Raw genomic sequence first — 110,000 nt, forward strand, 5'->3', positions numbered from 1 at the left:
CTTCATTCATTCTCGCAACAAAAAAAAACAATGACTAAACTTGAGGGACCACAACACCGTTAATATCCGTTGCGCCACACGATTCTTGCTTGAGCTCGCTATTTTTGGGGAGTGAGGGGGCTGGGGGTCAGTGTGACCAAAGAAGAAAAAGGTACTCTCAGTGTTCCCATCACCAGAGTGTGCTGCTGATACGACCAATGGATGAAATGTGTAAAAAAAACAATACATATCCTTGCTACCATCGCTCAATTTGAAACCCTACATTAATATGTTACCCCTACCACAAACGGTTCGGTGTTATCCTATAAAAGGGAGTTAGCTTTTTGTTGCTTCCTACTGCTACTACTTCTATACTCATACGCACGGTTACGTCTCTCTCACTGATGTTCTAATACGCACTCTTCCTTCGCTCGCTACCTATCCCGTTTGCGCTTGTCACTGGCTCTTATCACCACTTATCATGTCTGAATTGCCTTATTTTAGGATGTATTTGAACCGAAAGCAAAATATCAGCCAGAAAAAATATATCGAAGCAGAAATGGAGAAAGGAAAACAAATAGATTGATTCATATTCTAGTTATAGCTACTACGGTATTCGGCTGTTCTACAGCCCCATGCCATTCCTATTCCATATAGCAGGATAGCCATAGTTCCCTGGACCCTGTTCCGCATAACAGTATATATCCTAAGGGCTCGACCGCACGGCCAAACGCCAAACTATCCTATCGTTCGCTCGCTCGTTCACTCAATCATTCACGCATACACATGCACGCATGCCCATACAATCATATGACTCCGTTGCTACGAGTCTCTTGCGTTATCGGCTTGTTTGTAATGCTATTAACAGCTTCCTATGTTACACATTATTGAGACTGGAGCCTTAGTATTACCCTTCGACAGGGTCGGTTTATTAAGCCTCACCTTCGTTCTAGCTGGCCGACTACTATCCTTCGTTTTTCGTCTCCTTTTTCCTCTTATCGGTGTTCGTACCCCTAGCATATTGTAGCGCTGCTGCAGCATCAGCAGACACGAGACGAGACAATCATAAATTTTACGATTAATAAGTGCACTTATCTAAAACAGAACTTCTTGCAAACACTACCACCCCTAGCGGCACGAGATGGCAGCGCTAATGGAGTTGCACTGCAATACAACATCCGCTACCCCCCACCGGGTTGCCTGCACTCTTTCTCTTCGTGTTTGTTATCTCTCTCTCCCTCTCTGTGTCGCTCTATCTATTGTTGGTTAGCTAAGTTAGCATCATAAAACTACGAGTCAGGCCGCACAAGATCCTCAACAGCAACCTCTTCTTTCCGCCACTGCGGTAATGCTGCTGATCACCCATTCTGCTACTATTGAAGGCCTTTGTATCTGCATGCGTCACTGCTTTATATCGCTGCGCTCTCTCCACTGCATAAACAACGGGCAGAGCTCAGCTAGGTGTGTCTCTCTGTATGTGGTAGGCCCTGTCACGTGTCACCACCATTTGACCCATGGTGGTGAGAAAGGAAGGACATATTATGCACTCGCGCGCGTAACAAAAACTGTTCTATTTGCATTTGGCTAGTATACTGGATTTTAATACCCTGCATCAATATTATCATCCACGGATCGGTCGAATACGCGTCGAGAGCATCACTGGTGAGCGAATTACCAGTCATGATTATACATATTACTTGCTTTAGTGAGCGTACCCTCACTATGTCTTCCTATTTTTACGACGGCATCTTTCGAAATAAATCATATTACCTTTCACCCTCCTTCTCTTTATATAGTGCCACACGAGCATCACCGAATGTGTAACACATCACATCACACTGCTTACAATAACCTTCCCACTGTATATCAATATAATGTATCTACAGTTTCTTACAAGTTTGCTGGCGGTTTGTGGACCGCCAAAGCTTAACCAAGGAACAGCACAACTTTGGCGGATCTAAATATCAATCTCACCAAACCAACACAACAATCTTTCTGCATCTTTTTGGTGGTGTTTTAAACCGACGATGGTATGCTTTGCAGCGGGTTCCCTTTGTTGTTGAGGCGCCTTTATCATATAACGGGGTGAGGAGAATTCACACATTCAATCCAACAGTATCTAACTAACTACCCCCACCCAGATGTACCTTTTGCGCGATTAACGAACGGGTGGGTGATGCACATTCACTTTTAGCAGAAGGCTACGGAGAAAATTAACAAAAGCAAAATCTTACTTTATCTGCACAGCATGACATAGCGTATATGACTAGGCTAAAATGGTTAAACTTAGAGAGAAACTAAAGAACTTTACCAGTAAGAGAGTAAATGGCTGAACTGATCTGTAATTTGTAACAGAGTTTACGCGCAGCCATTTTTTGTAGGCAGCATTGTACGAGAAAATACATAATTTACAACTTCCCGAGAGGATCCCCGAGAGGTGCTGGGCTGATGGATGTTTACTGAACTATGTTTTTGTTGTTCACGGTCACCAACATGACTGAGAGAAACAGGCTAATCTCGTTGTCTTGTCCATACTCGCTTTCGGGTTAATGCATTGCTTACAATTTATGTACATTCAGGTATTTACAGGTAACCACATATGCAACCTCTTATTGGTTTGTCGCTTACAGCAGCATGGGTTTTTTTTAAATATCTACACATTCTGTATACGCTAGCCTATTATATGATACAAGCTATTTACATGTTTTTTTGTTTTTTCCATAAACTGGATTTTAGTGCTATTCTCGCAATGTATTCTCGCATTGATGCTACATAAACTGTTATATATTTACATACTCAAATCCATCACATTGACTGATCGAGCATAGTAAAGCACAAAACTACCATAACTTTAAGCAGAAAAACCATAGTTGAATCAGTGTTAGCTAAACAAATAAATTGATCCACACTTGCAAAACGTAAAAGATGGTAAGCGGTCTCTAAAGGCCGTACCCAAAAACTTGCTAGTGAATGTGCATTCATCACCCATCGTCGTCGGCCAGCTCCTGTTATTTATGTTTCCATGGACTTATTTTTAATTCTTCTTGCGGGAGGAAGTGACTTGAAACGAATTTTGCACAAATTGCGCTCAATGCCGATATCACTTCACTTCCTCCCTCAGCAACAGTAGCTGTAACTTCTACAGGTAGGTGCAAAGGGATTTTTTAGATGACTAAACCTTTGAAGATAGACTTGGCCATTGCTGTTAGTGTAACTAGTGTATGGATTTAATTTATCTTCAGCACTATCTACATATCCATCCTCATCTGTGTGTCCACTATTACAAGGAAGGATGTTTCCCCACGGGACTACTGTTGTGGCATCGCGGCCGAGATGCACCATCCTGTTGATGCTAAAATCATCGGGGCCCATCGTGGACACGGCCAGTTTGTTGGTTATGCAGATATACCCAAAAAGAGTTTACCCCGTTCCAGTTTGACAGGCAGCGGATCCTGCAGCTATCCCAGAGTCTTTTAGCGCCGCACCGCCGATGATGATTTGAAATGTTTATTACGTTCCGTTGCGCTGATGAGAGAATACAAACAACTAATCGATAGTGTATCCCTCCCTCTTTCTCTCTCACGTTTGCTAAAAATCTCCTGTGGTGTTAAAGTTTGTTGATTTTTTGCCTTAGTTTTTCCTGTTACAGTGCTTCTCCTTCTACCGCAATCAACAAATCCACGGTTTCCTCCATCATATTTATCCTACAAAACATTTCACGTTAATATAATCCACACACTCACCACCATCATCACTGTGAGAGATCCATTCAATTGCGCGCTCGTATTAGTACTTTGGATCGATGAATTGTTCTGTGTTTTTTTTTTTGTTTTTCACGTTTACTTCTTCTTTGTTCATATCTATCTTGCTCACCTTCTTCACAACACAACTTTCATCGACACTTTACTGAATTCACAACAGCGCATACTATAATGGTGCTTACTTGCCATATTGGTTACTGTTGCTGTGCCCGTACCCTCCGCCCCCTCCACTGCCATAGTGATTACCACCACTACCATAACTGCTACCACCATGACCACCACCGCTGCCTCCTGCTCCGCTGCCGCTACCACTGCCATACCCTCCGGATCCTCTACCGTGATCGCTGTTGTAGTGATGATGATGCGAGTTATGTCGATCACCACCAGTGGATGAGTGCGCTGAACCGCCACGACCACTGCTACCAGCACCGCTGTTACCACTTCCACTTCTACCATCGCCGCCTCCACTACCGCGGTGGTGATGATGAGAGCCGCCATCACCACCATCACTGTTGGTCCCGTGATAATGGGTATCCATGCGGCGATAGTATAGCAGATAGGGAACGCGAGGGGCACGTGGTCGCAGCACGTTATACTCTGTCATCGGCTTGACAGTGCTGTCGTCGTAACGGATCCAACTTCCGTACCCGCCGTGGAACACGTCGGTAATGTAGTGGCCCTTAGAAGCTTCCTTTCCATCGTGGTACACGACGGCAAACAGCTTGTACTGTTTCTGCTTAGCCGTGTAGCTTTTACCTTTCGAGGATAGCAACTCTGTGAAGGGAAAAACCACAAACAAATGGATTAATATCCCCCGTGCTTCCGATGGTGGTCGTGTCAAAACAGCAAACACATACTTGAGTCGATTTTCAGTTCAATCGGAAAGTCCAGAGTTTTCAGGATTTTGGTGCAACCATCCATTTTGTAATCGAAACATTTCAGATGCAGTATCAGCACAACCGGAAGCTCCTCTAGCGTCACCTGCTGCCAGGCAGCTACCTCCTGTTTCGTTTTAGTACAGGTAACACCTTCCAGCTCGTCCCTACCAACCAGCTGCTCCAGAGCTTCCTTCACGGACGCCGCTTTCTGTTGAGCAAAATATGCAGATTTTGATCAATATTTACTTAAACTCCGCTTGTTTCACTCTACTGATCAAACAAATATGGAAGAAAAATCATTTTCAATGCGCTTAATTAAAACATTAAACAAGAAAAGGAACAAGTATAGAATCTTGCTACAAAAAGTGTATAGCGCCGTATCTATTTTTAGTAACAAAACGCCACTAGCGCCATCTATCGGGCGGTACCGTACACACACATACCTCGATATCCAGCTGAAGCGTAAAGAACGGTTGGATGTTGTACGTCGGCGGGACGCCATCTCGCTGCACTCGGGAGCGCAGCTTTCCACCGAAGATGTCACTGATAGGCGAACGTCCAAAATCGGTCGTGCGGGTCACGGTGCCCTTGTTACGATTGCCACATATAACCTAAAGGAATAGTTTGAAGAAAGTAATTAATTATGTTTCAAGCAGGAATCACATAGCTCGAAAAATATTTTCATCAAAAATGTTTGTCCATCGCTTTCCTTGAGTGACAGGGCGGATATGACCCAGAAGCCACTCTACACAAATACGATGATGATAATTTTCCCGCCAATAGCAACAGATCTGTAGATATTGAAAAATCTCGTTTCTGCCGGCTTAAGGTTAGCGGGGTGGAACAAAATTCCAAAGGATGCACACCCCACCAGGTAAGGTAGGTGGTGATGAGTAGTCTCGAACCAACGCCGATCAGAGAGACACAACACGCAAGAGCAAACACATATGTTCTTACACGACGTCCCTGCCGTCACGGCTATCAAACCATCTACCGAACACTCCCTTCCACTTACCATCCAATCGTCATCCTCTTCCCCATGTGCTTCACCATTCGTCGGTTCCTCCCCGTTCACCACACTCTGCTCCGGTTTGTTGAGTTTCATAAACTGAAAGACGAGGTTTAAAAGGACATTGAAAATTGAGGAAATTCAACATTACTATACCACACAAGGGACTGAGGAATTTTATATGATTGTCACTACTAACCTCAATCATTTCGTCGTTGAGCCGATTAAGCACACAGCCGAGAAACTCTTCCGCATCCTCCTGTCGCCCCTCAATCTGGAAGATATCCGACCGTACCCCATTAAGGATCTTGTGAATTATCACCGGTTCGAACGGCGGATCGACCGATATTTCCGGTGTGTCGTCCTTCTTTCCCTTCTCCCGGGGCATTTTGGAGCGCATCGGAAGCTGCGAGAATTCTCCCACCAACGAGCACCTAAGAAAGTTAAATGGAAACAAAATGCATTAGACATTGTTTTATCCTTCAATTGTCCCCTCAACTGAACCTACATTGCATCGATGAATGGTTTCGGATGTTTGGCATTTTTCGCCGCGGGAAGCGTGCGGATCGTTCGCATCAGATGGTAAAACGGCGGGCATGCGACCAGGGCTTGCAGGATCGTGTTGATGTAACAGTAGTTTGATCGATTAATCAATCCACGAGGCACAATGCTGATGCTGCTATTTTCAATGTGGTAACCGCTAAGGAAATCTATATTGGAAACGTAAGAAAAGATGTTATTAATTGTCATAAGTCATTAATTGTGATAAGTTGGGGCAATTTCAAACGCATATTCAATTCTAGGGGGGCAATAACAAAATAAGACTGTTTGTTTCATCACTAGTGCTAGTGCCATTGATAAAGGCGATCTCGCAAACTCTCTGAGAAACGACGATCGACGTTAGCAGGTGGAACCACAAGCTAATCAGAACGATTAACCAGCGTGGCTCACCCAGCAAACATGACCATAATTTGCTTTTCCATTTGTGTAACGCATATTACTCTACTGAAAAGGTAAAGAGTAGTTTGCTGACTTCAAATGGAGTAGTATTTTGTTATACAATTAAAGATAAAATCACACACCAAGTAAACACACACACACCCGCCGCCGGTGGCTAAGGGGATTCGAACACACGCCAGTCAGGAAAAGGACTTTTAAAAGGCATACCAACAACATACCAACTGTGCTATCAGACCAATACACTATTCTTACCTCCAAATTTGAGCGAAAACTCATCCTTTTGATCTGTAGCCGATGAAGTAGCGTTTGATAATGTTCCCGCTCCCTTCTTGTCGCTACTTCCTGCTCCAGTGGATCCTTTAGCATTGCTTCCTGCACCACCACGTGGCAATGTACCGGTGTTCGATGCAACATTTGAAGTACTACCAGCGGCACCGGGTGTAGAGGCAGCGGCTGAAGAGTACGACATCACGCCAGGTGTTGTCATGTGATTCCGTTCATATGGTTGTACCTTAGCCACCGGTTTCTTCGCATTTCCAGTACCCTCATTGGATGGATTTTTGGGAGTAGTGGCGGGGGTGGTAACCACTGCACTAGCGCCCACAGTACTATTGCCACCGATAGGGCTAGAAACATTTGTGTGTGTTGCAGCGGCTGCCGTTTGTCCACCACTGACCGAGGTTCGATTAATAGGCGGCGCAAAATTGACTGCCGACGACGGTTGACTAGCCGTTCTTTCAGAAATCGGAACGACACCGGCAGTAGGATGGTGATGATGGTGGTGGTGTTGTTGCTGCTGCTGCTGCTGCTGAATAACTGGTGCAGCGACCGTCGCCTGGTGATGCGACGAAGATGCGCCACTGGATGATGGAGTTGTCGATCTGGCTGCTGCTCCCAGTCCAGGAGTAGGTACAGCAGGCAGCACAGATGTAGAATTTACATTCGGCGAAGCCACTGACGCTGCTACAGCAGTTGCCGATGACGAAGGCGTAGCAGATGACGAGGAAGAGGAATTGAACAAACTGGCCCACGTTTTGTTCGGCTGCGGTGGAGCGGCGGCACCGGTACTAGATATCTGTGGCTGGGGCACAATGATTGGTGGTGGAATGTTTAGTGGATGGTGAGGGGGAGGCGGTACGTTTAGCGGATGGTTAATAGTAATCGCTGCTGGTTTGGCCGCAGATTTTACCGTGTTTGTTGCTGTTGGTACGATTACCACATCTCGCTGTTGTTGTTGTTGTTGTTGATGCTGCGGCTGGTGATGACCAGTCTTGCCACCAGCGCTAGCTTCAATAGCAGTGGCACCGCTCATGCTACTGTTGCTAGCGATCGCGGTTGTCGATACTGTTCGCTGTGGAATGGCCTCGACTTTCTTCGATTCCATCTGCGGAGCCGGCGCAGCAGTCCCTCCCATTGTCGCATTATGAATACCCGTACCCGTTGCCTGTCCGGTGGTCGCACTCGAACCAGCATTTGAATGGCGCTGGTGATGGTGTGCACCAGCCGATTCGTTACTGGTTACGTTTGCCATTGTTTTCTGACCAGCAGAACCGCCAGACGATTGTCGAAAACCGGTCGATGAGGATTGAGAGACATTTGTTGCAGCACCTGCTGCTGTTGATAGCTCGGTGGACGCTGCGTGAGAGGTATTTTTGCTCCGGTTGCTGAATTCCTTATTCGGTATAGCCGAAACCGATACGGACGCCGTACTTTTCTTGGACGCTCCGCCAGTTCCACTGTTCGCCCATACACCAGGGGCTTGCGAAGCCTGCTGTGAAGGAGCGGCGGCCGCTGGTGGGCGAGGCTGCGTGCCTTCTGTTGCTGCCGCCGCATAGGAAGCGGGACGTCGATCATCCTTCAGCGAAAGATTCTCCATCCGCTCGTGAACACCCTTGGCTACCTCGGCATAACCACCACTGACGATGTGGTGCGGTTGAGATGGTTGAGGCGCTGTTTGCTGCTGATGATGTCCTGGCACGACGGCTGGAGTATGGACCTGCTGCTGCTGCTGTCTTTGCGTCGCTTTGGAGTTTGGCACATGCCCAGCCATATTGCCACCACCAGTCGTTGAAGTGGAAGTTTGTTGATGTTGCTGTTGCTGTGAAGTATGTTGTTGATGAACATTGGTCGCTTTGGAGTTGTGGTTGTGGGTGCCAGTATTTACAATGGACGGCTGCTGCGGGGTGATTGTTGATGGTTTGGTCATTACCACCGCATCACTTGGCTTCGATGAATTGTTGTTGGTATCGCTTGCGCCGGCTTCCATCATCACCGGCTGCGGATCGACATTAGCAACAACGATTGGTGCTGCCTGTACCAATTGGGGCACCTGTGTAGCCGGCTGCTGCTGTGAATGCATTTCGACGGTGTGATGAAATGGCGGCAGTTGCTGTTGCTGCTGCTGCTGCTGCTGCTGGTGATGGCCACTGTTAGTTGGAGGCGGAGGTTCCGTTACTAGACGAAAAAATAGAAACATTCGTTGTATAAATGGGGATGCGTATGTTGTGAAGGCATGCATCAAGGAGAAGGAGGGCTACTTACAATTCATAGGAATCTCTTGAGCGGGCTGATGTTGGTGCAAAACAACGGTCGGTTCCTGTTGCGGTTGTTGTGGCACATGCGGTGGTACATGATGAATCACTGCAGAATTTGGTGTGAGATGAGGCGGTGGATGCGATTGGATGTACTGTTGATCAACAATAAAGTTATTGTTCAACGATCCACCTGCACCCGTCTGCTGCTGCTGACGCTGCTGATCGACCAACACCATATCCGCTACTTCTATCGATACAGCGTTCATGACGTTTGTCTGTTGCTGATGGTGTTGCTGTTGATGTGATTGCTGCTGTTGTTGATGTTGCTGTTGTTGATGTTGCTGTTGTTGCTGTTGCTGTTGCTGTTGCTGGTGAGGTGCTAGAAGATATCCCGTACCACCTTCGCCAATCACCATCTCTCCGGCCTGCGTATGAACAACATTGTGCTGTGGCAGTGACGGGACATCTCCACTCATTGTAACCGCTGGTGGATGCTCCAGTATTGGACCTTCGCCGGTGTTTGAGGTATTGGTTCCTGCGACAGCAGAGATGATTGTGTTGTTGTTAAGTGCGTTATAATCTTCGCCCGCAACACCATTTGCTCCGTTCTGCTGTGGTGGTTGCGGTGGTGGCGGTCCCTGCAACGCCAAAAACTCATCCGGCGATTGCATCTGCATCGTGAAGCCGGGTACATTCGGGTCTAGTACGTGATGGTGGTGCGTCATCCCGGATGCAGGTTGTGGTTGCATGCCTTGTGGCGGCGGGGGTTGAGGACCACCTTGCATAATGGTACCACCGGCTCCAACGCCACTACCATCCTCCTCGTGTCCCTGAAGATATTCGCACGGTTCCATCGCGTGATACTCCACTGTCATCGGTGGTCCGGCCCACATGCCGGGGTGACCTTCGGCAACCGCATGCATGCCCGCCTCATCGTGCGATCCTGGTCCACCACCTGCACCATGTTGCTGTTGCTGCTGATCGTCACCCTTGTCTTCGTATACGGGGTACTCTGCTGGAGGGTAAACCAGCTGCATCGGATAGCCAGACGGGAAGCCATGCAACGAAGGCTGATAGTACATCGGCATTGGTGGGGTCATAAACAACGGTGTGCCGGTAGCATGTTGTGCAGCGGGATGCTGCGAGGGCATGACCGGGATGTAGTACCCGTATCCCCCATATTGTCCCGCGCCTCCCATCATCGGAGCATCCATGTGTATTAGCTCGGGTGTGTGCTGTGGTGGTGGATGATGAGGTCCCTGTTGCTGTTGTGACTGGCCAGCGCCCGATGCTGATGGAGGCGTTTGCTGTTGCCCACCGTTACCACCACCTCCCGGACCTTGCTGCTGCTGCTGTTGCTGCGATTGTAACACCTGGGCCGACTGTCCACCCTGATGGTGTACGAGCGTTTGCATGCCTCCTCCTCCACCTTGCGATTGATGAAAGTGGTGGTGCTGTTGTTGTTGCTGCTGATGCTGCTGCTGTTGCTGGATAAAGTGCGGAACGTAGCCACCGCGAGAGCGCGAGTTGTTGCCACCGCGATTGTTGCGACCACCACGACGCATCGTGCCCCGACTCGGTTGCATTATGGGGGCCGTTTGCAATAGCTGTATCTCCTGTCCGGAGCTTACTTCTGCGGGCAGGTACTGGGTACCAGTCGTCATGTACGGTGACATCGGATGGCTCATGTATCCGTGCACATTCACATTCGCCGTCAGATTGCTAACGTACACGTTGTTGTTAGGGACGGTTTGGGGTACCATTGGCACCGGGTACATCCCATGGGGGCCTGGTTGCATGTAGGCTGGGATTGGCTGGTAGACATGCGGAACCATCTGCTGTTGCTGCTGATGATTGGAGACCGAGATGCTTTGGAGCTGCTGATTGTTAGCATTCTCACGGTCAGCGTTTCGGCCTCCGTCTGATGCTCCACCTACGCCGCTAACCATTCTTCCATCACCAGCACCAGTTCCGGTACCTGCACTACCGGTACCACGGCCACTTGGCACAATTACATTGTGTCCTTGTTGCTGTGGCGGTGGTTGTTGTTGATTTCCAGAAGGAGGTTGTTGCTGCTGCTGTTGCTGCTGCTGCTGCTGCGATGGCGGCGGCGGTTGCTGGAGCGCGTTGTTTGTGAGCGGAGGCATGGTTGCAGCGGATGTCACGACGCAGGTTCGTGTTGCGACCTCTTCTGCTGCTACGGCTCCTCCACCGCTCGTCTTCCGTTGATCCGAGTGAGCGATCCACGGTTCGTCGCCTACTGGTCCGCCCGAATTAACGACGAATGAACTGCTGTGTGCCTCGTTCACTGTAGAGTGTCCAGCGGCATAGTGAACGCAGAGGCAGCAATACAATCAAAAGGAGGAAGAAAAAAGCAAAATATTACATTAGTATCCCGAATCCAGAATGCATTTAAATAAAACAATGATTGAAAAATAGTAATCGCGCAAGCAATCGAAGGTAGTACAAGAAAGTGCCATTAACGAGAACGATCGAAACTATATTCAAAATATATAGAAATCTAACAAAATAATTAGTCGAATGTTCATGATCGGGAAAACCTAAAACAAAGATCAAGAAAGAGAAAGAGAGAGAGAAAGAGAAAGATAGGTACATGGTTTTTAATTTTTGCACCCAAACTGTTTGAGGCATTCCAATAATGCTCCAATATCCTAGACTTGCGTCACACCTCGCCATTTATCTCGGTCTACAAATTTCGTCTTTGGACCACTACCAATCGTCACGAAGGATTCCCGGACTGACGCGTCCTTCGCTATTTCTTCACTGATCATCCAATACAGAAAAAAATCTAATTGACAATCATCTTTCTCGCACAAAACAAAATTCCAAATCCAATCCAAAATCATACATAGTGCCAGTGATGGTAAAGATGCTCGCTAAAGTCGTAACTACTGAGGGAGAGGAAGAATAGTGAAATAAAACTTAAAATCCTACCGCTACAAACCAACAACATTAAATTTCCATCGAAACAGAAATGTACACAACAAACATATAAGCAACCGGAATGATCATAACAGAGTAACCTAGTAAACCGGGGCGAAGGTGACAACAATCCAGCATAAAGCAAGTGCAAGCAAAGCATTAGGCGGCGGAGCGGTTCCCCATACCAGAACAGCAGAGTGCATGCACAGAAGAACAATAGAGTAACTGTTTTGATTATTAAAAAGCATTTAAAGGAGTGCATTTGAACCACCATCAATGCGTGTGGATGGCTATGAGATATGTGTGCGGAAATAGTGATGCGTTTTCGCGGTTCGATCATTATACAAGTAAATGAGTGTTTGCTTTGTGCCACCCTGGGGAGACGCAACACCCTGGTGATGGTTACATTAGCAGCAATCGTAAAACGACAACAATCTAGAGGGAATTCCAACAAAGTAAAAAAAGCGAAATGATGAACGAATTAGCAAACAAACAAACAGTTTACAGAAGAAAAACCGCGTGAGGAAAACAAGAGTGATCGCCAATTTCATTTGCTTTTCTCTGCATCAACAACAACACAACACGCTTACCGGGTGTCGCCGGCAGCGCTGCTGGTGGTGCTGTTGGTGGTACGGCCCTGATGGTCGACTGGAAAAAGGCAGAAGAAGACAAAGACGAAGAAGGAAGCTGTTGCTGTTGCTGCTGTTGCTTCGCTTGTACGATTGTTGTGCTGCAGTTGGGAGGTTTTACTACGTTCCGGAAACCAAGCGAAGGGGTTGGCAGTAGCGCTGGTGGTGGCGGCGGTGCAGCTGCTCCTGCTGGCACATGGTCCTGTGACGGCGGTGGATCCGGAAGCGTCACCGGAGGGCGCAGCAAGAGATCGGTACCGTGGGGCAGTACCATGGTCACCAGTGGTCCAGGAGCTGCTGCAGCAGGAAGCATCATTCCACCGTTTGCAATCGATTTGGCGAATGGAACCATCCGATGGCGTTCTGCATTGGTTAATACTGTGTGTGGCGACGTTACTGTGGGTTCTACCACTACCGGAAGTTGTACCACCGTTGCATCGCGGCGAGCTAATGATTCGGCGTTTGGCAGCACCACCATCATAAGCATCGGATCGAACGCTTGCGCATTAGGATTCAGTGCGATCGGATTGCCCGCTGGTGCCGGTAGTAGCAGCTTCATGTCGCTCATGACATCGGTATCGCGCAACTCCACCATCTTTGGCTGCTGTTCCACCGTTTCTGTTCCGTGGCCTTCTTCTGGGCACTCTACTACTGCGTGAGCAACATTGTCCTTTCCTGCACCAGTATCAGTGGCAGAAGCAGCAGCGACGAAAACGCTACCCTCATCTTGCGTGGAATCTGTGGCGGTTGAAGCTGCAGAAGGATAGAGGAGACCCCTCAGTGTGGCCGCATCGCACTCGCCGGCATCGCTAAGATCGAGAAATTGGTAGCAGCTTCCTGCGCTCGAGGTGTCCGTCGTGGCACGGTTCATCATCCGTCCCTCGGATGATGAAGATGGTGCCGGTGAGGATGGTAGTGGTGGCGGTGGTGACGATGGTATTGATGGAGCGGCGTCGCTTCACTTTCGTGCGCTTCTTCTTCACGATCCGGACGACGACGACGACAGTGGCGACGGTTGGTGATGAAGACGGCGACGACGACGATTGCCCACGAGTTCCGATCAATCATTTTCCCGCCAACACCCCGCCAGGACTCCCCGGTACGTGTCCCGAACCCGAACGGGGGTTCCGATGTGGAGCTCGTCAATCGTGCAGCTTTAGCCGTGGGCTAGCGGCGTTCTGACTCTCCTCCACGTGAATGGCGGATTCTTGGGATCGCAGCAGGTTCACTTCCTGCTGGCTTCTGCTGCAGTGTGCATTTTTTTTTTTTTTTTGGAAATCTATCCTACGATCACTATTCGGGTATTGTAGATGGTGATCATCATCACGACCATCTCCTTTGAGATAATGTACTTGGTGTTTCACACAAATGCTTTAGGATATAGTTGCGGATCGCTTGCAATCATGGCACAACACTTGAACCTGACGCACCTCGTCAACCGACTAATGTATGAAAAAGAGAGAGGGAAAGTGGCAGAGAGCGACAGGTGTGTAGGGGGGTTGTTGTTGGGAGGCGGAATTACGGAGAAAGAAAGAGAAAAATACAAAAATACATTACACACATACAGGAAACACAGTTAAAGCAGTCGGTACCTCATCATACCGGTCAAGAGTCGTGCGGCTTATTCAAGATGATGCGATAAATGAGGATTCAGAATTCGGAAGGTAAACAGACACGAGGACATTCCCAAGTCGCTCAGAACCGCAGTACAAAATGGAAGTAGAATGCTTTCCAAAATAAAAGGAGTCTTCTTTACTCGAGGCTTACTTAGAAACTGAGGTTTAAGCTGCTTTCACATCGAGCGCGTTTAAACGCCACTAATAGACGCAGCAGGTTTTTTGACGCAGAAAACACGGTTGTATCACATCAAAATATATGGAAGTGTTCACGCAACGCACCGAAAGCTATTTTTTCGAGCTTTTGAAGAGCTTAAAAGTTGGCGTTTTTTTTCGGATCTGTAAAAATCTACAGATTGTGGCAGGTTCTGAGCCGACTGTAGCAGGCTACGCAAGCAAGCCAGCGTTGCCCTTTGGTTTTGCAATTTGTTTTGGCAGGAATGTGTTGAAATCCGGGTAATAACTGTTTTGCGTTAAGATTAAACTATGTATCATGATTTGATAAGGTGGCGATAGTGATATGGTACTATTTATTCGTGTATTTTAAATCGACCTTCACGCAACCTAGGTGTGAACAATAAATTAAGCTTGTGCGTCAAAAAACGCCAACTTTGGCGTTTTTAAAAACGCGTTAGATGTGAAAGCAGCTTAACAATTCTGCCCCAACGCTGCTTTGATTGAAACTATGCAACATAATTCCCACACAGGCATGACAATGGGTGACTGATTCAAGTGATTGATTTGTGGTGTTTTTAATTATTGTCACCACCTAATTGGTGAGCCATTCAGGAAGGTTATGCTAATTTTAGAACAAACTAAAGTTTCTCAGTCGCACGTTATCAAAACGACTGGGCTGATTCCTTCGAAATTTTAAATCCATTATCTTTTAAATATAATTTGCAATATCGTCGAAACGAATTTTATTTTATGTCATTTCTAAACAGGCTCCTAAACAATTCGCTTTAAGGAAAAGTTTTCTTTTGTTGTAATAAAACAAAAGATATACAAAATTCAGACAACAAAAAGCTTCTCCCATCATTCGACACGCCGACAATCTCAAATTTGAATGGAAACTCCGTAAAGCAATAAAAAATTCACAACCATACAATGCAGTTCTCTATATTTGGCAACCGTAGTATCGAGGTCAGTTGCACTGGCCAATCAGAAAAAGAGAGGCTTATGGCTTGCAAGAGAAGAGAGCAAGCTAAAGGAAACGAACCTGCCCCGTCCACCTCCCTTGGTCTCCTTTGATCACATTGACGTAAAATGAAGAATACGAACATTGCGACTTAAGTGCTCTCAGCTTATAATGTGCCGATTCAGCAGATCGTGAATTTTGTAAACTGTTTACAATATCTCATACGTCCTATGCCATACAGAAAGGGCTTACGTTAAGGGTTTATAAATTGCTTGGGTGTGTGTGGGAAGAGACCACAAAATGATAAAATGCTTCCAAATGCTTCCCAGATGTAAACAGAGCAAGCAAACCCATTCACCATTTACATCTGCACAGCATTTAAGCGACGATCGCGGTGGCTAACCACAGAAATTCTATGGCGGTTGGTGCGGTTTCGAGATCGATAGTATACCCTCTCCCTTCCTACAGCCTCCTTTCGCCCTATCTTGGTGATAATTTTTTTCTCTTCTGACAAAACAGTGTACGACCACTTTGATGCAGACACCGGCACCGTTCCACCGCACATTGACGATACAATGTAGAGACTTTCCTCCATCCTTAGGCAACCGCGACCATCTAGCGGTGTCGTGACAGGACTGGACGACTTGACTTCTCAATGCTACACAACGACGCTAGCCAGCGGTAGCAGAGAAACGGCGCTGATAAGATGTTCCTCCATCATTGGCAACGCTCACACATAAAGGTGTATTGAAAGTGGTAGAGAAAGCCGGACCAAGCGGCAAAATACATCTACTTGAAGCGACCTTAACCATCCGTCATTCCTATTATTCATCCATCACATCAATCCACCACACCAGCGGTCCATGGATTCAGACCGGTCCACCTTTGCGAGCGACTGTTAGCGATGAGGGAAAAATGAAATGGAAAAAGTGTGATTCCCCATTGAAACTCGTTTTTGGCGAAGAAAATGTGAAGATGGAATTTCCGCTAGTGAAGTCAGGCATGTATGTTGGGATTGATGCGTTTGAAGCGGTTCCACCTCCGTATCAGTTAAATTGAACTGCCCGTAGTGATTGTAAAGTAGAGGGTCAAAGCTGTGGGTACCGCGTCCGCGTACCACCGTTTTCTTTGAGACAGATCGAAGAAGAAGCACAAAACATTCGCCGAAAACCCGTAGTAAATGAACCGACTACGTGGCAGTAGATGATGACTATATACGCCCCCAACCCCTCTCCCTCGCCTAATGTTTATGATGATCCCTGATCATGTGGCGAAACTTTTTCAAACAATAACTACCACCTTCGATCGTTTGGCATTCCTTATTACATTATTTCTGCACTTGAATGTGGATTTAAAAATCGTGTCCTATTACCGGCAAGCAGTTGGAACAGTGGAGATACCTACCGTCTTAAGCTGCTCCATCGCACGGAGACGAAGGAAACTGTGCATCCGTGAACCGGTCACTAATTGATGCCGGGCGCCGCGGCTTGCCCGCTGCTACGTTGCTAGTACTTCGACTGTCACTGTTAGGACGTTGACAATGACGACGATGACGATGATGACGAAGACGACATTCGCGGTATGGAAGTAGACCGGCGACTTAGAGCATCAGAGCTTCACACGCAACAGCACCAAATGTCGATCGTGCGCCGAGTGGAAAAGAAATGTTTCGGTGTTTCTCGTTCGTCGACGAAGAAAATGTCACACACGGTGGGGTCGTCTTTGAGACGGTGGCCAGTTTCCCCCTCTTCCTTCTCCCCCTCGGCTCGTGCTGTGGCGTTTGTGCTTTGGTGTCGATTGCTCAACAGCAGAGAGATAGTGTGCGACGACGCGATGAACTCGATGTATGTCGGCGGAAGTATGTGTGTGTGTGTATGTGTTGATGGCTGCTAGCTGCGTGTTTGCTCGCGAGACGGTTACACTCTCATCCACGTCGTTTTTCCCGGTGGTGTGTTGTGTGGTGCCTGCCTTTCTTTATACTGACCGACCGATCGAACGTACTACCGCCCCTTTCAACTGCACTGCACACACTACACAGGGGGGAGGTATGCACCGATACCGCACTCTGGAAGAGTGAACTTCGTGCCAAGACGATTGGCTGGTTGGCTGGTTGGCTGTGTGGGCAAGGCGGCGTGTTCCGCACACAGATCGCGACGGCAATGAAACCGAAACAGAATTAATTTTTGAACCTCACGAACCACGTACACTGCAAACACAGAGACACATACACGCACCGAGGCACACGCACGCACGCACGCACGCAGTGTCGTCTTCGATTCTCGATTTACCGGCCAGAGGAAGAAATGTCGACCGTCACCGTCACGTCACGACGGCTGTAAGTACAGGGCGCGCGCACATACACTCTCACACACACACAATCAAACAAAAGCGCACATCCACAGCAATGCACGACGAACGGAGGAGGTGTACTTTTTCCCTTCGCAGAGAAAAGTGTAAAAAAATTCTCGAACTTCGCACCACACTCGGGGGGCGACACTCTACCAGACTGACGAAATACTTCTTCTACTTCTTTTTGCTCTTCTTTTCCTTGCTTAGCTGGCGTTCTGCAGTAGTGGCTAAAAGTAAAAGAGAACAGAAAATAAAAGAGTAGTTAATAGTTTCCCGAAAACCCGGCTCTAGCCATCGCAGTAACCGATGGTGCGGAGTAATTCCCGATCGAAGAGGCGGTAGCAGCACGGACCAATCCCACTAATTACCATTGCTACCAGACCTTACTGGAGCGGACACAGGACGGTGCCCCTAAACCCCCGTAAATGGTTCCAGCCACTCGAACGGTGGTAATCACCGAAAATAATTCACCGAATACTGGCAGAGAGACACGGAGAGCCGGAAAAGCAATTGAAAAACGATGACGAATGTTGCTGAACGTTGTTCCCGGCACGACGACACAACTCGCACGCACACAGCCACGCAGTGGACCACGAAAGAGGGTGACCAGCGGCGCAAGAAAGCGGATTACAATACGGATGCGTTCCCTTGGCCGTCGTCTTCTTGCTGGCCGACGACTCACGTTCCGAGTGTCACGAGTGCACCGCAGTTAACAAAAGCCACGAACGAAAAAAAAGGTTGCTGATCTTCGCGATTCGATTCTTTGGGGGGTTATTACGAACGCACCGAGAGCAGCCTACTACACTACCACGTCTGTCGCAATTTGATGTGTTCGTGTGTTTGTTGGTCTGTCATTTGACATATCGTTCGGGCTCCCGCTGCTCGCTGTTTCTTCACGCAACGAATGATGCCACCCAGCGGCGCGATTACCGAAATTTGAGACCAACGCCTGCTTGGCTGTGGCCGAAAAAATGTGGGCTGCCTTTTGGCCGCAAGCAAAGTAAGCCAAATCTACGTCTTCCTTTTCTTCCTCCCTGGCCCGGCTCGCGCTACTTCCTTCGCTCACACCAAGTGTGTTACATACGCACACGCACGCAAACCCCCGTTCCCCGTTCCGGCGAACCCCTTTCGGAAGAACGGAGAAGAAGAGCACGACGGTGTCGCGGTTTCCTTCGGTTTCGGGGCACTTTTTCCCTTCTTTCCATCCCATTTCCTATCGCCTTTTGTCCGAGATTCCGCCTCCACTTCCGTTTCTTAACACACACTCACCCGAACACGATCCTAGCAGGCTTCGGCTTCGTTTTCAATTTTCACGGGCTAACACCACCACGGGCCGAGATGATCACCTCTTCCGTTCTCGAGAACGCACCTCGCGTAAAAACACCGGTTTCGGAACGTTGCTCCCCAAATTCTGCAGTCCGCGTTGTGGCTACTGGTTGGCCGCTGTCCCTCGTCGTTTAACGACCGCGGGTTGCAAACGGGTCGCGGAAAATTCTGCTTTTTTCCTCTTCAGCACCACTTCAGCTTCGGCAGCAGTCAAGCAACCGGATGTGAGAATGAGAGCGAAATGACACCGGAGTTCGAATTCGAAGTTCGACACCCGGGGCTGTCAAAAATGCGGTGACCAGCTTCGTCGACGCCGGTATTCGGATTTTCTCTTGAACTGTGATTTTCTGTTTTATGAAACTTTATTAATAAGCCCTCTGGAATTTGTATCGCACATTCCATCGCTTTTACTCGTTTTAGTTTTTCGAAAGTATAGATAGAGTTCCAGGGTACGCTCATTCGCATACGAGACGAGAGTTCACCGTTCCTACTAAGAACCTGACCCTTGATCGTGATATTTACCCTATTTAAAAGTCCACAGTGGCTTTCGTTATCATATCTGGGCTTATCAGCGTGATTTGCAGTTCGCTGTGGCTGCTAGGTATTCAGTGGCGAGCGCAAAATCTTCTCAAACCCCCGCAAGATGGCCAGTAGTGCGAAACAACCCGCCCATCTGAATCTCGAACGGTTCGGCACCGTGTTGCGCGTTACGATCAATAATCCGCGCAAAAAGAATGCCCTCAATCGACAGGCCTACAAGGATGTGTGCGATACCTTGAACGCCGCTAACCGCGATGATACTGTGAATGTCGTCGTGCTGACCGGAACCGGCGATTTCTACAGCTCCGGCAACGACATCAGCTCCATCATCGCGGAGGATGGTCCGGCGGAAGAGAAGTTGGCGAAGGGAAACGCTATCCTGCGGGACATGGTTCGTGCGTTCATTAACTTTGATAAGCTGCTGATTGGGATAGTGAATGGACCGGCCATTGGCATCGCCGCTACCACGGTGCTGCTGTGCGATGTGGTTTACATGGTGGACACGGCCTACTTCTACACTCCCTTCTCCAATCTCGGACTGTGTGCGGAAGGTGGATCATCTTATAGCTTCCCGTTGCTGATGGGTCGCAGTAAGGCATCGGAAATGTTGCTCCTCAATCACCGGATGACTGCAGAGGAAGCCCTTCGCTTCGGTGTCGTTGCCGACGTCTTAAAGCGAGATGAAATCGAATCGAAACTCTGGCCGCGCGTCTTGGAGTATGGTACACTGCCGGTCGGTTCGATCATCGCCACCAAGAAGCTGCTCAATCGGTTCCAACGCGACAAGCTACACGAAGCGAATGATAGCGAAACCAACATGCTTAGTGAGCGATGGCAAACGGAAGAAGCTCTTGAAGCGATTATGAAATTTATGACGAGAAAGAGCAAATTGTAAATTAAGGTCATCAAAGGTGTACGGGTGTACTGGGAAACATGGAAATATACTCATTCCGAGGTTCAAAACAGTTAAGCATTGTTCTACATGTTATGCGCTAATAGGTGGTACACGCTTGCCTCCTGCGTAAATTCACTTCGTGGCTTCCGTTCTTCGCGTTTGCTGCGAGCGTGTGGCAGGAGATGATATCAGACCCAGCAGCTGGCAGTCAGCTTCGAGCAGGGTCAGATCTTTGCTAGACCCTAAAAAGCGTGTCGAAAGCTCTAGATCCTTCACTCGCAACCTCACCCGTGCTCCTCGAACGTAGTCCCTGCAATGCGAGGTCATAATCAGTTAATTCTAGGCATCGCAACAGCGAGTTCTTCACTTACTCTGCATTCTTTGTAGGTCGCGTACAGACACAGTGAAACTTCCAGCCAAAATCAATATACAGATCATTCTCTACGATGTGAAATATTTTCCCCGTGACCACCTTTCCCTCCGGATCGCCTAGCTGAAAGAGAACGGATTGCAAATTGATTCGGTCATCGGATATCGCTGCGCCGTACATCCAGAGCATACTTACATCGATGAATTTAGAATTCCGCAAAAGAGCGGCGAACGTTTTCGGTGGTTCGTTGGCCGGTTCCTGGTTCAGTGAGTCGGTGTGTTTCTGGTAAGCCTTCGCAAATCCTCCGACTTTGTTGTCCGCTTCGACCGGTGCCGCATCGGAAATCGGTGAGCCTGCCGGAGGTGTGTTATCGCTGGTGCTGCTGAGGTGTGCGAGAGAAACGTGACGAGCGGAGTGCACCACGGATGCGAACAATTGCCGTTGGCTCGATAACCGGAACAGGAGGGCCATGGCGAGGTGTATTTTTCAAGGATTTGCAGCCGGTTTTCCGGCTTTTTCGAATACGAGAAGGCGGCCAAAAGTGAGGAAGTTGTTTTTGCTTACACAATTTGACATCGACCCAGTTTGATCGATTCTTTTGTCACCGAGCAAAAAATCCTCGATGAACGGCGGGACTTCTGTCAAAAAATATTGTTTTGATTTTCGAGCGCTGAATTTTTTTACGAATAACGCGTGTCTGAAAAACTGTGTGGTGCGCTGATTTTCCGCTTTTCCTCGCTGGCTCGGGGCCAGCCGCATACCGGACTACCTATAATCCATGAATGTAACCAACGGGTAGATGGACCCACCAAGGGAAGCGGAAAAGGCGGATCGATCGCGCCACGATCCGGGCACCGGGACTGGTGGTTCGAAGAAGCCGGACAACAAAGCGAGAAAGGATAAGAACAAGGACAAGGGCAAGGATGTAGGCACCGCTGCTAACGCCGGGGGAAAGGATCAATCCGGCGGCACGAAGCGGGGCAAGAAAAGTAAAAAGGATGTCGTTAAACCCATGACCCGCGTGGTAGTTCGCCATCTACCACCGACGATGACGGAGGAACAGTTCCGTGAGGAGATCTCGGTCGAGGGTGCGTTTCCAAAGCACGAGGAGTTCTACTTCGTTGGCCCGGACTGGTCGCTCGGTATGAGCGCCACCTCGCGGGCCTACATCAAGTTTACGAACCCGGACGATGTGCTGCTGTTTACGCACCGGTTCGATGGCTACACGTTCCTCGACAGTAAGGGAGCAGAATTTCTGGCCCTCGTAGAGTACGCTCCGTTTCAGAAGCTGCCGAAGAATCGCTCTCGGTCGAAGCCCGACCCGAAATGCAACACGATCGAGAGCGATCCTTTGTTCATTGCCTTCAAGGAAGCGCTGGAAGAGGAAGAGCGTGAAGCCCAGCAAGGCCGTGGTACGCAAGAGTTCAGCTTCAATCTTGAGCCGGGTAAGTAGTCAGGGTTTGCTATGATCGGGTGCGCGTCATATGCGACGTTGGATAACAAAAATATCTTTGTCTTTTAATTTCAGAGGAGAAGATCGTAATGACGCCACTACTAGAGTTCGTAGCCCAGCGGAAACTGGAGAAGAGAGATGAGCGACGTCGCAAGCAGGAGGAAAAACGGAAGGCCCGCGAAGAGGAGCGTAGCATGCGCAAGTCTCAGATTGCCCAGGCGATACCGGAATCGATCAAGGAAGAGAAAGAAATTACCGAGATCATGGTACGGACCGTTCCGTCCCGGTTGGATCCAGCGCAGAACGCTTCGAAAGGTGCCGGATCGGATAATAAGAAGGGCGGTGGCGAAGGTGGAGGAAAGCATAAGGATGAGAAGAAGGCTCGCAACCGAAACAACAACAATAAGGACTATAAGGACAACAAGGACAAGGATCGGAAGGATCGAGATCGTAAGCAGGAGGAGGACAACAGTAAACAACCAAGCGGCCCGCGAAAGGGAGACAATGAAAAGAACCTTTCGAAAAAACAGGATCGCGAAAAACCACCCAAGAAGCCACCGACAGCAGGCGACAAAGACAAAGCTAGGGACGATGCACGGTCTCAAAAGAAAAATGGACGACCGGAAAAGGAAAAACCGCGCAAAGGAGAGAAGATCGATTCGGTGCAGATTGATCGAGGCGGTGGTGATCCTCCGGCAACCGATAACACCCCGAGCGCGGTTGATCCATCGACAGAAGTGGCAGTGGGTAAGAAGGAAAGCAAACGATACAGCGAACGTCGCAAAGAGACGCGGGCACGGGCGGAAACGCGGTTCGCCGAGCAAGGCGATAGCCGGAATGACGCAAAGATCGACGTCAAGAAGAGCGTTCTCATGGCGGATGTACCGGCGTTCATACCGAAGCAGAAAACGACCATCATTCTCCATGGTCCATCGTCTACGGCCACCAGCAATCCACCATCCACAGCATCACTGCCATCGCCGATCAATACTACTACTGCTACAACTGCATCGTCCCATGTTGTCTCCGAAGACAACGCTACGACGGACAACGGGAAGTCACCGTCACCGGACACTCTGCTGGAGGCAGGTGATGCGACGGGAACAAACGGCAAGCGTACGGCGGCGGATGAGGAACAGATTCGCCGGAAGCTGAAGGAGGCCCGGGAGGCGCGCAAGATACGTAACAAGGATAGGCCCTCGATGGAGATCTATAAACCGCGCAAACGCATCGGAGCGGGCAAAAGCGAAGAGGAGCGCTGGGACTCCGATCGACCATCCGATTCCATTTCGACGGCCCCGGCTACGGTGGCAGAGGATGGAACCAACGAACGGCGTCACCGTCTAACCAAGAAAGCATCCGACCGACAAACGCACTCTGACCGTAAGGCGGCGCGGCGAAAGAACTCAAGCGATGCGGACATTACGCCGAATGAAGCGGCGGAAATGACTGGTACACCACCGGCTAGCTTACCGGAGATGTAAGCGGCCAGTCCCTTTTCCAAGATTTCATTGTGTTTTCCTCATCCCTCCCTTCGTTTCATTTTACGTTTCGTTCTTACCTTTTGCGGACGCAATAAATCGAGAGCTTGTGACCGAATGATGATTAAATACTGTATCCTTTATTGTGTTAGTTCTAGATCGAGCTAATTTTGCCGCTCGGCCAGCTGCTTCAACTGGCGCAGTACCGTCTCGAGCAGCTTCTTCTTATCGCGCTCCGATTTTGATTTCATCAGCGATAGCATCGACTTCTTATCCGCTTCCCGCAGTTTCTCCAGCACCACGATGATGGTTGAGGGATGTACGAGCGAGTAACGATTCTCGTCCTTTCCAAAGTCATGCAGATACGCACTCCAATCCTCGGAAATGAGCAAATCCAGCAGCTGGCGTATCTCGGCAAAGTACTTCGACAGATCACCTTCACGCAATCCCGGTACCGGATCGGAGGAGGCAAACAGCTCGAACTGCATCAGATCGAGATTGATCTGATCTAGCGCACCGCCTGAAATTTGTCGAATATCCTCGGATAGAATCAGCTTCGAGATGGTGGTGGCAATGTGTTCGCAAGCCTTCCGGCAGGCAGCTTGTGCCACGCCCGGCAGAATGTATGAGAAGCTCTGGAAGGTGCTCTGCAGGAACGCGACCATGTCGGTGACGAAGGGAGACGCGTGACCGTACGATTCCGGCAGCACCCAATCGTAGCCCTCGAGCTCCTCGAAGAATTCATCCAGCTTGCAGCACAGTTTGGTCGAGACCTGCTGTTCGGCCTCCGACCGAGCCACGTGGAACATGGCAGACGGTGTCTGTGTAACGCTCTGTACCGTTCCCGTCATTTTGCATACGAACGAATCCAAGAACGGTCCGGCCTTCTCCAGATACTGCGTATCGATAATGATCTGAATCACCTGCATCAGCGCCAGGCTGGGACTGCGGAACACGGCCGACAGGCAACCGCTGAAGCTGCGCGTGAGCAGCAGATTGGCCGCCTTGCGTACCATCGCGGCAATTTCGTTCGGTGAAAGAGTCAACTCTTCGGAGAACTTCATACACGCGTACATAAACTCCATCGCTTGATGGTACACCTCAGGCACCATCCGAGAGAAGGGAAACTTCTTCGGGAACGGTTGTGCTTCCAGCTGCTCCGAATGAAACGGAAACCGCTCGAGTACAGCATCGTACTCTTCCTGGTTGTGCGCCTCGAGCGGCAGAAAGTCACTTCGATCGAGAATGTCCCGGAACTCGTTCACCCATCGCTGCAGCAGCACCTCGTTGTAGTGATCGCGCATCTCAAGCAGTAAATCCCAAAGCTGCGTCACGGTGTAGCCATAGTTCTTCAGCGTCGTTATGCTCAGCATTATGAGATTCTTGATGCGAAGAAGCACGTTCGGATCGGTACAGGAAGAAGATGACATACTCAGCACGTTGACCGCGCGCGACAGTGACGACGACCAGAGATCGTCCAGGTAGGTGCGCGTCACAATATCACCGCCCGTGTTCATCACATGATCCTCGACCACGAAAAAGCCCACGATTGAGTAAATGTACGTTTTGTACGCTTCCAGATTATCGTGCATCGTTTGCGGTGCCTGCAGAACGAGCTTCGCCTGATCCCGGCGCTGTTTCCGGTAGTCCTTCTCGAAGTACTCCTTGTCGTTCAGCACGGTGTAGATGTGCAGGCAGCGGTATATGGGCGAAAAGTCGATCAGATCCTGCGCGTTCACATCCTCCTCGTCATCGTCGAAGTCACTTCCGGCGGCACCGGCCCCGCCCCGCTGCTCCGCCAGTTGTTTGTACTCGGCAATGATCGTTTCGAGATCGCGCTTCTGCAGCTCCTTCGTGTGTTTCATCGCGATTTCACCGATTTTCGGCGAAAACTTGCGAATGTTTTCCAGAAACTCGCGAAAATCCTCCTCCGAGGACTTTTTAATGTTCTCCTTCAGCCGCGGAATGGTGTCACGCATCTGCTGCGAAAACCGATAGCCGGCCACCTTCGGCAGGTACTCGTTCTCGAGCACCTCCAGAGTTTTCAGTGCCGGATAGTAGCGCTTCTCGCGCACCTGGCGGAGCAGCTTGCTGTAACACTCGAGCACCGGCAGGCAGCTGGATAAGCCCTCGATCGCGCCCGCAATATTGCCCTCCACCTTGCGAGCCTTCACTAGCTCGTTGCCCTTTGCGATCACTCCGGCTGACGCCTTGCCGAGGGAGTCGTTCAGCGTTAGCACCTCCTGGTTCAGACCTTGGGCTTGCGATTTCACCAGCAGCAGCTCACGGATCGAGTCAATGAATCCCTGGTAGTAGAGATTGCAGATCCGCTCAATGTCCTTATCGTGCGAGCGGATGCGAGCGTCCAGCTGCTCGGACACCTGATCGTGCGAGTTTCCCTCGAGGATGGTGCGAAACGTTGGACCCCAGTAGTCGTCCACCGCTTCGATGTCCTGCATCGATATACTACCCATGGTTATGGTCCTTCGCCTCTTGAAACGGCCTCTTTTTTGTTTTAATCGCACAAAATTTCTCCAGCTACTTTTCCCGTGTTTTAAAAGAGGGGGCGGGGAAATTCGTCATCCGCTGAAATGTAAACAAACCAAATTCTCAGTACTGTCAGTGCTGTCAAGTAAGTTGTTGCTGCTGCGGACAATGTGGACGACCCTGAAATTCGCGCGAAAAACATTCGTTCCTCCGTGTCGTGATGTCCTTTAAATATTTTGTGTTTTTGTGAAATAATATTGGCACGTGGCCAAATGCAAGGACAAGCTGGGACAAACTGCGACCGCGGTTGATCTCGTACCGATAACTACCCCCCATCTATGCCCGATCTCCGATAAAATCAAGGTGAGCTTTCTAGATGCTGAAGGATCTTGGAGGAAGATCCTTGCGCCAGAAGGATCACTTTAGTAACTGTGAGATGTATTGCGGAAGCGTGGAAACCTATCAGCATTACCATTTACATCATATCCACAAGCAATATACTTCTTAAAGCCAGAGGCATTGTTTATTTCTATTCCATGCGCTGTATCTTAACATACTACAGTTTTCTCATGGCAACGTTGGTCATTCGTCAGGTGCTAGTGACTATTTTTAACGAACAATAACATATTTACAATTGCTACTAACAACTAGCAAACTTCCTTAGCAGTCTAACGGTTAGTCTTCTGAAATGCCTATGTGCGCTCAATTAAAAACCCCTTTTCCGGGGCTCGCAAACGCAACTCTTATCAGCTAATCACTATCGCCTACCCTAATCACAATCGCTCAACAATCTATCACTCTTCGCCTGTTCCACAGGTAGGCCTTCTGGTGGGTTCTGCTGTGCTGCTTGAGGAACCATCACCCGATTGATGCCGTTTGTCTTGGATTTCTTTTGCGCCCGGCCCTCGCTTTTCAATCGTTTCACGTTTCTCCTGTGGAAACAGTACAGTATGAGCGCGAACAGAACGATACACCCGAGAACGGCTGCCGAAATCTTCATCCACGCCGTCTTGGCTTCAGTATCCAGCTGGCGCGAGTTCCGCACATCCATACACTGATGAAAATGGACCTCTTTATCGTCGTCCAGTTCGGAGGTCACTAGCGCTTTGCATTGGTCTTGCTCTGGAAAAGAAATGTTTACTTTTAATGCAACTTCCTCAGCTATTTGCCACTGGTTCGCTTACCTTGAATCGTTAGTGGTATGCAGTGCAATGGGGGGTGCATCACTTTCGTCCCCCGTTGGACCAGCTCCGCCGTTACTATCTGACACAGACAGGTCGGAATTTGGGTGTTGTTGAGATCGACCGACTTTAGATTACACATTGGCGAGAACTGCTCCAGCGCCAGGTCTTGCATTGCATTGGATGAAATGTTGAGCTGCCACAGATCGGGCAGAATTCCAAAGTCTGGCAAGCGTTGTAGACGGCAATCAGGCAGGCCGAGGATCTGCAGTGGGGCCTTGATTGGTTTATGTAGCTTCGTCAAATCACTTTCCAGCTCGAGCAATGCATTGTGACCGACGTATAGGTTTCGCAGAACCGGTAGCTGAAATATCTCCAACGGTATGGTTTTCATGGCGTTGTATGAAAGATCCAATGCCTGTAAAAACGGTTCAAATGGTTAGTCAGTTATCTCGCTCCGTTTCGCTGGTTACTTAACGCTTGACCTACCTCCAGATTCGTCAGATCGCTGAAGGCGCCTTCGTCAATGTTCTGTATCATGTTCTCGAACAGATACAAATACTTTATGGCGGTGTAGCGGGAAAACGAAGAGCGGCTCAAATCCCGGATACGATTGAAGCTAAGATCCAATATCTGAAACGAGGGGTGAATGATGTTGTATATAGAGTAGGGCGCAACATTGAACCAGGGGAGGTTGTTCGTCTGCAGCCTTTTCTTTCGTATCTAGTGCTTCTGTAGTTGAGTCAATTCTACGTTTTTCGGAGCGAACGAAACTGCCTTTCTTGGCGCGATCTGCGAGCAGTGAGGGACCACGAATCCCGCGCCGGAGCGATTGAGTTAATTGATTTAAATTGGTCTGTTAGTTTATTCTTAGCATCCCGGCCTGATCCAGACTTCGTCGTTGGTGGTGTTAGCAACGGATCGTTAGTGGAACCGAAACCGGACTGGGCAAACGCACATTTGATCATGAGAAAGAACATAATTTTTGGCGAATCAAATGGCAACTACCGCATTGATGCAATTGAGAATTATTTTTGCTCATTCCCTACCGGATCCCGGTTAACTGACGAGTGAAATGTTTACAATGCGTTTGAGACACACAAGAGGACACACGGTTTTTGGAAGGTCAAGCTCTACTAACTATTTTCAATCGGGGCCTTTGAAAATCGTAGCAGGTGTTAGGTAGTTACCCTTTTTTTTAAATAATCTTTTCTCTTCCAACATGAAGTTGGAAGTCATCAGACTAGAGTTGTTCATGTTCGCCAAGAAAAAGTGCACTGGTGTGGCAATTGACCCCCATCAATTGATTGGAATTAGTCGCACTGTCACAGTCCAGACTATTGAGCAAAAGGGGCAGTGCGTGGTCGTATCGTTTAAGAAAGGCCTTCGTAATGGCATTCGTGTGTCAGTACCACTTACCTCGAGATTAGACTTTAGCTGCTGCGGGATCTCCTTCAGGTTCAGGTTGGCACAATTGTAGCCGATCATTTTGTACGTCCGCTCGAGATGGCATCGCTGTGGACGATCCAGCTCTGTCGGTAACGTTGCAAATCCATTCGCATAACTTAGAGTAAGCATAAAGATGGCACTCAATGCAGGTAGCATTTCGAATCTACAGCGTCACTAACCTATACAAACAGAGTCATTCACAATGATTAAAACAATGGTCAAATCCAGCGTATATGGTTGCAGGTGCACCCAATGGATGAGTTAGCAGTTACTTCCACGTAATGATTACCAGATCATGATTCGTCAAATGTTTTCAAGGAAAATTTGTTTTGTATTTTAAAGTCATACAATTTGAGTTAATGACATCGCTGATAGTAAACCCAATGCTTCACATGTCCAGCAAAACAGTTACTGTTTGCGATAACGGTTTCTAGGATTACGATTACGCGTTGGTCGTCAGACGGTTACAGAGGTCGTCATCTTTTGACGTAGCGCGCTCAAGGCTGATAAGAGCCTTTTCATAGGAAGAATACAAGTAATAAATGTTCTAGACTTCAGGAATCAAGCAGCTCCAGCACGCTCAGCTTGCACAAAGTTCCAATCACAATACCAATGCTATCTAATCGATGATTCTTTCAAGACCTCGGCACGTTCACACAGATAAGATTGAAGAGTACGCGTTCCTAGTCCGCTCTATTTGTCAACATATTTCCCAGTAAGCACTTCTATTGATCGGCACAGATACACAGAAGCACTTTGAATCACCTTGATTGGATGCTGGCCTAGTTTGTTCATGCGCTTGCCATTATGGCCGCAGTGGGTGTTCCGCACGATTTACACAGGAATGGGGTGCGGTTGTTCGGTTCTGGATTGTTGATTCCACTGTCAAATTGTTGATCAATCACCGTGCACAATCGATCTACACTTGCGCCTATCCCTGCATGGTTCCCACATATATGGTACGGGAACGACACGGTTGACCAAGCACCTTCTTCACTATACCCACTAGCGTTGATTTAATTCAATTTCATCGTCTTCTCACTTTCAATTACAATAACGTGGCGCATTTTTACAACAACAAAAAACGGTTTATTTGATGGAGTGTTTATGGACCGATGATCAAACGAGTTGCTTTTGGGTTGGGTTTTCACTGTGAACAACCAGGGGACCCCATCGCAAACGTGTAATGACAGCATTTTGGTGGTCTAACTGTTGTGCAAATCGTTTGCCGGCTCTAACGCATCCTACTAGAACTAAGTGCACATTGAACGTGCCAAAAAAAAGTAAACAATTTATTCTAAGTTGTCCCATTATTTAAAAATCAATAGTTGCGATGACACCGCGAGATGGTGTCTGGTAGCTTGGGCACGTTGCGCTTCGTGACACTTTGAGGAATATCGACAATTAGTGAACGTGCTCAACATAACTGCTCCTCCAAACATTCATCAACTCGATCGTGGTAAATGGAGATCTTGGAACCAATATTGGAAACACAATGACTGTAACAAATTAGTCAATCACTTGTCAAACGCACTGCAACTGGTACCGAGATCATTTCCACATGCCTTGTAGTTTTCATTTCCAAATTCACGTTTCCGGTGCGTCGACCATGTGTTAAACGAACGGCTGATTATTGCGGCGGATACGCCAATTGGCTGTCACACCGTTGGCTGTCCAACAAAAATACTAGCTAACCAAACATGGCTGTCGATCACGGTGGTAGGGGATTGATCTGGCAATCATTACGTATCCTTTGCTACCACCTATCATTCAGGTTGTCTTGTTTCACGCAAACCGAATGCCTTAGTGCCTGACGCACGCGGATCCACGGGCAGTCATAGTAGAACGATCGACACCCACTACAGAAAACTCGGCCAGAGAACTCGGTTAATTGGTTTAATTTCCTTTAATTAAGTCAACTATGTTTTCGAGAGTCGATTGTTCGCAGAACACGGCGCTCCGCGCATCCGAGATACCGAGCGACTGTGTCTCAGCTCGGTAGTGTATAAGGTTTGCTATGGCAGCCACTAGGCGTGTGATGTGTCTATTGTTTGTTAGTTCCTACACCTTCTAACAGCGCTAGTGCACTGGTATGCGCTTATGCAACAGCAGCAACCCCGGGTTGCCCGGTGCGGTCGGTCTATATTTATGAGAGCTACACGCGGCATCATAAACGAGAGCGAAAATTATGACCGACAGATCAGTCGTACGTTGTCTGTATCCGATCTCATCGGAAATGATAGTCACATCATTGCACCAAGAGAAGCGCACTACAGTGACATTATGCGACGTGATGGATTTAAACAACGGCCAAGGCACGGCGCGTTGACAACCGCGGACAGCATTTGTGACGTCTATACCTTCCGGCGTATCACTACACCAGGAAGAGATTTGTTATCTTATCAACTGATGCAGCTGATGTTAAACAGTGGTGGCCGCACGATAGGAAGATCATTTAAAGGACTTCTCTTACAATGTCTTTTCCAATGGCAATCATTTCAAGAGCCCACCTAGTGAGACACTGGTGAACCAGAAAGGGCAAATAATTTGTTTGATCAGATGGCTATGAGAAACATTAGATAGATTTTGCTGCGTCGCCATCACACGATCACACCAGATACAGATACACGATCGTAAATGATCCATTTGTAAACCCCAACCGCAGGCAACGCACTTACTTCGGCTCGCGAGTAGACAACTTGCACTTGTCCCTAGACTTCAAATCGGAAACTAACGTCGAATTCATCGGCGACATTTTCGGCGTACCGTACTGCGCATTCTCACCCTGAAGACAACCGAGAGGGACGTCTTATCGCAAGTACAAGATACCAAAGCCATTTGTCACCACACCGCTGTAATTACACACGTCTGAGTTTTCGTCACTTTCGGTCAAAGGCTTCCCCATACACCATGCGCCGGTAGACATCTACAGCGCACACAGAGTTGATAAGAAATGGTGTATTCGACGGCGGATTCATGGTTGTCTTATCATAAATCCCCCCCGAATTTCCGGGAATCAAATCTTAAATCTCCGAAGGTTTAGATTCTTAACGCAATGGTAACGCGTAGGCCTCGAACACGTTTCGCGCCCCTTGTTGACCGTCGACCGTTAACAGATGCCACATTATCGGAGGGGTGTTAATTAAAGAACTTCCTAATGGTCTAAAATAGACACGGGACCGGACCGAAACGTACCGCTCCAGTTTTGTGTAAGGCCAGTAACTCTCGCTTGCGTCGATTCCACTTGGCGCACTGCGCGTAACACGGTGATCGTTCCGGGCCGACAGCTTACCGATTACTAAGTCACTAACGGTCGATTTGGTTTGAAACCACGAACAGTGGTTGTGCCGTCGCACGTGTGTATATGCGGAGAAATAGGATGCTGCTGCTCTTTTCTGGCTAGCATGTTCCCTCTCAGTTATTAGAGGCGCAGTGGCCGCTGTCTTGCTTATCGTTCGTTATTGGACCAGAGTAGGGGGCGACGGGGACTGGGTTAGTCCAGCGCAGTAATAAAAAATCTTGAGAATGACAGTCTTCAAGATGCGCTCGGTCTTATCACACCGGCGTACCCGGGTACGTCTGTAAGATGGGAAGAAAGTTGTTCCTCTAGGTAGCTCAATCCTTCGGGAAACCCTGATTCATAATCCTGGGTCGTTATAATGAAGTCTTGTTTCAGTAAAACATGATCACCCAGAATTTATACCTAGCATTTCAGGTAACTAAGACAATAAGAGAAACTTCATACAAAATTGAGGTTTTCTCTCGACACAAGTTCAAACGGATGTACCAGTGCGTCTTGCTTCACAGTACCTGCGAGCGAAGGTAGCCATTTTGTAAAAGATAAATGGAGTGCAAACATGAAAAACTGTTACTCACCCTTAACAAAGAGCTACCCGGAAAAGCGATAAAATGCGAGCAGAGCGAAAGAGAAGCAATAAATCGTTGCAAACACTTAACTTGCCGTAAAACTCAATACGTTTGTAATCAGGAAAAACTAGCGTTCGCCAAAGAAAGATATGAAGTTCCTCTGTTCTAGCTTACAACCATTTCACATACCGGTACAGGTTCATACGTAACGATGCGTGTGCTAAATGGTGCTCCAGCGCTTTAAGTACCTGCTGTTCGGTACCGGCCCCTTACCAGCCATCAGTTTGCCAGATCATCGTTATGTAAACAACGGCACCGTTTGTTGGACTGACCGAAAGGATCACTTTTTGGGCAAGCATGTATCAGCATGACTCGTGAACTGATGTACGGGTGCAAATGGCCTTTGTGTAAACACCGTACCTCAAGTCGCGCCCGTTCTTCCGACCGAGCGCCGCATGGGGGATCATTCATAGCATCAGCATGAAACTAGAGTCAAGTTCAAACAAGATGCAGATCCCTCCCACTGTGAACTACACCATTAGTACCGCCCATTGGTTCGCCCCCCACCCCCCTCCCCCCTCATCCAAAATGAATGTGGTTTCATTTTATATTTATGCTAAATCGTCAGTACACGGTGAGGGATTCCTCGAACAGATGGGCCAGATCCGCTTCCGACTGTGCACGTGGTGCTAGCTTCGTGATGCGCTCCTGCGGTAAAGTACCCTTGACCAGTGCGGGAATGTCGGAATAGTTGAACCCGAGTGCCGATAGGCCATTCTCGATCTTCATCTCGTGCATGTACTGGCGTACGATATCGGACAGTATAGCTCCAGCATCTTGGCGATGACTCTGTGTGCGTGAGAGAGGGAGTTGTATTATTATTGTTTTTATCCGAGGTGTCCTGTTTTTACCTTCGATACATCCGCTCCTAGAATTTCGGCCGCCTCTAGGTGACGCTCTGGACAGCTAGCACCGGTGAAGCGGAACACGGCCGGTGCCGTCATCACCACCGAGAGACCGTGAGGAATGATCGGATGACTTCCTGTGTAACCCTCGGGAATGAACTGTTTTACGAGTCCCGCGATCGGATAGGAAAGTCCATGGCATAGGTGCACACCAGCATTGCCAAAGCCAACACCGGCCATCGTCGATGCTAGATGCATCTGCGATCGTGCCTCCAGATCGTCCGGATGGAAGACGGCTCGTTTGAAGTGCTTGCTGATCGTGTGCAGTGCAAACCGTGCCCAAACGTCCGAGATGGGATTACTGCCTTGGTAGGGTGGTCTAAGCTTGGGGTTGACTGGTGCCGGACCCCGCTCCGTGTACGGTATGGCGGTGAAACTTTCTAGCGCATGACAGAACACATCGAATCCACAGTACGCCGCCACCTTCTCTGGCTGGGAGAGAGTATGCAACGGATCCACTAGCCCCAGCGTTGGCCGGAGCGCCTTGCTCGATATACCCGTTTTCGCGTGCAGCGGTTTATGGTCGAAAATGACAACTCCCGTTGTCTCCGAGCCAGTCCCAGCGGTCGTTGGTACGGCGATCAGTGGTTTTAGCGGTACCGTTACCTCTTTTGCGCTGCCGATCGGTGCGTTAACGTAATCCAGGAACTCGGCCGTCCGATCGGCACTGTACAGGTTGGCGGCCTTGCACGTATCGATCACCGAACCACCGCCAATAGCGACAAATGCATCGAAATGCTGTTTGCGGGCAAAATCGATCGCTTGCTGAAGACTTTCGTTCGTTGGCTCAACACGAACGTCGGTGTACAGTGTGGTGCTGATTCCGGCTCGAGTGATAGCGTCCAGTCCGGACTTTACCGAGGCTAAACCCATTACATTGCGATCAGTGACCACGCAGACGTGCCTGGCATTCATGTTCGCCAGATCGTGTCCCAACTCACGGGTCACCCCGGGACCATAACGAATCGTCGATGAGGACATCTAAGATATAGAGGAAACAATGTTAGCAAACTGGGACACGTTTATCGCAAATTATGCTCACCTCAAACGCATAATCATTCCCGGGAGATAAGCTGCTGTGATGAGGTTTCCCGCAGTCAGTGCGTGAGTGTGCCGGGCAGCTGCAGCTATTTGGATTTGGGTTTTATTACACTCAAATTTGAATTTAAGAACATGATCTCGTCTCGTCGCTCACCTTCCGCCAGATACGGTGCGCATAAGGCTTAAAACTCTGCCGCGATTCCACATCCTTGGGCTGTGTTTTAGCTCTGTGATATCGCTGTGATAAAGACACTTTTGGGTAATACTAATTTAATCACACATTTTAAGACAAAAGAAAGGAGATTGCGTTATCAGTGTTGTCATAATTTTGACCGTTACACTCGAGAAATCCCACAGTGCCACAGCACGGTGGACGAGATGGGTGCTAACGGGGTCAAAAATTGTTTGCTTATTTTGCTCGATTTTGACCATTTTGGTCTTTGTGTTATTTTTCAGAAGGTACTTTTGAACCGCAAATTCCCCGTTTCCACGATATGAGAATTGCAGATTTTATGACTATAGTTCACATTTGTTCAAAAAGAGGCGGTTGATGCACGAAAATAGCGGTGAAATTTAAACGGAAATCTTTAGTCTACTAAAGAACGACGATGGTTATTTTTCCCGATCTTATTTATTAACAAATGGGTAATATTCCTCTGTATTCACACTAATCCTTCCGCTATGAGTCGATATCTATACTTTCGCTGGATGAAAATCCCCACCATCCTTCATATCCCCTCATTCAGCTGATATCGCACTCCACTTTATCGGACCAATTGCAAACGTTAAGGATGGGATCAAACAGCGTACCCGACGGGCAGCTGAACTCGAACGCAATGCCCTCGCCGAGGCACATGAAGTAGCGACTACAATCGGTCGGATGGGGGACGAATCCTGTCTGTCCACCGGCACAGGGACGGTCCGATGATCCCGGCGCTCCTGTCGTGGTGGTAGGCTGCGTAGACGCCGGTGGGCGTGTGGATGGTGGCCAGCTGGTCGTAGTGGTAGGGCTGGGAGTACCTCCGTTGAGCAAGGAACGAATCTCGTTCATCAGCGGATAACGTCCTCCACCGCACACACCATTAAAGTCATCGGTTTCTAGTGACCATACCATTGCACCACCCAGTCCTTGGTCGAGCAAATACTGAACCTGAATAACGGGCGAAACATTTTTTCGTTATAATCCGTACCAGTTGCAATATCAAGATGGAGGTGGCTTTACCTTCAACTGTATCGATCGCAAATCATCATAACCTAACCACTGGTTGTTACGCACGGCGTAAGGTGCCTGCTGTTCCGGGCTCCAGCGCAAGTCCCACGATTCCTTGCCCAGCTTCTCGCAGAACTCGTTGTAGCCCATTACCCCGGGTTCGCCGGTGTACGGTCCCGCCGTACCGCCACCAATGACGGGAGCGCCAACCTGCGAATTGGCTGCATTGGCCAGCGTAAAGCTACGTCCGTACAGTGGTATTCCGAGTATAAGCTTCTCCGCTGGTGCTCCATTGCTTAGCCAGAACCGTATGCTGGCATCGACGTTGAACTGTCGTTGCAGTTCGGTCTGATCCGCTGGACCGCGGAACAATGGAGCATTGATGCCAGTGTAGCTATCCCAGGCACCGTGCATATCGTACACCATGACATTGAGGAAGTGGAAACTCTTCGAGATCCGCGGTATGTCGTACGATAGGCCAGCGGAGAACTCTACCGAAGCTACGGCCGCTGTTAATAGTAATCCATGTTGATCGAATCTGAAACGGAAACAGACGATTTATCCACAGTCAACGACATTATCGACCTTTTTTTGTTTCGCTTCTTACACGGAACGCATCTCTTCCACCAGCTGGGCATGGTTGTTACGATCGATCAACGGATTACCGTCGCGCTGAGCCGGATACTCCCAATCCAGATCAATTCCATCGAACCCATGGTGCTGGCAGAACGCCACACAATCGTAGATGAAGCGCTTGCGAAGCTCGGCACTGGCTGCCATTTTGGAGAACTTGCGGGAACCCTCGTTCCAGCCACCGATGGCCGCCAGCGTCTTCAACCCGGGAGCGACATTCTTCAGTCCAACGAACCGCTTAATGTGACCACGGCCCCAGTTTTCCTCCAGGTCGAGGTACGGATCAATAATGCGCACCGTGGCGTCCTCGTTGATGCCGAAGAATCCGTACATCAAATGGGTGCAGAGGTGCGGATTGATATGGTCAATATCGAATCGGCCCAAACCGTGCCGATAGACGGCCCACGTACCCACATAACACACAACCTTTTTCTGCTGCTCCTTCTTCTCTTCAATGGAGTCACTTGCTTTCACCGAGATCACTCCGAGTAACACTAGGCCGACCAACAACAGGCCTCGCACGAACTGTTCTGACATGATGTAGTACCACAGCCGATCACTGTTATCAACGAAATACTTCGGACAGGCGTTCATGAAAGTTACTTTTATAGATGCAACCACCCAGCAGGTACTTCTGAAGTGTACTGGACCGGCCGAGGAGAGAGTGAGCGTGCGATATCGGCTCAAGTGGTCGGCTAGCTTGTGTCCGCCTGGACACGTCTTTACAGCGCTCAATCGCGTGAAACATTCCGACTTACTCACGCCATCGAGTGCATTACCATGCGAATCGAACGCACTTCCTTCTTCTCTCGAATCCCCATCACGGTCCGATGGTGTGCAACATTGCAACTCTGCCAGGCACGTGGAGTTGCGGCTGACAGGCTGGTTTGTGGAAGTACTTGTCTTCGGAAGGCGAAGTTACCGAGAATTTCGTAAACAAGATCCGTTCTCGCTCTTTTGCCAGAGCCTAGAATCCTCATCCAGACGTCGTACATTTAATGGCTGGTTGGTTGGTTTGGTGGTTTTTCTCCAGCCGAACACCTACAATACACTTCAAGTCCCATTACAAAACACTTCGCGGGTGAAGTGTTACAATACGGATTAGCCACATCAGAGGCGATAAGATTGCGCTCTCCGGTTCTCTCCCTATGTATCTCAAATAAAGCACGAAACATTATGTAGCATGGAACAAGTTGGGTCAGTTCAGTTCGGAGAGCAACCAATTTAGCAAAATCCCAGAATGGGAATGTTTTCCAATGAGTCCAATTAGTCCGGTGAACTACACCGTACATGATGATGTGTACCGAGCAAGTCCAGGATGCATCTTGCAGCAATCGGCTCTAAGCCCTTTCGGATGAAGATAACGTTTACGATGTTTATCGATAAGCCATCAGTAATGGTACGTAGCCAGTGAGACCTCAAGACTTCAAGTGGATCAATAGAAAACAACTAGCAATCAGCAGCGCTTATGGGACAGGAGTATTCGGAGGAGAGACTGTGGGTTTGAGCCAGTTCCGGCCGTTAGAAATCACGACAGTCACGACGACTTTCCCTTTGATCTACCCTGGTCATCATTGATGCGCTATTTTGTGAAGTTTCGTTGTTTGCTATGACCTTACTTTAGCCGAGGAATGGCGTTGTCCACAACGCAACAATTACCATCTGGAGTGCTGCTTGTTCATTGCTCTATGAGGTTTAAAAGATAAGAAGCGAAGTGACGTAAAGTGACGAAAGAATATTTGTACCAGTTGTGGAATGAATGATGAAAGCCACTAATTATTTTCCAGTGCGTAACGGTTCGCAAGGAGAACACTAAAGGTATACATCCTCGCTCTCATCCGCTACAACTCGACAGACAAATCCATACTGTCAGGACGTACAGGGGCTACAGGATAGGGTTGTTCTCTTATAACCACTTCTCGTTATCATAATGAGCGTCCTGCGTTTTGACCCATCATTTCAAAAACCTCCTGCTTCTACACACGCTTCCGACAGCAGAACGCTGGCTCAGCATTCGGCGAAAGGCATCACTTGACGCACCCACTCATCTCCCTTCAATCTCCTTCCCCCAATTCGTCGGTCCGTTCGGTGACGTTCGACGGAATCGTATTCCTTTGCAGATCCGGCCCAGTCTTAGGAGGTGAAGCGAGCACCGACCGCAATCCACCGACCAGGAAGCTACCGGCGTCAACGGGGTCGATGGTCACGCGTTATCTTCGTTAAAAAATATGTTCTATCTACCGAGGTGGCAAGTGGTGCGGTGTAAGGTGGTGGTGCTGCCATGAAAAGACGGTGACCGATATAAGGTGGAAAATAGAGGACCGTGCGCCTCCACCATCATTACCAGGTCCTGGGGTTGTGACGTTCGCACATTTGAGACGTCCTCCGTTTGTCGCCTGATTAAGCTGCTAGAAGTGGGACACTAGTGAGAAGGAGGACATAGCGGAAAGCGAGAGAGTGAGGAAGAAAGGGTGGAACGGCGAAAAGGGCATAAAATGAAAAGACGAAATGTGCCAACCGACAGGGAGTCCGAGGGTTGATGAGCTTCGCCTTGATTATCACACCGGGGGAGGTGATACGGTGAGGTAGGCCCGAAGGGATATGATTTTTTGGTTGATAAGCACGTCCCTAATGGTCACACGATGCGTCACTGCGTGGAGTGTGGAACCGGACCGCCGCCCATACGGTGCGTCGTCAACATGAATGAAAAACGATTCTATTCATCCGTCGGTTTCAGTCGGTGGCACGCAGCACCATCAGCATAATTCCTCGTGTCCCCTTTCATACATTGAATCCCGTTCTCAAGCGCGCCATAATCGAATGAAGAGTTTTAATGGCTTCTCGGGACCATTTTGCTGCTGCTGGAATGTAATTGGTATGATCCACCTTTTTATTAGTAATTTATCAAAATCACCTGCCTTTCGGTTTTTTTTGTGCGACCAATGACGTTGAGTATTCTAGGAATTCCGTAAAATGCTCTATCTTTGGCAAATAATGAATGAACACAGGGCGTATATTCAAATGTTGGGTACGTGATTGCATTCGAATTATTTTGAGCCTACCGGGAACGCGCTGTTTGGGGTGGGGAGATGGTGTACGATTTTGACGACGATCTAAACGATTTTCGTTTTCAACCAACCATGTTGCAACCGTCAACCTATTTTCAATTTGCTCATTTATTCTGAACTCCGGACCGTCAATTACCGGTTGCATGTTTTCATTTAGCAAAAGAGTAATCTGAATGACTTCTCAGTGTGCCAGGGCCTCATCTGGGCACGCTAATGGTTTGTGAGAGCTTCCAGCATTCTCTTCCTTCCTGGAAAATTGGTCCTGGGATGATAAATCATGATGTGGGACTCATCTGGCATTGTAGAGTTTTCTCGGTGCCTGTGTGTGTGTGCTTTTAATTTCGGTTTCGCCTACTAGAAGCTGTTATTCTAGTAGCGGTGCACTGTTGGATGGACAGATGACACTCCCTACATGACAACCTCAGTAGGCGCTGCTGCGTTGAATTTTAATTTGGAACCCCCCAAAAATGGCAGCCGCTATCATTGGCGGAAAATAGCCGAAACCAAGAACTTACCTTTTACCTCTTTCGCACGCCCTTTCTCAATTGGAGTCTATCCAAACAAATGAAAAATTCTGATAAGGCGATATGTGTACGGTGTTCCTTCGGCGGTGCTTAGCCAACCGAATGTTCGTGATGGGAAATTTGGGGAATTTGACGGGGGCGGACGAGCGATACAAATATATTTCTTCTCGAACACACTACAGGGGTTCGCGGGAAGGCCGGTCTGAATATGGAAGGGGTGGTTGGTAGGGCGACCTTCTATTCTTCACTTTCGACTTACATGCAAACTGTAAATACTCTTAAATATCACACAAGCTCTCTGTTCCCAATACACAGTACCACCAACATGGTCTGCCCTGCCTCTAGACCCCCTCTTGGACAAGCGGGTTACCGTGCCTAATGTTAAGTGCTTACTACTAGTGCTGCTCCTGCTGCTGTGGTTGCTTCTACTACCACAACTACTACCACTATTACTACTCTTTATCTCTGCTTGGACACGCTTGGACGAGCGTTCATATTCCCCTGTTCGATGATGATCGACAGCGCGTGTGAGTTTCGGCGTTTGTTTTTTTTTTTGGTGTAATCAGTTGGCCCACCGCAAGCAACATTTGTGGCGTACTTGGGCTATGTGGTTTTCTTTCCTTCTTCTTCTACTTATTATTCCCCCCGCCCTCCCCGCCTCATCTCCTCAGTTTTTCTTTGGTTTTAAAATGATAAAACTCCTGCGAGCGGCCTTCGGTGCTTGTGCTTCATTAAGAAGGCAGCAGTAATTGAGTTATGGACGACCGCGGGGTCAGCGTGATTGCGCGATGCTAATGGCAATTAACCTTAATTCTCTCGCCAACTCTCTTTCTCTTTGTCTCGGTCTTTCTTTCTGTTTCTCTCGTTATACCTATCGGAGGCTGATCGAGACACCATAGCGATAGTGAACAGCGTTCACCAGCCCTTTATGATGCGGCATCTTTGATGGGACCAAACCAAACGAACGGGGCAGATCATCGAGGAGAGTACTCCACACTCCACAATCAAGATAAAACCAACCTTCACCCGGTGACACTGTAGCCACGGAGGGTACTATTTAAACACAAGCATAATAAGAAACTTAAGAATGATAACAAAGACTAAAGGAACTTTGCTCCTGCTGCTGCTGCTGCTGCCGCTCGCGCTGGCCCTAGCTCTCTAATTAATTGCTTCCGATCATGGTAACGGCGGCAGTGGCGCTACTATCAGCAGGATAACACGGTCATCAGCCAACCGAACCCGACCACGACGCGGAGTGTCTTGGTTGCCTTTTGACTGTCGCCGCTACCGCTTCCACTGGCACCTGTGCTTGAAGCTGCTACGATTCGAGGGCCTCTCGACAAATAATTTGCTTACATTTTTGCATCTTCCACCGGGAGATGTAGCGCCTTTCGGCCTACACTAACCGTAAGAAGTCACGACGAAGGTCCTTGAAGTGCGCTGCATGACTGCAGTATCGTTCGAGCAGCAATGCTAATGAAAAGATGCCAAAACCGTGGCATCCCTCCCGGGTGGCCCTTGACCACGATGACTGAACCACTAACGAAGAAGTCTCTATCTCAGGCTTCGCTTCAATCGCTGCGGCCAGCGGCGTGGACACCGTGAACACTCAAGTCCGACGCCCGGCGAATTGAAGAGACCACTTTTGTGGTCCCATAAATTTGGCTTTTCTGGTCAACATTGTCGGCATCGAATGGCCATGTCCGTTGTGCGCTCATTTGCGGGTTCTATACTGATGTTGCTTTGAAAATGGCTCTTACCAAATAGCGTGAACCGTGCATGGAAGGCCATTGAGTGCGCTGGCGATGATCACGCTGATGCGGCCATGCGGAACCCCGGTCAACACCGGTCAATCTGCATGCCGGTCGAACCGTTTTTGGAAATTGGAATGTTGCTTGGGTCATTGGTCATTGAATGCGTAAGACGAGATGACGCAGCCCGGGAGGTGGCTTTGGCTCTGTGCGTGTCCTTGGGCCATCCAAAAAAGGTCCTCAACTCTCTTTTCCTTCTCTGTCTCTGATTCGCATTCGTTTTCCACTTTTTATGATTCCCAGATTCACAACTCGATTCCAGCGGAACGAGCGGAACACTCGCACAGATACACATTAATGATGACCGTTGGCGCCATCAAATTACGTCGTTAGAATGAAAAGTAACGAGGTGCTGGGGAAGGAGCTGCTTCAGCGGGGGGTCACCTAATCATCGCCTACCACCGGATTCAAAACGAGAAGCGCAACGACAACGCCAACGAGTGGGCGCCAGGGTCCCGGGTTTTCTCTTGTTGACTCGAAGCAACTCCGCGCTCGAAGACCAGGAAACACAAACAGTCGGCAAAAGGGCGACCAAACAACGCAATGGCCCCAGCCAAAAGCTTCCTCTTCTCTTTAGTGCACCCCTCCCCGCCCTAAAGGGACGGGACAAACATCTTGGACATCGCAGCAAACACGATCCGAGCTGCCAAACTCGCGTTTAACTCGTGAATCTAATTCCTACCAGGGGGAGGGTGTTTCCTTCCTTTCAGGCGTTTTCCGTTTAAGGCAGTTTACTGCTTCACCGCCGCCACCGCCGCTGCGATGAATCCCGCTCCGGTTCCGGTGCGACGTCAGCCTTCTCACGACTCGTGCCGGCCACTGCTAATGGTCGCCCTGCTGGCACTGGTGATCGGTCTTCGCTGGGTACAGTTGGGTGGCCTGCACGGGGGTCAGTTTTTGCTCGTGCCACGATAGCTTATCCTCGCTGTACTCTGAAGAGAAAAAAAAACACCAATAGGGATGCAGAGAAGGATATGATGAGCCCAAGGATAGAGAGAATGACCTCGTCTGCCATCGTTTTAATCCTTCCTATCGTTCGAAAGGAAAGGTGGTGCCCGCGAGCCATTGCATTAATCATTCGAATGTTCATTGCTTAAAGCGGACAGCGACATTGACGATAACGATCTTAATGCTTTGCAGGTTTTTCCGCTCTGCAAGCCGCTGCATAAGGCTCTCCAAAGACGGGGCCCAAGGCAACACGGCAAGACTTATCAACAATTCTCTTTCGTTCTCAGCAGTTCCAGCTCAGCATTCCAGCTGGTAGCTGCATCGTCACCTCAAACCAGTACGACGGTAAACAACAGTATGACGACGAAAAAATAAGTAGACACACCGTGCACCGTGACCCGAAGCGATTTTCAAAGAATCTGAACACCGAAACTCTCTTCCAACCACAACGAGCACCCCAGCTGGGACGGGAATGTTTGATTGATATTTGATGTAAACGAGCACGATTGCACAACCCGTTGGCCGGTTTGCACATTGTGCTACATCAAGCACAAACAGACAAACTCAATCAATTTGTGATAACATGGATCACTCCGCACATTCCCCAGTGCTTTCAGTCGCTCCGGCACGCTGGCACGCTGCATTGATTGCTACTTCTTCTGCCCCACGGACCACCGGATGGACCGGACCGGCGAGCAAGCGACCGGAGCCGCAGCAGCAAATATACCTACCAGGCAGCGTCTCGATGGCGCCGAGTATTACGAGCCCGTTCGGAGGTTTACACGCCACCATCGTCGCCGTCGTCGCTCCCTCCTTGATGCTCTCCGACGGATGGATGATACCGGTACAGCAACCGACCTTCGGCTTGTCACCGCCCCCCGAGAACTTGACGTGCTTCTTGACGAGCAGCAGGGAAGCGCCCCGTTGCGTACAGCGTACGACCGGACCGGTAGGGTGCGTCGCCGGAAGCCTTACGGTCGGTGTCGGGGGTGATGCTGCTACACCTGTAAAGCCGAAGGACCGAAGCGTTAGCATGGCGAGTGGATGGCGGCCGAGCGCCACGATTAGCATACTTCCCACGAACGCACCGTTGATCTGCGTTTCCTCCGGTATCAGGGTGCAGTTCGTGTGCGGACAGATCACGGGGCTGAGGGCGGCCGTCTTCGTCTGCGGCAGACAGGACGGTGCCGGTGGACTGTACTGGATGTTGGTAGGCTGCATGGAGGGGTGCGGTGCGGTGCGGTGTGGTGCGAGAAGAAGCAAAAGACACAGACCGTGAGTTCGGTTAACTGACATGACATGGCAGATGCTGTTAGCGGTAGGACCCGACTTCCGACTTCAAGACAACCATCCCATAGCTTGTGACAGAGTAAGTGACTTCGCTCCTCCAGAAGAATGCTGCAGGTCAGTCGGATGTTGGACGTTCTGGTGGACATACATTTTAAATGGTTTCCTAAGATGAGTGCGGAACTAGACTGATTGTGTGGTTTACTACTGCATTTAGCTGTAACCGATCCTCTATCTGGCCTCTAACAACCACAAAACCACCTCGACGTCAATGTTGGTGCCTTTCCAATTAATAAAGTCCACGTGGTCCTATTCTCAGGCTATTCCTCCGGGAGAAGGAATAGCGCATCTAAATCGTATTTATGAGTTGCAAATTAAACTTACGACAATCCATCCAACGAGCTAGCTGGACCAACCACACAATTAAACAGTGTGCACTGTGCCTGGAGTTATCATCGGATCATGAAACATCAACCAAAGGCCTCCTGTGTACCTCGAACCATTGCTCACTATTTCGCGATGCTCTCGCTTGATGTATATGAAGTAATCTTAATCCAAGTGCCCGTTGATCCCCGTGATGTTTGTAGAATGGATTGTTCGGACCCAAACGAGCAAATGGCCTGCATTTTCTTTGCACTCGTTGTATGCCGTTTTCTAACGGGATCTGAAATTTCCAACTCATTTCGCCCGCCCCCAAAAAGCGTGTGGGTAGTGCGCTCTGTTGTTCGAAATGATGGAATACACTTTCCGTGCCAGGCAACACGCCAGGCATGCAGCATGGGAATTACGCCTTCGCGCGGTTCGACCCTTGGCCATATTAGATCCCTTTCTCCCTCCTTTTTGGCCCAACTGGTGGTAGTAGAATGGCATTTTCGGAGAGAATGGGAAGGGAATAAATCACTCAAACGGTCACTGCAAAACTATGCTTTTAGCCCTCCTGTACAAGTACAACGACGACGACGACGACGGGGCTCTCCACGGAGTTCAAGTTGCCGGTAGCCTCCTTTTTACACAGCTTCCCACGCTAGGATTAAATCCGACGGCGGCGTCGGTGGCAATTGAGGTACAAGAGGTCGGTTGTGCGGAGCAACGGTGATAAGTCCGGAAAACCCGGAATTTATACGATCTTGATTAAGATTAATGGCGAACCCGCTAGGGTTCCCGGCATCGAGAGCGGAAGTTATGAATCATTTTGCTTCGCGAGTCGGGTCACTTGGCCACCCGGGGTGGGGTGGTGGCTCGTGTTGCATATAATTTAATCCTGACAAACGCTCCCAATCGCAGTCTAGACCTATTCGCATCCGCGAAAAATACCGAAACCAGAGGAAACCAAAAAAAAAAGACATAGATCGTTGCCTGCTCATTAATGGCTTTTAAGATGGATGAAGAAACGAAAACTTTCGCGAACACGAAACACGCTGTCTCGAGCGCACACCCGAAAAGTAGTTTTCACTTCCGGAAGGAGAGCGTAAAGGGCAGCGACGTGTTTGCTATCGTTGGGTGTCACAAGTTGGTCGGTTTTTGCAGTGAGCGAGTTGATACTTACGCAAGTGTAGGAATCGTCGTCGGCCTGTCCTCGGCCCGCCTTGTATTCCTGGTACTGCGATATCACGCACAGCAAACAGTAAATCTGGGCCAGGAAATATGGAACAAAAACAGGAAAAACATATGAATATCAATGCGAACGAATGTAGTGTGGTGCGTGAGGGATGCACATTTTGCTTGGTAAAATGGGTTTTCATCGCTCATGTTTCATTTGCCCTGTTTGGCGCAAACAAAGGCCAAATGGAGAGGAATGCTGAGAATGATGGTACTCGGTATGATCGTGTATATTTCAGAGTACAATCAGATTGATTTTTGGAAAAAATGCAGGCATTCGATTTTGTGTTCGAAAATGATTTCCATTTCTGGCTTCCTGTAGGAGATGTATGGAATATAGCCTATTTACAATGACGTGATAATGCAACTTAGCTTTGAATGCTACTGAATATCGTCGGAGAACATTCACGAACTGAAATACTGGTTCCCGGAATGTATAAGGAGCCGAGAGTGATGCATTCTAGGAGTTTAACTGTCTTTTTGGTTTCTGAGTATCCTGCATTTTGTTTTTAAATTGGAACTGGTGGCGTTCACTCAAAGAGTCTTAGTAGATAATGGACTTAAAAACTCTCGCACTCGAAGCAACGTACTGGCGCTATTGAACTATATTATCAACCAGAAATTCGTTGCGGTCCGGTTCCATTTTCATATTTGATTTCTTTAAAGAGATACAGACACACGAAATACTTACGTTAAGACACATGATGAAGAAATCAATCGTAAACAGCATCGCTGTCAGTGGCTCAAACTTAAGCTGATTCAACCGTACGGTTCAAAATAGAGAAAAGCATAAGAAAATGAAAATTTTATTCAAGTTATTTCTATTACCGGTATGATGATGATGATGGTGATGGCGACGAAACCGGTACGGTTATTACTCGTCAAACCTACCGTTTCTATGACAATTAGATACATAAAGTGGGCGCATTCCACCAGCAGGTCCGCTATCATCACCAGAATCCAGGGCAGCAGCAGGGCTCGATTATTCTGCCGAGAATAGAGATGTGAAATGTCATGGATTTTTTACGATAAAAGCATTGCAACATGTCTGCAAGCGGGGCTACGTACCATTTTCAATCCGATTAGAACGAGCACCGACGACAGGACTCCTAGGGTGGCAAAGATCAGCAGCAGCACGTTGAACTTGACCGTGACTACCGTAACAGATGAAACCAAGGAACAGGATAAGGAGGAGGAGAATGAAAGGAATTTTATTTAAAAATTTCATCCTCAACAATAACGTAACGCTCACAGGCGGCTGAAGAAAATGGCCCGGGTCCGGGAATCTGTAAACCGGAAGAGGTATGGACTTCTTCTCGTTATTGATTTTCGTGCACAGAGTTGGCCAACTTGGAGCGAATGGATGCCCGGATGCAGCAAAATCGAATGCCGGACGGACGGGAAACGAGCTGGCACCGGAACAACCGGATGGCTCCCTGCCACTAGGATCTCAGTCCAGGCTCCAGGCGCTGACAAAGTGTAGCCCAAGTTCAACACGATAGACGAACCTTTAAAGGGGGAGGTAATTCCAGGATGCCGAGCAGTATCAACCCCTCCGGGTTTCCTCTCCACTATACCAAACTATGCTGTAACTCTCTCTCTCTCTCTGTCGCTCTTTTCGGCTACTGAAGGAAGCCGGAAGCCAATTATGAAGGATCGTCAATCGCGAGGATCGAGCATCCTTCTGGCAGCGTTTCGCTTGTAGCTTGTTTGCGCCGCTAATTAGCACGACGGTCGAGCGTCGGCCTCGTCTTCTCCTTGAAGGATTCTATTTACATAATAAACCCAAGTGTCCTTTCCACGTGCCGTGCTAGGCGCCGTCTAGGCAATGATCTCGCGCTGTACCTACCTGCGGAGATGGTGTCCCGTTCGAGGAAGCTCTCGCCGACCGGTTTGTCGACCTCTCCCCGGAGATAGCGTCGCTCTTCGTGAAGGAACAGTGACATCGTGATGCAGGATATGCCGAAGTAGATCTACAAAAACAAAGGGAGAGGCAAAGCGCCGGTTTAAGCGAGCGAAATTGGATTTTTACATGCGATGATTTATGTATCGTTTCGCCTTCGTGACATTTCGCCAGTCCCGGGAGAACAACGTATCCGAGGAGCGAGCGAGGAGTAAGTCAGAAGAGTACAGCATAGATTCATACGCATATGCGCTACAGATGAAGGATGAGTATTTCAATTAGGTCGAGCAGAATTGTCTCCTTCCTAGTGCCTCTGTGCCTGTCGATTCATTGTATGACCTCTCTAATGATTTCAACAGAATCCCTTTTGAAATATTAGATAATATACGGCAGTAAAACAAAGGACCAGGATCCAAGCAGAAGAGAAATCTCATCCCTCATCCACCGTCCCTCAACTGCTCATTACACTGATTGATCCTTCGGGGACACGGACGCCCTGCACGTTTGCATGGCGTTTTCTTTCATGCAGGAATTTTTCGGTTTCTTCTAAGCCCTCCCACCACACGGACGCCCACTGCACAGAGGAGGGGCCAATGCCATGGCAGAGATGGTACGCTATGTTCGCATGGAAACAAAATTAAATTAGAAAAACCCACCCCTTCCACCTCTCGCCCTCAACGCTGCTCGTGAGTGATGTAGGCACGCAAATCCCCAACATAATTTAAACTTTATGGGCCCGCACCACTGGACCGGAAACCCGCAATGGAAAGCGCGAAAAGAACCGTTCCCATCCGGTATGCTTGCACGGAACAAGGCCGGGGCCGATCTGCAGCGATGTGGAAGTTCATATGGAAAGAATGTTGTAATGTCTTCTGGGAATAGCGGATTACTACCTGGTAAGTATATCACATCGCCATACTCGGGGCCATGCTCGCTACATTGTCCGGGGCGGTCCGGTTCTCGTTTCGCGGACTCATAACAAACAAGGTTACACGTGCGAGATGTAAAGTACCGCTACTTCGCTAGCTGAGTCACAGGTCCGCACAAGTTTACGCAACCGAATCATGTCCATCGAAGTATCGACGAGAAAGAGAAAGAGAGAGAGAGAAGACGAAAATCAAAACACAAACCGGAAGCTTATCTTATCGTGCGCAAGAAGCGCAAAATCATCAGCACGGTCTACTACCACTGCACCAGTGTACTACTCTTAACTTCCATCTCGTGTTTTGGAGCTCCGGTCACTCTACTGCGACTTCCGCTCCACTCTCGTCCTCCATTGTCTTTTGATCGTGAAGAACTTCTTATCTTATCGCTCGATGCCATCGGGCATGTGTATTTGCATAACGGCAACCGACAGCACGCTGCTATCGGTTGTGCGGACACAACAGTGGGACGTCAGTTTGCGAGTTTACACCCTGGGTCAAGTGGTCATGGCAAGAACATGGGACCGCAGAACGGAGCTGTCGCCAAATACTCACAACACTCTTCCGTCAATACTTTGTTGGGTGTTGTGGAAACTGCCAGGGCTGCGCTTCCATGGAAACTTCTACTCCAGCAAGCGTTGCCTTTGAACTTCCGATAAAAGCTACTTAGGGAACATCTCAGGGGCGAAGCTGACCTTCTGTTGCCTTCCAATCGTACGGTAGCTGGTGGGAAAGACCCTTACCACCATGTTTTGTGTCCATCGGCCCCCAACCCCGGCAACTACCTTCAACTGTGTGCAACCGCCAATCCTCGGAGCAGATAGATAGCACGCTGATGATAAACTGCGTCTGGGGCCACCACCCATTCATCCTCACGCTCGCCTCCGCACCACGGGCGTCCCCATGAGGTGCGAGTGCTGGTGAGATGAGTGGATGAGTTCGGTTCGTTCATACCACCCACCATACCCGGACGGTGACGAGATGTTTGATGTCTGAGCCCAACCTCTCCTCGAGAGGCACCTCGCCACCGGTGTGTCTCGTCTCGGGGTCTTCTTCCTCCCCCACCCCGCTCTCCCCCTTCTTTCGGAAACCAGACAAGCGGCTAGAACAGTATCAGTCACCCAAAGTTAAAGAGGGACACCGGTGCCGATAAATAACCGCTACGCGGTACGAGCTGAATGCTAGTCTTACACTGTACGGCATCCGGATACGCCGCGCAGTTCTACCCGGCTTTCTCACCCAAGGATCCCGAACCGAATCATCGGACGTACTAATGGCAAAATTGATGCAGGTCGGCAGTGTGATAGTGTGGTGCTGGTTGGCGGTGGCTGTGAGTGGGCAACGGTTTCATCACAACGAGCAGAACCGGCTGGTGGCCGGTGGTGGCACCATTTACAAATCATCACGCATCGTCGGTGGCTCGGTTGCCTCCCAAGGCCAACTGCCCTATCAGGTAGCGCTGCTTCGGTCGGGTTCGCTCGGATGCGGTGGTTCGTTGATTGACGCACGTTGGGTCCTCAGCGCGGCCCACTGTGTCTACACGAACGGTGTGCTGTAAGTCGCTCGGAAAGTCTCACGTATTACAACGTAGGCAGCACATGTCTCAGATTCACTCGATTCCATTTCTTCCAGTATTCCAGCTGCCTCGCTCACGGTACTGGCCGGAACGATTAATTTGAATACCGGCGGTTTGCGGCGGGCCGTCGCCCGGGTGCTACCACACGAGCGTTACGGTAACTTCCGGAATGATGTAGCGCTGCTGCTGCTTCAGCAACCGCTGGCCACCAGCAGCACCATTAGACCGATTGCACTGCGCACCGCCGAGGTGCCGGCCGGGAGTGAGATCATCATTTCGGGCTGGGGCCGCATTTTCTCCGGTGGTCCGGTATCGACCTGGCTTCGGTTTAACCGTGCCACCGTACTGGCAAGCCAACGGTGTGCCGCTGTCACCGGTATTCCCAGTGGGCTGATATGTTTTACCTCGCCGATCAACAACGGTGCTTGCAATGTAAGTGCTGGTCCCGGAAAGTTTTAGCAAATACGACACTTTCACTTATCCACTGTATCCTCGCGGTATTTCTAGGGCGATTCGGGTGGACCGGCTGTGATGAACAACGAGCTTGTCGGGGTGGCCAACTTTATCATCAACTACTGCGGCTCGGGTAACCCCGATGGGTACGCCAAGGTGTCCGACTACGTGCCCTGGATTCAGGCGACGATGCGCCGATATTAGTCACGCCAAGACCGGATACCAGGTGAAGTGAATGAATGAATTTAAATTTTTGGGGATAATCTGTTGAGAGGTCTTTGTCTCTGGATTGTTTGTGATAAATGCCTTTTGTACCAAATCCGACACAACGTTTGATGTGACGCTTACGAGTAATAAGAAACATAATAAATTGCAGGAAACCATCAGATGTTTAGGAGAATTTCAAGTACATCAATCCAGCATCGACGGTAGCAGTGTCCCTACTTGGAAACAGGCCTGTGGAAAATTATTCCAACGAAACCTATCCTCTATTTGAAGTCCTTAATGGTGAGGCATATTTAAATTGAGAGCTGTAAAGCCTGGACTACAGCCGTGCCGTATCTGTTGCCTTTGTAAATCCCCTGTGTTGACATGGGCATGCTGGGAGATGGATTGTGTGCTTGTAGCACTTTCAGATCCATTTACAATCTTTCCTCTTCCTCCTCGGCCATCTCCATGGCTTCTGCCTGGTTTCTGCCTTCCATGGTTTTTAATTGTAAGCCGATGAGTGGAGTAACTGCTCTTTGATTGTGATGGTCGGTTGAACGAGTTAAACCAGAATGTTGCTTCACCTTAAACCCGAAGAAAGTAGATCCCCATCCTCCTGCCATTCGAGTGTGTGTTCATCATTTGTTTATTATTTATATTGAATGGTATTTATTTATATATTGAATTAAGCCACGCTCAGTGTCATGCATAAGATAACAAGAAGCTCATTGGGAGTCCCCCCCCTCATCAAGTTGCTCAGAGGAAACAAAAAGGCGGAGGCCGCTCTTGACTCGACGATGATGGAGAGTGATGCTAGGCCTCTTTAACACAAAACCGCAGCGCATCTCCATGACATTGTCTCGCAGCGAAGCTCACACACCGTGTTTGCCGAAAAGAGCATCGCAAATGTCAGCTTATGGCGTTGATGCCAGTCGGTGGCAGTGTGTTGTGCTACAAAAAAGATTAATTTCCATTCTGCCGCGCCCTGCCACTTGGCAGATAATCATATTCGAAGCAAGTGGAAGATAAACAAAAGTAAGATGAAAAACGGTTGGTGGAAGACGGTTGGTGGACGAACCGTGGAGGATGGATGGGCCATGGTGTGCGCTTAATGCGAATGTTACAGACAACGTGCCATCCATGGCCCAGGAATAGGCAGCCACGGCGGACGTGGGTATACTCCAATGAGTGCTCGATAGCGGTGCTACCATGAACAGTGACCATAATCGCTGGAATACGCAGAAACACATATACACACAGGGGCACATTGGTTGGACAGTTTGGTATGGCTTCTGAGAAGTCTTTATTTATGCTGCCAACCACGGTCACGGGTAGTAACGCACCGCGCAAGGATGGCCAGCAACGATCCTTGCTAGCAGGAACCGTTGCGTCAACTGCTGCCGAAGCATTACTTTAATGCTCATTGATACACGCACATCGGTAGCACGTACGTCACACCAGCATACCATCGACCTGGAATCTTCAACGTCTGGCTGGCTACTGGTGTCTATCACCCAGAGTTCCACAGTGGTGTGATTGATGGTGAATTATGTAACGATCACTCTCATCACCAGCGTGGTAGTCGTGGTGGTGATGGTGGATGAAGTGCGATTAAACTGATGGCATACATCGAGTACGAGATATGTAGAAGAGCGAGAGTAGCGGAACCATCGGAGCATATATCACGTTAATGCCAACGCCGGATGACGGCAGGTCCTGCCTAGAAGAACTTCAAACAACGCTTTACACTGTCGCGGTTCCTTGCGTTTCGGCAAAACAACATTTTCCGCGTCAGTTCATCTCGCAGGCCCGAACCCAGCCACTGCTTCGGTTTGATGCTTTCTCGTGCGTAGATGGCGCGTATGCTGTGGCTGAAACAAGAGACGAAGTCTACGAGACATCTGTCCGATTTTTAATACACCTGCACCCAAGCACAGGGACCGTGAGCTGTAAAACATCAAACGGAAAGTGATGCTTCCGGTGTATTGGTTCGATCCACCAATCGATCAACCGGTACGCGGGTCACCCGGGAAGAAGAAGGCTTCCACTCTCTGGTGAAGCGTAACAGCACGGAATAACAACCAGTGATGCCTGTCGCTGGAAGATGCAAAACAAGCGAGACGCGAGCGGAACTGGACAACTGGACCGTACCGTGTTTGGCTTTCATGTTTCGGTTCCGTTCCGAAATCGGGTGTTCCACACAGGGCACAAATCGTTTTTTTTTTTCCTAGCAAGCCCCGTCCCGGAGGCACTGGTTCTGTGCGCCCATTTCGGGAGGCGCGTACATACCGAAGTAGTCTAGTAGCTGTTTGTTGGTTTTTTTTCCGAGAATTTTCTCGAAAAAGTACTTCCCCCTGACCTTCGCCGAAAGATTTGCTATCGAGTATCGAGTTGCCCTGGAGACTCGCGGAAGGGACTTTCGGGTTTGGTGCGAGGACCTCACAGGATCCGAGGTTTAAGGGGATATTCGACTGTCAGCTGGAAAGCAACAGGCAGTTTACACGGATCAATGGAGTCTACTTCAGCGCTGGTGCTTGCAGTGTCGAATAGAGTGTAATATCCGCATTACTTCGCTTTCATACTGTGCGTTGAAAGGTTAATCGTCCTGGAATGGTTTTTAAGCGCCTACTTTCTAAACGCCCCCAAAGGAGCAATATGATGAAGTGTGGGCATACCTTCCACCGTGGGCGGTTTCAATTAAGCCGATCAGCCAACCACCACCTACCGGGCCGGGCCGGCCAGCCTGCAAACTATCCGAATACCCTAGTAGTTGTCGGCCGCCTGGCCCGTTCCGTTCCGCACGTTTCGTTCCGAAGCGCGTGATCGGATTCGGGCGGATCAGGTCCTTTCGTGGAACATGATTATGCTGCCGAGGGGTAGGCTCTGCGCGTGTGTGTGTGTGGGGGGTGTTGGGGTTGCGTTTGCTTGCCATACGAACCATAGAAGGGCGTTCCCTGGGCATCGCGTGTGTGCTCTCATCCGTTTTATGCAAATGTGCCATTTGAGTTTTTCGAATTGCTCGAAGAACTTTCCACTACGAGCACGTGTGCCGCGTCTACTGAAGACATAGGGATGCTTTCAGCGCTTCACTGATGCTTACATGCTCCGGTCCCTTGCCCGTTCTCCTTCATATTTCCTTCCGTCTACCTTGCCGACACCTTCACTTGAGCATGCTTTCATTTTCCCGCAGCTTGAATGCCCGAAAGCCAACTTTTGAGCCGCTTTCCAGCCTGTGGCCTGTGTGCGGCATCATGGCATTGAAGCGCAGCTTGGAAGTCATGTCGCTTGCTGTTATGCTTTTCGCGATCGCGAGTTTTAACGTCGACGCACACACACACACGCGCGCGCGCGCACACACGTACACATGCAGCAGCTATAGCAACATGGTTTTATGCGGGAGCAGCAAAAGTTTTCCACAACAGCCATTGAGAAAAAAGCCACACAACACACAGCAAGGGCTAGGGGGTGGGCAGAGGTTTTTGGTGGGTTTCCTGAGCGAGCCAGCATTGCATTGTTCACCGTCAATCGGCCCACGCTTGCGACTCGCTTACTGGAACGAGGTTGACAGAGACTTTTACTGTAATTTTATTAACTGTTTCCATTCCACGATTTGTTGATCTGCTTCAGGGTTGTCGAGTCACGGTGATCTCGAAACTTTCTTATCGTTTGTTTTTTTTGCCTTTCTCCCAGGTACACGACTCCAGCTCAAGTTGGTGGATATTGGACAATTTTTATTCAATCATCTTAATTGAACACGAGCTTATCAACTACAATTAATTTTCTGTCCATGCTTGAACTTCAACGTAAACGTTTTCAACCTAATCCATCGGGCTCGTCCTGTTTTGGTCGTCAAAATCAAATCAATTTTGTAATCCTTGTCACTGCACAACGGACTGTCTGCCGGAGTACCATTTAAGAAAATTCTTCTTGATTGTTACTAGAACATCGGTCAAGCAGTATGCTTCATAGGCTGAGAACTGGAGTTTTTTGGACACAAAATACCTTTCGCCGCATCCACCGTGCCTCGATGAATGTATCAAGGGGCGCAGCAATTGAGAAGCAATTGAAAACACACAACCCCATGCAGTTGAATTGAAACAACATAAACGCCCAGACACAACTACACACACACACAACGCAAGCACCCACAAAAAACGATTCAATTTCAATCTTCCAACTTTTAAGACGGTCCCCAACTCAAGGGCAGAACCAGCGGAACTTTTGCTTCACATTGCGATCCACGCACCACACTCGCTGTCCCACTGATGCTGAGTACCACAAGTGGAGTGTCTGCGGTTGATGGGGCGCAAAGAATTCAGCGCGCGGGGGAGGCCAACGCGGGGCCGATTTGTCCTGCCATGGCCTTGAAATGAGAAAACTTTGAGCGCACCGAAGGAGTGTTTCGTGTGGGACTGCTATTGACAGTACTGGCAGAGACAAGGGTTACGGCCACAATTCCAATTTGACTCTCTCCAAGCACGTGTACGACGAGCCAAAACGGATGCTCCTTAATTGTCCCACCGTTAATGCTGCTGCTAATGCCGGACGCACTTTAAGAGTGCAAAACGAAATACATTGAGAAAATCGTGCAAGATGGTTAAAATGTTTTGACAGGTTAATATATTACAAATAAAAGCACTCTGCCACGCATTGAACCATCAGCATCAGTAGTAATCGAAGCGGAATGCCGTAAAAAGGAAAGACGGAATTTAACCGAATTGCTTTCCGTTCGTCTTCACGTTAGTTAACCGCTAAAACAGATATCGCACATCGCACTCAACGCGGTCGGTGTAGGGCGTAGGACACACAAATAGCGAAGGGTTTCGGACGAGTGCCCCTACAGCCTAACAATAGGGTAGAGCAAAGGAGTGTCTTGATTGAAATTGAAATATCGAATGTGATCGTGGTGCGTACGATACCGGGGTTTGATGGATTCTCGAGACCGATTTTCGACCGATTTTCGACCGATTTTCGACCGATTGCTCAATTGGTAGGTGGCTCGGTGCTCGGAGAAGGGATCCGAAGGGTTCCGACATTTCTAGAGGATTTAAATTTCAAATCGCCTAACCAGCCGGGACGGGTGGCATAAATGCATATTATCTCGTAGAAGGAAAGTTGCGGTAACTGTTTCGCTGGCGGTATCCCTTCATCCCAGTAATGTCATGCATATTTACGTTCCGTGGAAGTTTCGCGGTGGAATAGGTAATGCTTCCCTGGAAGCAGCAGCAGCAGCAGCAGCAGCAGCATCATAACAATCGCTGAAACCTTCATAATATAACACTTGATCATCGCCGGTGTGCTTTGTCGGGACACTTTTGTTTTTGTTTTCTTATTCCAACAGAGCACGTTTTAAGGCGAATTCATTTAGCGGTTGGACTACGGTAAGCGCTTCCATTCGCCGAAGATCAACCGGAGGTCGTTCCCATAATATAAGCTACAGTCCATTGTTTCGAGCCCTTCCGCGAAATTATAGAACATCGTTAAAGGATTCCGCTGAATAGGTCGCCTGCATCCGGCGCAGGAGGCGTCGAGTACGAGCTGCACTTGACATAAAGCCTGCCTACTGCTGCCGGCCGGTCGGCAATTAGAGTCGGTAGGTGGATTGTTCCGGTCGATTGGACCACCCGCTGCCGGAGTGCTTTGCATTTCCATTTGCGCCCCTTTTTGAGATGCAATCACCGGAACCGGTTATGCATAACGAGGTGCGAGGTGGCATAAATATTTATGTCTTTCTTTTTGCTCTCTCTCTCTCTCTCCCTACAACAATTAAACATCAAAAGGATTGTTCACTATGGATTCGCCGGAATTGGCATCATTAGTTCGGCATATCAATCAGTTTCGAAACGGCTGACCGACATCCTTATCCGCTCTGTCGCTTAGATAGCGTGCGGAGAAAACAATCGCAATTCCTGCGGTTATAACATGCCACGCCACATGGTTCCTTCGGTGGTACGGTTGCTCCATTCCGAATCCTGATGTGCTCTAATTACCCAGTCAGGCAAGTAAACAAACCTATTCCCTCCACTACCCCGTTCCTCGAGCGCGGCCAGGCGAACCTACGCCTCAGTGCTCCGTGTGCCCATTCCTTGAACACAATGTGACAGCGAACATCTGCGACTGTTCGGGTTTCGGCTTGCGCGCCTTCCTGAATCGCACCGTGCCGCGCCCATTTGTCAACAAGACAAACGACATCGAGTCTGTCAGATGACCCGACCTACCAGCCTTGCCCGGAAGGGAGGCAGCTGGCAAAAGTCCAACTCGATATCGAGATGTTGTTCTGCGGTTCATCGGTCCACTCCCATCACTTCCTGGCCGGCCATTGTTCGACCGGCAACAGGGCCGTGTGTCGTGCGCAATTCGTACTCGAAAATCGAAATCGAAGGCGTTGGGTTAAGAGCAAGAGGATGGTGGTCGGTATGGCCACCCGGAGGGTGCAGGACTGGAAAATCGATGTCCTGTTGAATGAACTGACGGTACCGTTCGGGAGAGTGTGCTGACACCTGCGGTCGTGTTGGGCATACCTTCGGTTAGCCCTACATCAACAGGTGGTGGCAGCAGACAGGATGGACTTTGCGGCTTCCATCTTCGATCGATTAGCTTGCGGCTAATCCTACTGTGGGTTTGGGGGGGGGGGGGGGGGGGGTATACATATTGATTACAGGAGAAACCAATTACGCTTGTAATAGTATCTGACAGAAGCGGCTATACGCATCGGTGAGATCTAGTGGGCCATATCGGATTGGTATCTTGGGGCTAATTCCGTGCCAGGCCAGCAGCTGTGACTGCATGACGTCATTGGTAAACCATGAAGCCATGCCTTTTTCGACGCCCAACGATACAAACTAGACTAGATGGTCTAGAGATAGAGGGCATGGTCGCAATATACCACGCCACATGAGTACAAATGGAACCGGAAGGACCGGAGTCAACATCTATCGGTTGAAGAATGCTGCCTACGCCGCCTTCGATGGGTTCCCCATAATGACATTACAACTGGCAAAAGTGACAGGTACTGTGGTCCACAAAGCAACTAGCCCTGGACCGGATACTCGGTAATTAAAACCTGTAATTCAGTTGCAACGGTCAAACAGAGCCCACCATATGGTCCTTCGTTAATACAAATCTTCGGTAATTCGACACATTCCACTTCCTCGATGCATTCATGAGAGTGTTGTATCTGAGTAGGTGAACGGGATTCACTGTTCACGGGATGCTTTCGGAGTATAGGATCCACTGACGCTACAATGGAATCCGTGATCCGGAACACTTCGAAAACATTCCAGTATCCAGGATGTCCTACAATCCACGACTGAGTGAGGGGAGGGTGGATGGTCCAATCAGAAGTGAAGCTGAAAGCCAGTTTGGCTACAGGACAGGAGTAGGGACAGCGGTCAGCAGCGTGGAATCGGCCATTGTTAGGCAGATAGCAACTAGTGAGGTTTTGTCAATCGAATGAAAAGCATAAGCTACCTGCTGCCCCCCCCCCCCCCTCCAGGACCACCGAATCCTGAAACCTGAGTCCACGGTCAGCGAGTGTGCTCCTTCGGTTATTATTTTTATGCTTCGCTGGAAGACTCATCGAAATGCGATGTATGTTGCCATTGTATGGACCGGCATAGGGTATGGTTTACGGCTGACAGCATCACCTGAATCACCCGGATAGCAATCGTGTTGTGCATTGTTACAAAGCGAAGGCAGTACCGGTGGCAATGCGGGGGGGAGCCGTACTACCATTATCGGTCAACAATGACCGTATCGCGATGCATGAGCGACGGTCGGACAGCCAGCAGCAGGAGCGCCGCAAAACAAAAACAACTCCCGCATCCGACGATAACAAAGCAGACTCCATCGGAACGCTCGAGGAAGAAGAGTGCCTTTCCTGCCATTTCGGTGCTTCCTTCCAGGTGCCAGGACCAGGACCAGGAGAGCGCACCAGCGATGCAGCGACAGTAATCCTTCGTAATTTGAATGCACTACCGTGTACATCTCGTCTCCGTCGTCGTTTTTGCGACAATGAAAGCTCGATCGCCGAAGGTTAAGCATACCTTGCTTGCTAACAATGGCCGGGGACGTGACAAGGCTGGCGACGTTTCGACCGACTTTGGCTTCGACTTAGGATGGTGTCGTATCGGGCGTTCAGGTTCGTTCGTCGCAACTCGATACACAGCGACGGACAGGGTGGATTTGGGACGAGCGAGGTCGTCCGATCCAAGATCTTTTCCATGTTCCCGGTGTTATTGCGCTGCTGCTTTTATTGTTGTTTTGTCGCACTGCATCCCCTCGTTTCTCTTAATTCCGCAATTTAATCCCCATTCTCAGCGGTGCTCGATGGTCGGTCCGGAACAAATTGCAAACTTCAGACGGTTGGTCCCGCTTCCCGCCGCCGGAAATAATTACCGACGGCGGGGAATGCTGCTGAGGGATTTCTGGGTGACCGTGGACCAATCTACACCCAAACTCCCACAGCTATTGACCCACTACTCCGGCACTCTGGAGGAAAGCGCCAAAAGTAGGTTGTGGACGTGGTCGTGGCGCTACGGGCTCCGGGAATCAGGACATCCCATCGGGATGATAAGGACGAAATTGGGGGTGACCATCGTCCGAGTGGATACGGTCCCGGCCCCCTAGCCTAGTGCGTCCGGCAGCGTTGCGATCCGCGGTGTCATTGCCGGGGGCTTTTATGGATCTCGGCGCGTGTCCCTGTTTTGGGGCAAAGTATCTTTCTCCACGTCCAACACCGCTCCCTCCCCGCCCTCTGGGCCCAATGAGGTCAGCAGAATGTGGTTCACTCCCCGGGGGGGTGGAGAGGGATGTGCACGGAATGTGATGATCGGCGGAAAACCCCGCACTAATAGTTAATGATTGATTGATTTTCCACGCTGCGCGTCCAAAAGGCGACGCAGAGACGGAGGAGACGGGGCTCGCTCGGTTCGTGGACGAGTCTTATCACTAACCGCGTTCATTGCCGCCGAGAGGCATGGCGTGGACTTCATGGTCACGTTTCATACCGCACGATTGATTTAATTAAATCGCGGAACGCGCAACCAGCTGTTGGTCCGTCATTTGTCCTTTGTCCGTTATCCTGAAGGGAGGGTTTGGAGGGGAGTGATTTGCTTTCTGTTATCTTTGCCGTGGCTGGTTCGTGTTCTTGTTGGCTAATGCTGGAGCGCTCCTGTTTGTGTGTTGTGTGTACCTTCTGCACTTAATCCTGCTTAATTGGTGCAATTTGTGCTGTTTTGCAATCCATCGCCATCTGGGCCAATTAATGAGGGGATTGGAGAGGGGAGGGGGAGCGACCAAAAAAGGCATGCAGCTGTGGTGCACAAATGAAAACAGCTCCAACTGCCGATCAGCTTATCGAGCAAATTGATGTTGTCCGGACGATATTGAAGTGAAACCAAGCTGTTGTTGCCGAAGGAAAGCAGCAACAATAATCATACTTTAATGTGTTCGAGCGAAAGCCTTGTTAACGTTACATTGAGGTTATGTTACGCATTGTTGGCATCAGAACAAGAATCTCGACCGCAACATCTTCCTGGTATATAATGGTAGAGATATGGGGAAAAAACGCTACAACGCTAGCCATTGTCACACGCACACACACACGGGCCGAGAGTCCGTCGTTATTTGCTCAGAACTCGAGAATCTGTTCGCCGGAATGGGGTATGTCCGTGTCCGTACCCCTTACAACAATGTGTCCTCAGGGGAGTTTTCCATTCCGCTGTTATCATCATCAACACACACACACACACACACGCACTGTGCAATCGAGAATGCAAGGACGGTTGCGCTCGCATGGGTTTGATCGAAAACTTTTGATTACTCCTACCACCAAGCGGATGAACCAACAAACAGCCAAAACATCAATGTTGCCATCGCTGGCCCACCAAGAATCGTCACCGCTGGGTGACTTCAGTCGAACCCAATTATTGGAAACCCCTCCCCGGGCCGGCGGAGGTGTAGGACGTTGGCTATTAATACACTCGTCAAACTTTCGGGCGCGTCATCGGGCGCATCGTCAACCCACCAAGCGGTGGTGTTGACCACGGCACGGAGGTCTTTAATCTTCTACCCATTCCGGAATGACGACTCACGGAAAATCGATTTTCCATTCGATTTCGGCCGCGAAATGATTTATCTGTTCTCGTTCCGGAGGAGGACGCGGTGTGGCCGCGGGAATCGCGGTGCGGTTTGTCCAAGAAAAGGCCTCCAGCCCACGGTGCGAACGTGACAGGCGGCCGCAAGACGTGTTGATCTGCCGGGTGAGATAGGAAACCGCGGAAACTTCGTGCCTCTGCCCTCTGCTGTTGTAGGTGTTTGTGATACGGAAGGAACGGAAATGATCGATTTCGTGCGAAGGATATGAAAAAGGCGAAAGTATAAATCACCTCGAAATCAAGATTGTCAGAAGTAAGGCACTAAACCGACGACCGACGAACGCACGGCCCTGAAGGCCATCTCAATCTCCCATGAATCAGTCCGTGCGCCCGGTGCGGTAATGGTCCTTCAAAGTCCCGAAAACCGAGCAGCCACCGAAAGTACACTTCCCCCAGGATAGGATTAACGAGGAAGCGGTCGGAACGAGTAGGATGTACTCACCAGTGTGTAGATGACGCTTGCGAAGCTCCCTCGCCGAACGCTACGCCACAAGCAGCAGGAGTGTAGGATTGCCATTTTGGTTTTTGGGGTGCTCCACGCTTCCAACTGTGCTGCGGATGCCGCCACGGCCCCTAAAGATATTATTTTAAATTCTACGAAACCACGAATCCGACGCGATCCAACTATCCGGTTGTCCTCTCGTTGCTTCGCGCTGCACTCGTTGACACAGTTTAACACTATTGAATACTCTCCACCCCAAGGGAGCGGAGACTTTCACGGTGGTTCACTGGGACAAAAAAAAACACACCAACACAAAACAGGTGACCACCGCTAGCGCACCAGTACGGCTGACATTTGCTCTTGACCACACTTTACTATGCTGCACACGTCACGGAGTCAGCGCGCCGGATACTGTTATAGCTGGGCGTAGTGATAGACGACAGGAACAGGAACAGTAGCCGATGGTGCAGGAGACAACAGTAGTAGGCCATGCTCTAGCTGCTGCTGCTGCTGCTGCTGCTTCTCGCTGTTGATGGTCGGTGCTGGTTGGAAATGGGATTAGGTGTGGTTCCGTTCGCCAAGGTTTCTGCTGTAATGCTGCTGACTGTAAGCGTGGAACCCTATTTATGGTTTTGTGGTGATGTCGTCGTTGAGCGTGGAAAGACTCCTCTCCTCGGGATCTCCTCGGATGGTTCCGGCGCACCTGTTTTGGGAAGGAAAAGGAAGAAAAAAAAAAACAGCGAGAAACGGGGATGTAAACGATTTTTTATTGCTACTCCTGACGGTGGGAGGGTATCAACGGAATGGAACGGTGGATGGTTGAGAAACGGGGTGTTGAAGTGATGAGAGAACTGCACAAAAACAAGGGCCGAGGACCCGTGGTCCTACGGGTGCGGGAGGCTTCTCCATCCGTTGTTGGCAATGGCCGTGTTCCATTGTGTTCGCTTTCTTTTTAACGTAAATTGATAATCATCGCTTGCGGGAATGAGGGAAACGGCAGTTTGCTGACCTAAAGGTTGGTCCTCTTGATCTTGTGGATTGTATTTATGAACTTCCTGGATGGTTGAGTTGAATGTTGAAACACGATGGAAAAGATCTGGTTTCCTTTTCTTCTTTCTCTTTCTCTTTCTCTCTCTCTCTCTCTCTCTCTCTCTCTCTCTCTCTCTCTGCATCATGTTCTGAAAATCGTTTCTTTAACAGGGTTTTCCACAATTTCCTTTCGCCGCTTCAGCTTTGCACTTGTAAACAAAGTAGGCTGCAATAATTAATCCATTTTCCGGCAATTCCCGTCGCATTTTTTAAAACAGAAATCCAAACGTTTCGCTCCGTATGAATTTCGCAACTTCGCAAACTGGGAGTGCCAATACAGCAGCAAAACACAAATCCCGCTACATTGGCAAAAAAACGGTGCCCTAGCTTCCTGGAAATGACTACGAGCCGTTGGACGAGCTTCACTCTAAATCGATTGATCCTCCAATCTGCAGCCACCCGAGCTTCCGGGGGAGAGTTTCCGGAAAACTTTCGGAATGGCTACGGAAAAAGTAGTAGCTCACTCTTTCTCTCAGCAGTTGCACTGCTTTCGTGGCTGTGTAGTGTAGTGGCCGGGTTCCGGGATTTCGGTAACGCTCAAATAAGGTCTCGCTTCGGATTCGCAAAGAAGTCGATCGGTGAATATGTTTTATTTATCTTTCATTTCCATCCCGGAGAGTCCTGGCAAAGGAGAGGGCCTTGGCTGTTTTTTGAGGGGGGGAAAGGGACTTTTGTGCGAATTGAATTTCCGGTTTTTGTTGGAGGATGCTTGCCGAGGATGGTTTTTCTTCAAATTTAGGATTTTATCCAAACCCAAAAACCACAAACGCATACAAACGCATATGGTCGTGCTCGGGATGGTTCTGTTGCAACCACAGAGCCCGCTGGGTTGCAGCGTAGAGAGCAAAATAAAAGAAAAAGAGAAAATGATGAGGTGCAAGAGGGAGATGCATGAAATAATTTTCCCCGGTATGTGTAGCGTGGAAAATCTCAGTTTTGTGGCTCTGGTGCACCGGAAAACCCGCGTTGGCAGCTACTGCACCCGTTCGTCGGTGCAGCAAAACCTCAAAGGCTGCCCACAGGAATGAGTCTGGCAGAACGCGAACCAGAGCCATGATTGCAACATCACCACATGCGCGCGCGTGTGTGTGTGTGTGTGTGCTGTCTGCTCGTAACATCCTCCTATATTAGCTTTAATATGCTTGCACGTTTGCTGCCGCAGAGGCTCACAGGCGTCTGTGTGCCAAAAACATTAATTATACGGCCTGGCGCCCTTTAAGTGTCCTTTTGTGTTTCGCCGGCAGCGGCGGCAGCCATCTCCAAGGCCACCAACACGCTAGTGGCGCACAAATAAACATCGAGATCAGATCGCGACCGGTGGTTGCGCGCGCGCGCACTTCCTCATTAGCACCACGATTCGATGCATACTGATGAACGGTGCAGCAACGTAGTTTTCCGAGCGTGACGCCGACTTTCCACTTGCACTTCCACACCGGCTGGCGCATCCAGACCTGGCGCTTGTTTACATAAACGGTGCCGCCCTATGCAACGCGTGACGCATGCAAGGATGCCGCGGATACTTGCTGCAGTTACTGGTGCTGACTGGCTGGCTGGCTGGCTGGCTGACTAGCTGGCTGGCTGGCGAAGTGTTTGTTTGTTTGTGCTTGGTGGCAAGCGGCACATGAATACACATATTCCCTCGCAGCCCGGCAGCTCGGTCTGTGAAATTGGATAAACCAATAGAAAATGGCTACCACATGTTGCAATGGACAAAGCGGGAGCAAACGGCAAAAGGGAAATGGTGCCGCTCTTCGGTACCACAGTCCGCATAATTAAAAATTACTTTCCGTATCATTCGGCAAGCATTTTTTGGATTTTCACTGTTTCATTTCCCTTTCGCTTTCCGCATGAGGGTGTGATCCCATGTCCCAAGGAGTGATGCGTAACATTGCTCAATGTCGCCGCTGAAGCATAAGAGCAGCGTCTAAGAATAGCTTCCGGGAACGGAAAACCAACAGAACAGGTTTCATCGTCATCATTTAACACCAGAGGCTCCACGAGACGCCGGGGGCACTCGCTGAGTTGAGCGTAGCTTAGCTGGCTTAGTTCGAAGACCGGGCAATGCTGATGCGATAACATGCGGGGCTAAAAGGCTGTGGTATGCTGGCCTGGCATTAATCGGAATCGTCCTACGCCCCAACACGATTCGAGTTCGATCCGTTTCCTGCTCGGCCAGTGCCGGTGGCAACAGGTTTCGATGCTTTCGAGCACTCCATTCACTCGCTCGCATCGATATCCCCTGTTTTTAAGATGAAAGTTTAACGATCTACGATGCTGAACACCTTGCTCCGGGAGCTGCCACACCCGGGAGATGCTTAATTGTATGCTAAACCAACAATTAGATGCCTCCGGTTCCGGCACTCTCGGGAATGCCGACTGACTAGGAAGTAATCAGAAAATAGCGTCCCACCTCGCTGCACCCACAAAACACACTCACTGTCACTGTCAACAAAACGAAGCACTCCCGGTGATTCGCATTCCCGAACTCCGCTCTGATTGCAGCCCGAAGACGCCTTTACCGTGCCAAGGTGCTGATGGTCTCCAGCACACGGCAATCGGGCGTATGTTTCTTAATCGAACCGGAGGTGCAGACGAGAGGGCTAAGAATGTTGAGGGGTGCCGGCACGTTTAAATCCATCCCCGACCACGTGCGAACCCGTGACTGCTTCGGGGCGGGGATTCCGGTTCCGGTTGTTGTTGTTGTTGTTGTTGCTACCCAACGATTGTGCCAAACGATTCGTTTTCTCCGAGAAATGTGCAATTAAGCGTCGGAATGCTGACGTTGGGCGATCGAATTCCGTTCCGTCGGATGGAGCATGTGGGTTCGGAGAGCAAGTGAACGACGATCGGCACCGGCTGAAGAGGCTAATATGCGGGCAATAGGAGAAGGAGACGCAAGGGAGAACACAGTGCCTGAGAGCATGTTTCATCATTAATGAAATTTCCGGAACACGTGAATCGTTTGCGTGCGCCTCGTTCGTTTGTTTGAAGGACGAGAAAATTCACGCTTCGTTTTTCCAGCGAATGCAGAATGGATTAAAGAAATGGAAATAGATCGACAGTAGGCTGTGGCTGTGGTAGGAGGTTGTGTTAGCGTTTATGACCAACCCGGGAGAACTGCGTCTGCTATTAAAGGCAAGCGCAAATGTCAGCAAAATGGAGTTGATCCACAACAGAGGCACCCACTTGTCTGGTGTTTTGCTGGCAATTGTTTCAATTCTATTGTGCCGCTACCAACAGCCAGTGGGATGCAATGGAGATTAAAGAAGGCAACTGTTAGTGACACGGTAGAAGACAATGTGAACTATGCTGTGCTATTGACATGTCGGGCACAAAGTAGATAATAGACGTCGGAGCCAGTGGCCTTACGCCATTATGCTACATCACGCTTAACGCTTAATGAAACATTGCAACACCAGTATCGATTGCAATTGTCCTTCGCAAGATTGTCATTTTTTTGCGTTCGTCCAAAAGACGAATACACTCGCGGCGATTCGAATTACAGCGCATTCTCCAATTCTAAGTAATACCCATGTCACTCCATGTCCATGTCGTCCATTGAACAAGCAAACCCGAGGGTCGAATAGACTGACTCAGTTTTTCGGAGGGGGTGTAAACCTTTTTCTAATCGAAACGACGACGGATACCGAATCCCGATGGTCCTTATGCTCTCGTTGATGATTTTTGATTCCAAATGTATCCTACGCGTTACGGTTCGAAGCATTGAGGGTCTTTGGTTTGAAAACAGTTAACAAGAACAGGTCTGTTTGCCCGAAATGCATTGTTAGTGGGCAAACAGATTCCACGAAAAATGTGCATCGACAAGTTTTCCAATGTTTTGTGCCGAGCAGTGAATTGAAAGGTTGCTGTGATGTCGTACTAGCATGGTTAGAAGATTTAAAAATTCCAAACTCAAATGCTAACTATTGCAGTTCAATGCTATGTTCAAATAAGTGCAAGGAATGGTTCCACTTTGAACTTGAGTTACTGTTGCAAAATAATGCTTCGAAGCGCTTTACAACGGATCTGATAAGGCTGAATATTGTTTTGTGTCCATTCCATGTGAAAAAAAAAATCCAAAAAACAATTACACCGGTATACCTGGAAAAATTCATCCGCTACATCCATTTATGCATCTCAGATGATTGAGCGCGATCGATCATTGACCGCAAAAAACGCATTTTGCAGGCCTTTTGCCTTGATGCAGTTGATGCTATAGCTGTACTTTTTTGTACAGCTCCCTCAAATTACGACCTAATGATATTGAAAAGTAATAGCTGAATTCGTGAAAAATAAAGGTCTGATAAGGCTTCGTCGACAAAAATCATCGTAACCATGGGTCTTTTTTTTTCGTCCCGAATTAGCGTTAGTAGCCTTCCCTAAGGAGATGCACGCTGGTGCGTCGGTTAAATGTCAGACGTGGGATGCGCTGATGATATGCAAACACAACTTGTTTGTGCAAGTTTAAATTAACTCGTCCAGTTGATTCGAAATATCACGCAGGGGAGGGATGAAATGTCAAAGAAACATTTAACAAAGGTCGCATCTAAACGAATGTCGCGAAAAGAAAATCAGAAGATGTTTCCGTCTTGCTGCTAGCGCGAAAACTGGAATGTACTTCGAATATAATAATTTCCCACACATATCCTTGCCTTGGCAAACTGCCCTAATGGACGAAAATTCCGTGAAATGCCAGTTCTGTGCAGCTGGATCGATGGAGTCAGCTGCAAATTGACAGCAAGTAATCAATTTGTGTCCACGAGAATACTCAGAATACGAACAGATTACGGGAAGCGAGGTAAGATCAAGTCCAAATGCTTCGGGTTACCGCTGGCAACACAAATCTGTGCTTCAGGATGCTATCAAACTGCTGAAATATAGTTTTCTACAGTTTCCGCTGTCCGGTTCGTTCCAATTGACTTTAACAATGACTTTTTCCGATCGATAGCGCGCTCCACTTGATACCGGATTGGATGATGTTGGTATTCGCCCGCAGTCCCGTGGCAGAATAGAATACCATCCCGTTTGGTGCACTTCATAATGCACCTGCCGCAATCTCGAAATGTTCGCAATCGATAAGAGAGTTTTGTAATTCAAGAAAGGACCTCCGATGATTAATGAGCAACTTTCTGCATCACTCAAGGTTTGAAGGATCATGCTGGCAGACATGCTGTATTAAGCAAAAAGCAACGCCCGCGAGTGTATACCGAGCGCACGGGTGCATGCTTAATGTTTACGATAAACAACGCTGGCACATGCCCATCACAACATGTTGCCGGCGCGGCCGCACTCATCAATCTCTCCATCGTCCGACCAATCGTCTCTGTATTATGCGCCAGTAATAAACGAGAACCAGCACCACCACCACCACCGTCTCACTAAGGATTATGTGTTCATCCTGCTGTTCCTCCAGCTCCTGCCCTAGGCGGCATAGACAAGAGGGGATTGAGGTGGCCGTCTACAAATCAGCATAAACGATACAATTTGCTTTACGATTTACAGCGCTGCAAGTGGACTGTCTGGAGGAACTACCGGAGGGTGGGGGTTCGCTAGACCTAGCTCGTTTTGAATTTGGATATCCAACCGGACGAAGCCACGGTTCTATTGGAGAAGAGTCGCTCACCAGCCGCTGGGTCTGTACCATCGTCATCGTTCGCGGAGCATAAATAGTTTCTGAATAAAATTATTTTCCGCTCATTACCGTGACCCGCTCTCGGTTGCTGGCTGGCTGGCTGTAAGCGGTGGCATCGTATCTTGAGGACCGTAGGACCCATCGCAAGGAGCAACGTTGTTGTTGACAAGCTCCGTCGTCGTCGCTGCTGCTGCTGCTCGCCATAAGCTCCACACAAGTCCAGCGAAGTGGCGGCCCGGGGAGCTGCTAGTCCCATTCAACATCATCATCAACATCAAACGCGCCGTAACTTCCGCATTGCTGACCCCGATTTCGCACTGTTTACGAGCGTTGCATTTATGCTTTTACAACGGCATACCGTGCGGATCGCCAGCATTAGCCAGAATTATGATCAAATCAAAAAGGACGAGATGGTAGCGCTCGTTCAACCGGATTCAGAACCGAGCTTTCAAGATGCCAACGGCGAGCAGATGCCGACGAACAGACGCTGGCCTGCGGGAAGGTTAATGGGTTGGCCCCGGGCCGAATGTTACCGTGAAACGATTGCCACGGGTGGAGGTTTCTCCTTTCAATACATCCTTATCGCGTCAAACTCAATTGAGTTACCGACTCGTAACGCCACTTCCTGGACCGAGGACCAAACGGTCGATGGTCTGGTTGGTCACGTTCCTCGCCCACCCCCATATGGGGACCGGTGGGGATTCCGGTGAAAAGTGCTCACCGAGCATCAACCATTCACCACACGTGCGTGGCGCTTGTTACGCCGCCGGTTTGGACAAAGGTCCAGAGGCCCACGCCATCAGTAAAGGTCGGTAGGCGGGGTTCGAGCGATCGATGGAATCAATCTGCCCGGTCTCGGTCCCCGCGTCATTCCGCGACACAAATAAATAAATCTCGGTCAACACATCTGCGTCCCCCGAGGGGAGTCTGGAAAAGGCCGAGGAAAACAGTGAAGGCCCAGGCAAAGGAAAACTCCAGTGGAAATGGCAACAGGTGCGCCGCTGCTGCAGCTCCTGTACAGCGGTACAGCTTTGCGGTGATAAGAATGATAAAAATGTTTTAATATTTCTGTCATCCACTGTTAGCTGGCCTTAGGGGAGTGAGTGAGCGAGCGACGAAAACGTGTTGCCCACAACCCGAGACCGAGTTCCCCGTTACCCCCTGAGGGTGACAGACCGGTTTCGGAGTCTTGATGGTTGGTTGTTAGTCGCTCGCAAAACGAAAAGTGCGAAGCGTTTCGACTGACGAAAAGAAAACGGCTCCGTTTGTCTGTCTGTTGGCCGTGACAGTGCTACAGCAGCAGCAGCAGCAGCAGCAGCAGCAGCAGCAGCAGCAGCAGCAGCAGTAGCGGTGGTTTAAGCTAACCTCACGATTTCCTCGGGTGACAACCAGAGAGAGCGTCTAGCCTTCAACCTAACCCGGTACCGTACCAATTAAAATATTTATCATTTTTCGAGGGCTCTTCATGATGATGCTGATGATGATGATGGTTACGCGCGAGCATCGCAGCTTGGAGCAGCTTCCACGTGCATGCCCTGGTAGGCTCTGGCATTCCGGGAATGTGCAAATACGCATCAGCAACCCAAGCAGTACCCAAACCGCATTCCCGGTGAATTCTTTCATTTTTTTTTTCAAAGCAAGCAAATCCACGCGTCAGAGACCTCTCACTCTCTCACTCTCTCTCTCTCTCTCTCTCTCTCTCTCGCACGCGCGCGCGCGCGCTTCACCCTTCCACTCTTCGCCTAGCTGATTTGTGTACTTCCTACACTGCTTCTATCTAGTCCACGGTATCCACGAGCATGCCAGCACACGGGGATCATAGCCATTCGCCGGTTTTCAGCTATGCCAAGACCGGGGTACACGCGCGACCATCGCTTTTCCCTCTGAGGCACCAGGTTCGGGGAAAAATTGATCGAAAAACACATCGTCCGCGTGCACTTTTCATTTTTCCGGACGGATTCCATCATGCGCTTGCTCGTGGCTAACGCTCATCGCAACGATAATCGAATCGCTCCTAATAACCACCTGACGGGCACACTGAAGCCTATTGAGCCTGTTTGTAAGCCTCGATTTTCCTCCTCGATGGCGATGGCGATGATGGAGATACTGGGAACAATTTGCACATGCATTAGCGGACATGTTGCTCGATTCCCGTATCATTCCATTGTTGTGCATAATTCAATTGCACGAATATCCGCGATCCAGCGGTTGTGGTTGTGGTTGGTGGTGAAGGCTTCGAGCTCAGTTCTTACTACCGCTCTTCATGTCGCGTCGGAGTGGATTTTGGGGCCTTCGTTACACCGCATCCCCCCCTCCACTGGTAGCGGTTTGGATTGATTGAACGATCGCGTCTGTCTGAAGCACAATGGGTGGGAGTGTGTGGAAATTTGGCCCGTGTTTGCGATTGTCCTGTGTTGGTGGGTGGTTGGGTCTGTTGAGCATGTTTCATGGGAACTTCATAATTGCATTTCCCACCGGAATGAGCTGCACCGTTTTAGGCGAAGCCCACGCACACCGTGGGCCGTAATGAAGTTACCGAGCAATCATGGTCCTTAGTCCCGCAGGCACAGGCAGAGATGCTTCAGGGTATCCCTCCAGGGGTTGTTGCTTTGGTTTGGAATTGGTGCACGCTCTCGGCATTTCAAACAACCGGAACCGGTTGGTCACGCCGCGTGAAGGACACCGAGATACTCGAGCCTTCAGAGTTGCCAATAAAAAAAGACCCGACAAACCGGAGGCGGCGTCCTTATCAATAACTGATCAGCTGGCACCAACGGACGGTTATGGGGTTCAAAAGGATCAAACGGTGTGTTGAGTTCAACATCGCGGGCATTCCTGCGACCGCTGCTGCTGCTGTTGCTGCTACTGGTTGGTTGCGAGCAAAGTAGCCCGGCCACGAACCGGTCGACGAATCGAGGTGATGGGCGAGGCGGTCGGAACCACCACCAATGATCCCGGAGCGTGTCATTCGCCGGCCAGCTAATCAATATCGAACGGTAGCGATCGTTGTGGCCCCCGGGGGACCCGTTTTGCGTGCCATTTGGCCAAACGAAATACACGAGCTAGCAATAGTCGGACGGCGAGACCGACCAGAAACCAGCAAACAAGTCATAAATGGCGTCAAAAAGTTTTTTTTTTCGGTAAACTGAGAGAGAATAAAAAGAAGCAGTAGAAGAAACCGAAAAAGAAGAAGAAAGTGAGTGAAAAGAAGAAGAAGAAGAAGAAGAAGAAGAAGAAGAAGAAGAAGAAGAAGAAGAAGAAAAGTTTGTCTCTCTCTCTTCGCAACTGCCAGGCGCAACACGCGGTCACAACCGATGGAGGCGCCTGATCCCTCACTTCGACCACGCGGCTATAGTGAGAGCAGCGTGCAAACGATAATCACTTCTCATTACACCGCACACGCACGCACACACACACACACGGAAACACAAACACATGCACCCTGTATACGGTGTTTTCGTACTCACCTTCTTCTCTCTTCCTTTCCCCTCCACTAGTGTGCAATACCTTCCGTTTACTTAACACACAAACATCAAACAACAATAAATCCGTTTGTGGCGTCGACCACCACCACAACCACCACCGACGAGCACCGACGATATGCTGGTGCAAGTGACACAATGATGTCGCCGTTCGCTTCCGTTCTCAATCTTAGCACAAGCAGAGTGGGGGGGGACCAGGTGCTGCTCCCGTTTCGCTCCTCGCGTTTCTTCCTCGGTTGCTTGCTCGGTTGCCCCGGGAGTGCCGGCTTCCGCTGGCCAGCCGTTGCGGAAAGATCAATTACCGGACGTTGCCACCGAGCGAGGTGGTGTGTCCGAATTTCGCTTCCCTCGTGACTCACACACACACATGCACACACACACCGTACGTCTCTGGCGTTTATTGTTTATTTTTAATTTTGCTTCACACCACACCTTCACCACTCAGGCCACAGGAAACGGTTTGGTTAGTCCTCCATGCAATGCCAGGGATATGGCTGGCCGCCGTCCGAGCTCGGGGGGTTTTTTTTTTGGGGAAATTATCTAGTACAAAGGCCGCGTTGTCTCCGCTATCTCTCTCTCTCTCGAAATCGACTCGCGGTCGTCGTCTACAAATGGTTTCGCGACTCGCGACTATTCCCTTCACTTCGCGTCGCGAATTTTCGTCGTTGCCTGTGACCCCGTCGCGGTTCGAGTGACACACGGCTCGGCGGATGTGCGGCCGGATGGTTTATGTTTTCCTTCCGAAACTTATTTATTTTTCTCCACCTCCACGCGGTAACGCGCCCCCGCTTTTCCCCGATTAATGGGGTGTGTTTTTGCTTTGTTTTTCAATTTGCACCCCACCGGCGACCGAGTCCGACATCAAACAAGCGGCAACGTGTGACCGGTCGAAAGCGACCGATCGTTTTTCATTTCCGTCGACTCCAACTGTCACGCACTGCGGAACGTAATTAACTTTCAAACTTCAAACTCATTCCGACTCGGGAACCAAACCAACCGTTTGTTCGCAAGGAATCGGAAGGATGGTTTCTCGTGTTGTGTCACTTGTTATTGTGAACTTCCCTTCAAGAAGCGATGCAGTCAGTCCATACAACAAACACTCGCGATGGATCCTTGCGATCCCCGGCACCATGAACGCGAAGGACCGCGAAGTACGGAGTACACCGTCGTCGGACCGTCTGAGTACACCGTCACCAGTCGACTACTACTGATGGTTACCCCCGGTAGACGACGGTTGCGGTTCCTCGCTGGATGCCGGTTGCGTTCGAACACCGGCATGGTTTGTTGTGTAGCAGGCGAGCACCCGAACACTCTCCCGGTCACCAACAACAAAGACGACCGAGCGCGCCGTCATTCGACCGAACACGACGGCTTTAGCTCGGCCGACAACCGACCCCGACCGGCGGCAGCACGAGTTTTTGTTTATCAGCGGAAGCACCATTTGTGTGGAAAACCGGTGGAAAAGCAGCTACTGAGTGTTTGTGTGTGTGGCCTGGGGACGGGGTAAAAGGAAAAGTTCGTAATGGATTTTCACAGTACACCGGTACGGCGTGCGATGTTCCGTTTCGGGTGTTCCTCCCCTCTCCCCACCGCCATCGTTGACGAAGCGAGCCATGAAGGTGCCGCACTCGGTAGCTCACCAGACGATCCAAGGATGAACGCACGCTCGTCGGCCACGATGAATCCTGATGAGTATACGAGGACGAAGCAGCACGAATGAGTATCCTTTCATCGCAGGAGTGCAGCAGCAGAGAGAGAGTAAGGGAGAGAGAGAGATATAGAATGAGAGAGAGAGAGAGAGAGATCGTGTTCTGGTTTTGGCTGCATCCGGTTCTGTTTAATCTTTTGTAGCTTTATGGTTCTCGTGCATACACGGCTTTAATCAACGAGTAAAATTCAATAAACACCTGCAAGAGACGAGACAGTTGGCGCACTCGGCACGGTGGGCAGATGATTATAAACATAACAACAAAGAAGCGCCAAGAGAAACCGAGCTGAAGGTCACCGAAGATCAGCGGTTGGCGTGTTCCCGGTGAACGATTATTGTATTCTGAGCAAGTTGATCTGTCTGCTGTGGGGGGGATTGTGGCAGCTCCTTTCCAAACCACAATGTTGTATCGCGGTAAGATAACACCACAGATGAGTCAGCTCAAAGCACATTGTCATTCTCACACCACTCGCTAAGGTTTAGTTCGCAACGTTATTCTGTGTGTGTGTGTGTGCGTGTGCGGTTATGTTGAGAAGGTCATGATCATCGCCTTTGACTAGGTTATCTTATCGGAAGGTACGGTTGAAATGGTGCCCCAATTTGTATCAGATATGCTTTAAAGCCAGTAGTTTGTGCAACAATGGAAGATACTCTTTGATTAGATTGCGTGTAAACGAAGCTGATATGATTTATTGAACCAGTAGCTCTTGCTGTGCCATAACGGCGTCACCAGTTAACGGAACATTTGGGATAACTTCGTTGACCGAGCATAGGCCGGAGTACAACGGATTCCTGCCAGTCGTACAGCCTGAACCAGTAGTTCCCCTCGCGTAGACCGGCTGATTGATAATGTTGGTGAAGGAGTAGTTACACACCAGGTAGTAGGTGTTCCAGAAGCCATCCTGGAACCAGTTCTGCATGGCACAACCGATCTTCCACGCGCGATCACTCGCCATCTGCGTAAAGTGTCCAATGGCAGGGCTAAAGGAGTACAAGACAGAGGGAATGCATTCTCATTAGAATTTCCGTTACGTCGATCGAGTTGTCCGATGATCAGATACACGACTTACCCCTGATGGTTGCTAGGGTAGCTGTCAATGTGTGCGGTCGAAGTGTCCCGATACTCGTTCCACCAGCTAGCGATGAACCCATCGATAATGCTCTCAACAGTTCTTGCCGGTCCAGAGTACTGCATGAGCGCCAGGTTCTGGCCAGCCCACCGGAAGTCCACCGTGTTGCGGCAGCGATCATGGGCGAACGTGCACGAGCGAGCATTGTGGCCAGCCTGAGAGGCTAGCTCGGCATCCCACTGCAGCGTAGCCATACGACGAGCAGGAAAGAACGGACTGAGGCCACCATTGGCGATCTGAGAGCGGCGACTGTTGTGAAGATCGAGGATGAGCGACTGAAGGCTGGCAGTGATCGGTACCACCGCCGGGGATCTTCCGAAGCAGTTCGGTCCACCGCTCAGAGCAGGAGGATTGCAGCCAATGTTCTGCACTCCAGCAGGGCAAAGGTTAGCGGTGCAGTAGTCGATGGACTCGATCGATCCAATCAGACCGACCAGCGAGATGACGGCTGTGGAGACCGTAGAATGTGATTAGAGTCGTCGAGCTTTCAGCCGTTATCCTTGCACCAAGCGGACCACTCACCAAGCACGAAGCGGAACATTTTGGAGACAGACAGGCAGGCACAGCTGACCAATGACCGATGGTAGAGGCTTTGATGACCATTCCCTCACCGGTTGGGGGTCTTTATACTGCCAGAAATCTCGATTCCATGCCATGTTTATCTGCTATCGATTCTAATTACCCGATAAGAAACAATAAACCACATCATACTGAGCCGGTTTTGAATGGTCGCTAGGTGATGTTATCGCTAGACAGGTTTTGGGAATTTAATTCCTGGAATCTGTAACTGAGCTAGCCCGTTTATTCGCGAGACACAACCTTTATCCGGATGCTTATCTCGTGTGGCTCGTGTAAACATTTCTTGGAATACGGTCTGCATGTTCAAATCAAGACCGGACGGTAATCGCTAGGCCTGGTTGGAGATTGTAAATAGAAGCTTCAATGCCGATCCAAAACTGTCGCAAACAATCGTTATTTATTGCCCTGCACTTGTTAGAAATGAGCATTTCTCAGTCATAGTAGTTTATCTTTATGGAATGCAATAATTGACTTCCGTAGTAAGCATACTACTTCACAATTGTTTTCCTAATAATTTCTGATGAAAGAGCATAGGACCAGCATAGGAACAGCAACATGCATTCAATCGGAACTAGAAGGTCAAGTCATCGAATTTAATATTCCATTAAAGATTAAGTCCCATTTAATCTCATTTCGCATGCTGTTCAATCATATAAGTCATCATGCTTACAGTCACCGTCCTTGCCTTGCCCTGACTAACGATCGATCAGCGCCAAACGCTAACGGGATACGAAACCTAATTTACTTACTTCCACGTTAGTGCAATTTCACAGAAGATTAGATTCCAGTTTGCCCTTCGCAAAGCGCGACGTGGGAAAATTGTGTCATCATTTGATTTCCTGCAACGACAGTACTTTAGCGTCGTAGCGGGTTGCCTCGTTCGCCCGTTGCATGGTGTCATTCCGTTTGGCTTTCCACCTCTCCACCCACAATGTGTTAGAGCCACAGGATAAAATGATGAGCATCGTAGGGGGGGGGGGGGGGGGCATACTTGAAATGCAAACATTTTTCGGCCACTCCGTACCAGACCGACCAGCAATCTTATTGCCACAGTGCCGAATGCAGTGGACGGAGTACTGAAGAAAGCAAACGAGAACCGTCAGTCAGACCCCGGGATCGGAATGACATCGAATACGAAAGCAAACAGTACCGGAAGAGTAGTAGCAACATCGTCGTCTTCTGGTGAGAGGTCTTCCTATGATTTGCTCGTATTTTACGTTTCCTCCGTTGAGCAGGATGCAACTCACGACCATTTAGGGTAGGTACCCCTTCCGCCAGATCTGGAAAAACTGGATGAACTGGATGACTGGGTGACGAGCAAACACACAAAGGCGCATTCGATTCGTCCTTTCGTCCTGTCCCGAGGACGACGGCGAGGACGATGCCAAAAAGGATGAGAATTCGAAATGCTTCGACGACGTGAAGGGTACGGCAGGTCAGTCAAAACAAAGCAAGCAACGCAAATCCGTCGCTCACGCCAACACCTTTGGCTCGGGAAAGGCTAGGTCAGGTCCATCGCGATGCACCGCACACAACGAGTCCTTCCGATTCCGATTCCGACCGGAGCAGCCAGACGTCCTCGTTCCGCTTATCCGCGATGTTTATCGTCCTCCTTTGTGCGATCACCACACCGATGGTTTTCCACTTGCATCCATCGCACGTCGTCCGCAAAAGGAGAGTGCTTCCTGCCAACGTGTTGGTGGTACCAAATATGCTCCTAGCGGTTGATGTGGCTAGTTACAGCTAACAAAGAAGCGTAAACTTCAACTACCACAATTTGATTGTCGCCGACAATCATCGACTCGTCCCGTGGATGACCGTTTCACTTGTCTGCTGGTCTGCATTTGGTACAGCTAACCGGCACCGGCGCTTACCGAAGATGCAAACGTGGTTTGAAACAATGAGACAATGTCCCATGGACCACGGACGCTAGCTCTTAATGGTTTTTGAAACCATATTCAGGAGTTGCTATCTTACAGCCTTTTGTCCGCTTTGTGTAAAACATGGTGAAGCGGGAGAGCTGCTGCGTGTTTTTCGATTCCCAATCCGGTGTATCTACGGATTGCATGTCGGTAAACATATGTTGAGTAATTGCTGAGTCCGGAACTGTACTTTTAGCAGAGCTTTTTTGCATGGTTCAGCTCAGTTTGAACAAAGATAAGATCCTTCGTAATCCGGAGCAACATTTTGAAAACTTTCCATATTGGCCCCGCATGCCAAATACAAACTTGCCCACATCTCGCCCACACTCATAACCCAACTCATAACGGAGGATTAGCAACCGATGGATGGCAAGACGAAAATAGCTTCAGCTGGCATTTTTCTTTCTTATCAGCTGTAGAGAATCCTTCCTACCTTATCCTTGTAAGTGGTTACGCATTCCACAACATAGCAAACATTGCTCAATGTGTGTTTTCCGTGCAAACGGACGTCACTGCAGCTGAATCTGGTCGACTATAGTTTCGCTACGGGTTGGTATTTTACTATCTTCCTCGAGAAGCTAGATAGAGCGAGAAGAGCAATAGAATTCAGCAATCCTTCGAACTGCTACTGCTTAGTTCGGTCTTACTGGATGGGTTTTATTTGGCAAGCGAAGCGAAAGAGGTGGGCGCATAAATTGCAATGTTTAGGATGCCAATCTCGCATCACCGGTTTGTTACCAAGCGTTAAGACATGTTTCTTGTGAGGCGTGCTATGTTTCGTATCCTGCAGGTGTGTCTGATCCGGGGGCTAAGGATGCTTGCAATCGAGGATTTCCCGTATTTTACAATTATTCATTTGTTATCCTCGCTCCCGGAAGACTGCCAATGGGGGACACGTACTGAATGTCACAGTTTGCCTCGCAACGATGGACGCATTGCTCCATCATAAGCCCACGCGTAGTGCCGTTTACCTACAATCTATTATGTGGCTCGTGACGAGTCAAATGTCACCAGCAACGACGTACCATCGCTTATTCCTAGAGCAAGAGTAATTCCGATTTCCCAGTATGCAGTTGCTGTATCGATACCCGTGATTGATTTCCCGGGAAAAGCTACGGCTATACGACGACAACAACGGCACACTCGACTCAGTGTCAGCGCTGATGGCAGCTGATCATGGTTGGCTGGAAGTGCAATTAACGATTTATATGCATCTCATAAATCCGGAACCGGAACCGAACCATTGGCACCCGCAAATCATGGCAAACGTTGTCTATGCAGCTTGGAGCATCAACTACACGGTATGCGTGTTCCAGAGAATGGAATCCCGAAGGACCGAACAGCATAAAACATCTCATAATTGATACGGTGCGTCCGGCACGAATGGACAACTACAAAGCCTTTTGCTAATTAAGCTTATTAGAGGGCAGCCTGTAAACGCGACCGGTCCCTCAGATGGAATGGTTTCCAATTATTGATTGATTGATTTCTACAAAGACCCATCCAGCCATTGGCCAGGCAACCGCTATGGGACCGTGCGGAACTGGTGCAATGGATTAGCAACAAATTCTCGATAATTTTACCAATTACCATAGATGCACTGTCACGGTAAGTGGAAAGGCAATAGGGAAATAAAATCAAAATATTGTATTGCAGATCAGACTGTCCCAAATACTCGATTTCCGTGAATGTTCGAACTGAATTTTGAGATAAAGTTAATGCTTTTTTGGACCTACGAATGGTTGTGAGAGTCAAGAAACTCACATCTGAACAAACTGTGTTCCTCGTGATGATATATTTCAATCTAACCACAACGAATTGAGCCACAACATGTGCAATAAAGGACGATATTGTGTGTTTGAGTTTGCGTAGTCGAGTTTGATGTTTATTGGATCAGCAGCTCAGACGCTGTGATAACAACATGGGCAAGGTCTATGGAACATTTGGGATAACTTCGTTGACCGAGCATAGGCCGGAGTACAGCGGATTCCTGCCAGTCGTACAGCCTGAGCCAGTAGTTCCCCTCGCGTAGACCGGCTGATTGATAATGTTGGTGAAGGAGTAGTTACACACCAGGTAGTAGGTGTTCCAGAATCCATCCTGGAACCAGTTCTGCATGGCACAACCGATCTTCCATGCGCGATCACTCGCCATCTGCGTAAAGTGTCCAATGGCAGGGCTAGAGGAGTGCAAGACAGAGGGAATGCATTCTCATTAGAATTTCCGTTTCAACGATCGAGTTGCCCGATGATCAGATACACGACTTACCCCTGATGGTTGCTAGGGTAGCTGTCAATGTGTGCGGTCGAAGTGTCCCGATACTCGTTCCACCAGCTAGCGATGAACCCATCGATAATGCTCTCAACAGTTCTTGCCGGTCCAGAGTACTGCATGAGCGCCAGGTTCTGGCCAGCCCACCGGAAGTCCACCGTGTTGCGGCAGCGATCATGGGCGAACGTGCACGAGCGAGCATTGTGGCCAGCCTGAGAGGCTAGCTCGGCATCCCACTGCAGCGTAGCCATACGACGAGCAGGAAAGAACGGACTGAGGCCACCATTGGCGATCTGAGAGCGGCGACTGTTGTGAAGATCGAGGATGAGCGACTGAAGGCTGGCAGTGATCGGTACCACCGCTGGGGATCTTCCGAAACAGTTCGGTCCACCGCTCAGAGCAGGAGGATTGCAGCCAATGTTCTGCACTCCAGCAGGGCAAAGGTTAGCGGTGCAGTAGTCGATGGACTCGATCGATCCAATCAGACCGACCAGCGAGATGACGGCTGTGGAGACCGTAGAATGTGATGAGAGTCGTCGAGCGTTCAACCGTTATCCTTGCACCAAGCGGACCACTTACCAAGCACGAAGCGGAACATTTTGGAGACAGACAGGCAGGCACAGCTGACCAATGACCGATGGTAGAGGCTTTGATGACCATTCCCTCACCGGTTGGGGGTCTTTATACTGCCAGATATCTCGATTCCATGCCCTGGTTATCTGTTATCGATTCTAATTACGCGATAAGAAACAATAAACCACATCATACTTAGCTGGTTTTGAATGGTCGCTAGGTGATGTTATCGCTGGGCAGGTTTTGGGAATTTAATTCCTGGAATCTGTAACTGAGCTAGCACGTTTATTCGCGAGACACAACCTTTAAACGGATGCTTATCTCGTGTGGCTCGTGTAAACATTTCTTGGAATAGGGTCTGCATGTTTAATTGTAGGTTGATTGTGGGTTTGTAAATGGCAATCATATCCGTTAAAATGATTAATGTACTAATAGTAGGTATAGGCCACCATATCATGAAAAAAGAGCCATGTTTTTATGAGTTAGTATACTCGTGGAAGAGCGTCAAGTGTGTCTAAGTTTCTCAACTGTTCCACTTAAAACATCTTCCATCTGATCCGATAAACATACATAAGATATTGTTGCTATCAATTGATAGAAGCTAGGTCATCTAAGCAGGTAGCATTGTCTTTTGTGACCCAATAAGATGTTCCCATTTGAGTGTTATGCTAAGATGCCCGATTGATGCCTGTTTTTCTGGAGTAAATGATAAGTGATATGCAACCACCTTGGTAAGCGACGATTGAGGCTCCGATCCAAGGCCAGGCCGTATGTTCCACGATTCACAGTCAAACCCTAGCGACACTGGCTCTGTTTACACACATGTAATTCCATTCCATAGTGACGGCCAAAGAGTGGCGGTAAACAGACATTTGGATCTCCATAACAAGGCCTTTGCCCAGAATCGGCGGATAACTGCCGAGCGGTATAAAACGATAAACGTGTAGATGTCAGTATGATCGGGAGCAGTGCGCAGTGAAGACGATTTTCGAAAGCTGCGTATCAACGGCACAATGGCGAGTCAGATGTTAGGTAAGCGAGCGGCAGAAGCATCACCACACACTGGAATCATCAGATCAAATCGTGATATTCTTCTATCGCAGTCACTATCGTGTTGTTTTGTGGTCTCATCGCGGGACTGTCGGGGCAGGAGTACTGTAATCCTTCTTATTGTGGTCTCACCAAAAACGTTGGATGCAATCCTCCACCATTGACCGGTGCACCGTATTGCGCTTTCGTTAAGGGCCGTGTCGTAGAAGTTAATGCCACCATTCAGGAGCTCATCCTCTCCGAGCACAACCGGTTACGCAACCAACTGGCGATCGGAAATTTAACCGGATATGCGAGCGCAGCTCGTATGCCTACGCTTGCCTGGGATAATATTCTCGCTGCCCAGGCGGGTCACAACGCCCGGACTTGTACCTTTGCTCACGATCTATGCCGTAACACAGCGAAGTATGCGTACGCAGGGCAGAATATAGCTAGCCAGTCCTTCTACGGGACGACCAAATCGGTAGATACGTTGGTAAGAGAAATGGTAGCCGCTTGGTGGAATGAGAACCAAGATGCGACGCAGGTACAGGTTGACAAATATCCTCGAGGATGGACGGGGTAAGTGATGGGCACGTGGAGCATGCGTTGCAGCGGTACACTTATTGTTTATCGTGATCACCTCTTGTAGGAATGCGATTGGACATTTCACACAGATGGTTAGCGATCGTACATCGACCATTGGATGTGCAATGCAGTACTGGGTGGAACAAGAGATCTGGGACACGTACTACCTGGTGTGCGACTACGGATTGACCAACATTGTTGAACGAGCGGTCTACAAGAAGGGCACTACCGCTTCCTCGTGCAACACTGGAACAAATCCTACCTACCCTGGTCTATGCTCGACGAACGAATCGGTTCCACCACTACCGAATATATCGTAATGGACTTGATTGATGAGCTACCCATGCCGTTAAGTTTCTAATAAAGGATTAGACTTTGATTTTGCTTTCGGGCCCGAGCAATATCCTTTAACGGTAGCCTCTGCAAATGAAATTGAACGATCGAATCATCGACGCTGTTCGATAACTCTACTTGCTTCAGTTGAATTAACCTGCTTGTGACCATTACATTCCTCAAAATCAATCACAAGAAATTCAGAGAGCGGGTCCCTCTTTTAAAACAGATTTTCATCGAAGTAAATTAAAAAACAAGCATGAACATGCTTAAAATCTATCATGGATTTTCCTTGTCTATTATTCCCAAAGAAATCTGTTGCGGTTAATTTTTTTGAACAAAAGTACTAGACACCCATCGGGCTACCATTTTTGCACATTTTGTACGTCAACAAAAGCGTATTGACACAGATGCAACGGTGAAACACATCTGTTGCCGTTATTGCTTGTGTTGGTCGGTTGTTGGATATAGGTAAAGCATGCAGATTATGTGATTCAAATTATTCCATGTACACATCATCCATATACATGCCTGAGGTCCCATATGAACAATACGATTGTTAGATAACGTCGACGTAGACACAGTAGAATGTTCGCATAGTTTTGTAACTGTTTGCTCTTTATGGAAGGGGCTTATGTATTTATCGTTTATATTTTTCTACCTTTCAAGAATATCGGGCCTATCAAACAAATCCAAATCAACAGTGCTGTAAAAAACCACGTATTGTACATCCTAAAAGATTGGAAAAGCTTAAATTAAACTATCACGAATTACTCATTGTATGCACTGGAAAAACTAATTACCAAATCAAACAAGGTTTGGTTCAACTGGGTTTAACTTGGCTGAAACTTCATTTTAATCCACAGCTACCAAGGTACGAGGAACTGCATAAAAGTTAGAGCGCAATTCACAGCGACGAGCAGTTCGAATGAGTTAACACCCTTTTAACGAGTAGCAATTAGCCGAAGCCACCGTACCGGTACCGAAGATAGACTCTAAGTTGTTACCCAAACGTAAGGGCTTTAAAAGGGCGGTGGCATGCTCGCCTTGAATCCAAACCTCACCAGCCATTGCTGAGTTAGGGTAAAAATCAAAGTCAACAACGATAAGGATGAAGAACAATGCATACCTGATGCATCCGATATCTGGTAAGAAGGGGTTATTTTGCTGGTTTCATGTAAACCGCAGTCTAATATTTTTCCATCTTTTCAGCTACGATCGTGTGCGGTTTTATTGGCTTATTGCTTGCCCAGGAGTACTGTGACCCTTCATACTGTAACGGCCAGTCTAACGTTGGATGCAATCCTCCACCATTGACCGGCGGACCGTTTTGCACGGGCAAAAATGCCAGTGTCATAACCGTTGATGCCACGATTCGCGGTCTCATCGTCTCCGAGCACAATCGGCTACGCAACCAGCTGGCGATCGGTAACTTAACCGGATTTGCGAGCGCAGTTCGCATGCCTACGCTGGCCTGGGATGATACTCTCGCTGACCAGGCGGGTCATAATGCACGGTCTTGCGTCTTTTCTCACGATGCTTGCCGTAATACAGCAAAGTATGCGTACGTTGGACAAAACCTTGCGGCACAAAGCTTTTACGGTCAAACCAACGCACCAACATCGCTGGTAAGGAATATGGTGGCCACTTGGTGGAGCGAGTACAAAGATGCGACACAGGCACAGCTTGATCACTTTCCTAGCAATTACACCGGGTAAGTGAACGGTGTTCTAAACGCGTTTTGCTAGTTAAACATACGTTATTTCACCTTTTTAGACCACCGATTGGGCACTTCATTCAAATGGCGAGTGACCGAACGTCGCTTATAGGTTGTGCGATGCAGTATTGGCTGCAAGATATGTTCGCGATGTACTATCTCGTGTGCAATTACGAACGGTCTCTCTTTATCAGTGAAGCAGTGTATAAGAAGGGAGCTGTTGCATCCGAGTGTACTGCCGGCACTAATCCGAAGTACGTTGGACTTTGCGCTGCGAGAGCAAATGAACAGAATGCACGGGCCTTCCCGTACCTAATTTGTTAAGAATCCAGCGAAACGCGAATAACCTATGACCAATAGACCATTTAAAATGCAAAGGAAAAGTCAGAGTAAAACACTCAAATCATCTTGGAATTGATAGCCCATAGGTGATGTTTGGAAACAATGAGTTTCCCCTCAATGATGGTTGGTTTTCGTCCATTGTTAATGGTTAGCTATTGTTGTACTCAACCTGGCAGTCGTTAAGAGATGCTGAAATAATTACTTAAATTCCTATCATTTCTCATCGGAACGTACAGCTCGTGCTGCTTGTACCACGGTGCTCATTTCGTTCTAGAATGGCTCAGAATAAGGAAGGTTACAGTGTTATAAGCGTTGAACAAGCTATTGAATCAATCGATTATGTTGCAACCACAAACATTGACACAGTGACAAGCTAATACCGTGTGGTAAGTGTCAGCCAGCAAACAGCTTCACAAACATCGATTAATTCTTGACATTGCCACCTTTGTCTGGCACTATAAAAAGCCATTATCTAGCGAAAGGCATTTCAACAATCAATCCGGCAACCCGATGGCGACTTGGATCACCGGTACCGGTAAGCCATCTTCACCTGCAACAACCCGGGCCTTGCTACCGGCTAGCTAACCGCTGTCCATCTTCAATAGTAGCATTCCTACTGTTTGCCCTGCTGGAGGGTACACTGGGGTACGATTACTGCTCCACCAGCGACTGCCACCGGCAGGGCGAGCATGTCGGTTGTCGACCGCCCGCTACCTCCGGTGGTCCCACCTGTAAAGGTCTGAAGGATGCCAGAAAGGTGCGCATCAGCCCCGAGCTACAGCAGTTCATCCTCAACGAGCACAACAAAAATCGTTCGCGGTTGGCACTGGGCCAGGTATCACCGTACCGTAAAGCGCAGAAGATGCCAACGCTCGTCTGGGACCCCGAGCTGGCCAGTTTGGCCGATGCGAATGCACGCTCCTGTAACTACGGTCATGATCATTGCCGCAGCACGCAACAGTTCCCGTACGCGGGTCAAAACATTGCCATCACCAAGTTCTACGGGTACAAGTTCACGGATAAAGAGCTCGTAACACGCTTCGTTTCTGGCTGGTGGTCGGAGTATGTGGACGCGAGGCCACAGTACATCACCGCGTATCCTACGTCATACAGTGGGTAAGTGATGGCGATCATGGAGATGGAGAAGTGCTGGTGTGATACTGCACCGAAGCTATCTGCTATGTTACGTTGATTAACTTATGCGCTTACCTTTCTACCTTTTACCAGCAAACCAATTGGACACTTTACGCAAATCGCGAGTGACCGCACCACGAAAGTCGGTTGCTCCATGTGGTACTGGAAGGATGGCCAGTTCGATGTGTACTACTTCGTGTGCAACTACTCGGTAACGAACATTATCAAAAAATCGGTCTACCTAGCGGGTGATCGGACCGGTTCCCAGTGCAAGAAGGGACTCAATTCCAAGTTCCCGGGGCTGTGCAATGTCGGTGAGGCACCTCGTACGTTGAACGACGCGTAAAGTGTAAATTGGATTGTCGGACCGGAATAAATAGCACTCAGCAAGCATTCGCATTCGTCGCACTGATAATAATCGCATCTGAGGAAGGTACGGGACAGCACGGATCCAGCGAAATGTCGATTGAGTTAACAGATTTGAACTAGACTAATTTGTCACATTGTCTACACGGCGCACCTGCTGCTGACATGCATGCAAGCAAACGGTGCAGGCTGGACTCGGAATTTATGGGTTCGCGACGCCCAAAAGCTAGAGTCCGCCCCGGTATGTGCTGTGCAACTATTAGCATAGCGGAACTGCTGCTCGTTCGCCCGTTCGCCAACGGGAGGGCAGAAGTGTCCAGCAACACGACGAAGACACTCCCATTGCTCTCGGGCAAATTCCGCCGAAACATAAATCACGCAACGCAACACGAGTGCAGTGCTTCCGAGATTTGCAAACGAACGTGGGTAGAAAAAGGAATTGGGCACCAGCATCGCAGCAAATCCCAAACAGAACTCTCTGCCAAACGTGGCACACGTGCCGGCTGCTTGGTGCATCACTGGTGCATACACTACTGCTGGTGTCTCGATTTCGCACGATTTCCCCAGACAGCCCGGCCAGACGGGGCTGTATTTGGGGTGGGATAATTTATTCGTCCTCATAGAACACGTCTCGCTCGGGAGGAGCTGGAGCGAGATCCCTTTATCGTCTCGTATCCGTCTGTGATGACGACGCATTCGATCCGGAATGTTTCTGATGCGCGCCGTCTGTGCCGGGCCGTGCTGAGTATATCGCCTTATGGCTCAAGGGCACCTGATGCAATTTAAGGCGTATAACATGGAGCACAAAATGGGTTTAAAGCTGCTTACAGGACGCCCGGGATAACTGTTAACGCACACGCTGTCTGCTAGGTAGGAAGTACAGCCATCGTAGGTTGGCCACACCTACACGGTGCCACCACGCGGCACCGACAACAGCGACGACTATAAGCTTCGTTCATCGTTCCGTTCCGGATGAGACGAGTTAGTTTCGTTTCCGAGTTTTCCTCTTTTTTCCCGTCCGTCCCCTTGCCTTTGCAACTTTTAGTTTGGTCTCGTCAGACGGCGGTGCAGCGACCACCACCAGGGCGGCCAGGAATGTTACCGGTTACCGTCTAGACGTGGTGGAGGTGGGTAAGGGCATCAACTAGTACTGCCGGGAGACGCGACAGCAAACTGGCTCGACTGGTCGTTGCAGCGAGCAAAGAAAGATGAACTTTGGCGTCCGCGGTCCAGTCGACGGGACCACGGGTTTTGAGAACGACCGACTAAGGCAGCAGCCACACGGTTTTGAGCTCGGTCGGTATGCTTAGTCGTGCGCTACTCTCCGTCCGTCCGTCCGTCAGTGCGGTGGTTGTTAATCGAATTTATGACCCAGAATTGATCGATCATAACGCGTAACTATCTCCCATCTGCTCTGCAAACTTACCAGACCTCGTCGTCGTTGACCAACTTGCGGACTGGCTGTCGTGTCGCCGGAATTGATTATGAGACAAGCGATTCAATCGATGCATGAAAATGCATTAAATTCCGCTTCATGGAACCGTCACAAAGTTCTACCGTACCAGCACACACACGCATACAGTTGCTGCAACTGTATGTGGGAAAACCATTTCCCAACCGATACACATGTTGTTTCACAAAAGTAAACTCATCAACTGTTGCCGTCGTGTGCAAATGGAAATGAACAATCCTTGTTCATGTCCTTGCGGCCATCTTTTAACTCCCGGAAGGCGGTGTGTAATGTGCGGTGATGTGCTCTTCTGCAGACGTTTATGGGGCAACTTCAAACAAAACATTTCGCTTCCGTACTAGGACCAGGATCCTGCTGCAGCAGATCACGATGAAAGAATAGAGGAACAGGATGAAATTAAATTGCTGTGCCATCAAATTGTAGCAGCTTGTGCTCACTTGGACGATTGTGCCCGGTTGAAAGCATCCAGGACCGCATCTTTCTCTAGGAAACCTGGCAGACAATTGGAGAACGATGGCGAGACGATTAAAAGCACCCCTTCTGCTCCGGTATCCGCATTCCGCCGGCTCTCAACGGTACCGCGGTACCGCGACCCTGACATAGAATGGCGACTGACATTGGGAACCCCCTTGTTGTCCCGGTTGTCTTCAATTCAGCCGCTAGCCGCTACTTTGGCCTGGCTGCACACCAGCAATGGCACAAGTTTCGCTGGAAATCACTCCGAAGGAATCCGATGGTGAAGGCGAAATACTTGCGCAGAAACTGCAACACTCATACCACCTTCGTCGTTCGAAGTTGTCTGAGTACCTGGAATGGCCGGTAAACACTCCGGTAACTCCCTCCCCCGAGTCAGTCCGAGAACCAAGACGGTGGCAAAGTTATGGCAAACAGTGTTTGCCATCGCCATCGCCGTCTCGTCCTTTCTCCCCGCAGGACACCCTTGTCGTCCTGTGCAACCGAAACCGGCAGCAAATGCATCCCACCGGTGAGCGGTGTCCTCATTTCGCTTGTGCAGGTTCTTCGGTTCTTTGTGGGACGCTGCTGATACCGGGAACCACGGACGTGGTAACCATCTCGGTTCACCTTTGCGCCGGCATGCGCTAGTTCGTTACCTCGCCGTTTGCTATCTATCTGCGGTACTCCATTCCCTTCTTTCTCCATTTCAGGATGATATTCGCCTTGTCGATGCGCTCACTCGGTTCACCATCATTTGCGGTGCGATTGTGGCACGCAATCGACCAGAAATGATAACCGGAACACACGGAAAATATCAGCAGCACCACAGCAGTAGTGTCCTGGAAGCGCGCGCGGTGGAATCGCACCAAACGGTGTTAGAATAACGAAACAATTCGACACCAATGCTCGGTTCGTTTCCTCGTAGCTATCAGTGTCTTGTGTAGCTTCAGCGCCGGTGCACTTGCATGACGACCGGCGAAATGGCTCTTGAGACACACACACTGGTCTCAAGTTTCCCTAGCAATTCTTAAGCTGCTAAGGAGTCGCACAGGTCCCCTGTGCTCTCGATTTGAAATGGAAAGCATTTCAACTAGCAGAGCGCTGGTATGGCCGTGTGGAAATCGTTACCCCCGAAGGTATGCAGAAGTAGATGCTCGCCAGTCGATTTGGATTATTCCGCGTGTCCTCCTCGCTTGGGGCTTGTTTGGGGAGCGTGCAAACATGAACAGAGCGTTTAGAAATGTATGTTAAGCCGTAATTTGATTTCAAAGTGCTCAGTTGCAGTAGCATCTCCGTGAAAGATTTATTAAAGCAATCGGTGTCGAGGTGTAGGGATGGTGCTAGTGCCATCCATGGAAATGAAATCAGTTTAGTGATGATAATTCCTTCTCCAAGAACATTATAATTTAAAGTCATATTTAATTTGAAGCTGTAGTTTTATCTGTAGCTGCTGCTGCTTTTATTGTATTTCGTCATAAAAAGTATATTAGTAGCTCTAATTTCAATGAATAAAAACTCTTAAACCTGAGATTCACTTTTTCCAACATCTTTCATCCTAGCTACTAGCCACAGGCTTGTATGACTCTCTGTACCATTGAGGCACACAGCGTGGCCACGATGAACACGCACAGATTGGGCAGCATTGTGTCACCAGTGCCACTGCCATGACCTGGAATCAGCACATCCGGCTCAGGACGGTAAGCGAAATCGATTTCGCGGGTCCTCACAATATTGGCAAACACTTTGGCTGACATCTTGGGGTAGCGTGTGCGCGCAGTGTCGTTGAAATCCACGTAATACAGACCAAACTTCTGACTGTTTGAAAAGAACAACAATGTAAGCCTTGCCAAGGACCAATCTAGGACACGAACTTACGTGTAACCGTCACGCCATTCGAAGTTATCCATCAAGCTCCAGGCGATGTAACCCTGCACATCGACCCCATCCTCGAGGGCATCCAGCACGGCGGCTAGATAGCCGTTGAAGTAATCCACTCGCTGTGGATCCTTCGTACCCGGCCCCGATCCGATGCCGTTCTCCGTTATCCAGATCGCCGGTTTATCGTACTGTTCGCTGATCCAATTCAGCAGCTTATGAAGTCCAAATGGAACGATCTGGCAACAAAAAACAAAACACGAAAGAGGAACGACACATGCAAGCGCCTACCGAGTCAACTCCGAGCGCACCACACAAACGAACCTTAATCCAAGCAGTCTCCTCTGCCTCGGGCCAATCGGGATCAGCGGAGACAACGACGCCAGCATCATGCTCGAACGACGGTACGGCATATCCGGCCGAGTTCTGCGCATCATTCTTACGTGCCAGCACCGTCGTGTACGTGTTTAGACCAAAGAAATCCGAAGTTCCGCGAATGCGTGCCACTTCCAGTGGTGTAAACACCGGTAACCGCGATTTGGCGAAGCCTTGCTGGACACTCAGATTACCGATCCGTTGGCGCATCAGCTCCGGATAGTCACCTGTCTTGCTGAAGATGGGATGCGCAAACCAACCTAGCTGCAGAGCGTTACGATGTCTCCATTAGCCATTGCCATACGTTCTGCCAATCTCCCCCAAGACTCACATGAAACTGTAGCTCCCATTCAGCCGCCTCGAGATCGTCCGGGGTTCCAGTTTCCGGTTCCGCCCACCAGCAATCCAGGGATATCCCGATTAACCCTTGCTGCACCTTTTGGTATGCGTCTCGGTACAGGTGCACCACCTCGGCATGCGCTTTCAGGATGTTGTGGCCGCACGTATACGAGGGCACACCGGGAAAGTGATAACCCGGTGCCATCTCGTCGCGACCGTACGACTGCTCGCAGACATGCCACGGTTCATTGATCGTGGTCCACCACTTGACCCGATCGCCCAAACTATCGAAAACTACTCGTGCGTACTCCACGAAATAGTGCACGATGTCCGGATTCATCCAGCCACCCAACTCCTGCAGTCGCTGCGGCAGGTCCCAGTGATAAAGCGTCACCATCGGTCGAATGCCGTTACGGAGCAGCTCGTCGATAAGATCGTTGTAGTACGCTAACCCTTGCTGGTTCACCTGATTCCGTAGCCCCGTTGGCATGATGCGAGGCCAAGCGATCGAAAAGCGGTACGCGTCCACCCCGAGACCCTTCACCATCTGCACGTCACGCTTCCAGTGGTGATAGCTATCGCACGCCACATCACCGTTCGATCGATCCGCGATCTTTTCCGGTCGCCGGTGTGTCAGATGGTCCCAGATCGACTCACCTTTACCATCTTCCGCCCAACCACCCTCGATTTGGTAGGCCGATGTCCCGACACCGAACGTGAATTCCGGTGGAAACCTTCGGGGCACTTCCTCGTTGCTTCCCAGGCTCACTAGCGGCAGTAGCAGTACTGAGGTGAACATAGAATATAGCGTGGCTTCTGTGCCATGTTTAAACAGCTTACGATGCCAACTAGGCCGGGCTACAAACTTACCTAGCAAACACACGACTACCGACGACTCAGGTGCAGATAAGCGACGTATCATCATCGCTAAAGGGTTACCGAGTGGATCCATCCAGTCAAACAGTTCCGCACCGACTGAAATGGTATCAATGCACAGCTACTGCGGCCCCATGCCCCAGTAGCGGTGGCATAACAGTTGTGTTATCTGCGTCATGAAAGCTGTTATCAGCGCAGCAGTTTAAAGCAAAAACGTGTTTTTTTCTCTTAAATTCACCATGATTAATAGGATGCTTTTGCGCTGCGCTGCAGCTTCGAAGGCTAAAGTCATCCCTCGGAAGCCAAGAACACACAACCACGCAGATTGCAGAATGTAAACGATCGAGCGTGATAAGCGCTCGCGACCTTTTTGCCCCGCTATTAGCAATGTTTGCACCACTGTGTCCCACCCTGGCGGGTCAGCAGAAATCGTCCCGATTAGTTAATAGGTCAAGTGCAGGCTCGAAATGGAGCGTGGACAACTTGGGCACACGTTCAGGCGCGTACTGCTTCCTTAGGCGACAATCTTATATTTGACTACTGCACACGCTCATATAAAGTAGATTATTCGGGCACTTATCAATAGTCCGCTATCAGCAGCACGGTGACACCGATGCCTGCAGCAAGTAGAATTTTGGAAATCATCAATCCAGTGGCACTGCCATCATCATCACCATCATCATCATCTGTGTTGGTCGTCGTTGCGCGTACCGTGGTGGTAGGGTGGATGGTAGTGGTGGCGGGTGTTTCGCCCGGTCCTGGAATATAAATCTCCGGTTCGGGCATATCGTTGGGATCGATCATCCGGTTGCGCACAATGTTCCCGAAGGCACGGGCCGATGACTTGGCGTAACGTGTCCGGGCCGGATCGGTGTAGTCGACGTAGTACAACCCGAACCGTTCCGTCAACCCGGCGAGCCATTCGAAGTTGTCCATCAAACTCCACGCAACATACCCCCGGACATCGCACCCATCGTCGATCGCGTCCAGGATGGCGTTTAGATAGTCCTTGAAGTACTGCACCCGCTGCACATCGCGAGTTCCGCCACGATCGCTCACACCATTCTCGGTGACCCAGACCGGTGGATTGTTGTACTCCCGGCGGATCCAGTTCAGTACGTGGTACATACCGCGCGGGTTAACCTTTAACCACGATGAACCCGTCGAGGGCCACCGATCGTCCTGGTAGTCGACGGTGTTACGATCGTGATCGAACGAAGGTTCGCGGAAATTGGCCGAATTTGCCTCGTCGTTCATGTACACCAGATTCGTGGTGTAACCGTTGTAACCGAAAAAGTCGGACGAACCCTTCAGCTTGGCGATCTCCTCGGGCGTAAACTCGGGCAGCCGAGACTTTGCGAAGCCCTGTTCCTGGCTAAGCTTAGCGATCCGTTCGATGATCACCGGTGGATAGTTACCCGTCTCGGAGTAAATCGGATGCATGTAGATACCAAACTGGGACGGGCAGAAGGAGAATGCTATTAGCCATTCGTATGCGTGAGGGACATAGAACATTGCACTACCTACCAGGTACTGCATGGTGAGATCGGACGCCTCACGCTCAGCCTCCGATACCGGTTCGGCCCACGATCCATCCACGGTAATACCGATCTGTCCACCCTGTGTCGGCTGGAACTCGGTCCGATACAACTCAACGGCTTCCGCATGCGATAGCAACAGATGGTGGCTGCACAGGTACGTGTAGATGCCCGGGAACGCTTGGCCAGGTGCAAACGAACCATACTCGTACGGTAGCCGGCAGGTTTGCGGTGGTTCGTTGAACGTCGTCCAGATTTTCACGCGATCGCCAAAATGTTCGAACGCAACCCGGGCATACTCACGGAAATACCCAACGATCAGTCGGTTCGTGAAGCCACCGAGTTCCTGCAACCGTTGTGGGGTGTCCCAGTGGAAGAGCGTCACCATCGGTGTGATGCCCTTGCTGAGCAGCTCGTCGATCAGATTGTTGTAATACTCGATGCCTTTCGGATTGATCTGATTGCTGATACCGGTCGGTAGAATACGGCTCCACGAGAGCGAGAACCGATAGATGTCCACTCCGAGCTCCTTTATCATCTCGACGTCACGGCGCCACTAAAAACGAAGAAAAAAAAAACAATCTGTCTAAGGACGGGTCGAGCGCAGGAGACACCGAACCCACCTGATGATAGCTATCGCAGGCGATATCACCGTTCGTTCCGTCGGCTACCTTCTCCGGGTTGTTGTGCACCAGATAATCCCAAATCGATTCACCCTTACCGTCCTCATTCCAACCCCCCTCGATCTGGTACGCCGACGTACCGACACCGAACTTGAAGTGTTCCGGAAACTTCCGCTGACCAGCAACCAGCCACCGGGTGCCCAAACAGGCGAACACCAGGAGTGCGACGGAATACTTCATCGCAAGGGATCAGAACCAGTAGCGCACGGGCTGAGCGCTTGCTCAAAAGTGAACCTACTCGCCCGATTGCCTCTGGTAATCATAAACGAAACTGCCACCTTACGCCACGTACTGATCATAGATTGCATTATCGTTGCGGTGAATTTAATGAACCACCAACGGGATGCCCCATAGATAACCAGCGGGATGTCCGTTGTTTGTCCATTGTTGTGATGAGCACATTATCAGCTGCAAGCTTAGGGATCCATTTACAACCTAACGAAAAGAGATGTCGAAACTGGAATCGTGCAGAAATCACCTGACCTAATCGAGTTTTGTGGTCGAGATTGTAGATAAGCAAACAAGTATCGAAGAAGCAGGTCGCAAGTAGTAGTTTGCATCCACAAGTGAAGCGGCTTTGGTGACTTCTTCGGAAGGAATGGAATGACGAACCCAAAATTAGAATTTAAACATCGTAACATTGATTTATTTTCTGCTAAACATTATCTTCTTCCCTGTCAGATACTCTAGTTTGGAGTGTTGGGAGCAGGAATGAAGACATCCGGCTCAGGACGATAGGAAGGATCGATCAAGCGTGTCCTAACGATGTTCGCTAGCACCTTACCCGACGCCTTCTGGTAGCGTGTTCGCTCCGGATCCTCAAAGTCGACGTAATAGAAGCCGAACTTTTCACTATAAAACGTACGGACTAATTAGCCCAGATCTTCATGATCTAAAGAGCTCCTCCAGGTACTTACACATAACCGGCACGCCACTCGAAGTTATCCATCAGCGACCAGGCAATGTACCCCTTGACATCACATCCATCCTCCATCGCATCGAGCACGGCCTGCAGATAGTCGTTCAGATAGTCGATCCGCATATCGTCCTTGGTACCACCGAAATCGCTCACACCGTTCTCCGTGATCCAGATCGCTGGATTGTTGTACTCGGTGCGGATCCAGTTGAGCAGCTTGCGCATACCCCACGGGACAATGTTTAACCAGGGGGAGGCTGCCGTTTGCCAGCTCGGATCGGCATAGCCAATCACGTGCGTGTCCTGCTCGTGCGACGGTCCCACCGAAAGATCATCCGGTGCACCGTTCGCACGCACCATCGAGCTACCGTACGTGTTAAGTCCGAAGTAGTCCGAGGTGCCTCGGATTCTTTCGATTTCGTGCGGCGTAAAAACGGGCAACCGAGATTCGGGGAATCCTTGCGCTGCGCTCAGAGCAGCAATACGTTCACGCATCTCCGCTGGATAGTCACCGGTGGTCGAGAAGATAGGATTGGCGAACCAACCGAGCTACATACCGGAGAAGAGAGACAAGAACCGAATCATTCGTTAGATCTCATCATCACCCATCAGCCGTCCGCGCGACTACTTACATTGAAACGCAGCGATCGTTCAGCCGCTTTACGATCCTCCTCGGCATCACTGGCCGGTTCACACCAGCTGGAATCGAGCGTAATACCGATCGTACCCTGCTGCTGTGGCTTAAACACCTCCCGGTACAGATGAACTGCTTCGGCGTGCGATTTGAGCAGATTGTGAGCGCAAAGGTACGAAGGGATACCAGGGAACTGGTAGCCCGGTGACATCGCATCGTTACTGTACGAGTTCTCGCAAGTTTGCCACGGTTCATTGAACGTCGTCCAGATCTTCACGCGATCACCATAAGCCTCAAACACAACCCGGGCATACTCGACGAAATGGTCCACGATCAGCTCGTTCGTCCAACCGCCCATCTCCTGTAGCCGCTGCGGAAGATCCCAGTGGTAGAGTGTTACCATCGGTGTGATACCCTTGCTGAGCAGCTCGTCGATCAGATTGTTGTAGTACTCGATGCCTTTCGGATTGATCTCGTTGCTGATACCGGTCGGCATGATGCGTGCCCAGGCAATCGAGAACCGATAGATGTCCACACCGAGCTCCTTTACCATCTCGACATCACGACGCCACTAGAGAGAGGGAGAGACAGAAGAGTTCAATTCCTCTCATTCTGCACAACAAATTAACCAGCAAAACCTACCAAATGGTAGCTATTAGCAGCGACATCTCCATTGCTGCGATCGAGGATCTTCTCCGGTCGTTGATGGGTCAACTGGTCCCAGATCGATTCGCCCTTACCATCCTCATTCCAGCCTCCCTCGATCTGATACGAAGAGGTACCGACACCAAACTTGAAGTCATCGGGAAATCTATCCAGTGCCAATGCACTGGCACAGGCCAGCAGCACTCTGGGGGAGAAAGTGAACAACCGAGTTCATCGCTGGAGATACTACGCGTGTCGCGCGAGGTATACTTACAGCGTGCAAAGGACTTTCGCTTCGATCACCATCACTCTGGCATGCCGTTGAACGACTGTCGATATACTGGAAGCTTCCTGAGCGCTATAAATTCGTAAAAAAGGTGTCATTCGATGGAGAAGCGAGATAGCGCCGACGCACAGAGATAGACGGAGGCCAATGAAACAGGCGCGTACAGCAACGTTTCTCACGAATCTTAAATTGGGCAAGGCTTATCAAAGTGTTTGACTTCATGCGCGATATCATCCCTAATCAATGAAGCCCTCCCCGTTCAAATGGATAGAGGACCCCCCTCTGTTAGCGTCACGGGGGTTCTGGCGTGTGACCACCGTTAATGCGTTTAATTTGATGTAATACACCTTCTGTCTCTAATGGGTGGAGATAACGAAACAATACCGTCACGGGCCTTGCCTTATCGCTGGATTGACAGAGAATGCAATAGAGGGTTTCGTTGGTTCGCTATCGAGTCGTTATCTGTTGCCAACTTATCTGCCATAGCCCTTTGATGCACACAGTATTCGTGTCTTTCGGCGAGTTATCTCGTTTATCAACATTTGCCGAAGCTAATCAACGATGATTTGCCTAATGCAGCTACTGGAGTTCACGAATAATGAATAGAATGACTTTTTGATTTGCTTTCAAACATATGGTTGATAAATGAATCAACCTGTATGTTCTAGATTCCTCAGTAACACAAGACACTTATTTCCGTTGTGTCAAGTAACGAAATCGAGATCCCAACAAATTCGAGAGCACTCTACCATCGTTGGCACGTGATCAATCATTTTGCAAGACAAAGATGGACCACTGACAACCACACTGATAGCCACACTTGGCCTCAACTTTGTTCTAGAAGTTTATTATGGAAGCGTTCATACTATTTTAGCTAGTGACGCTAAAGAAATCAAATTACGTGACGCTAAAGAAATTCATTGATCAATGAACATTATGTAGAATGAAGGATACGACATCAACGGCAACAACTTTTCAATTTTGTAAATCATTTATTACTCTCAAGTCAGCACAACCTTCCCTCACTTTGCCTCAGGTATCAGCAAGTCTGGTTCAGGCAGATAGTCGGTATCGATGGCGCGATTCTTTACGATGTTGGCGTACACCTTCGCCGAGGTTTTGGCGTAGCGTGGCCGAGCAGGATCGTTAAAATCGACATAGTACAATCCGAAGCGCTGCGTGTATCCGGTACGCCACTCGAAATTGTCCATCAGTGACCACGCCGTGTAGCCGCGCACATCGCAACCATCGTCGATGGCATCCAGCACGGCCTCCAGGTACGTGTTAAAGTACTCGACACGCTGCACATCAAACGTCCCATCCCGATCGCTGACACCGTTCTCGGTGATCCAGACTGGCGGATTGTCGTATTCGTCCCGTATCCACTTGAGCACACTGTATAGCCCTCGTGGATACACCCGTAGCCAGGGGGAGGCCGAAGTGGGCCAGCTGGGATCGATGTACTCGTACACATCGCGATCATGGTCAAATGAAGGTACCGCATACTGACCCGGATTAGCATCTCCATTCTGCCACACTAGCCGCGTGGTGTACGCGTTGAAACCGAAATAATCGGACGAACCCTTCAGCTTGGCGATCTCCTCGGGCGTAAACTCGGGCAGCCGAGACTTTGCGAAGCCCTGTTCCCGGCTCAGCTTAGCGATCCGTTCGATCATCACCGGTGGGTAATTGCCGTGATAGATGGGATGCATGTAGATACCGATCTGAAATGGGGATCATGATTATCGGGCCATCGCTTTCGTGAACGCCAAAGAGTACTCACATTGAACTGCATCGCTCGATCGGATGCCTCAACATCGGCCTCCGTGTTAGGCTCGTACCAAGCAGTATCAACGACCAATCCAATGACTCCTGCAATCCAAAATACCCCTTGTGAGTGCTGACTGATAAACTGGCCCAGTAACAACTCTTCCTGACCTACCATTTTGCTCTTTCTGGAACTTCATCCTGTACAACTCCACAGCCTCTGCGTGTGCAAGCAGTACATGATGGGAGCAGAGGTAACTGTACAACCCCGGGAACTCGTACCCAGGAGCCATCGCGTCCTGTTCGTATGATTCCTTACACGGTTGCTTCGGTTCGTTAAAGGTCGCCCAAAACTGAACACGATCACCAAACTGTTCGAAGGCAACCCGTGCGTATTCACGGAAATGCGGTACGATCTCCCGGTTCGTCCAGCCACCCATCTCCTGCAACCGTTGCGGAAGATCCCAGTGGTACAGCGTCACCATCGGTGTGATGTTATAGCGGACCAGCTCGTTGATGAGGTTGTTGTAGTACTCGATACCCTTTGCGTTCACCTGATTGCTAATCCCCGTTGGCATGATGCGAGTCCAGGCGATCGAGAAGCGATAGAAGTCGACTCCAAGCTCGCGAACCATCTCCACGTCGCGTTGCCACTGGTAGGATGGGTTAGAAGGTTAACCGATCATTCCTATACACTACTAGTACTGATCCCTTACGTACCTGATGGTAGCTATCACAAGCGATATCAGCGTTGGATCCATCTTCAATTTTATCCGGTTGTGTGTGAGTCAGACGATCCCAGATGGATTCTCCCTTGCCATCCTCGTTCCAAGCTCCCTCGATTTGGTATGAAGACGTTGCGACACCGAACTGGAAGTCGGCTGGAAACTGTCGACCCTGTCCCGCTGCTACTGTAGCGCTGCAACACAAAGGGATCGTTGTTAGTATCTACCGATGTATCACAGAAGTTTAGAACTCACAGCAGTAGCAGAATCCCGATCGATGTAGCTCCTCGTATCATCGTATACCTCGCGTGGACACGTCTAGGATGCAAATGCGGTTTGCACGGGCGACCACGCGACATTGCTTTATAAATATTTCCAAGATATTCGACATGGAGCTTCATCTATATTCAGCCCTCCGATAGTACACCACGAGATAGGTTATCGTTGTCTACGAGAGTGATGCTACCGGTTTGTCAATCGATTGCATCCCCTTTACCAGATCAGGTGGTCATCGCTAATCGATAAAAAAATGCCGACGTGGCACGCGTGATGTAATACTCTCTTTCTCTTTCGATTCATTTGTTTCGTTTATTGACAATGAAGATAACGTCGATGCGGTTATCTCTTCTACGTCTAGATCTAAACCTAACTATCTCACAAAAGGCACACAGACGCGCTTCACATGGAGCGTATTTTATAAATAAATCGCGAGCACACAAGTGGTAAGGCACAGACGCATCGCAGAAAGGGGTTGGGTTAAGGTAGGTCTTGTCGGTGGCATCAATTAGCAAAACAGGGCTTTGACTAGCGCTCCGATCGAGGCAACCAGCAGACAGATCACAGGCACTCGAACACTTAGCCGCTCACTGCCCGACTGGTAGGGTGATGGTGCCAGTATCATCACCTCTGGTGTTGGCCGGAAGCTCCAATCGATCTGGTGCGTCCGGACAATGTTAGCGTACACCTTGGCGGATGCTTTCGGTGTTCGTGTCCGGTTGGGGCTACTGAAATCGACGTGATAGAGCCCAAACTTTTCCCTGCAAAAAGCGAATACAGAAACAATGTTAGTACATTGAGAGTGCAGGCAAACCGGTGCTAGGTGCTAAGCTACAGCAACTTACGTGTAGCCGGCCTTCCACTCGTAGCTATCCATTAGACTCCAGGCGATGTACATCTGAATGTTGCAGCCATCCTCTAAGGCATTTAGCACGGCCTCCAGGTACGAGTTGAAGTAATCGATACGCTTCAGATCATTAGTACCGCCCCGATCGCTCACACCGTTCTCCGTGATGTAGACCAGGGGATTGTTGTACTCTCGTCGGATCCAGTTCAGCAGCTTGCTCATACCGGACGGCACAACCTGTAAGCGTAAGTGGAATGACAACTTGAGCAGAGATCTCAGAGAGAAGATAGCGGCATCTAGTGCACAGAACTCCAACGACCCAGTTCCATGTTGCCATTGGACAATTGCAAACCATTCCGGGGGCGTCAACATCAAGCGCCATCAATCTTCAGCCACCACGGTCAACCTGGCAGCATCGATGTTGTCAAGTGCAACTAGAATACTGCTGAGAATAGACTTACATGAAGCCACACGGAGCCGCTCGATGGCCAGTCGGGACTGGCCGATTCTACCACGCCCATGTCATGGTTGAACGACGGAACCGGAAAGTTGGCCGAGTTGTTCCGATCGTTCTTGCGCACCAGGATGCTGGTGTACGAGTTGATGCCAAAGAAATCCGCCGTACCCTTGATCCGCTCAATCTCAGCCGGTGTGAAGCTCGGTAGCCGGGACTTGGTGTAACCCTGCTGGCGGCTCATCGCCCCGATGCGGTCGATCATGAGCTGCGGATAGTTACCGGTGGCCGAGAAAATCGGATGTCCGAACCAACCGAGCTATACGAAGAGAATATAAAAGACGATCACGTTAACGTAAGGATCATTCTCTGGAAGGCGTTCGAAACTTACATAAAACTGTGCCGCCATCTCGGACGCATTGCGATCCTCCTCCGAATTGGTGGCCGGCTCCGGCCAAGAGGTATCAAGCGTAATACCGATCTGGCCCTGCTGCTTCGGCTGGAAGATGCGTCGGTACATGTGAACTGCCTCGGCGTGCGCCTTCAGTAGATTGTGGCCACACAGGTAGGATGCGATGCCCGGATAGTCAAGTGCCGGTGCCATAAAATCGACACCGTATCCATGCTCACACACGTGCCACGGTTCGTTGATAGTGGTCCAGATCTTGACGCGATCACCAAACTGCTCGAACGCGACCTTCGCGTACTCTTGGAAGTATTCGATCAGCTCCGGGTTTGTCCAACCGCCCAGCTCCTGGAAGCGCTGCGGTAGATCCCAGTGATAGAGTGTCACCATCGGGGTGATGTTGAACCGTAGCAACTCGTCGATCAGATTGCTATAGTAACGGATCCCTGCCTTGTTCACACTGTTCACAAATCCGTTCGGCATGATGCGTGGCCACGAGAGTGAGAACCGGTACACGTCGACACCGAGCTCGCGTACCATCTGTACATCCCTTCGCCACTATCGGAAGGGATCAAATAAGTAAGAACAAAACAAAGAATGGTTATAAAGAGTTCGCAAATGACTTGAGTTGATCGATAGTAAAGGAGCCTAATTGGGAAGTGTACACGAGACTAGAGCACTTGCTACAAAACGTCAATTAATCAATTCAATATTTAATGTCTCCAGTTACCATTAATCACTAGCCTCTGTTCCTCGTCAATAAGTCTCTCGATTGACACATTAATTACACCTGAACCGACGTTTGGCGCCTGGTGACCGGAGGGTCGCCCTCGCCCTCGGAATTCGGAGTGACACTTACATTGTGATAGCTGTCGGAGCTGATGTCGCCGCTGCTGCCGTCGGCAATCTTTTCCGGATGCTGGTGGGTCATACGGTCCCAGATCGATTCTCCCTTACCGCTTGCATTCCATCCGCCCTCGATCTGGTAGGCGGACGAGCCTACGCCAAAGCGGAAGTCGGACGGAAAGCGACGCGCGAAGCGGCCCTCACTAACGGGCAGTGTGGCCACGGTAAGGCAAACCAGGATCAACCTATTGAAAGAGCAGGGGAGAACAGAAATCAAAATCAATAAATCGTCTAATGAGGTGTCGGATTGGAGGGACAGGTGAATGCCGACCACATGGCACAGGCGAAGGCCCCGTAAACCAACAAGCGTAGAGTTAATGTGGCAACCAGTCGAGCCCTGTGTGCTTTACCGCCTAAACAATTAGCGAACCAGCACTGCAACCACGCACTCGCACTTCTGGGTTCCTGGTTCCACCTGCGGCATTCCGCAGCAAACTGCAGGCGCTGCCGCCTAATTAACGCTCAAGCTTCGCGTATGCGTTCCCACAGATGCCTAGTATCTGGATTGCATTTGCATTCCTGCGTAGGACAGGATCATGGAATTTGTAAAGCAAATCAGAAGGAGCTAATAGACCGGGAAGGGAGAGGAAGAGGACGCGAGAAGTTGAAAGGTAGTCAATATGGGTTGGCAACATAGCCCCAGGTGCTCTGTCACTCGAAACAGGATCTTACTGTAGTAGTATGCAAATTGAGGTTAACAAGAAGTCCTATTCCTACGCTACAGATAACGGATGATGACAGCCCTTTTAAAGCGATTGATCGATGGGTTGACACTTTTGAAGACAGATCCCTTTGATAGCCGCTCGCTTTGATCCCCTTTGAACAAACACGTCCTACGTTCGGCAATCCGTAGCTTATGATTTCAATGTTAATTTATCGAGAAGGGGCTATCAACACCCCTCTTTTATCAGCATGATTACATCTATTGTCCATCCCTTTTCCAACGCCGCGGAGATTATCCGGTGCTGATATGTTAATTAACTCCAGTTTCTTCGGTAATAGGATCACGATTGGTGCCTTCCGTCGTTGCTGCTGCTAATCACAAATCCTACTATACCTCATCGGTGTGTTTATGTAACACCGACAATCACGAACTGGCATAGAAGATGCCGAAACATGAGTGTTATGCAACGGGAGAACAAAATTATGGCATCAATAATTAGCACAGGGGCATTCGCGTGTGCAAACGCGAACCGGTGTCGATTTTAGCTGAGCGATCGTTGTTATTCTTATGCAGATACGTTTAATGGCAGCCACATTCAGTGAATTGCTTACTGCTTTTCTTTGCTTTACATTTAAATTATAAAATTTAGCACCTTGAAGCTTCAGATTATTCTCAAAGAATGCGCAAAAGCAACTAGAACGCCATATTAATGTTCGGCCACTTGAGCTCCGACCGGATGAGTAGCTTCAGGGCAAATGCTGCCACCAGTGAATCACGATTGACGAAACCTGTTCAATCGCCGAAACGCTCACTTCACATCCGATCTACCATCTCGGTAACATAATACCACCTAATCGCGCCCAAGGCGAAAACGGATTAACGATTTTTATTGCCTACCATTTGCCATTGACTGGAACATACTGTCCATACCCTAACCAAGTGACACAATTCCAACGGAACTGTGACGACGACAACGACGACGACGACTCCGACCCCATGTTAATGTGAGCTTTTTATGCGCTCGCCATGTTAATGGTCGTCTTCGGGGTCTGCATTCTCTAGAATTTGAATTTCGCTACTGCTACTGGCCGGACTCGGTTACGGTCAAACGGTTCGCCGCGCGGTAGCCGTACATCACCGAGTGTGTAGTGCAATATGATGTCAATATTAGTCGGCCTCCCGTCCGCGCTCGCTGACCTGGTGAATTGGCGTAATTGATAACCCAATCGTGCCGACGCAGATCAATGCAGAAAATCTGCCACCTGTCATGCGGAGGATGATGATTTATTATTATTTATTAGAGGGCCATTCGATGTATTAATGCCAGAAACCACTCGCATGTCCTTGCACCTGACATCGACGTAGTGGACGCGTAGTGTCATCTTCAAAAGGCCGGAATGTGTTAAGGTAAACAACCGCCTCTCAACACTCTCAGGCTCGACTCGGTAGGAAGGGACAGTAACGTCAGCTCTGATCGGAGGTGGAAAAGAACCTCCGAAGAGCTTAACCAGATTGAAGCGTCACGAGCTAATGAGATCCCATTGTCGGTACCCTTGCCGACGGACCGGCGCCTGACGTACAAGAAATAGAATAGTTTCCGGTTCGATGCAGATAACGAGCGACGCCGTGCTCACGCGGGATTCCTCACAAAAACATGCTTCAGCAAACCAGTAAATCCCCGAAAACCTTCGACGCGCCCAGCTGAGGGCCGAGGTTAATTAGGCTCGGTTTTAGGCCTGCCTTAAGACGACGCCATTTCGAAAACGATGCGCAATTGATGTATTACGGATAATGAGGTGATCACAGGTGAGTATCGCTCTCCAGCGTACTCTAGGCGGTAGGACGGGGAACCTCGGGACATTCCATCTCATTATCTTCATGGAATTTGCGCTGATGATTATACCCGACCGGCGGTGAGGCTTCCAAGAGATCAATTAATGTAGATATAGAATCTCTCAGACGTCGGGCGCGTTAAAATCTTCTGGGAAAATCAATTTAAATAAATTAGAATAATTGCACAATGGGCCCATCGGCACTGGTCGTCATCCGCGCTGATCGGTACCGAGACAGAATGGTGGCAGTGGTCGCTGGATGCTGTCCAAGCTACACGCAACGCTCTATTCCGCACAAAAACCGAGCCGAGACCGAGCGATCATCAAGGTGAAAAGCCTAGCCTAGCGCTAGCCAATAGCCAAGTTCAAAGCATCGAGCCATTCATGCACATGATGGTCGCTGGCCTGACGGTACACCTTGAAATGTGCGTGCCCCGTCAGCGGTCAGCCGTCCGCTTGAGCTTGACTTCGATTTGCCGTGCCCCTCGAGCGCAGCACGTACGCCATCACGCTAGTGTAGTAGCCAACATCAGAGAGCCCGTGACCACTATTCTCACACTCGGCCAGACCTGTTGGCTCCCACTCCGCTCCACTTACACTGCCACTGGAGTCGCTCGGCGTCGGTGGCTAGTAGCCGCCGAGTAGTAGTCGCTGCTCGCAGCATCATTCATGCCGGTACGGCGGACCATTGTTGACGGTACGGATGGTGTGCGTTGTCGTAGTCGCTGTGACCTCATTTATGTTTGCTTGTTTGTCCGATCGCTAATCATACACACGCACACACACTCGCGGTCGTACACCTTTGGACCCGGAGTTGTCGCTGGATGGATGAACACGTTTTTCACGAAATTCACTTTGCACTTTGCAGCTTCTTTTTCTTCTTTTGGTTTTGGTCTCTATCTCTCGCTGACACACACACACACTGCACACTCTGCACCGATCTTATGCAACGATCGAGCAATTTTTTGGAACACAAGCACCTCGCTTTGATCGATCTGCAACCCGCACTAGCATAGAGCACCACCACGCTCCGGACTGTTCGTCGCTGCCGTTGGTGGCTCTGTCTCCTGTGCGGTCTGTTACGATGATGTTACGCTCGGATCGAACCGAGCTGTAGCAGGTGAGTAAAGAGACTAACCGCCAGCCTCCGATCGTGGGCTCGTATTTATATATCCACGGCATGGCTCGTGGACTGGCACACACAGAAACACGCAAGATACACGGTGGACACCGGCCGCTAGCCAGCCAGTCAGCCAGCAAGCCAGCAAAGGGAAAAACCAGAATGTAGCTGTTTGGCGAACGATTCGGTCGTTTCCCTCTCTGCCTTACTCTGTCTCTCTTTGTAGGCGTCCCCCTTCCCATTCCGTGAGGCTCTCCGTCATCGATCGCCTTTCCCAAATGGGCCAGCGAGCGAGGCTTCGTCGCGGCGCGTGCTCTGGTAGGGCTGAACGATTAATCTTCCGCTCCTGGTCCTGACCAGACACTTGCAGGAGTTCCTTAATCCGGGCTAGAGGTGAGCCACCATTGGTCTTCATTAACCGATGACTACGGCCGACTGACTGGCAACCTTCGCCACGGCGCAATACCCACCGTGACGTCCTAAAAGTACCGTCCCCCAGGTCAACGGACGGACACTCGCACGGAGGTGGTCAAGAGTTAGACGGAAGGTGGCCGCCGCGATGGATGGAAAACATGATCTGCGCCACGAGCCAACTGTCACTCCGTTCTTCCGAACGCCGTGTCCTTCCGCTGGCGCACATTCCGTTGCGTGCGATTGCGTGGTCGCGAGGTTCTGCTCTTGAGCAAAGTGAGAGAGAGGGGCGGGGGCCACGCGCTACAGACCTTCAGCTTCCGTCTAGATCTGCGTTCGAGATCGCCATTCGCCATCATCACTTCTGACAAATTGTTCGGCATTCGGTGGCATGGCGATGCGGAGGTCCGTTTGTGGAGTTCCCCTGGTTCTTGCCGGGGATCTATGCATCTACCCGTCCGAAATGGCCGTGGCTCGTGGCTTCAGTGTTTTGATGCTGGGAACGAGATAAGCTTCCAACACGCCCCATAAGAAGGGGAATTCTAGATAGCATTCTCGTGGTCGCACAAATTTCGCACGATCCGTCTGGACGACGCCATTCGTCGGTGAGCCGGCAAACGTTAATTGATATCGTGTGCTGGTGAGGTAAGTTGGAGCTGTAATTGTGCTACCCTCATGTCTCATGAAGCGCATGTCTAGACTCGTGTGATGAGCTTCTTATTGTGGGTTCGCGGTACTTTGTTTTGCAAACGAATTTGGAAGAAACGCCCTAGCGACGACATGAAGCGACGTGGGACGTTTCCTTGCGGATGACATTTAATGGCCTGTTATGCTACCGATATAGTGCCACCGGTGGTGACTTTGGATCGGATTTAGTATGTGAAACACGTGAGTCTTAGTGTGAAGGCTGGCGCATCACATGCACCATGGCGTGCTACTTTCAAAGGTCGCCACAAATGAGGTCAGTGCATCTTGCATCTGGCGAAACACCCATCATTCCCCAGTGCTACAAGAGTTTTTCTCGTTCCCGATGGGACTTTCCCGGGGAAATTTTCTTCGGTTTTCTGTTCCCAGTGGCTTGCTGGAGCAAAACAAGCCATTAGGAATATCAGAATACTATGGAATACGAAGCCATCGCAGCGACGATGAAACACACAAGTAACAAACCAGATCAGGTTTCACCGACCGACAGACGCATGACTCGTTAGCCCTAGACGAGGCGCGTCTTCTCTTGACCACTTTCGTTGACTCCGTTGCCCGAGGACAAACATTCTGGAATCCCCAAATTCGGAATTTCCGGAATCGTGGAATCGGCTACAACAAAGCGCTACCGAAGGGTAGTTCCCCGTTCCAAGTCATGCTAGCGAGTGATCTCGGACAAGATGAAATAATTAGCTGGCCTTCGCACTATCTGGCGAGTTGTCAATCGCGGTCACCACGACGAAAGGTGCGTGCTTGAGGTGTGGCGCACGAGGCACGAGGAAACTGCTGGGCCCCAACAGATGGCCGAGAACCGCAGACTATTTACATATCCTGGTTGACTGCATGTTCAATATTTACGTAAATGGATCCGCCGATAAGCGGAACGGAATTATTCAAATGCACCACAAAATTGCTTGCTGATTTCTTGAATCGTACCGTACCTCCACCGATCTACCGGGCCGTACTTGCTCCCATGATCGCATGATCTCGTTGTATAAATTATTAGAACATATCGGTACGACGCGATTTTGATCACTCACTTCGTACGGACAGGTGCAACCCTGGTGTGTCTGTTCTAGGTGTTCCTTACCAGCCAGCGTACTGTACTGGTATCGAACGGAATTACTAAGTTGTACCTGGGTCTCTCGTTTGATCGGAATCCAATTTACATCCTCTCGAGGCTCGTTAATTTGTGCTAAATCGATGCCGAGGTGCCGAGCTGATCAAAGACCAAAGCGGAAGAAAAAGAAGGTTAATTCCCATTCCCGGTGTACCGGTCGCGAGGTGAAGCAGACCTCTGATACGACGGCATAAAGTCCACCAATTTATGTGTGAAACACATGTGCGTTCGATTGCACCAGCCATAACTGCCCGCAGCATCAGCAGCGTGGATCAGTTTTAGCGTGGACCGCTTGGGGCAATAAACTCGTTTCTGTAAATGACGACGCTGTCGCAGGGAAACCTCCTTCTACCTACAACATCACAATCACGCATAAAAAATAGGAACCAAGACGCACCAAAACCAAGGAGCAAGAGGGGAGGAATGCGTTGACAATTGAATAAAGGTTCGTTTGCGTAGTGCACCGTAGTGCCTTGCCAGCCTTGAAAGGCCTACCCATAGGCCAATAGTGAGAAACAGCATAATCGATTTAATGAACAACCGAGCCTCGCAAAATCAATTTGCCAGCCCCCATAATGCCCTTGCGGCGAGATACGCAGATGTAATCATAAATCATCGTCATTAGTGCGATAATAATCATCGACGAATCTGTCCGCTTGTTGGCGTTAAGGGGTGCGATGATGGTGCAAAACGGCGACCGTTTCCCCCCCCCCCCCCAGCCCCTACCGACAGCAATGCTGCACAGTGCATTGCAACCGTCGACGTGCCAGCTGACCAGAGATTTAATCCCCGACGAGAACTGTAATTCCTTAGTGTGTGAAGCTTAAGAAGTTTGATCGCCGATACGTTTAACGCCGTCCATAAGGTGTTAATCTTGGAATTGTTTTTACTTTTCGGTTTGCGGCATTTATTGCGGCGTTAAACGAGTGATAAATGGTTTATTGTCTCGGTTTCTGGCATATCGGATAATTTTGCAAATACTTCCTGACTTAATCCGTGCGGAGATCTTTAAGTAGCGAAACGAATGGAATCGTTTAGTTCGGATGTATGTTAATTTAAAATGCATTCATCTTTTCAAATGTTCTACAAAATATACGGACCACTATTTGTCATTACATGCATCTTCTACATCATCTCATGACATCTTCGTAGTATAGCCGGGAACGTAAATCCCAGGTTTGTCTCAATCAAACCGCTGAGAACCGGATCATGGTCCCCATCGTTGGTAGCTAATCGGACAATTAATAAACCATCACCACCAACCTTCACCCTGGCTCCGTATGACCGGTTTTTGGTAGAAAACCCAGCATCAACCACCATCTCGGCCCCTGTGCGATGAGTCAAAAGCGGAAACCGAATAACCGCAGGCATACCAAGAGAACCAACGCCATTGGCTGCCGTGTCATCGGATCTAAAAAGAAACGGGAAGCTTTGACAAATCCGCGAAATTTCGTAAGTTCGCACGTTGATCAAGCAAATTGTAAATGCGACCTATGCGCACCGGTTGTGGTGGAAGTTGATTGAACTTTGCAGCTACCACCACGTGCGTACGGGCGCACTCTCGCTCTAATTGGAGGCCACGAATTCCGTAGAACGGCGTGATGTCATGGCGCCACCACCGTGTTGTCGTTTGTTTGTAAACAGCTGCACGATCACCACGTGAACGTTAGTGCTTTCAAGGACACGCGATGGTCAGGGGATGCCCGGATGTCACAAAAAGGGTCCGTCAAAGTGTTTAACTACAAACGGCAACATCGCGCAATGTTACGCGAGATGACGGGGAAGAACTAGAAGATGAAGGGGACAGGGCTACAGCAGCCCCGTCATGCTTAGCGAACACCTACAGCACACAGGCGACGACGTAATTACTCAGCAATTACGTCCATCAAGTCGCTCTTGAGGACAGGTTTTCTGCTTCAGGCATCCATCGGCACAATCAGTAGAATGCGCTTTTATTGATGTTGGCCGTTGGTGCCGGGTGGAGGTTCGGGTGTGTCTAGGTCCTTGATGTCGGTTCCTGGAAAGATTAAAGCGCCGAAGAGGCCATTCCCCTTCCCAGTTGCGCTACGTCACGAAATTCTGAAAAGGGTTGAATGCAAATATAAACCTTCTGTAATATTCATCTGCCGTGAGAAATTTATAAGCCTTAAGAACACACAAAGACCAACAAAGGACGCAGGAATAAAAACGATAGGTGCAAATGATTGAAAATAGATAAAACAAGGGCCCTGAAGAATGCCGATGTGAACTATTTTGGGGCTTCCAATTACCCCGTCAATCATGACGTTTCCTTGCAAAGGCCATCTATGTCGCCGTGGCCAAAGCCAATCGCGGCTTTAATAGAAACGTGATCTATGTTATGTTAGCAGAAGGAAAAAGAAGGAGAGAGATCAGGGCAGGCGTTCTCCATCATCAGAAGAGCTGGCAGCATCATTGGACCCCGATGACAAACCTGTTTCGCATCCGCGAAATTATTAACCAGCGCAACCACCAAAATCGAGAGGAATGAGGTCGTCATCATCGGAGCGAGGTCATGACCTAGCTGTTCGTTTGTTTACCTCTTTTGTGGAAGCTAATTCGAGGGAACTATCATCAGCACAAACGACACAAATTCTCGCAGGTACAATCATCGTGCCACATAAATATGATTTCGAAGCAGTGGCCACCACAGCTTCGCCGCCATGCTTACTTCCGGTATCGTGTAAATCACAATTCAACATCCCTCGTTTTTGTGTTACTTCCACATTCGTTTCGCGAGCGAAGCTGTATCCTTGGTATTCAATCCCATGCGGATTCAAAGCAGCTTTGCAGTGAATTCAGTTTGCAACAATTTAATTGTCAAACCATCCTTTTGGAATTTTGTCTCATTCAATTTTGAGCATCTCAAATGATGAAATGATTGTGGAAGAACTTCCGGCACAAACGAGCCAACAAGTCTAAATCCAATTTCTTTTAAGCATACACACACATACTAGGTATAAAGGCCTAAATTTATTACAAACAAATAAGTTCACATAGCCATTCGTCACTCTGCTTCCTTCGTGTACACTAATGGGCCATACTGAGGCTGCTCTTAAGTACCGACAGTAAGGATTCATGGTAATACTTTTGAACTTATGGACCATCCACCTAACGACTTCCGTGATGGCTTAAGGTGATGGACAGTCTGAGTGAAATGTTTAAGGCACC

General features: G+C 49.5%; 21 protein-coding genes across 30 annotated transcripts in view; 6 read left to right on the top strand and 15 right to left on the bottom strand.

Annotated features, from left to right (window-relative positions):
* Positions 1–3,752: 3,752 nt before the first annotated feature.
* Positions 3,753–19,327, bottom strand: LOC125954959 (neurogenic protein mastermind). 5 transcript variants are annotated; one of them, XM_049685686.1, is made up of 12 exons: positions 19,066–19,327; positions 16,852–18,023; positions 12,655–14,135; positions 9,129–11,429; positions 8,752–9,041; positions 6,840–8,685; positions 6,136–6,337; positions 5,827–6,061; positions 5,634–5,726; positions 5,062–5,229; positions 4,598–4,826; positions 3,753–4,514 (listed from the first exon to the last, which is right to left on the bottom strand). In XM_049685686.1, exons 3-12 carry the CDS (start codon positions 13,565–13,567, stop codon positions 3,919–3,921), a joined length of 6,873 nt encoding a protein of 2,290 aa, XP_049541643.1. In that variant the 5' UTR covers positions 13,568–14,135; positions 16,852–18,023; positions 19,066–19,327; the 3' UTR covers positions 3,753–3,918. The 5 variants fall into 5 exon arrangements, with proteins under 5 accessions (XP_049541643.1, XP_049541644.1, XP_049541641.1 ...); XM_049685687.1 differs by having other exon boundaries at positions 6,840–7,668; positions 7,777–9,041; XM_049685684.1 differs by having other exon boundaries at positions 6,840–9,041.
* A 122-nt stretch (positions 19,328–19,449) lies between these two features.
* On the top strand, positions 19,450–20,557 carry LOC125955078 (enoyl-CoA delta isomerase 2). Its single transcript, XM_049685933.1, has one exon. It carries the CDS (start codon positions 19,766–19,768, stop codon positions 20,555–20,557), a length of 792 nt encoding a protein of 263 aa, XP_049541890.1. The 5' UTR covers positions 19,450–19,765.
* Positions 20,558–20,614: 57 nt separating this feature from the next.
* On the bottom strand, positions 20,615–21,491 carry LOC125955092 (28S ribosomal protein S28, mitochondrial). The gene is made up of 3 exons (XM_049685948.1): positions 21,123–21,491; positions 20,929–21,050; positions 20,615–20,867 (listed from the first exon to the last, which is right to left on the bottom strand). Exons 1-3 carry the CDS (start codon positions 21,396–21,398, stop codon positions 20,690–20,692), a joined length of 576 nt encoding a protein of 191 aa, XP_049541905.1. The 5' UTR covers positions 21,399–21,491; the 3' UTR covers positions 20,615–20,689.
* Positions 21,492–21,617: 126 nt separating this feature from the next.
* Positions 21,618–23,987, top strand: LOC125954996 (regulator of nonsense transcripts 3A). Its single transcript, XM_049685786.1, has 2 exons — positions 21,618–22,372; positions 22,456–23,987. Exons 1-2 carry the CDS (start codon positions 21,727–21,729, stop codon positions 23,862–23,864), a joined length of 2,055 nt encoding a protein of 684 aa, XP_049541743.1. The 5' UTR covers positions 21,618–21,726; the 3' UTR covers positions 23,865–23,987.
* Positions 23,980–26,457, bottom strand: LOC125954988 (exocyst complex component 6). The gene has a single exon (XM_049685766.1). The coding sequence runs from the start codon at positions 26,333–26,335 to the stop codon at positions 24,026–24,028; it is 2,310 nt and encodes a 769-aa protein (XP_049541723.1). The 5' UTR covers positions 26,336–26,457; the 3' UTR covers positions 23,980–24,025.
* A 375-nt stretch (positions 26,458–26,832) lies between these two features.
* Positions 26,833–32,302, bottom strand: LOC125955039 (leucine-rich repeat-containing G-protein coupled receptor 5-like). 2 transcript variants are annotated; one of them, XM_049685859.1, is made up of 5 exons: positions 32,174–32,302; positions 28,949–29,157; positions 28,019–28,162; positions 27,533–27,947; positions 26,833–27,470 (listed from the first exon to the last, which is right to left on the bottom strand). In XM_049685859.1, the coding sequence occupies exons 2-5, from the start codon at positions 29,132–29,134 to the stop codon at positions 27,118–27,120; spliced, it is 1,098 nt and encodes a 365-aa protein (XP_049541816.1). In that variant the 5' UTR covers positions 29,135–29,157; positions 32,174–32,302; the 3' UTR covers positions 26,833–27,117. The 2 variants fall into 2 exon arrangements, with proteins under 2 accessions (XP_049541816.1, XP_049541817.1); XM_049685860.1 differs by lacking the exon at positions 32,174–32,302 and adding an exon at positions 31,657–32,103.
* Positions 32,303–33,444: 1,142 nt separating this feature from the next.
* Positions 33,445–35,129, bottom strand: LOC125955027 (probable hydroxyacid-oxoacid transhydrogenase, mitochondrial). Its single transcript, XM_049685842.1, has 4 exons — positions 35,006–35,129; positions 34,853–34,937; positions 33,757–34,791; positions 33,445–33,694 (listed from the first exon to the last, which is right to left on the bottom strand). Exons 1-4 carry the CDS (start codon positions 35,056–35,058, stop codon positions 33,470–33,472), a joined length of 1,398 nt encoding a protein of 465 aa, XP_049541799.1. The 5' UTR covers positions 35,059–35,129; the 3' UTR covers positions 33,445–33,469.
* A 345-nt stretch (positions 35,130–35,474) lies between these two features.
* Positions 35,475–37,288, bottom strand: LOC125955020 (chitotriosidase-1). Its single transcript, XM_049685833.1, has 3 exons — positions 36,669–37,288; positions 36,074–36,599; positions 35,475–36,001 (listed from the first exon to the last, which is right to left on the bottom strand). The coding sequence occupies exons 1-3, from the start codon at positions 37,286–37,288 to the stop codon at positions 35,594–35,596; spliced, it is 1,554 nt and encodes a 517-aa protein (XP_049541790.1). The 3' UTR covers positions 35,475–35,593.
* Positions 37,289–42,893: 5,605 nt separating this feature from the next.
* LOC125955043 (uncharacterized) lies at positions 42,894–72,978 on the bottom strand. 4 transcript variants are annotated; one of them, XM_049685878.1, is made up of 9 exons: positions 71,781–72,978; positions 47,781–47,904; positions 47,000–47,085; positions 46,823–46,918; positions 46,623–46,685; positions 45,879–45,962; positions 44,119–44,260; positions 43,777–44,049; positions 42,894–43,029 (listed from the first exon to the last, which is right to left on the bottom strand). In XM_049685878.1, the coding sequence occupies exons 2-9, from the start codon at positions 47,875–47,877 to the stop codon at positions 42,920–42,922; spliced, it is 951 nt and encodes a 316-aa protein (XP_049541835.1). In that variant the 5' UTR covers positions 47,878–47,904; positions 71,781–72,978; the 3' UTR covers positions 42,894–42,919. The 4 variants fall into 4 exon arrangements, with proteins under 4 accessions (XP_049541835.1, XP_049541833.1, XP_049541831.1 ...); XM_049685876.1 differs by lacking the exon at positions 71,781–72,978 and adding an exon at positions 61,593–61,858 and having other exon boundaries at positions 44,134–44,260; XM_049685874.1 differs by lacking the exon at positions 71,781–72,978 and adding an exon at positions 61,593–61,858.
* Positions 49,924–54,801, top strand: LOC125955072 (serine protease SP24D-like). 2 transcript variants are annotated; one of them, XM_049685925.1, is made up of 4 exons: positions 49,924–50,311; positions 50,390–50,765; positions 50,841–51,012; positions 54,684–54,801. In XM_049685925.1, the coding sequence occupies exons 1-3, from the start codon at positions 50,031–50,033 to the stop codon at positions 50,988–50,990; spliced, it is 807 nt and encodes a 268-aa protein (XP_049541882.1). In that variant the 5' UTR covers positions 49,924–50,030; the 3' UTR covers positions 50,991–51,012; positions 54,684–54,801. The 2 variants fall into 2 exon arrangements, with proteins under 2 accessions (XP_049541882.1, XP_049541881.1); XM_049685924.1 differs by lacking the exon at positions 54,684–54,801 and adding an exon at positions 51,163–51,403.
* A 1,197-nt stretch (positions 72,979–74,175) lies between the features above and the next one.
* On the bottom strand, positions 74,176–75,367 carry LOC125955070 (antigen 5 like allergen Cul n 1-like). Its single transcript, XM_049685922.1, has 3 exons — positions 75,156–75,367; positions 74,574–75,081; positions 74,176–74,484 (listed from the first exon to the last, which is right to left on the bottom strand). Exons 1-3 carry the CDS (start codon positions 75,172–75,174, stop codon positions 74,193–74,195), a joined length of 819 nt encoding a protein of 272 aa, XP_049541879.1. The 5' UTR covers positions 75,175–75,367; the 3' UTR covers positions 74,176–74,192.
* Positions 75,368–79,002: 3,635 nt separating this feature from the next.
* LOC125955081 (antigen 5 like allergen Cul n 1-like) lies at positions 79,003–83,843 on the bottom strand. Its single transcript, XM_049685936.1, has 4 exons — positions 83,697–83,843; positions 79,985–80,136; positions 79,403–79,910; positions 79,003–79,313 (listed from the first exon to the last, which is right to left on the bottom strand). Exons 2-4 carry the CDS (start codon positions 80,001–80,003, stop codon positions 79,067–79,069), a joined length of 774 nt encoding a protein of 257 aa, XP_049541893.1. The 5' UTR covers positions 80,004–80,136; positions 83,697–83,843; the 3' UTR covers positions 79,003–79,066.
* On the top strand, positions 80,902–82,207 carry LOC125955080 (antigen 5 like allergen Cul n 1-like). Its single transcript, XM_049685935.1, has 3 exons — positions 80,902–81,010; positions 81,082–81,589; positions 81,660–82,207. The coding sequence occupies exons 1-3, from the start codon at positions 80,992–80,994 to the stop codon at positions 81,913–81,915; spliced, it is 783 nt and encodes a 260-aa protein (XP_049541892.1). The 5' UTR covers positions 80,902–80,991; the 3' UTR covers positions 81,916–82,207.
* LOC125955073 (antigen 5 like allergen Cul n 1-like) lies at positions 82,820–84,314 on the top strand. The gene is made up of 3 exons (XM_049685926.1): positions 82,820–83,076; positions 83,141–83,642; positions 83,705–84,314. Exons 1-3 carry the CDS (start codon positions 83,040–83,042, stop codon positions 83,967–83,969), a joined length of 804 nt encoding a protein of 267 aa, XP_049541883.1. The 5' UTR covers positions 82,820–83,039; the 3' UTR covers positions 83,970–84,314.
* Positions 84,315–84,435: 121 nt separating this feature from the next.
* Positions 84,436–85,514, top strand: LOC125955079 (antigen 5 like allergen Cul n 1-like). The gene is made up of 3 exons (XM_049685934.1): positions 84,436–84,522; positions 84,593–85,103; positions 85,215–85,514. Exons 1-3 carry the CDS (start codon positions 84,498–84,500, stop codon positions 85,465–85,467), a joined length of 789 nt encoding a protein of 262 aa, XP_049541891.1. The 5' UTR covers positions 84,436–84,497; the 3' UTR covers positions 85,468–85,514.
* A 3,338-nt stretch (positions 85,515–88,852) lies between these two features.
* LOC125955010 (myrosinase 1-like) lies at positions 88,853–90,969 on the bottom strand. Its single transcript, XM_049685814.1, has 5 exons — positions 90,874–90,969; positions 89,996–90,789; positions 89,614–89,928; positions 89,290–89,528; positions 88,853–89,229 (listed from the first exon to the last, which is right to left on the bottom strand). The coding sequence occupies exons 1-5, from the start codon at positions 90,953–90,955 to the stop codon at positions 88,977–88,979; spliced, it is 1,683 nt and encodes a 560-aa protein (XP_049541771.1). The 5' UTR covers positions 90,956–90,969; the 3' UTR covers positions 88,853–88,976.
* A 446-nt stretch (positions 90,970–91,415) lies between these two features.
* LOC125955115 (myrosinase 1-like) lies at positions 91,416–93,280 on the bottom strand. The gene is made up of 3 exons (XM_049685971.1): positions 93,041–93,280; positions 92,407–92,973; positions 91,416–92,334 (listed from the first exon to the last, which is right to left on the bottom strand). The coding sequence occupies exons 1-3, from the start codon at positions 93,278–93,280 to the stop codon at positions 91,459–91,461; spliced, it is 1,683 nt and encodes a 560-aa protein (XP_049541928.1). The 3' UTR covers positions 91,416–91,458.
* A 506-nt stretch (positions 93,281–93,786) lies between these two features.
* LOC125955604 (lactase-like protein) lies at positions 93,787–95,460 on the bottom strand. The gene is made up of 4 exons (XM_049686743.1): positions 95,293–95,460; positions 94,649–95,221; positions 94,018–94,565; positions 93,787–93,952 (listed from the first exon to the last, which is right to left on the bottom strand). The coding sequence occupies exons 2-4, from the start codon at positions 95,201–95,203 to the stop codon at positions 93,787–93,789; spliced, it is 1,269 nt and encodes a 422-aa protein (XP_049542700.1). The 5' UTR covers positions 95,204–95,221; positions 95,293–95,460.
* Positions 95,461–96,603: 1,143 nt separating this feature from the next.
* Positions 96,604–98,432, bottom strand: LOC125955017 (myrosinase 1-like). The gene is made up of 5 exons (XM_049685830.1): positions 98,329–98,432; positions 98,069–98,267; positions 97,524–98,001; positions 97,365–97,453; positions 96,604–97,305 (listed from the first exon to the last, which is right to left on the bottom strand). The coding sequence occupies exons 1-5, from the start codon at positions 98,430–98,432 to the stop codon at positions 96,604–96,606; spliced, it is 1,572 nt and encodes a 523-aa protein (XP_049541787.1).
* Positions 98,433–98,641: 209 nt separating this feature from the next.
* On the bottom strand, positions 98,642–104,561 carry LOC125955003 (myrosinase 1-like). The gene is made up of 6 exons (XM_049685799.1): positions 104,056–104,561; positions 100,916–101,147; positions 100,042–100,614; positions 99,658–99,969; positions 99,195–99,433; positions 98,642–99,110 (listed from the first exon to the last, which is right to left on the bottom strand). The coding sequence occupies exons 1-6, from the start codon at positions 104,193–104,195 to the stop codon at positions 98,858–98,860; spliced, it is 1,749 nt and encodes a 582-aa protein (XP_049541756.1). The 5' UTR covers positions 104,196–104,561; the 3' UTR covers positions 98,642–98,857.
* Positions 104,562–109,782: 5,221 nt separating this feature from the next.
* LOC125954963 (probable multidrug resistance-associated protein lethal(2)03659) overlaps positions 109,783–110,000 on the bottom strand; it is an 11,107-nt gene continuing 10,889 nt past the window's right edge. Inside the window, exon 8 of the mRNA XM_049685699.1 lies at positions 109,783–110,000. This exon is cut by the window's right edge and continues 541 nt beyond it. The gene's annotated coding sequence lies outside the window, so the exon portion shown is untranslated.

Source organism: Anopheles darlingi, chromosome 3 (genome assembly GCF_943734745.1).
Source record: "Anopheles darlingi chromosome 3, idAnoDarlMG_H_01, whole genome shotgun sequence".
Lineage (NCBI taxonomy): Eukaryota > Metazoa > Arthropoda > Insecta > Diptera > Culicidae > Anopheles > Anopheles darlingi.

What these genes read in the sequence shown, in the direction of transcription:
- LOC125954959 (XM_049685684.1), bottom strand. Translation starts at nt 13,567, where the DNA reads ATGATGAACCGTGCCACGACGGACACCTCGAGCGCAGGAAGCTGCTAC. An exon ending in AGCGCTGCCGGCGACACCCG is followed by an intron (nt 11,430 to 12,654) that starts GTAAGCGTGTTG and finishes GACACTCTACAG; the next exon opens with TGAACGAGGCACACAGCAGT. An exon ending in TCAAGAGATTCCTATGAATT is followed by an intron (nt 9,042 to 9,128) that starts GTAAGTAGCCCT and finishes TTTTTCGTCTAG; the next exon opens with TAACGGAACCTCCGCCTCCA.
- LOC125955078 (XM_049685933.1), top strand. Translation starts at nt 19,766, where the DNA reads ATGGCCAGTAGTGCGAAACAACCCGCCCATCTGAATCTCGAACGGTTC.
- LOC125955092 (XM_049685948.1), bottom strand. Translation starts at nt 21,398, where the DNA reads ATGGCCCTCCTGTTCCGGTTATCGAGCCAACGGCAATTGTTCGCATCC. An exon ending in GGAATTCTAAATTCATCGAT is followed by an intron (nt 21,051 to 21,122) that starts GTAAGTATGCTC and finishes GTTCTCTTTCAG; the next exon opens with CTAGGCGATCCGGAGGGAAA. An exon ending in CGACCTACAAAGAATGCAGA is followed by an intron (nt 20,868 to 20,928) that starts GTAAGTGAAGAA and finishes CTCGCATTGCAG; the next exon opens with GGACTACGTTCGAGGAGCAC.
- LOC125954996 (XM_049685786.1), top strand. Translation starts at nt 21,727, where the DNA reads ATGGACCCACCAAGGGAAGCGGAAAAGGCGGATCGATCGCGCCACGAT. An exon ending in CAGCTTCAATCTTGAGCCGG is followed by an intron (nt 22,373 to 22,455) that starts GTAAGTAGTCAG and finishes TTTTAATTTCAG; the next exon opens with AGGAGAAGATCGTAATGACG.
- LOC125954988 (XM_049685766.1), bottom strand. Translation starts at nt 26,335, where the DNA reads ATGGGTAGTATATCGATGCAGGACATCGAAGCGGTGGACGACTACTGG.
- LOC125955039 (XM_049685859.1), bottom strand. Translation starts at nt 29,134, where the DNA reads ATGCTACCTGCATTGAGTGCCATCTTTATGCTTACTCTAAGTTATGCG. An exon ending in AGCTAAAGTCTAATCTCGAG is followed by an intron (nt 28,163 to 28,948) that starts GTAAGTGGTACT and finishes CCCTCGTTTCAG; the next exon opens with ATATTGGATCTTAGCTTCAA. An exon ending in GCGATCTGACGAATCTGGAG is followed by an intron (nt 27,948 to 28,018) that starts GTAGGTCAAGCG and finishes CCGTTTTTACAG; the next exon opens with GCATTGGATCTTTCATACAA.
- LOC125955027 (XM_049685842.1), bottom strand. Translation starts at nt 35,058, where the DNA reads ATGTGGAATCGCGGCAGAGTTTTAAGCCTTATGCGCACCGTATCTGGC. An exon ending in CGCACCGTATCTGGCGGAAG is followed by an intron (nt 34,938 to 35,005) that starts GTGAGCGACGAG and finishes AAATCCAAATAG; the next exon opens with CTGCAGCTGCCCGGCACACT. An exon ending in TAGGAGCGGATGTATCGAAG is followed by an intron (nt 33,695 to 33,756) that starts GTAAAAACAGGA and finishes TCACGCACACAG; the next exon opens with AGTCATCGCCAAGATGCTGG.
- LOC125955020 (XM_049685833.1), bottom strand. Translation starts at nt 37,288, where the DNA reads ATGAACGCCTGTCCGAAGTATTTCGTTGATAACAGTGATCGGCTGTGG. An exon ending in GTGGAAGAGATGCGTTCCGT is followed by an intron (nt 36,600 to 36,668) that starts GTAAGAAGCGAA and finishes TTTCCGTTTCAG; the next exon opens with ATTCGATCAACATGGATTAC. An exon ending in TGCGATCGATACAGTTGAAG is followed by an intron (nt 36,002 to 36,073) that starts GTAAAGCCACCT and finishes CCCGTTATTCAG; the next exon opens with GTTCAGTATTTGCTCGACCA.
- LOC125955072 (XM_049685925.1), top strand. Translation starts at nt 50,031, where the DNA reads ATGGCAAAATTGATGCAGGTCGGCAGTGTGATAGTGTGGTGCTGGTTG. An exon ending in GTCTACACGAACGGTGTGCT is followed by an intron (nt 50,312 to 50,389) that starts GTAAGTCGCTCG and finishes CATTTCTTCCAG; the next exon opens with TATTCCAGCTGCCTCGCTCA. An exon ending in TCAACAACGGTGCTTGCAAT is followed by an intron (nt 50,766 to 50,840) that starts GTAAGTGCTGGT and finishes CGGTATTTCTAG; the next exon opens with GGCGATTCGGGTGGACCGGC.
- LOC125955043 (XM_049685874.1), bottom strand. Translation starts at nt 61,667, where the DNA reads ATGGCAATCCTACACTCCTGCTGCTTGTGGCGTAGCGTTCGGCGAGGG. An exon ending in TCTTCATCATGTGTCTTAAC is followed by an intron (nt 45,963 to 46,622) that starts GTAAGTATTTCG and finishes TTCCTGGCCCAG; the next exon opens with ATTTACTGTTTGCTGTGCGT. An exon ending in CGCCATCGAGACGCTGCCTG is followed by an intron (nt 43,030 to 43,776) that starts GTAGGTATATTT and finishes TTTTCTCTTCAG; the next exon opens with AGTACAGCGAGGATAAGCTA.
- LOC125955070 (XM_049685922.1), bottom strand. An exon ending in TACCCTAGCAACCATCAGGG is followed by an intron (nt 74,485 to 74,573) that starts GTAAGTCGTGTA and finishes GTACTCCTTTAG; the next exon opens with CCCTGCCATTGGACACTTTA.
- LOC125955081 (XM_049685936.1), bottom strand. An exon ending in TACCCTAGCAACCATCAGGG is followed by an intron (nt 79,314 to 79,402) that starts GTAAGTCGTGTA and finishes GCACTCCTCTAG; the next exon opens with CCCTGCCATTGGACACTTTA.
- LOC125955080 (XM_049685935.1), top strand. An exon ending in TATCCTCGAGGATGGACGGG is followed by an intron (nt 81,590 to 81,659) that starts GTAAGTGATGGG and finishes CACCTCTTGTAG; the next exon opens with GAATGCGATTGGACATTTCA.
- LOC125955073 (XM_049685926.1), top strand. Translation starts at nt 83,040, where the DNA reads ATGAAGAACAATGCATACCTGATGCATCCGATATCTG. An exon ending in CCTGATGCATCCGATATCTG is followed by an intron (nt 83,077 to 83,140) that starts GTAAGAAGGGGT and finishes CCATCTTTTCAG; the next exon opens with CTACGATCGTGTGCGGTTTT. An exon ending in TTTCCTAGCAATTACACCGG is followed by an intron (nt 83,643 to 83,704) that starts GTAAGTGAACGG and finishes TCACCTTTTTAG; the next exon opens with ACCACCGATTGGGCACTTCA.
- LOC125955079 (XM_049685934.1), top strand. Translation starts at nt 84,498, where the DNA reads ATGGCGACTTGGATCACCGGTACCG. An exon ending in GACTTGGATCACCGGTACCG is followed by an intron (nt 84,523 to 84,592) that starts GTAAGCCATCTT and finishes CATCTTCAATAG; the next exon opens with TAGCATTCCTACTGTTTGCC. An exon ending in TATCCTACGTCATACAGTGG is followed by an intron (nt 85,104 to 85,214) that starts GTAAGTGATGGC and finishes ACCTTTTACCAG; the next exon opens with CAAACCAATTGGACACTTTA.
- LOC125955010 (XM_049685814.1), bottom strand. Translation starts at nt 90,955, where the DNA reads ATGGATCCACTCGGTAACCCTTTAGCGATGATGATACGTCGCTTATCT. An exon ending in AATGGGAGCTACAGTTTCAT is followed by an intron (nt 89,929 to 89,995) that starts GTGAGTCTTGGG and finishes AACGCTCTGCAG; the next exon opens with CTAGGTTGGTTTGCGCATCC. An exon ending in AGGAGACTGCTTGGATTAAG is followed by an intron (nt 89,529 to 89,613) that starts GTTCGTTTGTGT and finishes TTTTGTTGCCAG; the next exon opens with ATCGTTCCATTTGGACTTCA.
- LOC125955115 (XM_049685971.1), bottom strand. Translation starts at nt 93,280, where the DNA reads ATGAAGTATTCCGTCGCACTCCTGGTGTTCGCCTGTTTGGGCACCCGG. An exon ending in CCTGCGATAGCTATCATCAG is followed by an intron (nt 92,974 to 93,040) that starts GTGGGTTCGGTG and finishes CTTCGTTTTTAG; the next exon opens with TGGCGCCGTGACGTCGAGAT. An exon ending in ATCTCACCATGCAGTACCTG is followed by an intron (nt 92,335 to 92,406) that starts GTAGGTAGTGCA and finishes TGCCCGTCCCAG; the next exon opens with TTTGGTATCTACATGCATCC.
- LOC125955604 (XM_049686743.1), bottom strand. Translation starts at nt 95,203, where the DNA reads ATGGTAAAGGAGCTCGGTGTGGACATCTATCGGTTCTCGATTGCCTGG. An exon ending in AACGATCGCTGCGTTTCAAT is followed by an intron (nt 94,566 to 94,648) that starts GTAAGTAGTCGC and finishes TCCGGTATGTAG; the next exon opens with CTCGGTTGGTTCGCCAATCC. An exon ending in GAGTGGCGTGCCGGTTATGT is followed by an intron (nt 93,953 to 94,017) that starts GTAAGTACCTGG and finishes TACGTTTTATAG; the next exon opens with TGAAAAGTTCGGCTTCTATT.
- LOC125955017 (XM_049685830.1), bottom strand. Translation starts at nt 98,432, where the DNA reads ATGTCGCGTGGTCGCCCGTGCAAACCGCATTTGCATCCTAGACGTGTC. An exon ending in ATCGGGATTCTGCTACTGCT is followed by an intron (nt 98,268 to 98,328) that starts GTGAGTTCTAAA and finishes TTTGTGTTGCAG; the next exon opens with CGCTACAGTAGCAGCGGGAC. An exon ending in ATCGAGCGATGCAGTTCAAT is followed by an intron (nt 97,306 to 97,364) that starts GTGAGTACTCTT and finishes TCCCCATTTCAG; the next exon opens with ATCGGTATCTACATGCATCC.
- LOC125955003 (XM_049685799.1), bottom strand. Translation starts at nt 104,195, where the DNA reads ATGAGGTCACAGCGACTACGACAACGCACACCATCCGTACCGTCAACA. An exon ending in AGATGGCGGCACAGTTTTAT is followed by an intron (nt 99,970 to 100,041) that starts GTAAGTTTCGAA and finishes CTCTTCGTATAG; the next exon opens with CTCGGTTGGTTCGGACATCC. An exon ending in GAGTGGAAGGCCGGCTACAC is followed by an intron (nt 99,111 to 99,194) that starts GTAAGTTGCTGT and finishes CGCTTTTTGCAG; the next exon opens with GGAAAAGTTTGGGCTCTATC.